At 43.1% G+C, this 140705-nt stretch overlaps 1 protein-coding gene across 3 annotated transcripts; it reads right to left on the bottom strand.

Moving 5' to 3' along the window:
* Window positions 1–12247: 12247 nt before the first annotated feature.
* Window positions 12248–113816, bottom strand: RAB31 (RAB31, member RAS oncogene family). 3 transcript variants are annotated; one of them, XM_065582037.1, is made up of 8 exons: window positions 113493–113644; window positions 60860–60939; window positions 55505–55661; window positions 55117–55198; window positions 30773–30844; window positions 29406–29512; window positions 25018–25127; window positions 12248–16421 (listed from the first exon to the last, which is right to left on the bottom strand). In XM_065582037.1, the coding sequence occupies exons 3-8, from the start codon at window positions 55534–55536 to the stop codon at window positions 16324–16326; spliced, it is 501 nt and encodes a 166-aa protein (XP_065438109.1). In that variant the 5' UTR covers window positions 55537–55661; window positions 60860–60939; window positions 113493–113644; the 3' UTR covers window positions 12248–16323. The 3 variants fall into 3 exon arrangements, with proteins under 3 accessions (XP_065438109.1, XP_005282712.1, XP_065438108.1); XM_005282655.5 differs by lacking the exon at window positions 55505–55661 and having other exon boundaries at window positions 113493–113816; XM_065582036.1 differs by lacking the exons at window positions 55505–55661; window positions 113493–113644 and adding an exon at window positions 112961–113159.
* Window positions 113817–140705: the final 26889 nt, after the last annotated feature.

A 140705-nucleotide genomic window follows, 5' to 3' on the forward strand; every position in this document is an offset into this window, starting at 1 on the left:
TGTTAGATGGAAGGGTTAAAATTACTGGTAGCTGCTTTGTCAGGAAATTTTAGGGAAATAAGTCTAGGTTGGACACAGCCTAAAGGGTGACCAATCAAAGCTCTCAGCTCAAACAGATAGTTTGGATCAACTTTCTGAAGACCTTTATAAATTAAGAGGAGCAAGTTGAAGTTAGTGCTGATTCTGATGGCAGCTAGCATAACAGAGCTAAAACTGGAGTTCAGTTCCCACTCTTTTAATCTGCGCAGAGACAAGCAGTTTGCTAGACTAGACTCCAGCCAAACCCTTACATTTCTAACAATGAATAAAAGCAGGATTATAGAGCGACCAAAAGACAAAGTAAAATAAGTAGGTGATTGAAGCTGGTATCCAGATCAGACAAGCAGTCCTAAAGCGTGGTTCTAGTCTGAGAAGTGACTCTGTAAAAATTGTATTGTTGGGTTCCATATTAATTGCATCTCTATTATTTATTAATCATTCTAATTATTATTTTTTCTTGTATTATTGTAGTGCCAAGAAGCCCCAGTAAAGGACAAGGACTCTGCAGTGCCAGGTAGTGTCCAAATATATCATTTTCATAACAAATTTGATATATTAACAAATAAAACTGTGTTTTTTCTAAGTGGCAGCCTTGAAAACTCACACTGGGAACTGGAAGTCAAGCTTCAGATTTTCTTCTCTGACATCTAGTAATCTGTAATGCTCATTCTGCCCTTGGTTTCACCTGTCCATTGGGTCACATTCTGCTTTCATATGTAGTTAGTGCAGCTTAGTTTGATTGTCTTCAAATTATGTCCACAGTCCTCCTTAGTGCTCAAAGGGGTTGCACAGGTGCAACTAAGTACTGTATCTGCAGTGGGCCTGCACATTCCCAAGGGTCTGAGCCACATCGTGTTAAAATCAACGAGTCTTTCCATTGACTTCAATGAGCATTGGATCAGGCCTTATTTGAATGTGTAATATGGAGCTGCAGTTGGAATTCAGTTACCAGTTCTGTTGATGGTATTTGAGAATGAGTGGAATAACAACCTCTCTCCCAGAAGTGTGTAGGCTCTGCAGTACTTACAGGAGAAGACAAACAAAAAGGGTAAAGAGCCCTTACTTTTGTCACTAAATTAAGCAGAGCTGTGACCTAATATATATGGGGAACAGATCCATTGAGTAAAACATACCATTAATAAAGCAACTTCTTGTGACGTTACACCCCATAATGCTTTATGGGAACATGCTTATGATTGTATATATGACATAAATGGAATATGTTTTATGCTACATATGCCATGTAACATATCTCTGTAAAGATTATGATCTACTAAACACATTCATCCTATTTGTATGCATGTATCATTTTTGTATTTGAAGTTATGAATATTGGCTATGTACTTGTTTAATTTTAAGTAGCCTCAGTGAAGCAGTTGGTCAGCTTCCTGAGAAAAGACTATTCTCAGTAAGTGCCCAATCAAAAAACACTTAAGCCAACAATGAACTTGGAGACATCAATTCACATCTGAGCTTTCCCAGGAATGTGGCCTGGCTGGTAAGGAACTCAGTCATGCATGGACATGTGACTTGCCCATGTGACTCCAAAACTCCATTTTGTAGCTAGATTCTACACAGGGGGAGAGAGGGGTGTTCACCCACAAGAGAAAGTCTGTTTAAACCCCTGGGAGACCCCTCCATTTTGTCTTCAGCTGGCTCAAGAGATAGCCTCTCCACCCCCAAAGGATACCTGAAAGAACCTGGAACAAAGGACAGTAACCATGGGGGTGTGAGTGATTGCTGGACCCAGACTAGAAGGAGGCTAGTCTGTAAAAGAAGCTTACTGGAACATCTCTGAGGGTGAGATTTCATCTGTAATCACTTTCTTACTGTATTAGGCATAGGCTTGTGTGTTTTATTTTATTTTGCTTGGTAATTCACTTTGTTCTGTCTGTTATTACTTGGAACCACTTAAATCCTACCTTTTGTATTTAATAAAATCACTTTTTACTTATTAATTAACCCAGAGTATGTATTAATACGTGGAGGGACAAACAGCTGTGCATACCTCTATCAGTGTTATAGAGGGCGAACAATTTATGAGTTTATCCTGTATAAGCTTTATACAGGGTAAAACGGATTTATTTGGGGTTTGGACCCCATTGGGACTTGGGCATCCGAGTGTTGGAAACAGGAACACTTCTTAAGCTGTTTTCAGTTAAACCTGCAGCTGTTGGGGGACGTGGTTCAGACCTGGGTCTGGGTTTGCAGCAGACTAGCGAGTCTGGCTCAAACCAGGCAGGGCACTGAAGTCCTAAGCTGCCAGGGGAAACAGGCTCAGAGGTAGTCTCAGCACATCAGTTGGCAGTCCCAAAGGAGTTTCTGTGATCCAACCCGTCACACGTCTCACAACACTTTATGCAGTCAATATGCTGTGGGCCAAAGACAAAGTTTCTGTAATTTTCCAAATTTGGTTTGTTGCAAATGTGTTCCATGTTTGCATTTAACTAGTCATAGACTAGGCTTATAGGCATTGCATTTTTACCTGAGAGATGATTTATGAAATATTCATTCCTTTGGCAGTCAGGAAAAAAGCCTGTATAGTTCTATTGATGGGATCTTTGACAACCTTGGGTTTAATTATTTATAGAGCTACTGTGCAAGTGATACCAGTGAGAACCTGTTAGGTTGCAACATGCAATTGATACATTGTGCATAAGCGAGGACTAGCATATTCTTCCCTGAGACTTTGTTTTGATGTGTTGCAGTGTCACAGAAAAAAAAAACATTCCATAAGATTTATCTCTTTGTGGCCAAGCATTAGGAATGTGCACAAAGCTTTGGAACACGTATTCAGGTTAAACAACAAGGAGTTCTTGTGGCACCATAGAGACGAACACATTTATTTGGGCATAAGTTTTTGTGGGCTAAAACCCACTTCATCAGATGCAAGTGGGTTTTAGCCCACAAAAGCTTATGCTCAAATACATTTATTAGTCTCTAAGGTGCCACAAGGACTCCTCGTTGTTTTTGCTGATACAGACTAACATGGCTACCACTCTGAAACTTATTCAGGATAGCAGCCATAAACTCTGCTTCCCAGTCTACAACCATTAGTTCCCTTCATGCTCCCCTTAAACCATTTTAATCTTCACTCCTATACATTGACTTAGTTTACTTAACATACAGTGATATACACGACGTTGTTTCTAAGCCTACATACCTATTACACTTTTTTTAAAAAGTTGAAAGATCATTATTAAGGTTGCAAAGTCAAGCACTCATAAACTAGGAAATGCCAGAATTAAGATTGCCTAAAGCAGAGTCCCATTATTCCATTTTTTCAGAATCACTATTTAGAATAGAGCCCATACTTCTGGAGACTTTCCTCCAAAATTCCTAGATCGCGATTTCAGAAGGTGTGAGTAATCATTAGTAATTCAGTGACATGGGATAAAATAAATAAATAAATAAATATGACATGTCTTCAGGTTTTTTCCTTTAAGTTTGTCTCCAATGAGAAACTATATTTTAAATCTCTTAGGTTCATCTTCTGGATGGAAAATTTAGCTGGATGGAGGTTGCTGCATGTCTCATGTGGGTCACTGATTCAAATAGTTTTAATAGGGTTCCGTAACCTCTTATTTCCCCCCCATTGGTGTGAGGTGTAGGCCTTGCCAGTTTATAATGCATGAGGCTTTCCTTTGGTTGAAATCTGACTGGGGAGAATATAAAATGAAATGCCTCTTATATCCAAGAAGTGGCTCACTTGAGTGGATCACCATAATGTAACCTTCAGGGTCCCTAACTCTTTATTTGGACAGTAGTAAATCAGGTGGAATGAACCCAAGATAAAGAGCCATGAGCTTAAAACATTAAGACAACGTGGGCTTTTATGCTTTTAAAGTGTAATTGTCTTGGTCCCACATGACCCCTTAATGGGATTTGAGTAGTTAAGTGAAATCCAATCAATCACTCCATTTTGCTATCAGCAGATACTAGATAACCATACTAAATTTTTCTACAGTTGCTTTACTGGGAGGCTTGGACCATCATAAGGCACCCATGAAACCCACCCTACTTACAGGGCCTGCCAGGACAGCCCCAAAAGTGGCCAGTGCTGTCTGAAGGGATTGGGGATGGGATGTGCCAGTTCAACACAGCCCTGTGCAACTTCCACCAGCAAGTCCCTAGTGGATCCTGACCACCAGCTAAAACTGCCCTTCTTAGACATTTTGATTATCACTGCAAGTTTTTTTTCTTCTGGTGATAATAGCTCACCTAATAGCTCACCTTAATTAATTACCCTCATTACAGTTGGTATGGCAACACCCATTTTTTCATGTTCTCTGTGTATATATATTTTCCTACTGTATCTTCCACTGCATGCATCTGATGAAGTGGGTTTTAGCCTACGAAACCTTATGCTCAAATAAATAAATTTGTTAGTCTCTAAGGTGCCACAAGTACTCCTCGTTCTTTTTATTCTTGATTCCAATTTCTGAACTGAAATCAGGAGGCATAGAGATCAAGAAGGAAATTATATAAAAATAAACAGACAATCTTGTAGATCAGAATCTTGCCTTTAAAAATCTACATTAGAGGGAGGCTTAATTAACCAGCATAAAAGAAAGGAGGAAAGGAAAACCTAATAGGCCAAATTGTCCTGTCTACTATGGCTACTTTGTGGCTCAGCTACCGGTAGCAGATGGAGTATTCCTATTGCAGAGGCATAAGAAGAAGGAGCGGGTATGTCAGAGTAACTCCACTATACCTGATCCTTCACTGGGATCGTAAGCCAGTCTCTGCTGCTGCTCTCATGTCTGCTGCTGGGCTGGTAAGGATCAAGGAGCCAGAATTGGCTTGCTGCTGCTGCTACCCTCTACAGCTTGGAGAAGGGCCAGATTTAGGGGCAGTGACCCAGGCAACCACTTGGCGTGTCAGGCTTGGGGGGTGCAGGGCTTGGGGTACTGTTCTTGTTGTTAGCGACAAAAGAGAGAATAGAATGTTTGAAGAAAAATGTTTCAGGTATTCCGTGTTTGGATTCATTTTTTACTGACCTCCTAGAATGTTCTGGACTGTGGTAGAATCTCATGAACCTTCCAGACTTTCTGAGAGCTACATTTTCCTCTAACTTCCTAGAGTGCAGTGTCAGCCACACCCTCGTAGGTATATAAGGGGTGGGATGTCACCAGTCAGTCAGTGAGATATCAGAACGAACTGAATTGAAGTGACAGCCCAGCTGTGATATCATGAATCTTGTTTTAGTGTACAATTGTGAAAGTGTACTTACGTTTTACAACTTGAAGAGTGTAAGTAGTGACTAACAAAGGACATATTTAATGATATGCCAGAGATATCTATCAAACCCCTATCAATACAACAATATAAAAGAAATACTGTTACTTCTTTTGCCATGCTTACCACATAATGTTTGATGACTTTCTAAGACTGTGGAACATAGACTTTTGAGCTCCCTAATACTGTGATCACAGCAATTACAGACCAATAAGTCTAATGTCAGTGCTGGGCAAATTAGTTGAGAATAAAATTGTCAGACACATAGAAGAACATAAATTGTTGGGCAAAAGTCAACATGGTTTCTGTAAAGGGAAATCATGTCTTTCTAAACTGTTAAGAGTTCTTTGAAGGGGTCAACAAACATGTGGACATGATGTATTTAGATTTCCAGAAAGCCTTTGACAAGGTCCCTCACCAAAGGCTCTTACATAAATTAAGTTGTCATGGGATAAGAGGGAAGATCCTTTCATGGATTGAGAACTGGTTAGAAGACAGGGAACAAAGGGTAGGAATAAATGGTAAATTTTCAGAATGGAGAGGGGTAACTAGTGGTGTTCCCCAAGGGTCAGTCCTAGGACCAATCCTATTCAACTTATTCATTAATGATCTGGAGAAAGGGGTAAACAGTGAGGTGGCAAAGTTTGCAGATGATACTAAACTGCTCAAGATAGTTAAGACCAAAGCAGACTGTGAAGAACTTCAAAAAGATCTCACAAAACTCACAGACTCATAGACTTCAAGGTCAGAAGGGACCATTATGATCATCTGGTCTGACCCCCTGCATGCTGCAGGCCACAAAACCCTTCCCTGGACTCTGCCGTTGAAGTCCCCAATCCTGTGTTTTAGTGACCTCAATCGGCAGAGACCCTCCTGCTAGTGATCCCTGCCCCATGCTGCGGAGGAAGGCGAAAAACCTCCAGAGGCTCAGCCAATTTACCCTGGAGGAAAATTCCTTCCCGACCCCAAATGTGGCGATCAGTAAGACCCCGAGCATGTAGGCAAGAGTCTCTAGTCTGACCCCTGTTGGCCATTGTACTATTTACGTACCATTGCTTGGTTTTCCTTGGCTACTATGTTTTACCATTAAACCATTCCCTCCATAAACTTATCTAACTTAATCTTAAAACCAGACAGGTCCATCACCCCCACCGTTTCCCTCGGAAGGCCGTTCCAATATTTCACCCCTCTGATGGTCAGAAACCTTCGTCTAATTTCAAGCCTGAAGTGATTAGGCAACAAAATGGCAAATGAAATTTAATGTGGATAAATGTAAAGTAATGCACATTGGAAAAAATAACCCCAACTATACATACAATATGATGGGGGCTAATTTAGCTACAACTAATCAGGAAAGAGATCTTGGAGTCATCGTGAATAGTTCTCTGAAGATGTCCACGCAGTATGCAGCAGCAGTCAAAAAAGCAAACAGGATGTTAGGAATCATTAAAAAAGGGATAGAGAATAAGACGGAGAATATCTTATTGTCCTTATATAAATCCATGGTACACCCACATCTTGAATACTACGTACAGATGTGGTGTCCTCGTCTCAAAAAAGATATACTGGCATTAGAAAAGGTTCAGAGAAGGGCAACTAAAATGATTAGGGGTTTGGAACGGGTCCCATATGAGGAGAGATTAAAGAGGCTAGGACTTTTCAGCTTGGAAAAGAGGAGACTAAGGGGGGATATGATAGAGTTATCTAAAATCATGAGTGGTGTGGAGAAAGTGAATAAGGAAAAGTTACTTACTTGTTCCCATAATATAAGAACTAGGGGCCACCAAATGAAATTAATGGGCAGCAGGTTTAAAACAAATAAAAGGAAGTTCTTCACACAGCGCACAGTCAACCTGTGGAACTCCTTGCCTGAGGAGGTTGTGAAGGCTAGGACTATAACAGGGTTTAAAAGAGAACTAGATAAATTCATGGAGGTTAAGTCCATTAATGGCTATCAGCCAGGATGGGTAAGGAATGGTGTCCCTAGCCTCTGTTTGTCAGAGGGTGGAGATGGATGGGAGGAGAGAGATCACTTGATCATTACCTGTTAGATTCACTCCCTCCGGGACACCTGGCATTGGTCACTGTTGGTAGACAGGGTACTGGGCTGGATGGACCTTTGGTCTGACCAGTATGGCCATTCTTATATTCTGTCTGTTTTCCCCCATAGAAAATAAAAGATGCCCCCAAAGAAGCCTTCAGGAGCCCAGTATAGAAAGCACTATTTAATACTGGTCCACCCAATGTTGGTGCACAGTTCAATTACTTGTTAGTACATTTCAGTTATTCTTAAAATTAAAAACTTTCTATAAGCTTAGAGGAAATTTTTTTTATTTGCTTATATATGGCATGAATAAATACAGATTTACAGATCCTAGTGTGCAAATTTAGAGTCTTATTTGACAGGGATAAATCATACATGCAAATTGTGCATCAAAGTCATGAAATGGTCTACAAATGCAATAAAAAATAAGGTATTCAAATATTTAACAAATGGAGGGGGGGTATCAAAGATGCTCCTCATCTGAGGCGCCAGTTGGTTCTAGGGCTGGCCCTGGCTTGGACATAGTTGAGAATCAGGGTCAAGGGAGTTATGCCGTACCTCCAGGTATCTTAGCACTGCTCTGAACATTTCTGGATCTGGCCCCTTAGACTTACTAGTAACTAGATCAGTTTCTGGGCAAAACAGTCATGGTAATAAACATTTTGATAAAAATGTGCCTGTTTTAAATGTTCTAAAAGTTCCATAAATGGCAAAATTTGGAAGAATTAAAAAAAAAAAGTGACAAATTTTCATATAGCACATTTTCTATTATGTGAATGTTTGTGAAATCAAAAAAGCCACTTTTGCCTAAATAATGCTTTTCACTTACTTAGCACTTTTACAGCCAGGATTTAATTATGCCTCGCAGTACCATGTAGGAGGTGAGAAAATCTCCAGTGTAAGGCAGGTTGAATTTGGAAATCTTTGCTTCCTGAAATGGCCTAAATAAGCGTTTCCTCTTGTGTGCTCTGGCAAGGCTTTACAAAAAAGTAAGTCATCTCCAACAGAGCTGGCAGAAACAGACTGCACAAACTCTAGATCCTGTGAAGCACCAATGACATTAGCTGACTCATCAAGCAGATTTGCTAAGTACAGTAGTCACTTTTGCTGAGTTTTGAAAGCCATTGCCCTCAGATATCCTCATCCATATCTCTGACATGATGTGAAATAATGTCAGTTGACAAAGGTTCTGTTTCCAATATGGTAGCTGCTTCAGGCCCTATAATTTTTTTAAACCATGCCTATCGCACAGGGAAGGATGCAATTTTCTGCATTAGCATGCACTTTTCACTGTTCTGTGCTTCGAATAGATACCAGATAAATGCATGAAGGACATACATGCTGACACCGATAGACTCAAGTCTTTTTGATTTTACAAAGCATCCGATATCCCCTAAAAAAAAAAAAATCCTCCAATTTATTTTTCAGTGATGGCCATTTCGCTACTTTTAAGCCTTTATACCCTCAGTAGCCTGCACTTCAGAATACACTGCATGCTGTGGTTTCAAATCAGTCAGTGCAAATCCATTTGGCACTTATCTGTCAGGCTTTTATCCATTTGTTTTTTTATCATTTCAACTTTGAATTTCCCTCTCTTTTTTGCCCCAAATTTTACATTTTGCACAACACCCCTGCATTCCCTCCACATCCCCTGCTCCAAGGGACTGCCACACACAGCACAGGAAGCCTTCTACAGCATCACCGTTTCTTTCTTCTTCTGCAGGTCAACACTTTGCAAGTGCAAGGGTTTTCTTTTAGCAAGTGACTCTTCCAATTTTGTCCTGCTTCCATGCAAAGCATTCCCTCTCCAGGAATTCCACCAAAAAAATCAAAACTTTGGCATTTTGAAACAAAATAACAAAACATTTCTCAAGCATTATTAACAAAAAACACTTCAGTAGGTTATGTCCTGCTGATGTTAGGAAACTAATGTGTCTGCTGAGAGCCCTTTTTCTGGACTCAAACAAAACTGGAGCATTTTGAGTTCACCTATCCACCTCACGGGGAAACCTTAACATTCCTTTTTATATTCAAAATGGTCACAAAACCACGTCATCTTCCTTTAAGAAATGTCTCGTACACTACTGAGGAATTTTTGCCACAGATAGACTTATTATGTTTTAAGTTTCAAAGACTCCAACACAGGAAGATGTGTTGGTTTAGATGGCCACATAATATCCACATTTCCGCCTTCAGAGAGGAAGTGCCCTCTCAGAACAAAGAATAATCACTGCAGCAGCAAAACCTAGGAGGCTAATGGAGTCTCTAAAAGGAATGTTGCCAGGAACATATTGCACATTGCAAAGAATATCTAGCACAATAGAAATTAAGCCTTTACTGTGAATGTATGTCTTTCTTGGGGTTTACAGCAGATCCTTAGCATTCATTTAATGTTTTTTGTGGTACATATTTACATTGTAAATTAATTATGAATGTTGGCAGGGATTACATTTGTGATATTCAGAAATAATTCTAGGCTTGCTGATGACTTGATTTCTACGGAGCCAGCAGACTGGGAAAGGATTTCGAAATGCACCATGTCACCCATGTTGCGATCATTGCTCTTTCACTCAGATACCCAATGTGTGTTTGTCAGCAAAATACTTACACGCTGAAGATCACAAGTGTAGACTTTTAATTGTACAAGTTGTTTCCACCTAAATTTCACCATATTTAAAACAGCAAAGCAGGAATTTTGACATAAACTCATTCATTCATTAATTTCCAGAGACAAAAATTACTAAAAACAAAACGTTATGCGATTCCAACCCTACCTCAAAAATCAGGTTGCTTGGACAAGCAGAATATACCTATTTTCCCCAACCCTGAACATTTAGGCATCAAAGTTGTAACTTAGCTCTGCCAATGAGTCTGCCACAAACTCCCACAAAATTGGAGGGAATCAAGGAGCTCCTACAAAAATGTCCCCCTCTTAGTATGTAATCAATCCTGTGTGGCAGGAGTGCTGTACTTGAAGAGAAGAAGAAGAGTGTGGAAGTGGAGAGTCTACTAATTTATTTTCCCATTTAAACAAATCATTTTACCATAACCAAGGGGGCAACACCACTGGGCAAATAATCTTACAACTAAGTGCACTTCACTGGAAACATATTTTTTCCCTATAATATACAACAGAGTATACTCATAGTATAGCACAGTGTTTGGCGTGTGCTGTTGGAAATGAGCGGTGGGGCACAGACCTTTTAGGGCAGCTGGTGTATCCTTGCTCAGAAAACTAGTCTGGTACTTTTCAAAAGAAAAACATCCTTCTCTAAATCACCTTTATGAGCCTCAGGGATAAAAGTAATCCCTGGCCAGAGGCGTGTTAGCAATATTCAGAGAAGGAAAATCCATCAAAAACTGCCAAATCACCTCAACACTTTTTTTAATTTGGCAGCAGTAACTGACCAAGGAGCTTCCACAAATCCCTCCAGCGTATTACCCTACTGGTCTACCCTTGGACATTGTATTAGACCATGTGTTAACAAACATGATGTTAAACACAATTTAGCATTAAGGAAGACTAGGACTGCTGCGTTTCAAATCTTGTCAGTTGGCTATGGTTAATCCTTAATAATTACTCCTTATTACCAAAGAACAAAAATACACCCATACCCTATCATTGTCGTTATAATGTATTACTATTCATAAAACGAGTGATTCCGAGTACTGGCTGAAACACACAGTACTGACAGGCACAGTTTGGAAAGGTACAGAGCCAACGTACTGAGCCAAACAGCGTGGTAGATTTGCAGAATCAAGAGAGTAGAAATATGAACACTTTTGCAATATGAAAAATACTTAATATGGAGAGAACATTTGAATTCAGCTTTTCAGCATTAAAAAACTAGTATATTGACAACTGTATATCCTTTTTGACTCTCACACCCTTTGTTGCCTGCCCACTAATAACATGGTTTCCAGTAAAGAATTTAATTTTTGTAGTGAAAGACAATGTCCAAATAAGGAATCAAGTCATCACTGGTCCAGAAGTTTAATAATTTACCTAAACAAAAGCAGATCTTAGTAATGATCAAGAACACGGCTATGCGCAAATATATTATTAAAACTGAGTCCTTACGAACTCACCTGCATTAAATATTAGAGGCATTTATACAACTACTTTTAGCCATTTTACCCTTCCACTAACGTTTTAATGCTTTTAAGAAGATTACACAGTCAAGGAGAAAATAAACATAGCCAAGGAGAAAACTATGCCTGATGCTGAGCTTAAGGTTTGCCTTTCAGGGGTATGCACGTTTCACAACCTGGTGGCAGCCTCAACAGTTTAACAGATAAGACTGAGGGGGTGGAGGTCTGAAGTAAACACAGAGTATTTCATCAGACTTATTGTTCTGATCTCTTACGAGGTCATAGCTATGAGCAGAATGACACTCCTTGCAAAAGGAGATTGAAGCTGTAGTACTTTTGAAGTACGAAATGTCTTCAAACACATAGGGGATAAAATCTGTAATGTTCAAATGGAAATATGTTTTTTTTTTAAGTTAGTAAACTTCACAAACAAGTGTAGGGTCCCAGATCATCAAAGTCCTAGAATACAGGACTGTAATAATGTAAAGTACTACTGGTATATGCATCAAAACTACCTAACTAGAATTAGCTAAAACATCCTGACTAGAATGCAATGAACCTTATGTCAAATCTATGATATATTTATATATTGATTGATGGATGGATGGATGGACTGTAGGGCGCTCCCGTCCTCCACGCCGCCGCCCCCTACAGGGCAGCTGGAGCGGCATAACAAACAAACAAACAAAAAGCGGCCGTGCCGCCCTAGGATTGGGCAGAATGCTGCCTCGAACAATCTGCTACCCCAAGCATCAGCTTGCTCGGCTGGTGCCTGGAGTTGGCCCTGTCTGTGACTTTTTTGTTTCTGCTATTGAACCCAGAGATGTTTCAAAATCAGAAGTATTTAAAATATTTATTAGTATTAATCACTGAAGGTTAAATAAAAACAAAACTACGTTTTAGGCAAAAATCTTATTAGATGTTATACAATTAATGTGTAAACAGAAGATAAAGTATTAACAGATTGCAGCATCCCATACATGCAGCGAGTGGGTCCAGCCCAGTCAAAGCCCTTACATAAACAAAAAGAGTGATAGTACTTAGCGCACAACTTTACACTGACATTTGGTCACTGGATCTGGTTTAAATAATTAAGGGTAGGATAGTAACATATATAATCAAGGTCTGATTACGAATCAGAGCGCTTTCATGTACAAGCTATCTAGTCATGATAATTACCACGTACACTGGAGAGCAACATAAAATCGGGAAATAATGATAGGTAGTTTTTGTTATTAAATAATGCAGACCTATGTTACGATGCAGCACTTCAAACTGACCTGTTCTACCACGAATAAACATAATCAGCTAATTAATCTTGTTTTTGAGGGTATGACTTTTGTACCTACTGGTGCCAGTTAATGGATCATAACTGGTTCTCCAGATTTCCTTGTCCTGCGTGGCAAACTTATATTCAGTAATATGCCATTTAATGCTTTAAAATGGCAAGTCAACAATGTACCTACATATATCTCCCTCTTATTGCTACCTTCTATCTTCAACCTTAAATTCAGAAAGGTGAAATGATCACTAATGAAATACATACTTACAGAATACAATATGCCGTATATGTGAACCAGATATAGCAGTGAAAAAAGTACTATGTGTCACTATAACAAAATATAAAACTATCTTTATATATCTACACATACACACAGCATATATGGAAACTATTCCTTAATACAATTTTTCTAAAGTACTGTAAGTAATTCATGACATACCAGAAAACATGCCACCTGCAACTGGATGGTCACAGTCTTGAGCTACGGTGCATACAAAAATTCCATATAACATATTCAAATTGCAGCTTATGCTTTAGCCCAGCTACTGGCTATCCTGCTGAAACCAATCTCTTGACAAGTCCAGTCTAGCTGGCTCACACAGAAGTGCTGCATTATTATTAGAGCAGATTAGTGATAGATTCAGATCTTCTGTATAGTAGCTTTTTTTGTTTTTAAACCAGCCAATTTTTTAAACAACAGTTGGTCAGAATTATAGTTGGTGTTGAGACTCATTGCTCTGAGTTAATTTTTGGTATTCTGTAATTTTTCCAAGTATTTAAAAAGAACGGCAACATTTCACAAACAAAAAGGGCAACCACAAAAAGCTAACATCAGGATTTATCGAACACATACGCTCCTAAACCAAGCCATAACCTCATTCCAAAATACAGAATAAAGCAACATTTCAAGACTGAAAAAACACTGGCTGTGAGGAATAACAGTTGGAAGCTACTCTTGCATCCAAAAAACCATAGGTACACTGTATACTACAGTGACCTGTTATTCTCTCATCTCTGCCTTCATACTGAAACTGACCACAGCCCAAATTCTGAAACAGTATTCATTCAAAACTTTTATTGACTTAACAGTTTTGACTGAATAAAAACAGAATAAGGACTTTAGGATTTGGCCCCCTGAAATGTAAAAATATCTAATGTAAACCTATTTTGGAAATACTAGAATTTTGCAAGTCTGTATCAGCCAGAAAGCTGTCTCTACAATTTCTAATTTCAAACTATTTAACATAAGAAGACTCAGATCTGTTTCTGATCCACATATAACTCAATGCTAGCTGTGAAAGCTGGTTACGCACTTTAATACAAAATCTACATCACACAGATTGGCATCGTTTGCCAGTTCTTATTTAAATCTGAGATTACAAGGCAACTGCAGAAATACCTGAAGCTTGCAGCCATCTTGAGCAGATTTTAATGGGTTTGAGATGTGAAAATGAAGTTGGCCACATTTAGGTTTATGAAAACAAGTTAAAAATCAGTTTTATGCATGACTAATATAGCACAAAATCTATAAACATTTTATTAAAAAATGAACACTTGTAAATAGCCTTGCCATCTTTCCCTAACACGTAGCTAGCTGTAGACTCTGCCTTTTTATGCTTAGTAAGCGGAGCTGCCTGTAGCAAGATGAACATTAGTCCCTTAAGTAATATTAATTTGTGTTGTTGATCAGTTCAGTATTTCTTTAGCCCAGTAAATAAGTTAGCACTACAATGACTAAGGACCTGATCCAAGTCCCACTGAAGTCAATGGAAAGCTTCCCATTGACTTCAATCAGGTTTCGATCAAGCCCTAAATAATCAATACTATCCTACCACCACATTAACTCGGTAGCAGAGCCAAGCTTTAAGCAGTGGTGGAACTAAGGAGTCACTAGTGGTGCTACTTTCAATTATTCCCGTTGGCTTTAAAAGGTGGCACACATACACCTAAAAGCTACTTCGGGGTAGCAGTCACTTGCCCTCCCCCAGACTATCTCTGCCACTGCATTGACTCACAACAAAACAGTAAGAATCTGTTTTTCTTTATAAGTATGTAGGTCCAGCTACATCCTGCTGGTAAATGATATATATTCTCTCTCCTTAGTTGGAAATAATTTTTCTCTTGTGTTTACTTTTCAAATAACTCCTCCACTGTTGTATAACAAATGTGCTAAAAGGTCAAATGTTTCTAACAAGCAAAAATGTATCATGATGTAGGATGAATTTGGCTTTTGATTTCATAATTTAAATTTCTTACTCTGCTTTAGCTCATCATTAAATTTAGTGGAGAAGAGAAAAAAATAATTTATCTACTCTATCAATCACAGAACCAAAACTTTACAGATGGAACAGACCAACAGTTTTAGGTCATCTAGTCCATAACTCCAAAGACTGGATTTTTCTCTGCACTGTGTTTTCTTGTGCTTTGTTTAATCTAGTTTTAAATGTCTCAAGCAATGAGTGTTCCATACCACTCCAAAACACCTGGGGAGACAATTCCACAATTGAACACACTGCGCCTTTAGAAAAATCTACATAATTTCTTTTCTTAATTTCATGCCCATGACCTCAGACTATACCGTACTCCCTTATACCACTTTAGCAGCAGGTGGCAGGATTCATCCATTGACAGAACCCTAGAGGGAGACAAGAATGGATTTTTGCTGACTCATTGTGGCAGGTGTGACTCCATCTTGGAAATAAGGGAGGTGGGATGCCTCTTTGGGCAGAGGGCATGGTGGCTTAGCAGTGAAGTATCTGCAGGAAATCGTAGCAACAGACAGGCTTAGGTTGGTGTTTGCATTTTGTTGCTATTTGTTATTAATAAGGCCTAAGTCCTGGAAAGTGAGTACATTTTGACTAAATGTACTGGGTGGGGTGTAGATTCTTTCTGGACCAGAATGGGAGCTCCATCTGCTTACAACCACCCTAAACAATTCCTCTTCCTCCGTGGAAATTTCATCCTTCAGGTACATGCAGATAGCGGAAAGTATGTCTCTCAGTTGACATTTCGCCAGGCTATCCATCACATGTTGGGCCAAATTCTGTCCTGATTCACAACTTGTAAAAACTGGGCTCTCTCTCTCTCATGTAGGATCCATTTTTCTAGTTCCCGACTTCAATCCATTTCTTGATGATGGTTGATCAAATTATCTGACAAAACTACAGCTCTAGAAAAGTCACAGAAAAGGAGCCTGGCTAAAAGCAAAGGCAGAGAGGTATGCAGCCCAAAGTTCCGGTTTTAAATTATATGCACTATATTGCTTAAGATTAATTTAAAACACATTGAGTCCACTCCGATGTAAGAGGAGAGATTTTACAGCAAATCTAAAGTTTCTATGTAAAGAGCCATTTTATTTAAAAAAAAAATAACAGTCATTGGTTTAAACAGAGAATTGGAGTAATTTGACTCAGGAATTTTGGCAGGATTCTGGGAGGATTTTCCATCTAGGTTTTGCAAAATCCTTTCTGCTTATGATCCCTGCATTTTTATTGACACACAGTATTGAAATTATTGCTTTCAAGGCAAGGTGCCATGCCACTGAGGTTGTGAAGCCCTTTGCTCAGTGAATAAGCAAATGGCATTTTATTTTATTTTTTTCAAGTAAATCAAAACAGGCCATTTTGGGTCAACAGCACCGTCTAGTGGTCTGTGTAGTCTGCTTTCCAAGTTTGATTGCTCCATTGTTGCCATTTTCATGAGAGTCCAAGGGTGGAATTTGTCGACCTGAAATATATGAAGAAAATACTGAATTCAATATTCTGCTGTAGCAAAACACACAGAGATATTAGTAAAGAATTACTTAGTTTGCACTAAAACTATGTAAGTCAGATTTGAATGTGAAACAACTGTTTTCCATGTAGCTTGTACTTTGTTTCTCTAGTTTATAATTTGGTAAGTAAAAGGAGGCTTTGTCCCATTTTTAAAAATATATACTTATTGTCAATTGGTGACATTTAGAACATAAGAACATAAGAACAGCCATACTGGGTCAGACTAAAGGTCCATCTAGCCCAGTATCCTGTCTTCTGACAGTGGCCAATGCCAGATGCCCCAGAGGGAATGAACAGAACAGGTAATCATCAAGTGATCCATCCCATCGCCCATTCCCAGCTTCTGGCAAACAGAGGCTAGGGATACCATCCCTGCCCATCCTGGCTAATGGCCATTGATGGTCCTATCTTCCATGAATTTATCTAGTTCTTTTTTCAACTGTGTTATAGTCTTGGCCTTCACAACATCCTCTGGCAAGGAGTTCCACAGGTTGACTGTGGGTTGTGTGAAAAAATACTTCCTTTTGTTTGTTTTAAACCTGCTGCCTATTAATTTCACGTAGTGGCCCCTAATTCTTGTGTTATGAGAAGGAGTAAATAACACTTCCTTATTTACTTTCTTCACACCAGTCATGATTTTATAGACCTCTATCATATTCCCCCTTAGTCGTCTCTTTTCCAAGCTGCAAAGTCTGTCTTCTATATCTCTCCTCAAATAGCAGCCATTCCATACCCCTAATAATTTTTGTTGCCCTTTTCTGAACCTTTTCAAGTCCAATATATCTTTTTTGAGATGGGGCAACCACATCTGCACGCAATATTCAAGATGTGGGCGTACCATGCATTTATATAGAGGCAAGCATTTGTAACACTGAAATTGTTAAACATTTACTTCAATGAGGAAAGATATTTTATTAATAACTTGTAAGACTATTAAAAGGCACAGGTTCTGTTATCTCTCCCACTTGAACACAAATGGTCCTAGTTTAGCAAGAGTTTAAATCATCTACGTTTTCAGTGCATACGTTTATTGTACCCCAGAGCTCTCCAAAGCACAAAAGCATTGTAAACAAGCAAACATGAACCATAAATGGAAAGGTGAAACAAAACCATTCTTTTAATTGAATCCCTCCCTCTGTTTCTTGGTCCCCTCAGCTCCCCAGCAGATGGTTTTGCTTGTCTAATAAGCCCAGGCTCCCAATTCTTATTTAAACTTATTTGAATTTAACAACAACAACAAAAGTTTCAGCCCTAACTGGGGTTCTAATGCAAGGCAAGGGCCTGCTGCTTTAGGTCTCCCTGTATGCTGCTTTAATTCTGCTATCACTTCTGTTTCATCGACCAGATACATACGGGTGACACAGAATATGCCCATTAAATATGCTGCAACTAACAAGCCTGGTCATTCAATGCAGGCATATCAGGAGTGACTCGTGTGAAAACTAGAGTCTAGAATTAGGGAAAGTAAGAACCTGCTGGCTCTCATGGTAGCAGGTAAGAATGTTACATGAATGAGTTTGGCCAGTGTATGGTGGCACTGAGGATGGTATTCCAGGTGTTATAAAAAGAAGAACTTAATATTTGAAAAAGGTTTCCCAAGAGGGAGATGATGACGACCTTTTGGAAACATGGAGAAAAACTAATGTACTGAGTTCATGATGTTTCTAAAGTATTTGAACTTGGTTCCAGTTGACTCTGGAGCCCTGCCAGTTTTTCTGGGAGCCTAATCCAGTTAAGAATGTTGGAATGTGTAAACTTAATTTCCATAATATACCATTAAGCAAATGTTTTCTCAATGTTTGGATCTTTGAACAGCAAGTTTGAAGGAGAGTGTAGATGTGCAAGTTCATTTAGAGACTGTTTCAGAAATCCACTGTAAACATTTTATTATGTTAGTTCTAACTATTTTTCAGCCCAAGCTTCACAGTACTAGTGAATTTAAAACTGTGAGTATTCTGAACTATCACAACCAATAAGAAGCCATTGGAGGAGACTGTTGCAGGCTTCACCAAAGTCAGCAATTATTTTGTCCGGTTCAGAATAGGACACAATACTCCAAGCTGTGAATTGCCTTTATTTTATTATTGGATTTTCATACCAATATAAAATACAATAACAATTAGAAATAATACCAAAAAAAATTCTCTACATATGCTGCGATTGGTGCTGTAATAAATTAAAGTGCAATAAGTAGAGTAACTTTATGGAGATTGTATGTTGTTGTTGTTCTGTTAATTCAACAAAAGGTAACAAAGTTTCAAACTCCTTTTCAGTCTTGTGGTTTTGATTCTTTTTGGTATGCAACTTTTCTCATCATCATTATTGCCAAGATTTTGTTAAATCAAGATGATAATGTTGAACTAAATATTTTTAATCTTATATAGAAACTTGCCTCTGCTCAAGGGACTCCTAGGATCTGATTGAGTTATCACGAGTAACAACGTTGAAGTCAATTGAGTTACACTAGTATAAAATTCAATGTAATGAGATAGAATCAATCTCACAATGTGAGCAACAAACTGAGGTCAGTCTCTTCTAGTATTCAGGGTATGGAGCAACAGTGTTCATCTGTGAAAACGTCTCTCCATTATAAAATAGATGAGCTGGAGAATATGATTAGAGTCTGAAATCTGTTTGGCTGCCTTTAGAGAGAAAATAAGATATTTGGTAATCTCATAGCAGAGGCAGTAACACATAAAGAATGTTTTAGAGAGCTGGCAAAAAGATCCAGATGATTAGTAGGGGAAAGATGAGCCTTAGCTTCAAATCCAAGTCAGTGGTGACCTCAAGTTTTAACTATATGAAAGATTTTTGGTGGTCTCCGTTCATTTCTTAACAGGCATAGTGTCCATATCACAAAACCCCAATTAAATCTAGTTGGCATACACTAAGAAGGATCAGCAGAGAAATCAAGAACTGAATTGGTTTACAGAATAAATTACTCTCTCATCTGTTTAGATTGCCCCTCCAGAACAGGGGTGTGAAGCACATTACATGTGTTGGGAAGCCTAAATTGATGCCATCTATGCTATAGATGTTCTGTAGATAATGTTAAGAGAGCTATGTTCTGGACTATCACTCTAGTCACAATGGACAAATACATTCACTGAAACAGTTTTTAAAAATGACTAATTACCATCAAACCAGGACTTCCCTGCTTGGTAATTTCTGTTCACAATATACCATCAGAAGAGATGGAACTGTTCTGTTCCTTAAACAGAAATATTAATCCAGACCACAGACCTGGTCTCCTCTCCAGATTTCATAGAGAAGAATACATATTACCATGATGTAACCAGTTGGCTGGAGCAAATAGATATAATGCATTAGGAGTCCAGATGAAACGTACAGGTTCACAGAGAAGAAGAAATATAAATGCATTTGTCCAAGAACTCTTTGAGTTGGAACTGGAGAAATCTGGAACTCTTGTGTGCTTCTACTGGAGTGATCCAATCAACCTTAGCTTTTCTGTAGTTCACATCACTGCCATTTCTAAGTGCTGTGCTTTAAAAGTAGGTTTTGTCATTTTAATTACTGGAATATTTGGTTTATCTTTGCTAGTGTTTAGAGGATTTTTTATATGTGGAGAAGAAGTACAGATAAAAATGCCTTCATACAAACAGCTTTATTTCATTTTTTATTTTATACACTCAGGCTGGTTTATAAACATGCACTTCTAGACACTGACGCATGAGTCTTGAGATCCTCAAGTGGGCACGGCTTGGTGCATGAAAAACTGAGGCAAACAAAGATAGTTCAGGAGCTGGAATGTTGACACAGTCAAGTCTCTGATGTGTAACTCCTCAGTTTGGCAAAGAGGAAGCATCAAATCAACTGTATTCCACTCTCAAGTGTGCTTGAATTGGGCTGGGACTGCCCAGAATGACAGTCCAGGGCCTACTCTGATAGCATTCTGACTTCTACTCCTACAAACTAACAGGGTGAAGAGCCAGCATTCTGGGAGCCTAAGTTCAGAGGCTGTCAATGTGAGGGTGCAAGAAGCAAGAGTTGGGGGAATTAGGAGCTGGGAGGAGGGAAAGTGAAATGGTGTAGAAAGGAAAGAAACACAGTAGAACCTCAGAGATACGAACACCTCGGGAATGGAGGCTGTTCGTAACTCTGAAATGTTTGTATCCCTGAACAAAACGTTGTGGTTGTTTTTTCAAAAGTTTACATCAGAACATTGACTTAACACAGCTTTGAAACTTTGCTATGCAGAAGAAAATTCTGCTTTCCCTTTATTTTTGTAGTAGTTTATGCTTAACACAGTATTGTACTGTGTGTGCTTTTGTTTTTCCGGTCTTTTTTTATCTCTGCTGCTGCCTGATTGCATACTTCCGGTTCCAAATGAGCTGTGTGGTTGCCTGGCCAGTTCCTAACTCAGAGGTTCTACTGTATAGGGCAGGGAGCAAGAGGGAGAGAACACGGACTGGGGGACAGCAAAAGGGCCTGGGACACAGAGAAAGGGTCCCCTTTGGAGGGAGCAGCTGCACGAGTCAAATCAGTTCCCAAAGATGCTCTGTAGACCTAATAAAGTTCCTTTTTGAATCTGATACTCAGTTGTAAACAGTATTACAGTATCAGCACCAGTGTTACCTAAATAATAATACATGTAAGTTTTGAAAAATACTAAAACACAGAAATTTAAGAATGAGGCTGTCCAGAGAATTATCTACGGTTCTGCTCTTGCAAAATAAGCCCAGTAATTAGCTCCAAGTATAAATCCCTGGGTATTTGTAATAAGATTATAGATTGTAACATGGGACTGTGCAAGACTCTGTCTGTGAAAGGCTGAAAGGTCCTTACAGTTCAATTTAAGGAAAAAAGGTTTACATCCTTGCAAAGACACGAGATCAACAGCTATTACTTCAGACAACCCATGTGTTAAACATAGGCCCTAAAATTATGGATTTTCATCACAGCCTTGGATATAAACTGTTACTAAATATTTTTTTGTTCAAACCTGTTCTGGTTCTTCCATTGTGGTCTATTGTGTTTCCTGCTCCTACTGTATTTTTGGAAATTCATAGGGTTTGGGTTTTTATTAAGTTATTGTCATTCCTCACTCCTGATTTGTGCGGCCTCTACTCTAGTTTTGTGTCTTTGTACATAGCTAGTTTAGTTGACATAAATGTGTGCATGTTTTTTTGTGGGAGTTTTTATAGCTCACCTCCCTTGTACCGCCTTTACAGAAACACTATGGTTTGAATGGTTTGTTCTGTTTAATAATGCTTTTCGGTAAGTGATTTCCCCTGCACGTGATGCAGGAAAATGGGCTGTGCACTGAAAATGTGACAGAATTCTCCCAGCTAGGCTGCAGAATAGATATGACACTGCTGTTGCAGGTTACGGCTACATGATTGCTGTGCAGGACTCAAGTGGGGCCAGAATACTTTGGAAGGCTGTTCCAGCACTTTTTTAATGGCATTGCAATATTTCTGATTGCACTTCCAATACTTTCTGACACTTCTTTTAGGACTGGAGCACTGCTGCTGTGGCCCACCTCAATGGAGAAGTTTAGAAGTTGTACCCCTGAGGTAGCAGGTACAATGACTAAAGTCATCTCCTTAAATAGCAAGTCTGCACTAGGGCCAGGTACAAAGCACAGCTCCATGGGAGGGAGTAAGGACCCCATGCATAGGTTCATTGTGTTCCCCCATTTAGCTGAAACACACAAGTTCAATAAGGACAACCATGGGAGGAAGGAGTGGGCAAAGAGAGGGGTCATAAAACATGTGTGTCATGGCCAGGTCCTGGGCAGCCAGACCTAGTAGTCAGAGCCAGGGCCCACAGTCATGAGACAGGAGTTGACTAGGTAAGGATACCAAGAGGACAGACGCAGAAGACAAACTGGACATCAGAACCACAAGTTGGGATTAAGAGTCAGGCTAGGTCAGGATGCCAGACAGTCAGAGGCAGGAGCCACACTGGACACCAGGAACTACACATCAAATGCCAGGAAATCAAGGCACAGGAGCAGGGTGGAGCCCAATTGTTCAAACAGCTTCCTGCTCCTGCTGCTGGCTTAAGTAGGGCCAGTGGGCCTATCAGCCACTCTGGGTCACCACCAATTGGACATCAGGGGCAGAATCTCACACTGGGGCTAGACTTCATGGGTCACAGGTAAGCCCTTATCACCAGGCTACTAGGTGGAGGGTTGGAGGGTAGTTGTTCCCATGAATCCTGCAGGCTGGGTTTGAGATCTGTAGGCCATGACAATAGGTGTTTTATCCAACAGTTTTAGCATGTTATTTATGGCAATTTACCATCTTTTGCTGTGTTCACATATATATGCGCTATCGATTCCACATCCAAATACTACAAACCTATAAACCTTCTCCTTTCTCTCTTCTGAGTTCTGGTAAGGTCACAAGTATGTCCACTGAGACAATCTTTCTATGTATCCAAAAGATTATCTAGGATATTTAATGCATATGCTTGGGTAATTAGTGCATGTTAATTTCAGTTTAACTGATTTTCCATGTCAAATATAGCCATTATTAGGGAGTTGTCATTGCTACCCGCTGTAGCATTACCTATCAAAGGGATAAACTAATTATTAATGACTAAATTATAGAACATGGGTGAGTTTTTGTATTAGTACATTCATACATACTGATAGGTTATATTGGACATAGACAATCAAGCAAAATAAACTGAATAAGGGACTGGTTCTCCAAACCAGATGAATTACAAGCTCTGTAACCTTCTGAAAGGTATAACAGGCAAAAATAATCAATTAACATTTTCAGATACATCCTGTTCAAGTGAAATGATTGGTCAATAGCTTCTCAGGCAATGTGTAGCAGACTGTGTGATTTTTGAGGAGCAAAGAAACATTTCACACATCTATTTATCATATACTGAGTTTGTGAGAAAAAAGGAAGCGGTCATAAGGCAGTAGAGAGAGACAAGGTGGGGTAGAATATGCTTTGTACTCTGTTTTTATTCAGGAGCTGATGACACTGGAATTCTTGGAATGAAAAATTAGTATGGGATGTTCCCCTTTCCCTTCTCGCAATGTTGATTTCTTCCCCTTTAACAATCCTGGGGAGAAAACTTGTGCTGGATCCCAATGAAAAGTGACTATTTCAACTTATCCTAGTTATCCAGGAATATGCCTCCACGTAAAAATCCACAACAAAATGACAATTAGATCAACAGTAACCTGCCCTACAGCGGTTTATGCATGGAGGTATGATAGAGGTTAGGATTTAGATACATTGAAAGAACTACGTGGGAGATGCTTACATAGCACCTACCCAAGCTATGCCCTATTCTAGTCTAGTCAAAGTTATTGTTAGTTGTGACACATGGCCAGAAAGGGTTAAACATCCTGCTGAATAAATGACTCAAATTCAACCCTTAAAGACATGTGAGGGGATAACATTTGTGTTTTTGTGTATTTACATATATATGGACAGTGGTCAACAATGTAATCAACAGTCCCTGTCTATGCTATTCTGATAATTCAAAGATCAAAAGAACATCCTAGCATTTAAATGAAGTGTCAGCACGGGATATCTCTGTATTCATCTCTCTTTGAAATGTATAGCAAATCATCAGTGAATGGTGGAGGAACAGATTGTCTTATGTTAATTCATATAGCTAAGTACTTGTGATAGACTGCCTGAGGATAAATTGCCTTATGTTAATCTTTGTGAATAACTAACATCAATGCTTAGGAAATAAGAGCCTATTGTTCCCCGAAGGATTCCAACTTGTCAAAGAAGACCTGAAATTGTATAAGAGATCCTTGGGTCCTGATCCTTTTAATCTCAGATCGGCTTAAGCTTCATCAGGGGAAGTTTGAGTCGCAAGATGAGATCCCAGTTAAGCTGGTACACCCTGAATATGATATTGGACATTGGATTATAACCTATTAACTAACTTCTAAAGTAACTCTTTGCAACTACAAAGCTCACCATCTCTGCTATGTATCTAAACCTCAAGAATTGAACTCCTGTCTGTATGTATATTGAGCTTTTAACCATACTCTCTCCCATTTCTTTTTAAATAAATGTTAGTTTAGTTAATAAGAATTGGCTGTAGTGTGTATTTGGGTGAGATCTGGAATATTCATTAAACTGGAAGGTAATGTGTCTGATTCTTTGGGATTTGTAGAACCTTTTCTTTTATATGATGACAATTTTTTTTCCCCAGAAATCTTCATCATATTTGACTTGGGTACCTGAATGGAGGCCTGATGTTGGGTTACTTTAAGGGAACTGTGTTGTTGGTTTCTGGACAACCAGTGTGGTAATAAAGAAGCTGTTTTATGCTGGCTCGGTAAATTTAAGTATTGACAATATCCACCAGCTTTGGGGATTATCTGCCCCATTCTTTGCAGTTCACCCTAATTGAGTGACTTCAGCTGGCCCCCACTGGGGCCCCGGTCACATTAGTTCTATATTTTCATAAGCAGTGGACACACTACTGCCTCAGGTATTTTCCTCTTCATGGAGAAAGAAATTTTTGCATGCAGTATGGCCGATCATTTTCAAAAGGACTCCAAACAACATCCACAAGAAACTTGTAAATGTACTTACTGATGCCTTGAAAGAGTTCCTCAATGTTAATAGCATTCTTTGCACTGGTTTCAACAACAATTGCACCTATAGATTCTGCATATTCTTTGGCATCCTTCATAGGTACCTCCCTAAAAAAACGTTTTCGAAAGCAAACAAATTAGTGTGTATTTATAAAAAAAACAAATATTCTGAAAGACATCTCAAGTCACATTGTTCCTAGTTTCAATTGCATAAGTTTAGATCTTCTCCTGGTGTTGACATTCCTTACTTCTCAAATGATAAATATTTAAGACTCTCAGTCCTGCTTCCACTGAAGTCCATGTGAATTTTGCCATGTAATTTAGTATGAGCAGACGCAAGATATAAAAGCACATTAAATCTTTTGCAAAATATTTCACAACAAAGGTCTTGATTCCCTTATATGTGGTGATGTAGTCTCAAAATCATAATCCTTTGTTTCCTTCCACATTCCTGTCTCTCAAAGAGCTATCCCCACTTTTCTTATACACCTCTACCCCTATATAACGCTGTCCTCGAGAGCCAAAAAATCTTACCGCATTATAGGTGAAACCGCGTTATATCAAATTTGCTTTGATCCGCCCTCCCCTCCCCCCGGAGCGCTGCTTTACCGTGTTATATCCGAATTCGTGTTATATCGGGTCGCGTTATATCGGGGTAGAGGTGTATTCAGGTGGGATTATGAGCCAGCTGCCTATGTCAGAATAATCAACTTAACCTTTTCCCACCGAAACACAACTAAAAGGATGGGGGTGTTTCAGGCAAATAGTACCAGCCTATTACAATCATATAGATTGCAGAAATTTAAAACTTCTCACAAAGCATAAAAAAAATCCTAAACACAGCCTAGATAGAAATTATTTAACATGTTTTGATTCTATAAAAAATAAAGAATACTTTTGGTGGTGGTGGAGGTTTCTATCTAGTTGTTCACGTTCAAATATCAAGATATCAATCTGGGTTGTTGATAAGGATTTTGGGGCCTGGTGCCAAGACCAAGTTTTGAAAACTAATAGACTTTAAGGTCAGAAGGGACCATCATGATCATCTAGTCTGACCTCCTGCACATGGCACACCACCAAACCTCACCCACCCACAGAAAAGAAATGATCTTTAACTGCTATCAACCTTCCTCCTCCCCCCCACTTGACAAAGATGCATGAGAAGAGATGCATAAAACATGAGAGAACGAGCATGCACCTCAGCTCTGGAGATTCAGCCCATAAACAGGACTGTCCAAAGTGAACACACAAACGGGATGGTTTTTGGTTATTATAAATGAAGTTGGATTGAAAGGATCACATGTTTAGCTGTTTATAAGTGGCAGGAGATTGTGGCTGATTCCAACAGAAACACGCAAGCCACTGATTCCAAACCACACTGGAAACAAGAATCTTAGGGCCAGATTCTCCAGTCCACAAAGGTTAGTTTGTGCCACATAAATGGTGCAAAGAGGCCTTAAAACAGCTGGTGACAGCCAGTGGAGAATTCCCCTTGTGTAGGGAACTCTCCACTTGTGGAAAGCTGGTGGATGCAGCTCTACCTTCTCCTATGCCAGCTCCCACAGTCATGGTGCATGGGGAGAGAGCATGGAGGAGAGGATGCTCCACTACGCTTGATTCTACACTGACATAAGGTCTGTCAGTTGCTTCTTTCTACAATGATAAATTGAGTGTCAGTATTGCGACGACTTTACTTTGACCAAAATATGAGAGCTTGTTCCTCAAGAAATTTATTCTAAGCCAAGAGGTGAGTAAACATAAACTAACGGTATTAATAGTGGGAGAAAGAGCCAAGAGACGAGCAGAGACTTAAAAGGGAGTTGAGAAGGTTTGGATTTAGGAGCCCTGGAGAGAGAATACCTGTTTTGAAAGATGTTGACTAAACTGTTTGCAGTTAAAAAAAACCTCAGCATATACTGTTTAAAGCTTCTACAAATATTTATTTAAATAGAAAATGTTTTGTATGGACAGCGTAAATAAAGGGCCTGAATGTAAAGCTTGGGATTTCCTGACCCTGCATTTGGAGTACTCCAGAGAACCAAAATTTCAGAAGATATCTCAGTTTTTAGAGAGGAAGAGAGACAAAGTAGCTCATTTATTTAAATAACATTCTGATCTGAGCTCTTTCAACAAAGATTCTGTGATTGTGTCCAGGTTATTATCCATCAACCAGAGGGTAGAAATTCCAATGTAAAATATTTTTAAAAAACAAATTCACTCTAAATTTTCTAAAGCCAATAACAAAATTGTAGAGATTTTAATAAACATCTCCATTCTCAAAGATGATATTCCCTGGGAGCCAGAGGGAGGGAATATATTTCAGCAAAGTGCCAAACCTGTTGATGGCCACGTAATAATAATACAAAGAATAACCACATGTCTTCTGGATGTCTTGATTCTAGGTTGGCAGCTAGCACCTATATATTAGAGATCTGTAAAAAAGAAACAAAACAAAACAAACCACCACCACAGGAGGGTAACGTGGTCATTGCTAGAAGTACCAGAGGAAATTATATTGGCCCTTTGCTAGTGGAAGTCAAATCTGTTCCTCTATTTTTCCCCAGTCATTTCTCCCCTTATTAGCTCCTGTGGTAATGGAGACAGATGAATCAAGACGAGTGGAACTTGGTTCAGCCTGCCCTCTTTTGCCCCCATTCACATTTCCCATAACAATGGCTGATACTCTAGAGTCTAGCAGAACATTTCTGGCAAATTAACTGGTAAAAATTCCATAAGGATAAATAGAGCTGCCAAAAGTCATGTAGAAATAGCAGGTTGCTCGTGTGTGCCCTCATTAGTTACATTATATTTTTTAAATCCTCTTGCACAGAAGTATTTGTATTTTCTATTCAATGGAATTAATGTGATAGGTTGATACATATATTATACCTTAAGCCATTTCCAATGAAGTAAACCTTAAGACTAAAACACCAAAGAATATACACAACTGTATAAATTACATAGTCAATCAGATTTCTGGTAGAACGGTGACAAACAATTTCATGTATAAAATATATCTTGCTGTCTACCTGTCCTCAAAAGTCCTTTTATTAGAACACCAGCAAAATAGTTCAGGAACATGCAAAGTGGGAGAAAAATGTCATTGCCTGTCAGAAAAGACTCTCAAAACCTTTCCCATATTTGTGAGCATCAGGAGAAAATATTAGTAGAGTTTGACATTTTGTGGAAATATTAGACTACATGGCCTTTAGTGAGACAAACATGCATTGCACAAGTGTAAGGAGAATCGTCACCATGAAAGCTTCCCTCCTGAGGACTGGCACTCAATAGTTCATTGCCACATGTGTGGCACTAAGCTGATTCATATCACTATAACATCATACATTGTATTTTAACATACAGTAACTCCTCGCTTAACGTTGTAGTTATGTTCCTGAAAAAATGCGACTTTAAGCGAAATGATATTAAGCTAATCCAATTTCCCCATAAGAATTAATGTAAATGGCGGGGTTAGGTTCCAGGGAAATCTTTTTCACCAGACAAAAGACTATATTATATATATACTGTATATATACACACACAGTATAAGTTTTAAACAAACAATTTAATACGGTACACAGCAATGATGATTGTGAAGCTTGGTTGAGGTGGTGAAGTTAGAGGGTGGGATATTTCCCAGGGAATGCCTTGCTGCTAAATGATGAACTGCCATGAGCAGTGTGATCTTGACTCTTCTACAGAGGAATGGAGTCAGACTCTAAGGAGAGTCTTTCTCCTCACACCTAGGACATAAGTCTGTTATTTGAGGATAGTGAGAGCCCTTATGTTCTTGCAAATGTACTTTCTGCAATAAGGCGATCATCCTGCATCTGGCATTAACCCTTCATTTGATTAAAACACAGCATTTCTAGCACTCCAGCATTAATCAGGCACTTTTGAGATATGCATGCAGTATACATTGGAATTAGTTATAGTACAACAGAATGAAAAGTCCCATATTGTATCAATCAGTGTAATGTGCCAGAGCCTGCAGCATGCACAGAAACAACATTTGACATCCTGCAATTCTGGTCAAACCAGTGGAAGAGCAGCAAAAAAGGGAGTTCAGAGTAAAATATTTTGGAGGATGTGATGCTGCTGTTAGTTGAACCTGATCCTGAATAATTGAAATCAAAGGTATTTATTTCAATGGGGGCTTCCACCATGAGTAGCAGTAGGGTTGCCAGTTTTGGTTGGATATATTCCTGGAGGTTCCATCACATGACATAATCTTTAATTAAAGATTAATCCCTTAATTCCTGGAGACTCCAGGAGAATCCTGGAGTGTTGGCAACCATAACTACAGATGACACTACAAACATGGTTGTGTAAGGGAGGAAAGCAGTGCATAACAAACAGCATTCTAATACCAAATAGATCCATTACCTGAGATCAGAAAGATCACATTTGTTTCCAGCGATGGCCATGACAATGTTTTCAGGACCATGTTCTTTTAATTCTTTTACCCATTTCTTCAAAGTATGAAATGAATCCTAAACCGAATACATAAAGAAACATCTAGCAGGATCTCCTTGATTGACAGACACAGTCATTTTTTTGAAGTTACAGGAAGGGCACACAGAAAGCCCTCATGTGACAACGATTTCCAGGGACTCTCATTAAAAGGCATGATTGATGTTACTGAACCTCAGATCTAGCTCTCAACTGCATTAATCCATCAAGCCAAATTTTCTCCTCAGAAATGCATGTGCAGCTTCTGCTGAGATCAATGGGAGTTGTGCATGAATCTCTGAGGGAAAGGTATGGCCTAGCATTTGGGATATAATGTACATCCCACAATACTATGCAATACTTGAATATTAAACTTTCAAAGAATGAAAGTTGCTGCACAGAATTCTGAATAAGGATGACACGACTAAGTTCCACCTTCACAAGGTCTACAGACTTTCTGACCAACTATGAGTAATTTCAGTTAAAAATTATAACCTACAGTACTGCTATGCAGCAATGACCAGTGTCAGCTAGGGTTGCCAAATTTGGTTGACATATTCCTGTAGGTCTCATCATGTGACATAATCTTTAATTCCTGGAGACTCAAGGACAATCCTGGAGGGTTGGCAACCCTAATGCAGCAATGGGTCATTACGCTAATGCATTGGTGAACAGAGCCAGGCCTTTAGTGCTAAAAGTAAATCATTCAATTGGCAGGAGAGAAGAAACAGATAAGCAAAATATCGCAACCATTCATCCACTAATGCCTATTCAGTAACTCAGCTTCATCATCTGGGATTTCTTTCAAAATCAAAATTTTATTCTTTGAATTTTAAGAGTAGCAATTTCTCATTTTCTCAGGGCAGGGCAAGGATCTCCAGCTGGATGACATGTGAACAGGGCTACTTTATCAGCTGAAAATACACTTCCATTTCAATTAATAATGTTGAGCCAAAGATTATTTCATTGCTTTGTTTCAAAGTAAAGCAACCCCAGAAGAGTTCAGCTCTCACACTGCAAATGCAAGCTTGTAGCCATATTTTTAAAAGATTAATTTCCCATTTGTAAAATAGTTGATGTTTTTTAGTAGTAGAAATTAGATATGGGAAAAATCCAGGAGGTCATCTTGTCCATCTCAAAGAGGCAAATTCAGAATTTCCCCCTGCAGTACAATTTCCGGAGTTTTGTGTAGTCCATTTTTAAATGACTCAGGGAATGGCACTTCCGCCACAACTTTGCCAATACATTAAGTCATGAACCAAACTATATATTATACAGGAATTGCAAACAGAAAGCATTACCTGTTTTGTGATATCATATACTATAACAGCTGCTGCTGATCCTCGGTAGTACATTGGTGCCAAGGAATGAAACTGTTAAAAGACCAACAAAACATGATAAATCAATTAAAGTTTTTGCATGGTGCCAGGTCACAAAGACATGCCAAGATTGCATCATATTCTTTCATCAGAGAAAGAGTGAGCTTCTTGAATGTTTGCCCAGTTTTAGTTTCAGTCAGACCTCTAAAAAGTGCTGTTCTTTATTCTGTTGGACTCATACAATTACCACATTGGGTTCTACATATTTTTCTTGCGGTGTTTTGGGTTCTTTTGCTTTTTTGTTTTTTGAAGCATAGTACATGATCTGTGTGAAAAAGGCTTTGGGGAGAAATTCAAGTACATAAGAACAGCCATACTGGGTCAGACCAATGGTCTGTCTAGTCCAGTATTCTCTCTTCCAACAGTGGCCAATACCAGGTGCTCCAGAGAAAATAAAATGAACAGAACAGGCAATCATTGAGTAATCCATCCCCTGTTGTCCACTCCCAGCCTCTGGCAATCAGAAGCTAGGGACACACAGAGCATGGGGTTGCATCCCTAACTATCTTGGCTACAAGCCACTGATGGACCTATTCTCCAGGAACTTATCTAGTTCTTTTTTTAAACCCGTTTATACACTTGGCCTTCGCAACATCCTCAGCAAGGAGTTCTACAGGTTAATTGTACGTTGTGTGAAGTACGTCCTTTTGTTTGTTTTCAATCTGCTGTCTATTAATTTTATTTGGTGACCCTGGTTCTTATTTTATGCGAAAGAGTAAACAACACTCCCTTATTCACTTTCTCCACCCCATTCACAATTACATAGACCTCTATCATATTACCTCGTAGTCATCTCTTTTCCAAAATGACAAATCCCAGTCTTTTTAATCTCTCCTCATACAGAAGCTATTCCATACCCCTAATAATTTTTGTTGTCCTTCTCTGTACCTTTTCCAATTCTAATATACACCTCTACCCCAATATAACGCTGTCCTCGGGAGCCAAAAAATCTTACTGCATTATAGGTGAAACCGAGTTATATCGAACTTGCTTTGATTCGTCGGAGTGCGGGCCGCCATCCCCATCCCCCGGAGCGCTGCTTTACCGTGTTATATCCGAATTCATGTTATATCGGGTCACGTTATATCGGGGTAGAGGTGTATCTTTTTTGAGATGAGGTGACCAGAACTGCAGGCAGTATTCCAGGTGTGAGTGTACCATGGCATTATGATATTTTCTGTCTTATTATCTATCCCTTTTCTAATGGTTCCTAACATTCTGTTAGATTTTTTGGCTGCTGCTGCACATTGAGCAGATGTTTTCAGAGAACTATCCACAATGATTCCAAAATCTTTCTTGTGTGGTGACAGTTAATTTAGATCCCATTATCTGATATGTATAGTTGGGATTATGTTTTCCAATGTGCATTACTTTGCATTTATCAACATTGAATTTCATCTGCCATTTCGTTGTTCAGTCACGCAGTTTTGTGAGACCTCTTTGTAACCCTTCGCAGTCTGCTTTGGACTTAACTATCTTGAGTAATTTTGTATTGTCTGCAAACTTTGATCCATGAGAGGATCTTCTCTCTTATCCCATGACTGTTTACTTTGTTTAAGATCCTTTGGTGAGGGACCTTGTCAAAGGCTTTCTGAAAGTCCAAGTACTCTATTTCCACTGGATCATCCTTTTCCACATGTTTGTTGACTCCCTCAAAGGCATGATTTCCCTTTACAAAAGCCATGTTGACTCTTCCCCAACAAATTGTGTTCATTTATGTGTCTTGATAAATCTGTTCTTTACTACAATTTCAACCAATTTGCCTGGTGTTGAAGTTAGGCTTACCAGCCTGTGATTGCCAGCATCACCTCTGGAGTCTTTTTAAAAAAATAGTGTCACATTCTCTAGTCATCTGGTACAGAAACTGATTTAAATGATAAGTTACATACCACAGTTAATAGTTCTGCAAATTCATATTTGAGTTTCTTCTGAACTCTTGGGTGAATACCATCTGGTCCTGGTGCCTTATTACTGTTTAATTTATCAATTTGTTCCAAAACCTCCTCTCTTGACACCTTAATCTGGGACAGTTCCTCAGATTTGTCATCTAAAAAGAATGGTGCAGTATGGCAATCTCCCTCACATCCTCTGTAGTGAAGACGGAGGCAAAGAATTCATTTAGCTTCTCCACAATGGTCTTATCTTCTTTGAGTGCACCATTAGCACCTCGATCATCCAGTGACCCCACTGATTGTTTGGCAGGCTTCCTGCTTCTGATGTACTTAAAACATTTGTGTCTTTGAACCTTTGTCTAATTACTCTTCAAATTCTTTTTTGGCCTTCTTAATTATACTTTTACACTTGACTTGCCAGAGTTTATGCTCCTTTCTATTTCCCTCAGTAGGATTTAACTTCCAATTTTTAAAGGACCTTTTTACCTCTAACCCCATCTTTTACTTTTTTGTTTAGGCATGGTGGCACTTTTCTGGTCTTCTTACTCTGTTTGTTAATTTGGGGTATACATTTAATTTGAGCCTCTATTATGGTGTTTTTTAGAAGTTTCCATGCAGCTTGCAGGCATACGACTTTAGTGACTATATCTTTTAACTTCCATTTATCTAGCTTCCTCATTTTTGTGTAGTTCCCCTCCCTAAAGTTCAGTGCTACTGTGGTGGGCTTCTTTGGTGTCTCTCCCCCTTCCCCCTCCAGAATGTTAAATTTAATTAAATTATGGTTTAATTTAGATTTAGTGCAGGATAGGACTTATACCGGCAGTTCACAAAGATGTAAATTCCAGCTATGGCCAACAGCATTCAACGCTGGGACTAAGCATGAATAAAACATTTACAAGTCATTCCTATAAAAATAATAAATCAAAATGTATAGTTTATCATAAAATTGTAAATAGCTGACATACAGTTATCTTGTACTGCATCTATATTTAGAAGATACACGTTCTTTTAAATTTAATGTCTTTTTACTACTGCTTTAATTTCAAGGAACAGCTTTTTTAAAAGAAAGGAAAAATGGTTACTGTAAAACAGCTGTACAAAAACAGCTGCAGTTTTATTTGTTTACAAGAGTAAACACAAAGTAGCTGCTTTAGAAATTTAAAGTTTATGCTAGTACAGAGAAAGGAAACCTTTTTGCTTATTCACCTAAGACTGATTCTTATATATAACTAAAATAATTCTTACTTGAAAAATCTGTTCAGTCTTTTAAATCTCATTGTAGCTACAAAAGAATATATTAGTTACTTATCCAGCATCATCTTGCAAATTACTGCTTGTTCACTCTCCCAGGTGAGTAATTTTTTTGACATGCAAGTAAGACACCATTAATTTTTTCATGATCAACATTCATCACGGTCAAGGGCAGACAAGCCAATTTTGTGCCTTGGCTGGAAAATTTGCAAGGTTAATATAATACAAAGGTGTATATAGAACTTTAAAAACACATAAGAGGACAAGAAGATCTGATTTTTCCAGTTTCCTGTGTCTTGTACCATTTACACTTGTAAAAACTGAGTAGAGAGGAAGTATTGTCCAGTGGTTCAGGTACAGGCCTAGCCTGTGAAAGACCTAGGTTCAATTCTGTAAAATGGGGAGAAGAGCACTTTCCTACCTCACAGGGGTGTTGTGAGGATAAATAAGTTAAAGATTGCAAAGCGCTTTGAGATCTATTGATGAAAAGCGCTATATAAGAAATAAGCACTATTAGCAGGATAGATGGGAATTTTTTTGTTGAATATTTTTTTTCAAATGCCAATTTGTCAAAACCAAAACTTTTTGCAGGAACATATTGGGTTTCATACAAAGGTTTCTCAGGTTCAGCATACTATTTCTTGGGGGGATGGGGGGGAGGTGGAAAGAGAGATGGAGAGAGAAATCCTAAAATAGCAAATAGCCCAGTGGCTTAGGCACTCACCTGGTTCTCGCACATTCCAGGGGAGTGTCCTAATCACTGGGCTATTGGCTATTTTGGGGTGGGTGGGGCTCTGGGTTTTTTGTTTTTGTTTTTGTGTGTGTGAAAAAAAAGCCTCAAAAGGTCTCGGTTTCATTTAGATGCAGAACGAAAACAAATTTTTATTTTTTCCACAAATGGAACTCCTGTTTTGCAGCCAGCCCTAGTGCAGAGTTGACGTAAAATTTTGATTTGGTCCGTTTTTATATTCTCTTTGCACAGTTGTAAACAACTACACCATGTTCTAGGCAGTGAAGGATCAGGCCCAAATTCTGTGCCCCAAAGATTTTCTAATCTGATACAACATACAGGTGTCTGGAGGGAAGATGACAGTAACAGATGAGGGTGCTGTATGGTCTTCTACAGATTGGATTATTTGTTTTCATGTTTTCTGTATCTCCCCTCCACAGTTTTCTTGAAACTGCTGCAGAATTTCCAGTCTGTTTATTTTTTCCCCAAGAAAAAACACTAGAGCATCTCAGAAACTAGGGGGGCCTTGTTGCAGAATGTAGGGCCAGCTTGACAGAGAATACACAAGGCCTTGTTGGTCTGAATCCCTGTGGAAAATCTACATGTCTGTATACATGCTGATTCATTTTTTCTAGATAACAACATATGCATAAGCTTGGAAACAGTTCTTGGTTAGTAGTCAATACACTAGTTCCAGAAGCCAGGTAGTTAATCTCAAGTGTTTAGCATTCCAGAAAATTAGCCCAGGAGACACAGCGGGAACCCGGATCATCTTTTTCTTTCATAAGTGTCACAAGTCAGTATCTAAGTTGTTCCACCACCTAACTGCTGCATTATCAGAGGTAGCAAGGTGTTGCCATCCACCCTCCTATCTTCTAATTGTGCACTCCTCCACCACATGTTTGACGGTCTGCATTGCTGCCTCATGGTCACATTGTGAAAACAAGGATGAGCCAAATTTCTGTATTGTAGCAGCCACTGTGGCATTCCAGTCAGCAGCTCATTAAGCCTAATCCAGGAGGACATGTTTACTGTCTTTTCATGGCGATCCCTGTGTGAGTGGAACGAAGTGAAATGAAAATCGATAAAATGCAGAACACAGGCTCAAGTTCTAAGCGACAATCAGTCCAAAAGAGCTGTTCTCCAATGAGATCCCTTTCAATGCAGACCCTAGCACTGGGGCCTGTTCTCAAGATCCTGCATATTAATATTGAGGGATATTGGTGATGAAAAGGGATATCCTCATCCATCTAGCTATAAACTTTGAAACACACGTAATCTTGCTTCAGGAGGCACACTCCACCACCAACATGCATCTTTCAGTTGCAGAATTCCCTGTCATGGCTCATCACCATCACAAGCAGTATGGGATGGCATCTTAACTTAACTTAACTTAATTATTATGTTAGAGAAGGACTGGCCGCTCTCACCGTATCGACCTCTGGTCCAAATGGCATTGAAGTTCTCACAATAGATCACCTTCTATAGCATTCTATTCTATAGAAGGTGATCTATTGTGAGAACTTCAATTCCCGCCATGTCAGTTGGAGATACTCTGACAACAACTCAGATGGACAGAGTCTGATGGAGTGGGCATCAGTCGCTGACCTACAACTCCTCTATGACCCAAAGCAAAGGCCAAGCTTTCACAGTAACAGATGGCCACCAGGCTTTTCATCTAGCATCGCCTTTTCATCTCATGGGCAACCACCACCAGTGATCATAGAGGAGAAGGTGCTTGAAGCTTTTTCAAAGACTCACCACTGGCTGTCTTTGATCACCATAGGCCTGTGGATATCAATAACAAATAGTATACAGAAAACCCCGTGGAATTTTTAGAAAGCTCGGTAGGAGGTCTTTCAAGCAGAACTAGAAATGTCTGTCAACAAACTGGTTGACCTGGACTTGACATGACCAGCCAAGATAAATTATTCCTATCAAGTTTTCTGCAGATTAATTCAGGTAGCTGTTAAGAAATCAATCTGAAGAAGCTATCACCGACAGCATACACCTGGTTGGTCATCAGAAGCAGTTAAGCTCTACCAGGAATTTAAATCTGCTGGTAATGAACAGGAGGCTGTTAGTAAGAATAAGGAATTCATTCAACTGCTGGATCAAACCCAGTGCGCTCGATGGAGAGAGAGAGAGAGAGAGAGAGAGAGTCACAAACATGGTGCATCCGAAGAAGTGAGGTTTTTACTCACGAAAGCTTATGCCCAAATAAATCTGTTAGTCTTTAAGGTGCCACCAGACTCCTTGTTGTTTTTGTAGATACAGACTAACACGGCTACCCCCTGATACTTGACAAACATGGTCTTTACTCGTTCTAGCTGGAAAGCTTAGCAGACCATCAAAAGACTTTCTGGAGATTCCAGCTTCAGCAAAAAGGAGTTTCCAGTCACTGCAAATGTTATCACATCCCAACCAGTGGCTAATGGCCACACACAGAACTTGGATAAATCTTTCAATTGTGCAATCAAAACTGAGGTTACAGAAAGGTGGCATGCTCTAGTGTGGATTCAAACTTGATGCTCCTTTTTCAGACAAAGAGCTGGACACAGCCATAATGCTTTTGAAAATGGAAAGGCTCCAGGTCTGAATTATATCCATATAGAGGTCCTACTTCATGTAGGCCCAAAAGCTGGCTGCTTTGGTTTCTCAACCAATATTCCCAGGACAACTGCATCCTAAAATTCTGGCACAGGGCATAGGTCATAGCCATTCTGAAACCAGGAAAACCTATGGCCTGGGAGAGTCTCCAGGATCGACCAGTTGATCACGATCAACCGGTTGGTGACCACTGATTTACAGCATCAAAAGCACTCTTCAGTCTTCACCCCGACCCAAAAACTCCTGCCCAGGTTTCTTTCAGGTCAGCCAACATGCTTTCAGGGTATGTCGACACTGCAATTAGACAAAGGTGACCAGCCAGCTGACTCAGGCTTGTGGGGCTCCAACAAAGGGGCTGTTTAATTGCAGTATAGATGTTCAGGCTTGGGCTGCAGCCCAAGCTCTGGGACCCTCCTGCCATGCAAGATACTAGAGCCTGGGCTCCAGCCCAAGTCCAAACAGCTATATTGCAATATACAGCCCCTTAGCCCAAGTCAGCTGGCATGGGCCAGTCCTGAGTTTTTAATTGCAGTATAGATATAGCCTAAAGGAGCAGCTTAGAGTTTTTTGTCTCTCCTCAGTTTCTTTGTGTTCTGCCATCACAATCTCTCTCTCTCTCTCTCACACACACACACACACACACACACACACACACACACACACACACACACACACACACACACATCCTACCCAAAACAATACTTGGCAACAGCTCCTGGGTAGGTTCACATACTCTTTGTCTCAGGTAGGACTTATGCTAACAGTTATGTTAATTGAAGGGTGAGTCCACACCTATCAGTTCACAATCCCATAACAAGGTTTCACCTACTTCATAACAATATAAACAAAGCCTCAAAATTTGTTTGTTCTTTAAGAGATGGGGCCCCTGTGTTCTCATCTTTTACTTCAAAAATACCAGGAAAGTCAAGGCTGGTCTTCCCTAGTTTCACTGGAGGACTTCTTGCAGAGGTCTTGTGTGTGTTGTGGACTGCCATACCTTCATCAAAAGAGTTGAAGGTTTAACAAAGACATCTTTTGTCTCAAAAGCTCATTAGGCTTTTGGTTAACTAAAATCCCTTCCCCATTCAATCACTCAGTCTCTTGTGATGTCATCATTTCACTAGTTCTACAGTCACCACAGAGTCTTCAAGTGTAGACAACACCTGAATTCCTAAATGTAAAAAACAAGAACCCTTCCCCACCCCTGTTTTTGTTGGTTTGTTTTTGCAATAAACTATTTCAGCCTTCTTTGTACATCCAAATACAGTAAAAAAGGTCACAAGCCCAAACTTTTTTCTCTGCAGGTCACACTGAAAAGAGTATTAATAGCTCTTTCATCTGTTAGATGCCACTTTTTAATAAAAAATAATAAAAAGTGGGTTTCAAATTAGAAGGTAAGTGCTCTAGTGTATATTTTAGCCATCAGCATTTGGGAAGTGAACTATCAATGGTGGACGTAAAACAATTCACCTATATCTGAATAAGAAATTCATTGAGACACTCAAACCTGTTTATTCACTAGGCCAGTGTTAGGAAACTGACCATTCTATACCTTCACAATTATTTTAGTATACATCTCTGCTGGGAAGATCTTCTTAATGTGAATCTGCAGTGATTTTTGCTACTGCCTTAACTACAGAAAAATTCACTTAATCAGACTCTAAGGAAGTTACAAAAACTGCCATTTTGAAAAGATTCCTGAAAAATGTTTTGAAAATACCATTTATATGAATTAGTCAATGGTATAATCATGATATTTTAATGATAAAGGTGGCTTGATAAAATATACCTTGCAACTGGAGACACAGTGTATAGCAGGAAGTTTCCACTATTAAGGTAAATTCATTCATTTAATATTCCCATTTCTTACAAGGCTGAGTGCTCCAAAAGTGCCAGAGAAGCACACATTGCCTCTGAAATTCCCACTCCTATATTCCAGTTGTGACCTTCTAGTCTTAAGAACTTCCAGGCTTGCCAGCTTTACCAGCTCACAATATGGTTATTTCCTTCATTATTTTATACTAATATTTTTTAGACATAAAGCATTTTAAAAAAAGAAAAACAGTAGCCTAGATTTAAAAAAAAACACAAGCTTAAGGTTTAGGATCCTAAATATTTATTTAGGCACATTTTAAGTGATCTAGTGTTCTAGTATTTTTGAAAATAAGGTCATGTATTGGATTTAGAGGCCTAATTTTAAACTCCTATTTGAAAATCTTGCCTGGTGATTTTACCATGGTTCACATTAGCTCAAGTTATTAAAATAGCACACTCTATTATAGTTTCCCAAGATCGGTGAGAGAAAGCTACATTTAAACCATTTCATTAAGAATCTGAAATGGGCTAGTAATCTTATCATCATAATCACAGCACAGAATACTCTAACAGATGAAAAGAAAATTAATCTAAATTTATTTTGTCGCTGCTTTCAAATCACCTTATAAAAGTGTTATAAAAACACTATGGCATAGTACCGCTAATGAGACTCAACTACTAGGAAACCAAGATTCCCTCTCTCAACAAATTAACAGAATGTGCTTTTCTCCACTAGAAAACATGGAAAGACACCTTGTAACAATAAATAAATCAATAAAATAAAAAAATGGTTCTTTGGAAAAAATCTTCATTATTTTATGCAATAATGGACCTTTTAAAAAGTGTAAATATTTTATCAGAAGCACTGATTTTGAAAGCTTACAAATATATATATTCAGTATTATACAAATGATTATTTTTGTGTTTTTCTAATAGTAACCTTTCCAGAAATGACTTTTAAAAAGTCTTCTTGGATCTTCTCCTAGCTTAATTACCGAAATGAAATACTCATGCCAAATTAAGTATGAGAATACAAAATACTAATGTGCAACCTGCCAAGGACCAAATGTGAGACAGAGGCCCAAAATGAGTGACAAGAAAAATAGTAGTGCATGAAGCTTTAAATCATGTGGGATTAACTATTGGAAATTAGCATTTTTATAGCCATGATTTCATGATTCTGCATTTCTGATTCTAATAATTTACCATAAAGTTGAAAACTACAAGGGGCCGCATCCTGCAATGCATTAGGGTAACTTTATCTCTGCTCCTTTGGTGGAAAGCTGCCCCAAAGACAGTATGACCAGTGAGGCCACTCTAGCTATAGGCAAGCCAGGCATCTGCCTAGAATGGGAGATTTGGCCATGATGAAGGGGTGACTGGGCCAAACCTGAGTGGTGCCGTGACTCTGTGCACCAGATCACAACACTACTCTCTTAAATTTGGCCCAGCTGCTCTTGCAGATTGCCTTGAGCAGCCTCTGTTAACCAGTCATCAGAGGCTCTCCTCCAGTGGCACAGAGCTGCTATACTGGTTCCTGCACCACCACCCCTTCTCCCATGGAGTGGCTAGGGAAAAGGGGAGTGGCCAATGGTTTCCTATACTCTGGCTGCAGGTCTGGCCCCTGGGTGTGTTGGCAATTTGTATAATTTAGGGCATCACTATCGCGGCTCTAACTTGTACAGTGCAGATCAGCCCAGAATAAGGGGAGAGCAAAGGTGCCTTTCCTAAATCCCGTAAAAGCTTTGGTGCATATCCTGGGCAGTGATTAAAAAAAGCTCAGTAAGTGAGTACAACGGTAGCTTTGTAGTGCTCCTTCAGTCTCTCCATTATCCCTCAGCTTCTTCCATGCTGAATGTCAGTGAGGTGCTGACTCCACTAACAACAATTCCAAGCATCCCTATGGACCATTTTAATATTTATTTATAGGCATTTCTATTGCAATCTTCACTGTAGTATCTTCACTGCAATGTGGTAGCTGGGGGACAGAAGCATAGCGCCAGATTCTCCAGTGTGACTAATTTATAGATTCACAGATTATAAAACCAGAAGAGGCCATTGTGATCATCTAGTCTAACCTCTTGTATAACACAGGCCATAGGACTTCCCTGAATTAATTCCTGTTTGAACTGCAGCATATTACATATGAACTGCCGTATCTAGTGAGGTCTCACAAGGGTCAGTCCTGGGTCTGGCACTGTTCAATCTTTTCATTAATAACTTAGATAACCGAATGGAGAATATACATATCAAATTTTCAGATGACACCAAGTTGGGAGAGGTGGCAAGCACTTTGGAAGACAGGATTAGAATTCAAAACAACCTTGTCAAATTGGAGAATTGGTCTGAATTCAACAAGATGAAACTCAATAAAGACAAGAGAAAAGTACTTCACTGAGGAAGGAAAGACGAAATGCACAACTACAAAATGGGGAATAACTGGCTCGGCCGTAGTGCTGCTGAAAAGGATCTGAAAGTTATAGTGGATCACAAATTAAATGAGTCAACAATGTGATACAGTTGCAAAAAAGACTAATATCGTTATGGGGTGTATTGTATAACTGTCCCACTCTACCAAGGGGCCAGAACTCTCAGCACTGGTAAGGCCTCAAAGAGTACTGTTTCCAATTCTGGGAGCAACACTTTAGGAAAGATGTGGATAAATTGGAGAGAGTCCAAAGGAGAGCAACAAAAATCATAAAAGGTTTAGAAAACCTGACCTAGGAGGAAAAGTTAAAAAAACTGGGCATGTGTAGCCTTGAGAAAAGACAACTGAGGCAGGGGACCCGGTGACAGTCTTCAAATATGTTAATGGTTGTTATTAAGGGGATGGTGATCAATTGTTCTTCACTGAAGGTATGACTAAAAATAATGGGCAGCAGTGGAGATATGGGTTAGATATTAGGAAAAACTTTCCTATTGTAAGGGCAGTTAAGCTCTGGAATAGGCTTCCAAGCAGGGCCAGCTCCAGGGTTTTTGCCGCCCCCAAGCAGCCAAAAAAAAAAAAAGCTGCGATCGTGATCTGTGGCGGCAATTCAATGGAAGGTCCTTCGCTCCGAGCGGGAGTGAGGGACTGTCTGCCGAATTGCCGCCAAATAGCTGGACCTGCCGCCTCTCTCCGGAGTGGCCGCCCCAAGCACCTGCTTGCCAAGCTGGTGCCTGGAGCCGGCCCTGCTTCCAAGGGGGGTTGTGGAATCCCCGTCATTGGAGGTCTTTAAGAACAAGTTGGACCTGTTCAGGATGGTCTAGGAGGTTTAATTCATCTTGATTCAGTGCAGGGAGATGGGCTGGATGACCTCGCAAGGTTCCTTACAGCTCTACACTTCTATGATTCTATATCTTCTAGAAAAACATTCAGTTTGATTTTAAGATTTCCACTGATGGAGAATCTACCACAACCATTGGTAAATTGTTCCAATGGTTAATTGCCCAAACTGTTAAAATGTTGCACCTTATTTCTAGTCTGAAATTATCTAGAGTAGACTAAAGAGCCTTTTATCAATCACCATCACATTACTATTCCCCGTGTAGGCACTTATAGACTGTGATCAAGTCACCCCTTAATCTTGTCTTTGTTAAACTAAACAGACTGAGCTCCTTGAGTCTATCACTAAGATATGTTTTCAAGTCCTTTAATCATTCTCATTGCTCTTCTGGGAGCTCTCTTTAATGTATCAATGTCCTTGAATTGTAACACCAGATCTGGACACAGTATTCCAGTAGCAGTTGCATGAATGCCAAATACAGAGATAATTCTGTCTATAGAGTTGGTGTATCCAGCCTGTGCCAGGGGAATTCTTCTGTACTACACAGCCAAAGTAGAGACTCCTATGCCACCCCCTGCTGACTGGGAAATGGCAGAGCAAAAGAGGCATGGCTGGAATGTCCCCTACTCTGCACTAATTCTGAACGGCCATTTCGGACTTTTACAGCCATTAACAACCTGTGTAGCATAGAACAGCACTCAGCTTTCCCTTACTGATGACAGTGTAAGTGGCAGGTGCAACTTGTGAATCACACCGTGGATAATGTGGGAGATACAAGTGGCACTTTGGGCGGAGAGGTCCTGGAGGAAAACCCTAGCAACAACCACACAGAGTCAGCAGGAGTCAGTCAGCATTTCTACACAACTTCCAACAACTGCAAACTGGAAGGGGGCAGCAGAAGACCTTGCCACCCCATTATAAACTGCATTATTATACGTCAGGCAGTAGGTGATCATTCCTTTGGTCTATGTTGCATCTAAGACCAAACAGAGGAACTGGAAGCAAACTAAAAGGGGCTAAATTCAGCAGATGCCCTTTCAAGCATTTGCAAATGTCCCTAGAATCACAGGTTGAGTATCTCAAGCCTAGATTTTCCTTTTCATTCTTGTCAACTTATTCTCTGAATACTTATGTCTTACCCAAGGGAGCTAAGCCAGACCCCTTAGCTATACTTCAGACATTGCTCAGATCGGTTTATTAGAGCAGTGTCTTGTCTTCTCTGATGCTATGGCCCACCACAGAAATACTGCACAAGTTTAAAATCTTAGGTGTTGGAGAGGAGTTATGGAAGAGAAATAGAAACAATAAGTAGATTATCCTGAAGTGTAAGCTTCTCACACAGACATTGTAGGGATAGGAAATTCCTAACATTCTCAGCTGGCAAAGAGTGAATGGAAAATGTTATGCATGCATGCCATTCACAGATATGATTTAGCATTTTATAACCTTGAGTAGTTTTCTCTACATACAACACAGGGCTGTAATTCTAGTACTAAGGAAACTTTTAAAAATAGTTGTATGTATCAGTATTTTACAAACATTTGAAAATCAGTAGATGTCACTCCCACAGGTATGTACATATTACTCATCTTCTTCTGGACCCAAAGTTCAACAGGACAGAAAAAAATATTTAAGAAATCTTTATAGGTGATTGCTAGTCTATCAAACCAGTCCAGCATTTTCTTTTCTCTTATTGATTTGTCAAAATAGACTGAAAAAGCCTCTTATTCACTCATATACATTGCCTCCAAAAGATGAGAGTTCTTGCAGTAAAAGAAAAAAATATACAAGCATTTTAGGAGAGCCCCTAGGGGATATTTAAAATAAGCAGAAAACAAAGCTTTGAAATATTATAGAAATGACATGGTGTTCAGCCCTTATCAAGATCAGTCATTAAGTGAAACATCTAATGACATTAAATTATTGTTCTTTGGTAATCTGCATGTGAGGTTTTTTGTTTTTTTAAAGTTTAATGAAAATATATATATATATACACCCACACACTTCAAGGTAGTTACCTGGCTTTATGATCAGTCTTACAATGCTAAATGCCATGTTGTCTTTATTTTCTTATTTATTTTGATGACATTCCCTCCTCTCCCCCACCCCAACAAAATAAAATAAATAAATAAATAACATGAAATTGTGACAGAACTCATCTGTTGTCCTACCTTAGCAGCAGCTGTTAGAAGCCTGCATAAATCTGTATACTTGCTATGGCAGATATGGCTTGTTAACAATTAACAATATGCAAAGTGTACAAAAGGTGAGAGCTGCTTTCTAGAGAAAGGACAGAAAAGGTCCTAGTCCAAAGCCCTAGGGGCAGCCTAGCTCAGGTTATGTCTTCACTGAAGAGTTAACTTGAGTTATCTACATTTGAGTTAGGCCATCTTGCGTGAGAGTGGTCATGAAATAGCACTAAAGCTAAACAAATTGGCTTAACATCACAGATTGTGTTAGCAGCTGACAAGTGCTCACTTGAGCTTTAGCCTGTACCCCCAGACAACTTGAGTTTAAAGGACCACAGTGCTCAAGTTAAGGGGTTTGCATGAGCATGGAATTCAAGTTAGGGGCAACACTTCAGTTATAACTTGAGTTAATTCTGCAATGAAGACAAGCCCTTAGATGATTATTATGTTTGAGTTACCAATAAAGCTAAAGTCCAGGAATGGGGCAAGTCTGAACTCTAACTCAAGGTCTGTGTATTCTGAGGATAAGTTATTAACTAGGGCCCAGATCTTTATTTAAACATTGATTTCAATGGGAGTTAGATTTATACTTTCCAGGCTCTGGCGGAGCAAGAACCCTGTCGCCAAAACCCTGTTGCTGTAAAGGAGTGCAAGAGACACTATCTGATTCTCTGTTCAGAAGAAAGCCAGAAGTGTCTCAGCAGGTGGGAAAGAAGTCAAATGAGCTAGTGAAAGTCTGTAGTTTAGTGCATAGTGCTGCATTATTAGGAAGGCAACTGAGTGAAAGCAAGGTTCTAGCTCAGGGGTCGGCAATGTTTGGCATGCGGCTCGCCAGGGTAAGCACCCTGGCGGGCCGGGCCAGTTTATTTACCTGCTGATGCGGCAGGTTCGGCCGATCGTGGCCCCGACTCGCCCCCATTGGTGAGGGATGTGCTGGCCGCGGCTTCCCGCCGCCCCCATTGGCCCAGGACGGCGAACCGAAATGTTGCCGACCCCTGTTCTAGCTTCTTATTCTCTATTCTTATTCTTCTAGCAGGCAAAAGGGAGGAGGACTGGAAAGGTACAGTTTCTCTCCAACACCCCCTACTGGATGTCTATGAGCAGGCAGTGAAATCAGGGAATAGAATTTTGCTAAGTGATGGGAGCATCCAGTAGCTAGAAGTTGAAGCTAGACAAATTCAAACTGGAAATAAGGTGTACATTTTTAATAGTGAGGTTAATTAACCCCTGGAACAATTTACCAGGGTCTTGGTGGATTCTCCGTCACTGGCAACTTTTAAATCAAGATTGGACATTTTTCTAAAAAGATCTGCTCTAGGAATTATTTGGGGGAAGTTCTTTGTCTTAAGTTATACAGGAGGTCAGACTAGATAATCACAATGGTCCCTTCTGGCCCTGGAATCTATGCACACAGTGTGAATAGCGACTTGTGGGTGGGGGAGAGAGTGGAGAAGAGGTCCCTGTGAGTGAAGGGGTGAGTAAAAGCTACATCCATTTGGATTGGTCTTTTTAGCCACTTATGAAGTTATTGCATATGGAATTATGAAAAATCCCTGAGCATGAATTCTAGCTGGGCTTAAACACCTGGATGCCCTTTTACTAAAAAACAGTAGCAAAAAAGTGTAGGCATGCATTTCCTTGTCTTGGAAACATAGCCTTCTGGCTGTCACAATATTCGTCAGGCTGGCAAAATGGAAAATTGGCAGCAGCCCAAGGCATACAGACAAAAGCATTGTAATTAGAAACTACTTATGGCATCACAGACTGAAATACACACTAATAAAAACATCCTTAGCTAACTTGTGATGAGATTGTTTGTAGGGGGGCAATCTTTGCTCATGCTAACAAAACTGTCATGAATTTTAGCCATGCAGTTCAGGGCAGCAATGTAAGTTTGATGAAAAGCACTAGAAAAAAAGACAAGATGGAGGGAAAGTGACACTCTGGAAAGTGGAATAAATGGGATGATTTGACAACATGTGATCACAAAGAAACTGGGACATCAGAGATTGATACTTAAGCAGGGAGAAGTAAAGGGATGTTTTTAAACGTGCTGCTGAGGTTTCAAATCCTCCTCACTAGAAAGGGAAGGATGGCTCAACAGCTCTCCTTTTTTCTGACAAAACAACCTACGCTCTCCTCAATAAGTGGTACTAGAAAGTCATGCAGCGCTGCCAGAAGTCTCTCTAGAGGCTCAGTGCATCCACTGTACAACAAACTGAGAATTCATTCCCACCCCCATCAAGGCAGGAAGTCTGCTTCTGAACCCCCATTTGCTAACATATCATCATCATACTGCAAAAAATGGTTGTGGGCTTTTATTAAAAAATTGTATATTAAAAATGCAAATTTAGGAATTGGAATTTTCCCCAAGAATTTTCCATCTATGGTTACTTATGCAGACTCCTTTTATTTTTTTTAATCCACTTAAGGAATTAGGGGCAGAGCTGTGTTGTCAGTACTCAGTCCAAGCTCTGTGGCAGGTTGTTATATGTTAGGCATGGAAATTTCTCATTTTGTTTGTTTTTCCATCTTTTTTCTAAGCTGCTTTGTCCTGACTACACCATTCTCTCCTCCTCCCTCCGCCCCTGAAGAAATGCAGAGATAAACCTTCTTTCCTCTAAGGCAGCTGCTTTGATTGGTCCGGGGTTCTGAAAAGGGAAACTACAGATGCTTTTCACACTTTGTGCTTCAAAGCTGCAGAAGTGGAATGTGAAGCAGTCACTCCGCACTCCTGTCAAATGAGGAGTTAACAGTAACTCAGGCTCCCACAGGCTCTGCAGGGCGGGGCTACGAAAGTAATTGCTTCAGGAACAGGAAGAGAGATGTCTGGGCAAAGGCTGCAAGTACAGCTTGTTAAAATTTTCCAACAGAAAATGCCCTTTTGTCCAATTCAAAACTTGCCACAGGAATGTGTTTATTCTGATGAAATTTTTGTTTTGAAAAAAAAATGAGATATTTTGATAAGGTTGGATCTTATTGGAATGGAGCATTTTGATTTTTCATTGAAATGACTGTTTTAAAAATGTTTTATATTGTAATTTATATTCTAAAATATACATTTGTAAAAATTGAAATTGTAATGAAACATTTCAACTTTGAAAGGAAATGCTTCAATTGACCCAAAATGAAATTTTTCAAAAAATTTGTTTTGTGGGAAAGTTTGAAATTTGGCAATTTGTTCTGATTTGGAACTAACAGAAATTTTGAAGTTGCAGAATTTCCTGCTAAAAGGAAATTCTGGTTCCCACATAGCTGTAGCTGTGAGTCTGAGTTAAAACACCCTGTGTTTCAGGGAAATAGCTTTTGTTACGTGTTGACTTTTTCAGTGATCTAGTTTTCTGTGACCAAGCTCTGGCTGGCCAGCCTGTGGGGTGACTGTGCTGAACTGCTTCTCCTGCTTACAGGCCAGTTTTTCATACACACTACGGCCAAAGTTTCCAAAAGTTTGAGCAGATACAAACAGTCATTTGGATGCCCATCTAGTGCCTCAGGTGGGTGCTGGGTACCCAACAAATGTTCAAGTTGGTTTTTACCATATCCAAGTTTCCTGAGTTTCTAGTGCTCAGTAGGATTTCCTAAAGCAAGGATCGGCAACCTTTGGCACGCGGCTCGCCAGGATAAGCATCCTGGCGGGCCGGGCCGGTTTAACTGCCGCGTCCGCAGATTCGGCCGATCACAGCTCCCGCTGGCCGCCATTCACCACTCCAGGCCAATGGGGGCAGCGGGAAGTGGCGGCCAGCACATCCCTCGGCCCGCACCGCTTTCTGCTGCCCCCATTGGCCTGGGATGGTGAACCGCAGCCAGTGGCAGCCACGATCAGCCGAACCTGCAGATGCGGCAGGTAAAGAAACCAGTCCGGCCCGCCAGCGTGCTTACCCTGGCGAGCCACGTGCCAAAGGTTGCTGATCCCTGTCCTAAAGCATCCATACAAGCATCCTGGCTTGGAAATTACTACTAGGTGCTAATGTTATTACACATGACGAAATTGCATCTGCTAATAAGGTCTGGACACCTAGTGGTGAACAGTCCAAATGCAGGCTAGTTTTAGACAGCATGATGGGAAGAAGATGGGAGAGGATGAGGAGGCAAGAGGACAGGGTAACCACATAGCAAGTGTGAAAAATCGGGACAGGGGCAATTGGTGCCTATATACAACAAAGCACTGAATAACGGGACTGTCCCTATAAAATTGGGACATCTGGTCATTTTACAAGAGGAAGCCCAAACATTGATTCAAATGTCACTGGAGGATCAAAGGCAGAGAAGGAAAGAAGTTGGAGAAGTACAGAAGAAGGACAGAAGGACAGAAACAGGGAACTGCCCCTGAAGATGTTATGGAGAAACAGGCCTGCTGTTTGCTCCTTTAAGATGTGCTACATTTTCTGTAAACTCTAAGGAAGCAAATTAATCTATGTTATGTTCATATTTTTAGTTTAGGCTTTTCAGTGGCCTGATATAGCCAGAACTAGTGCTCAGACAACTTGGGCACAGCCAAATGCCAGCTCTAATTAGCCCTACAGACTTGAGCCCCTGGCGGAGTGCCTGCATGACTATTTGAGTCTGCCCAAGTTTTGAAATTTTTTTGACTTGAAGCTCTCTGTACCAGTTTCTCCATCTGTTAAATAGAGATATTACTTATGCCTTATTGTAAAGAACAGTGAGATGGATGGATGAGGAACAACTAAGTATGGTTGTTATTATTAGCTCCTGTCAGAACTATTGTCTGTTGGTCTTAACTGTCACTTTAGCTGAACCCCCCAGCAGGGCTTTGTTCTGCAGTCATACGCATTTCTGACTGCAGGCACTGGAGGGGTGGGGGAGAAGGAACTCAATTCTTCTGTCTGTTAGAGGGACTGGGGGTGTCCTCCCCCTCCAGGCCAGTATTTGCTCTGCTAGGGGGAGAAGAGTTAAGTGCAGCTGCTTCTATTCCTGCCTTGCCCTGAAATCTTCAGGGGGATCCATAAGTGCTGGAACTAGGGGTGCTGTCGCACCTCCTGGCTTGAAGTGGTTTCCATCATATACAGGGTTTACAACTTGGTTCAATGGCTCTCAGCACCCCCACTATACAAATTGTTCCAGCACCCCTGCAGGATGTTGGGACAGTCCATCTTCTTGTACTCTTTCCCCTATTTATATCCGCATGGGAAAAGGCATGGTGGCTTTGGAGGTTGCATGGAGTGGAGTGGAAGGCAGGGTGAATAGACCTCTGATTAGAGTCAGATAGAGTGAACCAAGTGCTGATCATTCTGCTTTCTTTGAAACCAGGGTGAGGGAGAAAGCAGCAGAAGAGCTTTCCGTATCAGGGCGTAGACGTGGCAGCAGTTTGGGCAGCTGTGGAACTGCAGAAGGCACCAGGCCCTGATTATAATGTACGCACACACATTTGTTCCCACATTTGGACTTACATTTAGAAGAATTAAGCCAAAACAAAACACTGTTGAGAAAAATATGTAAGTAATTTTGTTGCAGAGAACAGGAAGTGAGATTGAACACAGATGCAGTTAGATGCACCGTGATAGGAAAAGTGCATGCTAGATGCCTTATGATGCAATTTTTAAAAAAAAAAAGCAAGATACCTGCGTGGAGGAGTTTACCATCTAGTTTCAGACATGCTACAACATAGGGGACAATAAAGAAGATGGGGGAGAAAGCTCAGGAGTGACACCTGCAAAATTATGCAGTTACTCATTTAGGACAGGCATACATCATGATGGAACAATGGATTGTGTTGTTTGGGGGTTTATCAGCTGTGACAGAGTCAGACTTGACAGCTCTAAAAGAGTAGCTAAAGGCAGGCATATTAATGTTAGAATAGTTAAAGCCCTTTTCCCTATGAACTGAAAGAGGTTACCTCAAGTTAATCATGGACACCTGAATCCAATTAAGGCAGCCTCTGACCTTTGAAAACCTCTTCCAGTGAGAGAGAGGAGAAGCAAGCTGCAAAAGGGTTGTGTGCCGTAAGGGGAAAAGGCTTCTCCTAGGTAAAGAGCTGTTTTCTCTATAAAGGAAATCTTGTGTTTATTTCTGTTTGGGGAGGGGGCCTTATTTCCCAGCGTAACTGGGCCCAGAGTGGGCAACTGATTATCAGTAAGGCTGCAAGTTTGTCATGGAGGTCACAGAAGACACGGATTCCGTGACTTTCCGTTACCTCAGTGACTTTTGCAGCAGCCGGTGAGCCTGGCTCAGGAGCAGCTCAGGCAGCCCCTGTGCTAGGCGCATTGGCTGCTGCTGGGGCAGTCTCGGGCCCCCCCAGCAGAGTCTGGGTGTGGGAGAGGGCACGGGGTTGAGGCACGGGACAGAGTGAGGCAGGGTCTGGGTGGCGCTTACCTGGGAAGCTCCAGGGAAGTGGCGACATCTCCCTCGCTCAGCTGCTAGGCAGAGGCATGGCCAGGCAGCTCTGTGTGCTGCCTCCGCCCAGAGCACTGCCCTCACAATTCCCACTGGTTGGGAGGCAGCCAATGGGAGCTGTGGGGGCGGTGCAGGCAGAGGCAGCGTGCAGGGCTGTCTGGCCACGCCTCCACCTAGCAGCTGAGCAAGGAGGATGTTGCCACTTCCGGGGAGCCCCCAGATAAACACTGCCCAGAGCCTGCCTCACTCCGTCCCGTGCCCCAACCCCCTGCCCCCTCCCACATCCAAACTCTGCTGCTGGGGGGGGGAAGGCGCGGAGCCAGATAGGGAGCCTGCCAGCCCCGCCACCCACACCCTCCCACCAGCACCAGCAGGGGTCCTGGGCCATGCACCGCTGTCCGTGGCCGTCCTCCCCACCCCCAGCACCCAGGCCACCCTCCCCCAGCACCCGTGGGGCCCCCAGGCAGCCTCCCCCACAAGTTTTATTCACTAGTATTTTTGGTAAAAGTCATGGACAGGCCACGGGCCATGAATTTTTGTTTACTGCCGTGACTTGTCCGTAACTTTTACTAAAAATACCCATGACTGAAATGTAGCCTTAGTTATCAGCATTGGAGGCACTACTCCAGGAGAGTTAGGAAACATATTTTTTGTTGTTTAAAGAAACTGATAGGGCCAACCCTAGGGCCTACCCTGTAAATATCGTAAATAAACCAACATTAAGAATCAAACCTCTGAAGCAGGTGTGATTTACTACAGGCCCCTTCTCCGCCCCCAACGCCGGGGGGAGAGACATTGAGTTTTGACCTGATGAAAAATGTGTTGCCACACGTGGCATCAGAGGTGTGATTTGGCACAGCAGACTATCCCAGAATCCATTCCGGAGAATGGATGACACGATGAGGGTGGTGGTGCAGGGCACTGCAGCACAACAGGATGCTACCAGAGTCCAGGTGGCTGCACAGCAGGAGTCTGTACAAATATAGCAAGAGACAAACTAACTGCTGATAAACTAGGCAACATGGGACCAAGCCATCCAACAGGAAGTAGTGTGAGACAGCCAATGCCCTGACTGCTACAGGAGGTGGCCATGATGGAACTCGATCCTTAAAGGCTAGCAGCTACCTACAAAAGATGACAAGTGACCTCAAGGCATATCTCCTCATGTTTGGAAGAACAGCCCTGTGACATTCCTGGCCTCACTCCTTTACTGTGTGGAGAGGACCAGAAGCCCTATTATGAGATGGTAATGGAAATATCCAGGGAGATTCTGATAGATCAAGAGATTCCATTTGTATCAAAGTTGATGAAGGAGCTGTGTGTGATGCATTGAATACTGGCCCTGTGCACTTCAGTTTACTATCTGGACTGATGGCCTGGTCAAATGCTTCAGCAGAACACTGAAGAGCATGATATAGAAAGTAGCAAGTCAAGATGGGAAAAACTGGGATACCTTGCTACTCTACCCAATGTTTGCTATAAGGGAAGTACCCCGTAGGGTGACCAGATACAAAGTGTGAAATATCAGGACCGGGGGAGGGGGGTGATAGGTTACCTAAATAAGACAATACACCCCTAATATCAGGACATCTGGTCACCCTAGTTATATGGTCACTATCCCTGTGGCATATTGGACATTGCCAAGGAGGATTGGGAGGAACAGCCTAATCAAGGAACCAATGTCACTGAACATGTCATGCAGATGCAAGACAGAATATCCCAAGTCATCCCAGTAGTGCAGGAACATATGGAAAAAGACACAGAAGGCCCAACAAGCCATTATAATTGACAAGCAAGGGCTTAGAAATTCCAGACTTCTGATCAGGTAAAGGTGTTGGCGCCCACGATGGAAAGCAAGCAATTGGCCATATGGCAGGAGCCATACAAAGTAATAGAGGCCAAAGCAGGAGCAAACCATCAACCTATTCAAGCCCTGGCAACACACAGAAACGTATATGGTCACCCTAGAGACACTACTGCGGGAAAATAAGCCACGGGAATGAGTCAAAATATCTCCAGAGTTACCCCTGTACAGCTTCTAGAAGTTGTCAAGATAATTGAATGAAACCAAGATTTGTTTTCAGAGAAGCCAGCCAGAACCACAGAAGCACATCACAAATCCAGGAGTGAATGTGAAGCTTAAACCATACGGGATCCCTGAGGATAAAAGGGAGGAAATCAGTACAGAAATTAAGAAGATGTTGGAGCAGAGAGCCAAAGTTTTCCATAATTAGTGGTCCAGCCCAATCATTCTGGTTGGCAGATGGTACCAAGAGGTTCTACAATGATTTCTGAAAATTAAATGAGTTGTCCCAGTTTGTTTCCTACCCCATACCTCAGACAGATGAGCTCATAGAACAGTTGGGAAAAGCAAGATTCTTGTCTACCCTCAACCTGTCCAAAGCCTATTGGCAAATCCCTCAAGCAGAGGGAGGGGACTGCTTTTTCTACACCAGAAGGCTTAGACCAGTACAGGTTCCTCCATTTTGGATTGCATGGGGCACCAGAAACCTTCCAACACCTCATTGATAAGCTATTACGCCCATGTGCCAGGTATGCAGCCACTTACTTGCACAATGTGATCATACACAGCCAAGACTGGGGGATAGATCTGGAAAAGGCTGAAGCAGTGCTGGATACCCTGAGAAAAATGGATCTCATAGCTAACCCATCCAAATGTGCAGTAGGGCTAGCTAAAGCCAAATACCTTGGGTACATCACAGGGAGAAGCATAGTGAAACCCCAGATGAACAAGTTAAAGGTGATAAAAAGTTGGCCTCATCCTGCTGCACAAAACCCTTCTTCAGCTTGCTTCCCATACCTCTTATGTGTCATTCTGAAGTGCAAAGGGGGCATTCAGTGAAGCCAGCTTAACGGATTACCTGGATTTTGGCCCAGTATAGGGGAATTCTCAGGAGACAGACCTGGCATACACAATACCCCCTTTTCACAACCCCCTCGGTAGTAGTTGTGTCAAGTATGACCAGACACTCAACGGCATTTTTCTGTTTGTGTTTGTTTGTACATAATGTGAAAACTTTGGAATGCTGCATCCCATCAAATTCCAAAACTTCAAGGGAAGTTCTAAACATCAATAGGCAGAATTCTACTAATTTTGGTGAAAACTAGAAAACAGGAAGGAGAAAATGTGGGACAGGTGGAGCCCTGGCATCTGGTTAGCAGAACGAACACAGCTTCACCCACCATTGTCATAGTCTATAAATCAAAGAACTGGTTGATGACAGCCATTCATGCCATCCAGCATAACAACACCCCTCATCTCAGCTCTGATAAAGGCCCCAATACAGTTTTAAAATGCTGACACCCTGAATGATTTATCTCCCAGGCAGAAAGAAAAGAAACAATAGTGGCGGGAAATGGGGGTTGGGGGCACAGAATGGGAGGGAAGAATGGGAGTTGTTGGCATACATATGTGCTGGAACTAGGGATGCTGCCACACCCCTTGGCTTGAAGTGGTTTCCATCATATGCAGGGTTTACAGTTTGATTCAATGTATCTCAGCATCCCCACTATACAAATTGTTCCAGCACCCCTGCTGGCATGTGGGGAAGAATAAATGGGGAGCACACACACAACTCCTGCCATGTGGCAGAGGGGGAATGAGGGAAAACACACAAAGCCCCTGCCTTGGGGGAAATGGATAATGCAGGGGCATGCAAGAAAGGGGGAAATGGAGGCCATACAGAGCTCCGGGCATGTGGTAGATGGGAGAATGGTGGGGATGAAGGGAGGCGTTGCAGGGAGTCCCTCAAATAGAGGGGGATAGGAGGGTGGCACACAGGGAGTTGTGGCTGTGGTGTGTTCAACTGTGCTCAAACTATGTGACCCTCTAGAATAGGAGATCAGAATCAGCCCATAAATCAATATACAGACAGAAGCAGAGTTCCACAGGGCTTTGTAGAAGAGGGCAGAGAATTGAAACTTGATCCAGTGGTCTCTGCTTTTAGGCAAGTCATTTAACCTGCTTGTCTCTGTTTTCCCATCTGTGAAATGGGAATAGTAATACTTAGTTACTGAGACATACTTCATAAGGTAATGTGAGAATTCATTAAACATGTTTGTTAAAGACCTGTGAAGATGAAAAGTGGCATATAAGTATTAAATATTATTTTAACAGAACATATCACACAGTGATACTCACCCGCTCCTGACCAGCTGTATCCCAGATCAGAAATTTATGAAGCTCATTCCCACAAGGAACAGTTTTAGTCATAAAGGATGCACTGAAATGAGAAGTACCAACTGTTTGTTATTCAGATCTAAACCCACTGTGAGGTTAACAAATGAAATTCACCAGACCAATATTCCAAATATATCAACTCTAGACTTTGGGCAGGTTTGTTTGGTTAGGCCAGGCCACTTAGGGTGGGGAAAAAGTCATTTTCTGGTACAGCGTCCATTCAATAGTATCCCCTGGATTTATTTATGTTTATGCAAATTAGGATTTCTCTTTTCCTCTGGTGAGGTTTAGAGGGATCCTTCTGGTTAGGCTCAAGAGCACCGGCACCAAACGTGCCTGGGGCCCATACCTCCTTTCTTCTCTGTGCACATGCCTGTCCATTGGGCAGCTGGCACTTCAGGTTCTTTTTGTTGTTGTTGCTGATCCTGGTGAACATCCTCTTGCAAGGAGTGGGTTAAGTGTACATGTTATCACCCCACCAAGCAGTGAATGAGTGATTTCATATGCTAGTGTAGAAGACAGGAAAAGTAAGTGACTAGCAACAAAACAACGGAACAAACTATACACAAAGTGTTGCCAAAAGTACAATGTAAACAAACCAAAAGCCCCCACATCCCCTCCAATCTTGGGCATAACAATGTTAGTTGTTACTTCTAACAATAATAGGTAGAATTTTTTCAGAGGGAAATATGATTTTTCAAAATTGTATCCCTTTAAAAAAGAATGCTAGACATTTATAGGTTTGCTCTGTACAACAGTGTTTGAGCTGAAGGAGGCCTGAAAGAGATTGCCCAGTCTCTGGTAGAATTGTGTTTCTTTCTAGACACTGCAGAACCATTCCTGCAAAGATAACTTTTATCCCTGACATATAAAGAGGCATCTGATAGGATATGTTTTGCATTAGAAATACACCGGATTACATCACATGGCATGTGTTTTTGAAACATTTTCTAGGATACACCAGAGGTTCCCTGGATAGCCATCTGTAAATTGCTCAATTCAAACAGTGTTCCATTGGATACAAAAAGATTAAGTAACACAGGAAGAACAGTATTTTCTTTGGTTATTTTGTGGGTGTATGTTTCCAACTATCATTTTTTTATTATGCAACACTTTATAGCTTTGAAAACAGGAAGTTCAGAACACCAGCAGCTACAGGAGGTCACTAGAATTGTGGATTTAGAACATTAGTTCATCTGGCAAAAAAAAAAAAAAACTTACCTACGTAGTAGTCCTACTTAGAAAACATAAGGCAACAAAACATATTAGCAATATTTAACTCAGTACACTAATGTGACAAAGTTTTTTTTTTCCAAATATACAATCTTTTCCCCCTAAACATGACAATTATGAAAAGTTTCTATTTTCTTCTCATATGGGTAGAATATCTTTACTTTGATAAAGAATTGACAGTGCTTTAGAACTAAAGGACCACTAGGTTCCCATTAATTTCATCACTATGAGCAAATGTCTTCCTAATCAATACCGCCAGTGATGATGTTCTTCCTTGCCCCCTCCTCTCTGTCCAGCTTCCTCCATTTGTTAAATTCAGTCGTCCAAAACTGTATTGGAATCTGGTCATAAAATCCGCAGCTGGGACTCCAATTGTGCATCCAAAGGCAAAGGTCAACGTGTTACAGCTGAAAGCTTTTAGCCACCTCAACATCAAACACAAATAAAGCTTACTCTTCATAAGGAATTTAAAGTAGAATAATTACAAAACAAGAGCAACTGTTCACACCCAAATAATTCGTTCATGGACAAGGTGTATTAGCTTCCTCTGCCCTAGAGAAGTCAAGTGTCTTCAAAATTTTCCAACTGATGCAGGGCTGAGGATTTGGCCATAAGTGTTGGAAAGAAGAGATCTCTGAATTAAACTCAGTTAAATGACTGACAGGAGCTAGCTTGTGATGCTTTGGATTTAGAAGCTCTGCAGTTTCTGTGAAAAATAGGTTTCAGAGTAGCAGCCGTGTTAGTCTGTATCCACAAAAAGAACAGGAGTACTTGTGGCACCTTAGAGACTAACAAATTTATTAGAGCATAAGCTTTCGTGGGCTACAGCCCACTTCTTCGGATGCATATAGAGTGGAACATATATTGAGGAGATAGATATACACACATACAGAGAGCATGAACAGGTGGGAGTTGTCTTACCAACTCTGAGAGGCCAATTAAGTAAGAGAAAAAAACTTTTGAAGTGATAATCAAGATAGCCCAGTACAGACAGTTTGATAAGAAGTGTGAGAATACTTACAAGGGGAGATAGATTCAATGTTTGTAATGGCTCAGCCATTCCCAGTCCTTATTCAGTCCTGAGTTGATTGTATCTAGTTTGCATATCAATTCCAGCTCAGCAGTCTCTCCTTGGAGTCTGTTTTTGAAGTTTTTCTGTTGTAAGATAGCCACCCGCAGGTCTGTCATTGAATGACCAGACAGGTTAAAGTGTTCTCCCACTGGTTTTTGAGTATGATGATTCCTGATGTCAGATTTGTGTCCATTAATTCTTTTGCGGAGAGACTGTCCGATTTGGCCAATGTACATGGCAGAGGGGCATTGCTGGCACATGATGGCATATATCACATTGGTAGATGTGCAGGTGAACGAGCCCCTGATGGTATGGCTGATGTGATTAGGTCCTATGATGATGTCACTTGAATAGATATGTGGACAGAGTTGGCATCGGGCTTTGTTACAAGGATAGGTTCCTGGGTCAGTGTTTTTTGTTCAGTGATATGTGCTCGCTGGTGAGTATTTGCTTTAGGTTGGGGGGTTGTCTGTAAGCGAGGACAGGTCTGTCTCCCAAGATCTGTGAGAGTAAAGGATCATCTTTCAGGATAGGTTGTAGATCTCTGATGATGCGCTGGAGAGGTTTTAGTTGGGGGCTGAAGGTGACAGCTAGTGGTGTTCTGTTATTTTCTTTGTTGGCCCTGGATAGCCTGTAGGAGGTGACTTCTGGGTACTCGTCTGGCTCTGTCAATCTGTTTTTTCACTTCAGCAGGTGGGTATTGTAGTTTTAAGAATGCTTGATAGAGATCTTGTAGGTGCTTGTCTCTATGTGAGGGATTGGAGCAAATGCGGTTATATCTTAGAGCTTGGCTGTAGACAATGGATTGTGTGGTGTGTCCTGGATGGAAGCTGGAGGCATGTAGGTAAGTGTAGTGGTCAGTAGGTTTCCGGTATAGGGTGGTATTTATGTGACCATCGCTTATTAGCACAGTAGTGTCCAGGAAATGGACCGCTTGTGTGGATTGAGCTAGGCTGAGGTTGATGGTGGGATGGAAATTATTGAAATCATGGTGGAATTCCTCAAGGGCTTCTTTTCCATGGGTCCAGATGATGAAGATGTCATCAATGTAGCGCAAGTAGAGTAGGGGCGTTAGGGGACGAGAGCTAAGGAAGCGGTGTTCTAAGTCAGCCATAAAAATGTTGGCATACTGTGGGGCCATGCGGGTACCCATAGCAGTGCCGCTGACTTGAAGGTATATATTGTCCCCAAATGTGAAATAGTTGTGGGTGAGGACAATGTTACAAAGTTCAGCCCCCAGGTTAGCTGTGACATTATCGGGGATACTGTTCCTGATAGCTTGTAGTCCATCTTTGTGTGGAATATTGGTGTAGAGGGCTTCTACGTCCATAGTGGCCAGGATGGTGTTTTCTGGAAGATCACCGATGGATTGTAGTTTCCTCAGGAAGTCAGTGGTGTCTCGAAGATAGCTGGGAGTGCTGGTAGCATAGGGTCTGAGGAGAGAGTCCTCATAACCAGACAAACCTGATGTTAGGGTGCCAATGCCTGAGATGATGGGGCGTCCAGGATTTCCAGGTTTATGGATCTTGGGTAGCAAATAGAATACCCCTGGTTGGGGTTCTAGGCATGTGTCTGTACAGATTTGTTCCTGCGCTTTGTCAGGGAGTTTTTTTAGCAGATGGTGTAGTTTCTTTAGGTAATCCTCAGTGGGATCAGAGGATAATGGCCTGTAGAATGTGGTGTTAGAGAGCTGTCTAGCAGCCTCTTGGTCATATTCCAATTTATTCATGATGATGACAGCACCTCCTTTGTCAGACTTTTTGATTATGATGTCAGGGTTGTTTCTGAGGCTGTAGATGGCGTTGTGTTCAGCATGGCTGAGGTTATGGGGCAAGTGATGTTGCTTTTCCACAATTTCAGCCTTTGCACGTTGACGGAAGCAATCTATGTAGAAATCCAGTCTGTTGTCTCGACCATCCGGAGGAGTCCACGCAGAATCCTTTTCCTTTCCAAATGCAAGCAAATGGACATCATACCAAAAGGACTAAAGGTAAAAAATCCATTACAATCTACATATCACACAGACTATGCTGAGAGACTGTGTCACACACTCTCAAAGAAACTGTGAAACCACCTGATCAGCATCCTATACAGCAAACAGGGAAAGATTAAGAATGAGCTCTCAAAACTGGATACTCTCATAAAAAATCAACCTTCCACACAAACTTCCTCATGGATAGACTTTACAAAAACTAGACAAGCCATTTACAAGACAAACTTTGCCTCTCTACAAAGGAAAAAGGACACTAAACTATCTAAACTGCTACATGCCACAAGGAGCCACAACAGTAGTTCCCTTAACCCACCCAGCAATATTGTTAATCTTTCCAGATACACTCTTAGCCCAGCAGAAGAGTCTGTCCTATCTCGGGGCCTCTTCTTTTGTCCCTCCAGACCCACGAACATGATACAGTTCTGCGGTGACCTAGAATCCTACTTTCGACGTCTCCGACTCAAAGAATATTTCCAACATACCTCTGAACAGCATACTACCCCACAGAATCCCCCCTACCAGCACTACAAAAAAAAGGATTCTGCGTGGACTCCTCCGGACAGTCGAAGACATCATTTGAAACTAGAAGCTCTTGACAAGTAAAAAGGAAATTCACACAGTGCAATAGAGGGAGCTAAGAGGCTGTTGGTGAGGGATGGGTGCTACCATGAAGAAGAGGATGACTTAAAAGGAGAGTGGTAACAGAGAAATTAATTTATCTGAATTTATTGGGTCCATGACTCCTAGAAGAGGAAACAACAGCTCAGGTTCTGTTCATTTACATCGGTGCAAATCTAGAATAATTCCATATTTAATTATAAGAGCAGAATTTGGCCTCACGTCCTATCCTGCTTTCCATGAGAACTGAACAATCTGGTCCTGACTTACTCAGGTTTCCTAGTCACTCTAGCACATTGAAAGGGGACATTTAGTGGCATATGTATCATCACCCAGAGAGTAGACTCAAACCTAGCATTATTTATATTATCTCATAGTTGTACTCAGAGCTTAACAGAGGGTAAAAAGCTTCCAATCATGAGTCTGTACAATACAAAACACAGAGTAGTATGTGTGTGCGTGTCAGCTTCACAAATCAGGTGACTGTTCAGGAGTTGTTGAGAGGGAAGAAAGCAGCTTTCTGACTATTAATGGAGCAGCTATTCTAAATGTAAGGAATAACATGAGCAGAGAGCGAGGCAAGAAGGCACACACACAAAAAAAGAAAAAAAAAGAGAAGTTAGTGGAGTGTGGAGAGCAGAACAGGGCATCAAAGAAGTGAGGGGGAAATGTAGGGGAGTTATGCATAGTCATGAACATAGGGAAGAGAAGACACTTTAGATAGAAGTAAGATGATGATTTTGGCAGCAGTGAAACATTTCAAGGAAAAGATTAGACAGGGTACTTACCCAATAGTAGGGCTAATATTGTGATCAAAATGATCCTGGACAAATCGACAAACTATACTTGATTTCCCAACCCCAGTATCCTGCAAATGAAAGAAAGAACAATAATAAATTCACAAGGTACAGATATCTGAACTTCAGTAGAAAAATTCACTGATCAGGTGGTAATATGAATTATGATTCTGCCTTTTTTTTTTAAACACACAAAAAAAGAACAAACTTACTCTACAGGCAAGTAGAGCAGGTTAAGTGTTTAAAAAGAAAATAGTTCATTAACTATTTTTGTAAGTGTCACCATCATAACTGGAGTTATTCATTTAACTCTTCTGCATTTCTAAAATTCCATCCTTTTACAACCGCACAACTCTTTTTTTTGGCAGGGGCAGAGGAGGGAGTTTACATTAATAAACTGTCACTGATTATAAAAGTTTAAATTTAGCTATTTACTCATTCAAAATAAAATAAAAAACCACTGCATGTTAAAATCCATAGTTACTTTGCTGAGCAAAACCAACTTCCAGCAAATTAGTTTTGTGTGTGTGTTTGTTGTAAGGATGGATGGACCAAGTAAGTAGGCTTCCAAAATAAATAGCTAACAAAGTCGTTTCATTATGAGATAAATAAGAGCCTTTCTCAGCATTTATAGAATGTCTCAGGTGCTTTTAATAAGGTATGAAGCCATGGACTGAGTGACGTTAACCACCCAAGATATGCAATAATCCCCTAGAAATGCACTTGTAGGATGCATTATGGAGTCTATGAAACTGAACGTATTAATAAAAACAGAAGGACAAATGCCTCAGTGGTTGCTGTCTGCATTGCTATGTGGGAGAGCCTGCTTTCATTACTGGTACCAGTCTCATTCTTCCCTGTCAGTAGGGATAAATACTAGGAGTACTGCATACGAAGCATATTCAGAACCTCTGGATAAAATAGGGAAGGAAAGAAGTTCCTTGCACTATACCGCGGCAAGTCTTCCAGCCAAAAATGCATTTTCCAGTACTTCTTGACCACTCCATAGAACCTTAAAAGTACAGAGAGATGTAAGTAAATAGGGGGATTCCTTGGGTTCCAGTAGAAATGTACAGGGCTTCTTCTAGACGCTGAAAAGGTATCAATCCAGACCCTTCCATTTACTGAATGGACATTAACAATGAGAGCCAAGGCCCAATCCAACTCATTAAAATGTCAGTGGAAAGACTCCCACTGAGTGCACTGAAATTGAATCAGTCCCATGATCAATAAGTTCAATTTGTGTCTAGATTTCTAAAACCATTTAATATATTTTAAAATTGACAGGTTTCCAAATTGAGGCAGGGCAACACTATTGGCACCATACAAATAATACAGAAAACTCGGCTGTGTCTTTTCTGTAATCATTTTTCCAGACCTTGAACTTTTTCAAAGATGGAAAAAACAAATCCACGTATTTAGACTCCCTCTCCCTTGTTTAAATAAAACTGTAATAATCAAGGGTGGGAAAACCTTTCTTACTAGAAAACCATCATTTAAACTCTCATCTCTAATTCAAGGCTGTCCTTACTTAGTCTGCTTCCAAGTCATAATAAATATTCACTCAGCACAGATGGTTGTTTATCTGCAATGTGCAATCGATACACAAAGTTCAAAAGAGAGCAACAGTATTTAAAACCAGCCTAGCAAATTCCAATCAATAGCCACAACAAACATTGCGGCTATTCCCAAAATTTGCCTTCATTATCAATTCCATCTAACGTTCCTGCACAGTCACCAAACCCAGGACAGCACAGCACATTTTAAGAAGTCTTCTGTGGCAACACTGAATAATATAATTATTCCAGATTTTAACCATGCTTTAGAAAACCAAAACGAGCTCAGAGGAACTGCATTTCCCTTTTGTGGAAAAGTTGCTTCTGCTCCAGAGTTTAAAATTAGACACCATCACAGTGACCTGATGCCATCTCAGTGCCATACATATTTATTTCCAGCTGCCTTAATAGGCCAGTAGCAAGTGCAATTACAGCTCAAAAAAAAGAGAGGGATTTGGTCTTTGGCAGGGCTGTGGCATCTACAAGCTGAATTTGAAGCTTACCTCATTTTGCTAGAAGATGCGAATTCTTTGACCAATTTTAAAGTCTTAGATTTTCCCCACTTCTCAGACATTTACATTAACCAAGCTTTAGCAGTTTCTATTTCTCTTACATCCTTCACAGCAATTGCAGCTAAACCTAGATATATGCCAGCCACCCAGCCTGCATTCAAGTAGCCTCCAGCTTAAAGGCACTCGCTGTCAGTCTGTACCCTTGTGACTGCTTTGACTAGCCCTCAGAATATATTTAGAGCAGTATTTGTGGGGGAGGAGAATAAAATGCTGACCATCATTCCATAGCTAGTTTTAAAACTATCTGGACAATTGTTAATATATTCTCCTGCACCTGTCAAATGGGGCACCCTCCTGCTCCACCACAACTGGAAAGTGGATTGGGATGTGTGAACATTCCATACAACACTCTGGAAAACTAGTAGAAATAGTTTATTGCAAATCAGAGTCAATCAAGTTTACTAAACATAGAGTAGCCATCGCCTTTCAGACAAACCTTGCAGGATTGTTGCAATGAAGCAGGTGGGAGGAGTCCCACCTTGTGACGGCATTTGCTGCTTACCGGCAAGTAATACATTCATTCCATTAAAATAGTCTCAATACTAGAGCTGTAGAAAATACTTCTGCTACCATCTGCTTTAGGACTTTGCCCTGCTGTATTGCTCTTCTGTCTGTAAACCTTGTTCCCTCAAATCTGGTGATGTTCCTTGTTTTGCCCCGAGGGAAAGACCCTAAACAGGATTTATTCAAGCAGGTAACACCAACAACCTTATTCTTCAGTTCATTGAGCTCTGCACTTCGCCGATTTTCATAACTCATGTAATCTGGTTCTTTTGTTTTAGTTAGACTGTGCTGATATACATATTAAAACATACCACACACACCAGATGGCAAATCATCAGCTGGTGGAAACTGCCATAGCTCTATTGACTTGGATGGAGCTAGGACAATTTACAGCAGCTGAGCATTTGCCCCCAGGAATCAAGCTGCACTCTAAGGAATGGAGTCTGTACTTACCCAGAAGTCGTCATCCCTGTAAAATAGGGGAGCTATGATGGGGGGGGCGCGGGGGGAAGGCAACTTTTTCTTTAAAATAATCACACAAAAAATGCAACTCCATGTGACAAGGGATCCAGGACATAAAGTCTGTTCTAATTAAAGGGATATTTGACACATGCCTGGGGTGCGGTGCAGAATTTATATATTCTCATTTTAACAAGTTATGCTTTAGAAAGGATATTAGGTGCATGGCTCATGGGACTAGTGACATGTTTTGCTTTCTATCTTGCTTCCTTTTCACATACTTAGTCATCACTAGTCTCCCAAGCATAAACACATCCATAATATCAATATAAACTGAGATGTACAGAGATACGCAAATAGGACAAGGGAGAGGTTCAACAGCATCAAGTGAACCTCTGAATGTTCAATGGGAGAAGTACCCAGAGTTCAGAATTTTATCCACGTCTCCCTCTGCTTTGCAAAACTGATCTGGAAATCTCATGAGACAGACCAGTTTTTATTTTATACAAAATGTGGATAGTTCCTGGCTGCTACCCTCCCATACTGAACACACTTCAACTTGACTCACAGAACTCGGCTCCCTCAAAGCTCAAGGCGTGCTTCCAGCTGCTGAGCAGACGTACCCTGAAGCTCACACATACACAGAGCATCACACAATCTGGCTCCTCTATGCTCACATCACTGTAAAGGAGAATGCTGGAAATATACAGCCTCAAGTAGGATTACTGGATTTTAGCAGCCAATTTACAAACTAACAGGAATTTACACATAAATTGCTTATAATATATCACAAGTATAAGATTAGAGAAAGTAAGAGTCCAATATATTTCTAAAGTCACATTCCAAGGACGGACAGCTGATTGGTGTAACCATCCACTGTTCTAAGTCTCTATACATAGGCAAGGAAAGTTAAGGAAATAGAGGAAGTCAGTTTTGTTTTGGTTTTTTTTTTAATTTTAAATTTGGAGGGATATGGGTTATTTTTTTTTAAAACATAAATCTAAGCCTCTTTCCTGCATACGTTTAAGAATGTGAGTAGCCCAAGGAGTTCAGATGGACTAGGGAGTTACTCACTTGCATAACTGGGGCCTTATTATTTAACCTTTATATTGCAGTAGCCTCCAGAGACCTCAGCCAGGTGAGGGGCCTAGTGTGCTGGGCACTTTACAAACATATACTGAATGCCTAAAGAGTTTACCTTAATTACACTGCTCTACAGCCAAAATCCTTCTGAAATAAATGTAGTCAAACTTTACTAATTCTGGGTCACTGAGAACGAAAATTATGCTTAAAATTGTTGATTGGCTCTAGTTTTCAAGATATGCTATTGGGTCAGTATATACGACCCTTCACTTGGGAATGGCGGAGGATAAGTGAGTTATAAAGGGAAAGGATCTCAATTTAAACCAGAAAGGACTAAAATACATCTTTGACTGGATCTATGAATAAATCTATGACTGGGTTTGGACAGTATTTGCTTTTTAGGCAAAACAATGAATGATGCCATCTGAAGCTGGTATTGCGTCATACATAATATGAATTGCATCATGTTATTCCTAGAAGTCATGGATGATGCAATCATAACGAAGCTTACATCACTCTGCTGAACAAATTGCCCTATATCAGCTCTAGAAATCATACAGTGTCATGCTCTCTTATTTGTCAGTGTTTGATTTTGCAAAGGGACACATTTCTGTTTAGCCAAAATGAGCAGAGATGCCTCGTACTTGTGTGAACAGTGCAGATAACTTCTGCTATGTTTGTGGTGAAGTGACTTTTGCATCACAAAAGCGCAGTATAACCACTATGGTTAAGAAAGCCTATCACCTTTATTTTGGCTGCAAAATTGGAGATCAGGACAAGAGGTGGGCCCCACACATATGCTGCAACACTTGTGCAACAAATCTTCGTCAGTGGTTGAACAGGAAAAGGAAATCTATGCCTTTTGCAGTGCCAATGATTTGGAGAGAGCCAGCAGATCATACCAGCAATTGTTACTTCTGCATGGTGCCTCCAGTTGGGAAAGGTGTGTCAAAGAAGAAAAAGTGGACTGTGCATTATCCAAACATTCCATCAGCTATACGCCCAGTACCCCACGGAGAAGGACTGCCGGTTCCTGATGCACCAGAATCATTCTCACTTGAGTCAGACGAGGAAGAGGAAGAGGATGAAACTTCTGGTCCTGAACCATCAATGTCACAGGACCCACATTTTCTCCCATCCTCCTCCTCTGAACCACACCTCATAATACAAGGTGAACTGAATGACCTTGTCAGGGATTTGGAACTACCCAAGAGTAAGGCAGAGCTGTTGGGCTCCAGACTACAGCTGTGGAATTTCCTGGGAGGTGATGTTAGGGTTTCCATGTTCCGTGACCCTCAAAAGGATCTTGTCCCATTCTTCTTCATGGAAGGTGATCTTGTAGCCTGCAACAACATCGATGGTGTGATGGCAGCCCTAAACATCGTTCACGATCCAGATGAGTGGAGACTGTTCATCGATTCATCGAAGACGAGTCTTAAAGCTGTTTTACTGCATAATGGCAATGTTTTGCCATCAATTCCAGTTGGTCATGCAGTCCATATGAAGGAAACCTATGACAACATGAAACAACTTTTGAGGTGCATAAACTATGACCAACATCAGTGGCAGCTTTGTGGCTATTTGAAGGTTGTTGCTCTCTTGCTTGGTCTGCAGACTGGATACACAAAGTACTGCTGTTTTCTCTGCGAATGGGATAGTCGTGCAAGAGATTCCCACTACATCAAGAAAGATTGGCCACTCCGACAGTCATTGGAGCCTGGGAGGAAAAGTGTTCAGCATCCACCACTTGTTGAATCAAGGAAGATTTTGTTACCAACCTTACACATCAAGCTGGGTCTGATGAAGAACTTTGTCAAGGCCATTGACAAAACACAAGCAGCTTTCAAGTACCTCCCTGGAAAATTTCCAAGGTTAAGTGAAGCTAAGATAAAGGAAGGTGTCTTTGTTGGTCCTCAGATTCGTGAACTTCTTCAAGATGATGCATTTGACCATGCACTGCGTGGCAAGGAAAAGACGGCATGGAAAGCCTTCCAGTTAGTGGCAATAAATTGTCTCGGAAACAACAAGGCAGACAACTACAGGTTGTTGGTGGAAAACCTCCTCAAGGCATACAAAAGCCTTGGTTGCAACATGTCACTAAAGAGACATTTTTTGCACTCTCATCTAGATTTTTTCCCACCAAACAGCGGAGCAGTGAGCGATGAGCACGGCGAGCGATTTCACAAGGACACTGCAACAATGGAGACATGCTATCAGGGCAAATGGAGCCCATCAATGCTTGCAGACTATTGCTGGACAGTGACAAGAGATGCTCCATTTAATGAATACAAGAGACAAGCCAAGAAGCGCCGAGTAGACACTGAATAGGACTAAACTATGTACATAATAGTTTTTTGCCTTTTGTTTCATAATACATTTTATTTATATAACCCTTTTGCTGATTTTTAAAGTTTTACATAAACAGGACAGTGAAATATTATCATGTAAAGCAACCATAAACACATGAAAAGACCTAGGTTTACAATTTATGATTAAAACTCTACTATCTACACAATATACATAGACATAAAATGTAAAAACTTAAATATCTTAGAAACAGTAGTCAATCAGTTGTTTTAATTGTCATATTTGAATTCGGCACATCAAAATACATAATAAATAACACATTTTATCTCTGAAGCAGACGACTTCTCAAAAATTGTAGACCAGTGTTATTCTTCTTGAAATGGTACAAGCACCAAACTCACAAAGAAACTACACATATGACTGCTCACTAAACAGCAGTCTTATAATTATGCAAGATGCAGTAGCAATTGTTTTATTCTTGACTACACAGTATCTTTCCAAGCAATGGGTGGGGTTTTTATATATACAGAATCCTATTAAGATGAATTATGTAAGAATCCATTTATGACTATGGGGTTTTGCAAACAAATACACAAGAATACCTCACAATATTTTACATAAAAGAACCTGCATGATAAGAACACACACTGAAAAAATAGCTTGCTTTGGAACCACAGGAGATCCTGTGACTAACTTCCCATTTTGGTTAAAAAACATGATTGTTAAAAAAAGCTTTATATATGGGTGTGACTGCGGTGCAACCTGGACTGTGGCTGAGCCCTCCAAAACCGACTAGCCTGGGATATCCCTCACACTGTGATGTTGATGGCAAGCTACAAACTTCTGGCAAGAACTGCACTTACACAGACATCCACAGGCAGGGATACATCCAACTGAGTTACATAAATGATCTCCTAGCCATTCATGAACCATCAATAGGGAGGCTCCAGCCAATTCCCCCCAGCGCCCCAGCCTTGCACTGGTCAGAAGCAGGGGCAGCGGATTTGTCCTAACAGTGGAGGGGCCCCAGGCCCTGCCCCTCTGTGTCCCCACCCCTGCCCTTCCTCTTCCCCCGAGGCCCCACCCCCCGCAGCCAACCTGGAAGCCAAAGTGGGCTGGGGAGCCATGGCCCTCCACCTGCCCTGGGTGGTGGTGGTGGTGGGGCCCGAAAGTGGCCCCCAGCCTGTGTCTCTGCCCTCTGGGTCCCTCGCCCAGGGCAGGTGGAGGGTCTGTAGCTCCCCACAGCTGCTTGCGCAGCTCTTACCCCAACCCAGCTTCCAGCCTGGCCTGTGGGCTCGGCCTCAGGGGCCAAAGAGCCACATCCGGGCCATAGTAAGAGCCACCCAGGCAGCTATGGGGAGCCACAGACCCTCCATCTTCCCTGGGAATCAGGGACACAGGCTAGGGGCTGCTCTCCGGCCCCAATTTCGGGCAGGTGGAAGGCCCACAGCTGCCTGGGTTCCCTGGGCCACTCTTACCTGGGCCAGGCTCCAGCTTCCAGCCAGGCTGAGGGAAGAGAAGGAGCAGGAGGCTGGGCCCATGGCAAAAAGTGGATGGGCCAGGCCAATCCACTTTCAAAAGTGGGAAGGCCATGGCCCCTTGGCGCCTCTTGTTCCAGGACCCTTGGTCAGAAGCCTGACCAGTGTAAGTTCATTACCTAGTTTGCCACACCAACAAAACGGTAGTGGATGTGCAACAGCCCTTGTTAACCTGAGCTGAGATTTCCTAAGCCCTTCAACCAAAACTCACTGGTTTAGATAAAATATAAAACAGATTTACTAACTACAGAAAGATAGATTTTAAGTGATTATAAGTGGTAGACATAAAGGTCAGAGTAAACATGCTTTCTAAATCCAAAACTTTTAGTTTAAGCAAGAGTTTAATCATACAGCTTTTCTCACCCAGACAGATGGTATAAGGAAGTTACAGTTCCTTAATATACAGGCTGAGACTACCTTCCAGCCTGGGATCACCCTTCCCCATTTCAAAGTCTTTGTCCTCCAGATGTTCTTCCAGGTGTTGTATTGGGGGAGGGGAGTGGATGTGACATCATCGCTGGGCCTGTCTCCTCTTTTATATTTTCTTCCAGCTTGCTGGAAAGATCTTTGCTGTGACATGGGGAATCAGGCACTCCCCATTGGTCAAGCTAGGGTTGCCAACTGTCTAATTGCACAAACCCAAACCCTGCCCCAACCCCTCCCCAAGGCCACTCTCCTGCCCAGCCCCTTCTCCGAGATGTCGCCCCCGCTCACTCCATCCCCCCTCCCTTCATTGCTCGCTCTCCCCCACCCTCACTCACTTTCACCAGGCTGGGGCAGGGTGTTAGCGTGTCGGAAGGGATTTGGGGTGCAGGCTCTGGGAGGGTGTTTGGTGTCGGAGAGGGCTTGGGTGCAAGAAAGGGCTCAGGGCTGGGGTAGGGGGTTGGGGTGTGGGAGGGGGTGTGAGAGAGGGCTCAGGGATGGGGCAGGGAGGTGGGATGCAGGAGGAGGTGTGAGAGAGGGCTCAGGGATGGGGCAGGGAGGTGGGGTGCAGGAGGGGGTGTAAGAGATGGCTCAGGGATGGGGCAGGGAGTTGGGTGCGGGAGGGGATGAGGGGTGCAGGCTCCGGTCATCAGCGCTTATCTCGGGTGGCTCCCAGAAGTGGCCAGCACATCCAGCTCCTAGGTTCAGGGGCAGCCAGGCAGCTTTGCACGCTGCCCCTGCCTGCAGGCGCCACCCCCGCAGGTCCCATTGGCCGCGAAGCTGCAGAGTTGGTGTTCAGGGCAGGGGCAGCACACAGAGAGCCCCTGACCGCCCCTGAGCCGGACGTGCCAGACGCTACCGAGAGCCACACGGAGCTAGGGCAGGTAGAGAGCCTGCCTTAGCCCCACTGCTCTACTGACTGGACTTTTGGCCTATTAAAAAAATCGTTTGGATTGCTTTCAATAGCAACCAAGAGATTGAGACTGATTCCGGCAGACTCCCAGCAATCCGGGAGGGTTGGCAACCCTAGGTCGAGCAGTCTCCATTGCACATGTTCTCTCTGAGAAGTGTCTGGGATGGCTGTTGGGAGAGTGGATTCCCTTTAATGGGCCGTCAGCACATGTCTGGCTGGTCCTTTGTTACAACTGAAAGCTTGGCTGTCCAACATATTTCGGTAACACATATAATGCTTTATAACGTCACATATAAAGATAGCCCATACAATCCAACAGAATATTAATGTTCAACAGATCCAGACTTTTAAAACAAATACTCAAAACGCATACTTTGTACAAAACACATAATACACCTCTACCCCGATATAACGCTGTCCTCGGGAGCCCAAAAATCTTACCGCGTTATAGGTGAAAGCACGTTATATTGAACTTGCTTTGATCTGCCGGAGCGCGCAGCCCCGCCTCTCCGGAGTGCTGCTTTACCGTGTTATATCCGAATTCGTGTTATATCGGGTCACGTTATATCGAGGTAGAGGTGTAATTACATGACAGTGGTGAATACGAGGGTTCCAGGGTGCTACTTTGAGGTACAGAGTGCCACAAGATTTGTAGGGACAAATTCTGCACTGGGTAGATGACCCGTGCCTCCTGACAGTGGGAGGGCACAACCCCGGAACAGCTCAAGTCATGCCCCTCCTTGTAGCAACTCTCCCCTTCCAGAAAGCAGCCCCACCCCACCCCTCTGGGAAAGCAGCAGCCCCTCTGTGCAGCTCCAAGCTGTTCCTCTGACTCTCCCAGCAGAGTTAAAGCAGCGGCACCTCCAAGCAGCTCCCAGCTGTTCCTCTGCTCCTGCCTCTGCCTTTCCCTGCCCAGTGCAGCTCGCTGACTCAGCTGCTCTGAAGGGAGGGGGCCCTGCCGCACCATGTGATGAGCAATCTGTGCGGGAGAGGGGGCATGAGACCCTGCATCCCTCACACACACACACATGCACACACATCACCTCTTTTTTAACTTGGGGCATAATTTGGCCCTACAAATTAAATCTAGCAAATTTCAGTTTGAAAAAGCTGAAGTACCAAACCCTGAAAAATCAGAGGATGTTAACGCCTAGTAACCGTTACTAATAGCAGCATATACAGAGTACATATACAGCAGCTATTTTTCAGCATTAGTAATACTTTGAAATGAGAGAGCACTTCAAAGCTCTTTACAAACTGAGCCAAATTCAGTGTCTGACCCAATTTGCATTGAAGTTAATAGGATTCTTTCTATTGATTTCTACAGGAGTTGGATCATACCCTCAAGGAGAGTCTGTGCTGGTGTTCGAGGCACCTCAGTGGATTAAAGTCCAGCCAGTGACACAGTTACAATGGCACAAGGAATGTTTCTCCTCCTCTCCATCAGGAGGCTTGCAGCCAACCAGCTCAGCCCTACAAGCAGGAGGCACTGGCTATCAGCAGCTGGGATGGGAGATGATCATTCCTAGTGGTCCAAGCTGGAGCAGTCATGACTAGTGGTCAGAGGCAGAATCAGGCGTCCAAGGCAGGGGTGGAACAAGACTGGAGCAGGACTGGGAGCAGAGCACAACATGAGCAGAGCTCAGAGCAGGCTAATGCCTGGGGAGTTTGTTGCCACCATCAGACAGGAGACAGTTCTAAGCCCTGGAGTAGCCTTGAGCAGACCGAGCTGCTGGTCCTCCTGTGGTGCTCATATACCCATTCTGGGAGTCACATGACCAGTTCCTGGCTTGTGGATTGGCTGGGAGCCTACCACACGAGTGACTCATCACCTTACATTGGCCAAGGAAAGAGTGTGGCTAATGTACGCAGGTGATGAATTGATTCAGTGCATCCCTTAGGCAGACTCTATTGGTGTAATTCCCATCGCACCCAAAGTAGAAATTAGCATTGCCCACCCCAGTCAAAACCTTGAGGTAGTACAGCCATCTGCCCTCCTACTTTGGGGGTACAATGGACCAGGCTAGCAGAGACAGGTGCAAAATATACCTATCTGCATCAGCAGTGGTTGTGGCAAATGTGGTCTGTTAATGAATCTGTTAATGAAGTATTGTTACCATATTCAGACACAAAGAGATTGAGTGACTTGTCAATGTCACAGAGCGAGGACACGATTCTGCTCCCACTGACAGCATTCTCATTGATTTCAATGGGAGCCAGATTGGGCCCATACCTCAGTTAGAATTCAAGAGTTCCTTGTTTTCAGTCTCATGTTCATGCCATTAGGCAAATATCTTGGCTGTTTCAATACAGACTGACAATTAACAGAGCCACTTAATCTAGGGTTACCATAATCCAGCAAGCAAAAAAAGAGGACGGGAGGAGCCCCGCCCCTGTCCTGCCCTAGTCCCGCCCCATCCTGCCCTAGCCCCGCCCCTGCCCCTCCCACTCCCCCCCTCAGAACTCCCAACCCTCCCCCCGCTCCTTGTCCCCTGACTGCCCACTCCTGGGACCCCTGCCCCTAACTGCCCCCCAGGACTCCACCCCCTACCTAAGCCTCCCTGCCTCTTGTCCCCTGACTGCCCCCTCCTGAGACCCTCCCCCCATCCTAACGGGCCCCCTAGGACTCTACCCCCTACCTGTACCCTGATTGCCCCAACCCTTATCCACACCCCCACCCCCAGACAGACCCCTGGGACTCCCACGCCCCATCCAACCACTCTCCACCCCCTGACAGCCCCCCCCAAAACTCCCGACCCATCTAAACCCCTCTGCTCCCGGTCCCCTGACTGCTCCAATCCCTCTCCCCACTCCTGCCCCCTGACAGGCCCCCCCAGAACTCCCAAACACCCCCCCCCCGCTCCTTGTCCCCTGACTGCCCCCTCTTGGGACCCCTGCTCCTAACTGCCCTCCAGAACCCCACCCCCTACCTAAGCCTCCCTGTTCCTTGTCCCCTAACTGCCCCCTCCTAAGACCCCCCCCAACTGCCTCCCAGGACCCTACCCCCTACCTGTACCCTGACTGCCCAAAACCTTATCCACACCCCCAGAAAGCCCCCCCCAAAACTCCCGACCCCCCCCCCGTCTCTTGACTGCCCCCTCCAAAACCTCCCTGCCCCTTCTCCGACCCCCTGGCCCCCTTGTTGTTGGCCTTTCTTCGCCTAATGTCTCGGTGAACTTGCTCAGGAACTGCCTGAGCCGCTTGTCGGCAGACTGGGCAGCAGTGGGGGAGGAGCTCCAGACTGCCGGAGCCGATCTGCGATACAGGGAGGGAGAGAGGGAGTGATTTCTGCTGCAGGGGGGAGGAGGAGGCGCTCTCTCTGGCTGAGTGTCGGAGCCCCATGTAAGTGGCACCATCCAGCCGGCTGCACTGTTAGCCGCGCGTGCTCTGCATGGGGGGTGGGGAGAAGGGGGAAGTCCGGACATTTACAAATTCCCCCCGGATGCTATTTTTAGCTTAAAAAGCCGGACATGTCCGGGGGAATCCGGACGAATGGTAACCCTAACTTAGTCTATTCTGTAGACTGCTTAAGGCAAATTCTCTTTTTTGTCACACCAGTTGAGCTTCATTCACAAATGTGACAGAAAGGGAGTGTTGGCCCTCTCTTTTTAAGCGATAAAATTTCATCTACTTAGGTAAGATTTTTCTTATCTAAAGCAAATATTAAAAAGTCTGAAATTGTCAAAAGAAAAAACCCATTTTTTGCCATCCATAATTTCAAAACAATTTACATGATTTTTAAATTGAAACAAAATCTGCCTCTGAACCTGTATGCCACGCTTCCAATATGGAAGGACAGTATTTAACCTTCTGGGGAAAAAAAATCAATGATTTTTTTCAAAAATGGAAATGTTGAGAGACCTTTCATTCTAGCTGCTCTACCAGCTGCTGTTGTATAATACAGCTAGACCAGACTTGGCAGTTGAGCTTTTGCACATCAAAATATCTGCTCTTTCCACTGTGGAATTTGGCTGTACTTTAGCCTATGATTTATAGCTTCTATTTCAACCCCTAAGCCATTCCCATTAGCTCATGTCAGCATTTTAATGGTCTCTGGCATATAAAAATTCACACTAGTTGTAACTATGTAGAGTGCAATCACACTGTAATATTGGTGGCTGATTAGCAGCTTATTAGCTACAAGCAAGCAAATTGTCATGCCGCATCAGAAAGCATTAGTAGATTTTTCCAGAAACCCATCTTAAGCTCTGGTCAAGGCTGGTTTCCATATCAAACACAGCTTCCTATCCAGCGTCTGGCACTCAGTATTCTTGAGTCACTCACTCTGCATCCTGTTTGCAAAGATGCCCATCCATCACCAAACAGCAGCTGAGGGGAGTGTCAGGAACAGGGCTACCTTTTCTCTCACGAAGCTGCTATATCTTCTAACTCCCCCTCCCAAATGATAATAAAATAAAGCTTTTTTATTTGCTGCCTGCCTTAGTACTTTATGCCTGACATTAGCAGTAATGTTTAATCGTTACCCAGATGAGCGGAAATGGGCAGCATTGCAATTTTTTCCACGTTTTACTAATACACTTGTGCTCCTGCAGCAACTTTGGAAGGCTCTAGTAGGAAGCTTGAAGAGCATTTGAACCTGACTGGATGTTTATCAGTTGTGTAAAGATACATGAAAGAATCATACACTACAGACTCCTGACCACAATTTTTTAATCCAAGAATCATTCTGCCCAGTAAACTTGCGCTAGCCTTAAACACAGCCTCTCTCTGTCCAAACAATTTTGTTTTACTGGTTGGTCTGAAGGCTCTGCTGGAGGCATAACTTACCACCCTCCAGGAGATTCAACTGGTGTGTTCTGGAACCGCCCCAGAGAGAATGCGGTCATTAGCAGTAGTGCTTAGTGAGAATTAGAAATAGCTTTTGCTGCATTCGAAGTGCTTCCATCTGCAGATGTGTCAAATCAGCAAATACCACTACAGATTAAATGGACAGGTGAAAATCCAAGAGCAACCTTTAGACTGACTTGCTGGCTTTCACCTGACTCACGAAGGTAAAAGGAGTCTATGCCCTTAAGCTGAGTCTGCGGTCATGAGGAGAAGCTATCCTGAGGTGCCCTAACTCTTCGCTTCTACAGTCAAAGGAACATATAATTTCAAAGTGAGGGTTATTTTTATTTATTTTTTAAAAGTTCATTTTTCCATCTGGCCCAGTGTGGATGCAAAGCACAGTAAGAGGTATGTGGTGCTCTTTTCAGATAAGATTTTATTTTTGAGTGGCTTGTGTGAAACAGACAAGAATCTACTCACTGAGCAGCACCTCCCACTCTCTGACTCTGGGAGTGGGGCAATCTCTGCATTCCACAGTGGAGGATGATCTTTTATCTCTATAGCCATCTCTCACATAGAACTGTAACTACTCAGCATGTCCTTCCCTCTTTATAAAAAACAACCATCTTTATACTTTGACAGAATTTCTTTCAAATAAGAGTCCTTTTTTCTGGAATTGGCACTTTACTTTATTCATTATCCCTGGCATTCTGCAGAACTTGTTCATGCGTGGCATTGTATTCTTGCTATGTAGAGTGCCGCGTGAGATTAGGCACGGTCTTACACCATCAGTGCTGTGCAAAAGTTGCTGCGTAGTTCTCTGGGACAGTTGGCTGCAAGCGAGGCAGTGGAAACAGTGCCTGCTTAATGGCCTGTTAAATGCACAGTTGTGTACTCTCCTATGTAAGAGGGATTTACCAAAAGCCCTTTGATGCATCAAAAATGATGAAAAATCTGGCACATGCCTTCTCTCCCAGGATTTCATGTCTAGCTGGTATGTGATAATGCTCCCTTCTAATGCTGGCATTTATTCCTTGTGGTCGAAGTACAAGCACAGTGATCCAGATTTGATTCTGTGTCAATGATGATGTTCTTATTCTGCAGGTTCCTCACTTTTTCAATTACATCTCCTGATAAGAAACACTGCAATTCTTTCTGTAGTCTGTCCATCAGCACCACACGTACATTCCTGGCTGCATGTATGATATGTTGTACGTCTTTGTTTACAGTCATTTAGTATATAATATTACTTTCCCTATCCTTCAACTATGTCTGTATATTTCTTCAGTAAAGCTGTGATGGTTTGAGTCAATTCTTCCGTAGTAAAACCACGTATATATCATTTTCAATTGCTGGCCTGATTCCAGGCCTAAAATAGGTGTTCTATGCTCTATGTAATAGTTACAAAGCCAAGCCTACTTCTCTCTCATGTTGCAGAGTGAAATGACATCTTTTCCCTGTAGAAATAGGAACTGCAATTCTTGCTTTCAAGCACATTTGTCTGCCTCATCATCTGTCCAGCTGTACCATAGGGAGGAAGGATGGTCTTGTGGTTAAGAAGTCAGTGGCTTGAGACTTGAAAAAGCTTGGTTAAATCCCTGACTCAGCTACAGAGTTTCTGTATGACTGTGCTCTTAACCTCTCCTGTGTCTCAGTTCCCTACATGTTAAATGAGGATTATAAATATCTGTCAGGGATGTTGTGAGACTAAAATCCATTAATAATAGTAAAATGTTCTGCTTCTACAGTGATGAGGACCATATATGGGCCTAAATCAGAGATGGGCAAACTATGGTCCACAGCTGGTCTGTGGGACTGTCCTGTCCAGCCCTTGAGCTCCTGGCCAAGGAGGCTAGCCCCCGCTCCCACAGCCTCAGCTTGCCATGCTGCCAGCACTCTGGCTCCCTGTAGTAATGTGCTACTTACGGAGCACCAGGACTGGCAACTGTACGTAGTACACCATAAGTAGCACATTCCTATGGGGAGCAATTTAATACACTATACCAGCCCTCCATACAGTTTTGGAACCCTGATGTGGCCCTCAAGCCAAAAAGTTTGCCCACCCCTGGTCTAAATACACAGCTGGGGAGTCAGCATCCAAGGCCATTTTGTAAGCCATTGGTGTTCATTTGAAATAGAACAGCTTTTGTCTACTGGTGCAGTTGCTGTATGGATTCAATGCACATTGGTTTTCTTTGCCGTGTTTGTTTTTCTTTTACAGTATTTGCATTGGTTAGCAAAATGGTCACACTTAGAGCAAATCGGGCATTTTTGCCTGAGTGCTGGATAGTGTCTATATGCATGTCCACATCTCTAGATCTCACACAGTCATCTAGGCTGGACATCTGTTACAAAATTTTGGCACCCTTCCTTGTGTGATTATTCAACATGTAGTTTCCTTTCACATACAATCTGCATATCCCACTATGTGAGTAAACTCATGCATGTATAGTTTCTTGACTATCTTCTTTACTTAGAACAAGCATGGATAATTTGGTCTGTTCTGCCATGTTGCAGGTCTGTATGGTTTATTTTGTAAAGTTAACAATCTCTCAGGAAATGCTCACAGATCTTCCCATCACTATATACTTTTCATTAGTTAGGAAATCTCTTGAGGGACAATAACTTCAAGTATGACATTCGTTAATACTTTTGTGTGTCTTTTGCTCTCCCATAGGGAAAAATAATCTCTCCTTCTTCCAGGGAATATGGCAATGTTATTTATCACCATCTCATTGTTATATATTAAAGTAATGTCCAGAGACCTCAAGCATGATTGGGGCCCCATTTTACTAGGAATGGTATAAGCAAATATGAAGACCCACTCCCTGACACTAAGAACTTAAAAACTAGTAACATACAAAAGGTGGGAAGAAAGGAATATAATCTAGTATCTATGCATTTTATATCCATATATACATTTACAATGTTTTCTGAAAATTATAAATATAAAAAAATAAATACCAGCAGTACCCATCTTCTTCTCAAGCCACTAAGCCTTAAACTGTTCTGACATCCTATTGCAATCTGTAATGTCTATGGGAGAAAGATGGAAGCTATTGGAAATGTCTGGGTCTGTGCAACAGCTAATATTAAAAATAAATTCACTTTCCTAGCAGTGCTCATTGCAGGGTATGCAGAGATGGACATATCAAGCAAAAATGCTTCCGAGGTTACCTCACATTGTCCTAAAATCTTAACTGAGGCATCAGTTTCAAGATGTCCATTCTTATTAGCTGCATTACATGTATGGCGGACATCTGGAGTTGCTCTCCCATAGGGAAAAATAATCTCTCCTTCTTCCTGGGAATATGGCAATGTTATTTATCACCATCTCATTATTATATATTAAAGTAATGTCCAGAGCATTTCAGACCAGCTTTACCTGTAAAGCCATTTTAAAGCCTTCCACATGTAAAATAAAGACCAATCAAAAGAGAACTGTGATAGATGGAGGGGACATGGCCTATGGACTGATGCCCTGGCTACTTCAACAAACTTCTTCGAAATATCTCAAAACTGGCAACAATATAAAATACGGATATTAAAAAAAAAAAATTCACAACTTAGCACTGCAGCTTGTTTGTGGATTTAAGTTTAGACTTGAAATTAGACGAAGGTTTCTAACCATCAGAGGAGTGAAGTTCTGGAACAGCCTTCCAAGGGGAGTACTGGGGGCAAAAAACATATCTGGCTTCAAGACTAAGGTTACCTTAGGAGCGGCGAACAGCAGAGGCTAACAGCAGGAGTTTGCCTGGGAGCTGTCCAAGAGGAGGTACGCTAAGTGCTGCATTAGGGGGGCTGTGTTGGTGAGTATCTGAGTGCCTGCTGCTGGGACAGTTGGTCAGTTTGACCGTGTGCTTGATTGCTTGCTTGTTTGTTTGAAAAGTGTGAATTGGGAGTGCTTTGTTCCAGGTGGGCCTTGAGTGGGCCTGACTGGTATATAAGGGCAGTCAGCAGCGAACCAGCTGAGCGGCGAACAGCAGAGGCTAACAGCAGGAGTTTGCCTGGGAGCTGTCCAAGAGGAGGTACGCTAAGTGCTGCATTAGGGGGGCTGTGTTGGTGAGTATCTGAGTGCCTGCTGCTGGGACAGTTGGTCAGTTTGACCGTGTGCTTGATTGCTTGCTTGTTTGTTTGAAAAGTGTGAATTGGGAGTGCTTTGTTCCAGGTGGGCCTTGAGTGGGCCTGACTGGTATATAAGGGCAGTCAGCAGCGAACCAGCTGAGCGGCGAACAGCAGAGGCTAACAGCAGGAGTTTGCCTGGGAGCTGTCCAAGAGGAGGTACGCTAAGTGCTGCATTAGGGGGGCTGTGTTGGTGAGTATCTGAGTGCCTGCTGCTGGGACAGTTGGTCAGTTTGACCGTGTGCTTGATTGCTTGCTTGTTTGTTTGAAAAGTGTGAATTGGGAGTGCTTTGTTCCAGGTGGGCCTTGAGTGGGCCTGACTGGTATATAAGGGCAGTCAGCAGCGAACCAGCTGAGCGGCTAACAGCAGAGGCTAACAGCAGGAGTTTGCCTGGGAGTTCGCGTGGGGAGAGCGCACTGAGGCTTTCATCTGCAGGTTTCTCCGAGTAGTTCCTGCAACAGTTGAGGAAGCTCCTAAGAGGACGGTGATATGGAAGGTGAGCGATCAGCTGTTGTAACCTGCACAGGTTGTGCCATGTTTGTCTTTCTTCCGCAGGACAGAAGTGACTTTGTCTGTACAAAGTGCAAGCTGGTCTCCATATTGGAGGAGAAGGTTCGAGGGCTGGAGAAACAAGTATCGACTCTGCGTTGCATAAGGGAAAATGAAGATTTCCTGGACAGACGTCAGGAGATGCTTCTACGGCCACAATGTTCTGAAGATTCAGAGCAGGCGCAGCAGGGACAGAAGGATTGTGAGGAGGTTTGGCAGCATGTGACCTCCAGAAGAAGAAAGAGGAGCGTCCATGCACCAGCAATGGAGATACAGGTGAGCAATCGTTTCCATGTTCTCTCTACAGGTGCTAATGCGGAGAGTGGACTAGATGGCCCATCTGAGGGAAGGGAGCAGAAGGAGACTCCGATTGGAAGGCAAAAGATGCACTGTCCTAGGGATGGGGGTTCCACGACCACCACTCCCAAGAGGAGGAGGAGGGTGGTGGTGGTCGGGGACTCCCTCCTCAGGGGGACTGAGTCATCTATCTGCCGCCCTGACCGGGAAAACCGAGAGGTCTGCTGCTCGCCAGGAGCTAGGATACACGATGTGACGGAGAGACTGCCGAGACTCATCAAGCCCTCGGATCGCTACCCCTTCCTGCTTCTCCACGTGGGCACCAATGATACTGCCAAGAATGACCTTGAGCGGATCACTGCAGACTACTTGGCTCTGGGAAGAAGGATAAAGGAGTTTGAGGCGCAAGTGGTGTTCTCGTCCATCCTCCCTGTGCAAGGAAAAGGCTGGGGTAGAGACCGTCGAATCGTGGAAGTCAACGAATGGCTACGCAGGTGGTGTCGGAGAGAAGGCTTTGGATTCTTCGACCATGGGATGGTGTTCCAAGAAGAAGGAGTGCTAGGTAGAGACGGGCTCCACCTAACGAAGAGAGGGAAGAGCATCTTCGCCAGCAGGCTGGCTAACCTAGTGAGGAGGGCTTTAAACTAGGTTCACCGGGGGAAGGAGACCAAAGCCCTGAGGTAAGTGGGGAAATGGGATCCTGGGAGGAAGCGCAAGCAGGAGAGCGCAAGAGGGGAGGACTCCTGTCTCATGCTGAGAAAGAGGGACGATCATTGAGTTATCTTAAGTGCCTATACACAAATGCAAGAAGCCTGGGAAACAAGCAGGGAGAACTGGAAGTCCTGGCACAGTCAGGGAACTATGATGTGATTGGAATAACAGAGACTTGGTGGGATAACTCACATGACTGGAGTACTGTCATGGATGGATATAAACTGTTCAGGAAGGACAGGCAGGGCAGAAAAGGTGGGGGAGTTGCGTTGTATGTAAGAGAGGAGTATGACTGCTCAGAGCTCCGGTATGATACTGCAGAAAAACCTGAGAGTCTCTGGATAAAGTTGAGAAGTGGGAGCAACAAGGGTGATGTCGTGGTTGGAGTCTGCTATAGACCACCAGACCAGGGGGATGAGGTGGACGAGGCTTTCTTCTGGCAACTAGCAGAAGTTGCTAGATCGCAGGCCCTGGTTCTCATGGGAGACTTTAATCACCCTGATATCTGCTGGGAGAGCAATACAGCAGTGCACAGGCAATCCAGGAAATTTTTGGAAAGCGTAGGGGACAATTTCCTGGTGCAAGTGCTGGAGGAACCAACTAGGGGCAAAGCTTTTCTTGACCTGCTGCTCACAAACAGGGAAGAACTAGTAGGGGAAGCAAAAGTGGATGGGAACCTGGGAGGCAGTGACCATGAGATGGTCGAGTTCAGGATCCTGACACAAGGAAGAAAGGAGAGCAGCAGAATATGGACCCTGGACTTCAGAAAAGCAGACTTTGACTCCCTCAGGGAACAGATGGGCAGGATCCCCTGGGAGAATAACATGAAGGGCAAAGGGGTCCAGGAGAGCTGGCTGTATTTTAAAGAATCCTTATTGAGGTTGCAGGAACAAACCATCCCGATGTGTAGAAAGAATAGTAAATATGGCAGGCGACCAGCTTGGCTAAACAGTGAAATCCTTGCTGATCTTAAACGCAAAAAAGAGGCTTATAAGAAGTGGAAGATTGGACAAATGACCAGGGAGGAGTATAAAAATATTGCTCAGGCGTGCAGGAGTGAAATCAGGAAGGCCAAATCACACTTGGAGTTGCAGTTAGCAAGAGATGTTAAGAGTAACAAGAAGGGTTTCTTCAGGTATGTTAGCAACAAGAAGAAAATCAAGGAAAGTGTGGGCCCCTTACTGAATGAGGGAGGCAACCTAGTGACCGAGGATGTGGAAAAAGCTAATGTACTCAATGATTTTTTTGCCTCTGTCTTCACGCACAAGGTCAGCTCCCAGATTGCTGCACTGGGCAGTACAGCATGGGGAGAAGGTGACCAGCCCTCTGTGGAGAAAGAAGTGGTTCGGGACTATTTAGAAAAACTGGACGTGCACAAGTCCATGGGGCCGGATGCGCTGCATCCGAGGGTGCTAAAGGAGTTGGCGGGTGAGACTGCAGAGCCATTAGCCATTATTTTTGAAAACTCATGGCGATCGGGGGAGGTCCCAGATGACTGGAAAAAGGCTAATGTAGTGCCCATCTTTAAAAAAGGGAAGAAGGAGGATCCGGGGAACTACAGGCCAGTCAGCCTCACCTCAGTCCCTGGAAAAATTATGGAGCAGGTCCTCAAGGAATCAATTATGAAACATTTAGAGGACAGGAAAGTGATCAGGAACAGTCAGCATGGATTCACGAAGGGGAAGTCGTGCCTGACTAACCTAATTGCCTTCTATGATGAGATAACTGGCTCTGTGGATGAGGGGAAAGCAGTGGATGTGTTATTTCTTGACTTTAGCAAAGCTTTTGATACTGTCTCCCACAGTATTCTTGCCACCAAGTTAAAGAAGTATGGGCTGGATGAATGGACTGTAAGGTGGATAGAAAGCTGGCTAGATCGTCGGGCTCAACGGGTAGTGATCAATGGCTCCATGTCTAGTTGGCAGCCGGTTTCAAGTGGAGTGCCCCAAGGGTCGGTCCTGGGGCCGGTTTTGTTTAATATCTTTATTAATGATCTGGAGGATGGTGTGGACTGCACTCTGAGCAAGTTTGCAGATGACACTAAACTAGGAGGCATGGTAGATACACTAGAGAGTAGGGATCGGATACAGAGGGACCTAGACAAATTAGAGAATTGGGCAGAAAAAAACCTGATGAGGTTCAACAAGGACAAGTGCAGAGTCCTGCACTTAGGACGGAAGAATCCCATGCACTGCTACAGACTAGGGACCGAATGGCTAGGTAGCAGTTCTGCTGAAAAGGACCTAGGGGTCACAGTGGACGAGAAGCTGGATATGAGTCAACAGTGTGCTCTTGTTGCCAAGAAGGCTAACGGCATTTTGGGCTGTATAAGTAGGGGCATTGCCAGCAGATCGAGGAACGTGATCGTTCCCCTTTATTCGACGTTGGTGAGGCCTCATCTGGAATACTGTGTCCAGTTTTGGGCCCCACACTACAAGAAGGATGTGGAAAAATTGGAAAGAGTCCAGCGGAGGGCAACAAAAATGATTAGGGGTCTGGAGCACATGACTTATGAGGAGAGGCTGAGAGAACTGGGATTGTTTAGTCTCCAGAAGAGAAGAATGAGGGGGGATTTGATAGCAGCCTTCAACTACCTGAAGGGGGGTTCCAAAGAGGATGGAGCTCGGCTGTTCTCAGTGGTGGCAGATGACAGAACAAGGAGCAATGGTCTCAAGTTGCGGTGGGGGAGGTCCAGGTTGGATATCAGGAAAAACTATTTCACTAGGAGGGTGGTGAAACACTGGAATGCGTTACCTAGGGAGGTGGTGGAGTCTCCTTCCTTGGAGGTTTTTAAGGCCCGGCTTGACAAAGCCCTGGCTGGAATGATTTAGCTGGGAATTGGTCCTGCTTTGAGCAGGGGGTTGGACTAGATGACCTCTTGAGGTCCCTTCCAACTCTGATATTCTATGATTCTATGATTCTAAGCTTAATAAGTTTATGGAGGGGATAGTATAATGAGTTAGCCTAATTTTGGCAATTAATTGGTTTTTGACTATTAGTGGTAAATATGCCCAATGGCTTGTGATGGAATGTTAGATAGGGTGGGATCTGAGTTACTACAGAGAATTATTTCCTGGGTGTCTGGCTGGTGAGTCTTGCCCACATGCTCGGGGTTTGGCTGATCGCCATATGTGGGGTCGGGAGGAATTTTCCTCCAGGGCAGATTGGCAGAGGCTCTGGGGGGTTTTTGCCTTCCTCTGCAGTGTGGGGCATGGGTCATTTGCTGGAAGATTCTCTGCACTTTGAAGTCTTTAAACCATGATTTGAGGACTTCAATGGCTCAGACACAGGTTTGATACAGGAGTGGGTGGGTGAGATTCTGTGGCCTGCGTCGTGCAGGAGGTCAGACTAGATGATCATAATGGTCCCTTCTGACCTTAAAGTTTATGATTCTATGATTCTATTTAACGCCTTTGGAATGTCCCAAGTAAGCAATTTATAAAACTCCCACATTTGGGCCAAAAAACAAAATCAATTTTATATTTCTCTGAGCACTGCAACGCACTGTAGAAAATGCCAGTTACCCAAATTGTTTTGCTAAGCTGTGTGTGTGGACTCTAGAGACAACAGTCTGCAATCAATATTCTTTAACATTATTTACAAGCGATTGCATATTTCCAGGTAATTTGCTGGAACTTCTTCTTACACTTTTCCCTTCCCACCCACCCACACATACTGCAAATTCAGTGTGATAACTATCCCTGCAAGAGAACTAAAGAGTTTTAAATTGAAAATAAAGAGCAGAATCTTAGTCATACTATGGCCTGGTTTTGTGATTTCACAAGGTTATGCAGAGAACACCTGTATTATTTACTAGATCCAGTTTCTTACTTCCTGAGCCAGCATGGGTTAGGAGTGGTGCAGAGAAAAAGTACTTAGTCTTGTGTCTGATGGGAGAACAGAGTTTCATGGGGAGTTGTGACCCTTTAACCTAGCAGCTCCCAGACTGTGGTTCTTGGAGAGCTGGCTGGTGCACCTTGTTTCACGCTGTTTCTAGAGATGCAAAAGAGAACCTGGAACCCTGTAGTAATAGCAGGAAATGAGAAGGCATCAACCTAGCTGCCTCTATTAGTGACCGCTATTCTATAGGATGTAGACGATAAGAAAAAGGAGTCTCACTCAGGGACTGGGGTTACCAGCCACCTGTGAGAAAAGAAAATACTGTTGCTACCCATCAAATATCAGCTGTCCAGGGCCTTGCAGGTCAGCTTTCCATCAGAAGAGAAAGTAGTGACATGAAATCTGGGTATATTCTTAGCCCAACCTGTTTATTTCACACTATATACACCAGTCCTTGAACAGAGGTGGTCACAAACAACACACAGGCAATCCTCTCTTTCAGACAAAACACCAACACCTGATTCCCAGTGAGCAACTCTGCCTCAAGAATTGACTCTAGTTAGAGATGAAGGCACAGAGCTAACTTCTGCTGCTTGCCACAGTGGCCTGCAAAAGAAACTCCATCAGAAAGCTATCAACAATGCAGCACTTCTGCAAAGACTGGACAGTGCTTCCCCACTAATAAAAAACTGTTAACTGTGTATTAGCACTCCCTCATGACTCCTGCCATAATAGCACAAAGAATGGAGGAAATGAGACAGCTAGACAATACATCCAGGATAGCAGGGTGAGAAAAGGGACCGGTAACATACAGTGTATTCAGGAGAAAAGGAAGCCAAGGGTCAGGGAAGCATATACATAGAGATTGCAGGAAAAGGGGACAAAGTGGTAGGGAAGCATGAACAGGGAGATAAAGGAAGGAGAGGATCAGGCCAGATGTAAGGTGAAGATGAAAATAAAAGTACAAGGAGAGCGTGAAATTAACTTTTAATGGGAGCTGCTGGGGGTGGTGCCTGAAGCAACAGCAACACACAGACCCTTTTGCCCCCCCCCCCTTCCCCAGGTTCCAGCCGCTTCCCGGAGCAGTGCGGGGGCAGGGCAGGGCAGGGCAGGCAAGGAGCCTGCCCTGCCCCCGGTGCGTGCCGGGCCAGATCCCGCCCCCCGAACTCCTCCTGCAGCCGAACCCCCTGCCTGAGCCCCATGCCGCACCCTGCACCCCCTGCCCTGAGCCCCCTGCCGCACCCTGCACCCCGACCCCCTGCCCTGAACCCCTTGCCGCACCCCGCACCCCTCTTGCACCCCAACCCCCTGCCCTGAGCCCCCTGAATCTGCACACAAAAAACCCTACATAAATAAATTACAATTATTTGGACATGTACATGTGCATATTTATTTGTTTTTCCTGAAGTTAATTAAGTCTTTTAGGAAAATTTGTCTGAGCAGCCACCAACAAGAGTTGGTGGCCGCACTCTGAGGCCACCAAGGAATGCAATCCTCTTCTGCAGAGACCCTCTCATGTCAGACCCTAAGCATCAAGCTGAGTTATTTCTGTTGACCCATGCTGAAAGTGGTTCCTTTTAGTTCTATCCCAGGTTACAAGATGAGTTAGAACAGGGGTTCTCAAACTTTTGTACTGGTGACCCTTTTCACATAACAAGACTCTGAGTGTGACCCCCCCCCCTTATCAATTAAAAACACTTTTTAATGTATTTAACACCATTATAAATATTGGAGGCAAAGTGGGGTTTGGGGTGGAGGCCGACAGCTCGCGATCTCCCATGTAATAACCCCGCGACCCCCTGAGGAGTCCCGACCCCCAGTTTGAGAACCCCTGAGTTAGAATGACTCTCTCAGGCAGAGGGAATTAAATTTGGAGACAGAGGTGTTCCTTCCGGGAGAAAGCTTAGGTGAAAAGAGACAGAATGGTATTCTCTCTGGAGCTACCAACATTGCTCTTTAAATTGACCAGGATCTATTCTTCCACTCATCCTTAGCATCTAAGTCTATTACATGCAGTCTCCCTGAAAGAGGCCCGCCTCATGCTACCCAGGAATCAAGAGTCTCTGTTGCTTATAACAAATGCAGAGGCTTATAACATCCAGAGGATGTTGTGAAGGCCAAGACCATAACAGGGTTCAAAAAAGAACTAGATAAATTCATGGAGGATAGGTCCATCAATGGTTATTAGCCAGGATGGGCAGGAATGGTATCCCTAGCCTCTGTTTGCCAGAAGCTGGGAATGAGCGACAGGGGTTGGATCACTTGATGATTACCTGTTCTGTTCACTCCCTCTGGGGCATCTGGCACTGGCCACTCTCGGAAGACAGGATACTGGGCTAGATGGACCTTTGGTCTGACCCCGTAGGGCCATTCTTATGTTCTTATGTATTCTGCCTGGTTTTGCTTCCAGACTTCCAGACCAATAAGGAGATCAAAGTTCTGCTCTTTGTTTTTAGTTGAAAACCTCCAGTCTCTTATAGTTGTCCTTACTACACTGAGGGCCAAATCCTGATGTCCTTAATAAGTAACTATTCAGTCTCTTACTAGTGCTCAGAAACAGTCAGTGCATGCCCATACACCACACCCAGACCTCTCGGAAGCTACTATCTTGTTCTCCAGACTCTCAGCTTTCATGAAAAAAGGAAGTCTCTAGTTGTTATCGTTGCAAAGAAAACCCCAAAAATATTAACAACATGTAACCATTGCAGGGATGTCCATGTGAATCGGCAGAAAGCCAAAAATACTAGCCCTAAGAGGTGTGAAAATCTCAGTGAGGAGTTAACTGAGATGGCCAATGATGATGATTTAAATGTCCACATTATTAACTATTTAATTTCTCATATAAGAAAGGAGAGGGAGAGTTACAGATCTGCACAATTCTCTGTGAGTGACTTCTCATTTTGGTGCCACAAATGGGTGGTGTTTGGGTGAGCTCCATCATTTATTTCTACTCCCAAAACAAGTAGGAGCCAAGCCCCAGGAGCTAAGTAGAGCCCATAGGTATATTCAAACCCCCAGAAGGGGAAGTCACCTTCAAGCTCAGAGAGCACATACCTATATAATCATATTCTGAACATCTCTACAATCTACTGCAAGCAGCATCTTACTCTTGCAACTCACCTGGTGAGAGTTATTTGCATGGGCAGAGCTTGGAAGAGTACCACCATCTTAGTCCCCAAAATCTCACCCTGTGGATCTTATTCAGGCCAACTCCCATTAAATTCAATGAGAGTTCATTGAATAACCATTGAGTAAAACTGCTGAAGAACTTCAGTATTTGGTCCTGAATTTGAAAACTGTAAGGAAAGAAAATGTGCTGTGAAGCAACTTACAAGCTACCTCACATTTTCAATGTTAATTAATATTATTGTAGTTTATTATCTCTCCAGTGTGTGCGCACACACAGTCTGATGAAGTGGGCATTCACTCACGAAAGCTTATGCTCCAAAACTTCTGTTAGTCTTAAAGGTGCCACAGGACCCTCTGTTGCTTTTTACAGTCTCTTTTTACGGCTACCCTTCTGTTATTTAGTTAATTGGCATTTGTTACAGTGATCACAGAAACTAAATTAAGTTTTTGGCCTAAATACATACACAATATGAGTCTTTCAGGTTAGCAAAGCCATTAAAACACATTAAGGAACACCACCATCCTGACAAATGTTTAACTTTTGTCCTGACTTGCAGTCTGACAAGAGTTTTTTCTAAAGTGCACCACTTTAACTCCTTCATTGTCAAATCTCATAATCATGGGCCAAATTTTTAAGATGTAGGCTCCTAAGTTTCACCTGCTAAATAAAAATTTTGAGTAAACACCTGCTCTCTGCACAAAACAGCTTTAGTGCATGAAAACTGATATGAAAAATTGAGGGCTTTTGCACGCAATTACTTAATCAATATGTATACATTATTATATTATTATTATTATTTAACATTTATATCAGGTAGTCCCCAGAGGCCCCTGTTAGGATCAAAGCCCCATTGGTTAGGCTCTGCACAGACACATATGAAGACATTGTCCCTGCTTCGAAGAGCAAAGTGGGTTTTTCACAGTAAACTCCATGCACATTTTGTAAGTGTAACATTTGAAAATTGGACACTTTATGTTAAATGAACTTTAAATAATTCAATATAAAAACTGCAGTTGAGCACTTGCCATCAATTATTTGATTGATATTTCAATATTGAACAAAAGGGGAAAATCCATATCATTAAAAGTTATTCAAGTGCTATTCGAAAATGAAAGACCAGATTCTCTTCTGCACCAAGATACGCAGGTGGGGGCGGGGGGCATCACAGTGAGGTTATTTAAAAGGATTTCCCTTTAAAAACAGAACTGGTTATGGCACCCTGATTCTCAAGCTACTCAAACCCCAGCCCTGACATGAGTTAGTGGAGTGCTTAGGATATGTCTACTCTTGGAGCTAGGGATGTGTTTCTCATGTGACTTCTCACTTTGGTTCCACAAATGGGTAGTGTTTGACATATTCGCACAGAGATACTTGTGCTAGTCCTCACTGAACCAGCACACAAAAAATAGTAGTGTAGCTGCGGTAGCACAGGCAGTGGCAATCAGAAACACAGGCTCACTGCCCCAAGTACAATCCGACCCAGAACCCCCAAGTATGTACTCGGGTGGCTAGCCTAAGCCACGGCCTGGGCTTGGGCTAGCCACCCGAGTACATACACATACACATGGCTCCACTGTTATTAGTACACTAGCTTAATGAGAGCTAGCGCATGTACATCCACTCAAGCTGGGAATCACACCCCTAGCTCCAAGTGCAGACATACCCTTATCCCTAAGGGACCATGCACCAGCTCAGAACTGCCTGAGGGAAATGGTCTTTTCCCACCTCCATCAGACTCCCTCCCTTCCTGACATTCTCTTTGCTAAGCAGGTGGTGAGGTTGGCTCCTCCAGCTTTCCACTAGAGGAGTATTTCCCTGTCCTGGAGGAACTCTCTTCTGGCCACATGCAGCCAGATTCCAGCCCCCTTGTGCTGCTCCGGAAGCACCTAGAGGATGGAACAGGGGCTGAGAATTTGGTCCATGTTTTCATGCCAAAGCTCCTATCCTAATTTACATATGCGAAACATAAAAAGCAAACTGTATGCAGTGGTAATATGAATAATTTTGTTCATATTTTCTGAAGACAAATTATCTCTTGGGCTGAGCCTTGGGTGGTTAACGTAAAACCCAAAGTGATTTCTTTTCAGCTGATCTATCAACCCCTGAAATCCGGAGTCCATAATGGAAAAAATACAACAAATACAACCAGTGGAGGTGCTTGAGCTGGAATCCTCTTGCTACTGCTGTAAATGGGAAGGAGCTGCTGGTAGGACATACTCTGTGAAGGTTCCATGACCTTGGTAATTGCTCCCCCTCACTTGGTCTGCCAGAACCTGGATTTATTATCCTCCCAGACACACTGCTAAGCCTGCCTTTTTCTTAGGCTCTAGGGGAGGGAGTTGGCTCAGCCTTAGAGGGGGTTGGATTTATTTCATTATCCACCTATTAGTTGGTGGATATTTATCTGTGTCAAGGTGAGATGAGCAGTCCTTGATATTGTGTATTTTAATTTACAGAATGGATACCCAGAGCAGGCAATGGGCACTTAGAGGTTACGCTGAATCTAAATAAATGTTAGGGATTAAGGTTAATCAAGCGTAATGGTTTTGTGCAGTAATTATAACAAAGTTCATTTATAACTTCGGGCTCTCAATTTTTTACCGACTTCAATAGGAACGGAGAGAGTTCAGCACCTTGCAGAATGGGTCCCATAGTGAAACAGAATTATGTTTTTAAGGGGAAATACCTTTAAATAAAAAGAGAGGGAGGGGGTACCTTCCAAACTACTACAGCTAGCACAAAAATAATCAGATGTTGGACAATTGAATATTTGACTCACAGAACAAAGTTTGAATATTCCCAGTCAGTATTTCTCTTTTGAGCTCTGAAACAAGACATGACCAACTGAAGATCAAAAGTAAAAAGACTTTACAGATCTCATTTTAAATACACTGGGCTGTAATTTCAAATGGCAATGCTAAAACATTTAATTTAGTACAATTAGGAATCTCAGCTCAAAAGACACATTTGCCCAAGCTAGAACAAAAAGTGGATTGGCCCTCACTCCAAAGCAGAATAGGCTCAATCCTGCAAAGTGCTGAGCAATCTGGCCTGATGCAGCACAGCAGTAAAGCCAATAGGACAAGTCATGCACTTGAAGTGTTTTCTTGGAGTGGGGCAGGAAAGCTGGGCACCATGCAGGATCGAGCCCAAAGTTGTTGCTGTCCACAAGCAAGAGGGGGCGTGGACTGACAGGGACAAGTATCCTGGACAGTATCTCGAGGGGCCCATAACCTTCTACCAGAATTCCTCTTTCTGTACCAAACCTGTGTGTACTGCAGAGTCCTACGACAAAATGTTCTCGGCTACTCAAAAGATACAGCTTGATTTTAAAGCAATATAAACACCATATCTGAATGTTTAATTACTGCAAATAATCTCCCTTGATTTTATTTTTCCTTTCCCTTTATCCTTGTTTCGCTCATTTTCTTCTTTCCTTCTAATGTATATCTTGATGTGTCTTTGTTTATTCAGTGTCTCAGTCTTATTTTTCCTTAATATTCCTCCCTCTGTTCTACTGTTCTGATACTTGGCCCTGTGATGTTTTTCCTCTCCTTTCCCTCTATTCTCTCACGCTTTCTCTCCAGGCACTCAATCTTTATGTATATCTCTCTTCCCCATTCCCCTCAATCTTTTGCTCCTTCTTTTCTCTTCTCTTCCTCACTCAATCCCACAGTTCCCCCCCACCTATCTTCCACATTCTGTCTCCAATAACTTTTCTCCCTTTCCCATCATTCTTTCTCACTTTGCCTCTATAACTATCCTCATTTTCTGCTTATGTTACCATCACATCCAATTTCCCGCCATCCATTTCTCACTTCAAACCATCGTGCCAAAGCAGGGTCAGAACAGGTGTACACTACAGAGTTAGGTCAACATAGGCAGCTTACGTCAACTTAATTCTGTAAGAGTTTACACAACAGCGTTGCTCCCGCAGATGTAAGTCCCCCACTACACCAACCTAATAGCTCCAGCTCCACAAGAGGCGTAGAGCTTAGGTTGATGTAGTTAGGGTGACACCATGACTGTGTAGACATTGCGGTACTTCCATGCGGTACTGACTGGTGACGTAACTCCCAGCTGGGAGCCTGGCAGCCCAGCCCTCAGAGCCTGCGCTGTCGGCTCCATGCCAAGCTCCCAGCTATGAGCACAGCTGCCTGGCACTCAGAGCCCGGGCCGTCAGCTCCACGCTGAGCTCCCAGCTGGGAGCCTGGCTGCCCAGCACTGAGAGGCTCTCAGTCCTCCACACTGCCCCACTTAAGTCAGTGCGGACTGGCCCGCTGAGCAAACAGATCACAGAGTCAATTCTGCAACTTCTAGAATATTCTCAACTTCATTTTGAGTGAAGTCAGTATAGGATCTCCAAGAACCAAAGTCCAAGATAATATTTCTTTTCACTTACACAGAAACTTTCATCTAAGGATGTCAAACATTTAATAAATAATAATAATAAATAATAATAATAATGTCACACAACACATGTAGGAAAATATTATAGCCAGTTAACAGATGGAGAAAATGAAGCAGGTTAAGACCAAAATATTCTAAAATATCCACTAACGTTGAGTGCCTCAGTTCTGGGGGCCCAACATGACACACTTGGGGCCTGATTTTAAGAGGTGAGATGCACCACTCATTTTTGATAATTCTGGCCTAAGTGACTTGCCTGAAATAACAGCAAATCAATGGCATGTGAAAAACAAAACCCAGGAGTCTTATCTCCCAGTCCTGTTCTTTAATGTTTAGAATGTTCTCTCTCTGTACAGGAGCAGAATTTCACACCAAGAAGCATCAAAGAATTTAAGACTACATTGTTCCACTCCCTTCCAAGACACAAATGTTACATTAAAAATTAAAGGGACACAGACAAGATTGTTAGGTCTTCAAATTAACATACCGTATTATTTGTTAGGTACCGGAAGTCAGACCTTTACAGACACCTATAATTTGTACTTCTCAAAGATCTTTGTTGTTGCCTTAAAATACCTTAATGTTATGTGTATCTATTCCAAGCGAACTGGAGTTCTTGTTCTTGTTATCTCCTATCCTAAAGCCCAAGTAAAATGGGATACACAATATATTGGGTAATTAGAGGTTGTTGTGGATGTTTTAATTTAACTCTGCAACAAAGATCAGTTTAAAAAGATGTCTCAGAAGATTCAACCAATATAAGGCCCACAATATGAGGCATCTATCAAAATTAGTTTTAAGGCCCAACAACCTGGACACTGTGTCTTAAAAAGAAAAGTATACACTCCCAACCAGAAATTTTAATCTTGAGTTCTGAATATATGTTTTAAACCCACCACCCATATGTTGTTATAAACACTGTCCCATTCAGTTACTGTGCTGTACTTACTATGAAATGCAAAGGCTAGGTTCTCAAACTTTTAATTTATATGTTATGCTCAAGTGTTTTGCTGAGCAGGGATTACTCTAGGGCAGGGGTAGGCAACCTATGGCACGTGTGACGAAGGGCGGCACACGAGCTGATTTTCAGTGGCACTCACACTGCCCATGTCCTGGACACTGGTCCGGGGGGCTCTGCATTTTAATTTAATTTTAAATGAAGCTTCTTAAACATTTTAAAAACCTTATTTACTTTACATAACAACAATAGTTTAGTTATATATTATAGACTTATAGAAAGAGACCTTCTAAAAACGTTAAAATGTATTACTGGCACACGAAACCTTAAATTAGAGTGAATAAATGAAGACTCAGCACACCACTCCCAAAAGGTTGCCGAATCCTTAAGCATGTGCTTAACTTTAAGCACATGAGTAAGTACTTTGCTCAGTTGGGGCTTTAATGTTCCACTCCTATACCAGCATTTAGCAAAAACATTTCTTCATCAAAAAGAAGAACAGGAGTACTTGTGGCACCTTAGAGACTAACAAATTTATTAGAGCATAAGCTTTCGTGGACTACAGCCCTGTTCTTCTTTTTGCGGATACAGACTAACACGGCTGCTACTCTGAAACATTTCTTCATCAACACTAGTGAAAATAAATGGTTAGTTTCTAACATAGGGTTTTATACAATAGCTATTTTTGTACTTGGCTCTCTTTCTGGTGCCTATGCATGCTGTTATGCAATGGGACACAGGACACTCCTGCAGAAAAAACAAGTTCCATGCTCAGTAGACAGAACAATTGGTAGAGAAGGTCCTTAAACATCACACATTACTCTGTGTTGCTGGAGTCATGAAGGTTAAAGAAGTTAAATGTGGAACACAAACCATTAGTCCATCAACAAGAGGGACTTCAAACAGAAACATTGAGTAGGAGTTTCCTTGTAAGTGGCCACAATAACTATCTCCATTCGAGGGGGGGGGATGGAAAAAGCTGACCTATGCATACTGTAGTGGGGAAATATTGTTTGTGGTATGTTGAAGAACTGTTAAAATGAAGATTATCAGCATAATGTTGCAAAGGAAATTATATGCCATCTAAGGGCTGATTGCCTAAATTAAAGCTGTGCAGTGGGAGGGCTTCATGTGCACGTCACACTTACTGAAATATATTCCAAATGTTGTTTTTATGACTCTTACAAAACATCACCTTGGACTTCATGTACTTTTAAAAAATAGACTACTTGTCTAATAAGGGAAATTAGTTCTTTCTGGGCAGATCCTCCCCTTCTTTCCTCATTCCCAGATTCCCTGCAGATGTATGCAGCATCACTACCAAGCCACAGTCTGGAACTGTGCCCTGGTGCATTGTAAGTGATTCACATCAACAGACAACAGTTTTGTGAAATTAACAGAGTATTTCATGCAAGGATTTCCATAATATTTACTTCTCTGCATGGCAGAGGGCTCTCGCTTGGTATGCATAAACACCTCCCATATTCCTACTTTAAAACAGTGCTAGATCATAAACCACTTTCCTCCAACAATGGGGATAGAAAGGACAGCTTCTTCACTGATGAACAGTACACCTCACAGCCAGCATGAGAGTCAACAAATCTATACTGAAAACAGGACAGAGACCATTTTTCTTAATCAAATACTTAAGATATATTGAAATACCAAAAGCCAAACTCATCCTTGGTATAACTTCACTTACTTCAAAGGAGATACATCAAAGATGAATTTGTCCCCACTCTTGGGTATGATCCTGCACCAGGGCAATGGCTGATTTTTATTGCTTTGATGGCACATAGCCGCGGTAAAGCCAGCATAACCAGTCATCTGAGGATTCCTGATGTATAAAGGAAAGCTCAGGTAATACAGCCCCAGGAGCAAGGAGTAGGCATGGCCAGGGAATCTAGGCCAGGCAATTCTTAGTGGCTGCAATGGTCCCTTGCAGGCCAGTATAACACAGAGAAATCTTAAAGTTGCTCTGTCTACTCTATGCCAGGGACTGACCTGGTACAGAATAGGTCTCAGTATTGGAGAGGTGACGTGGGAGGACATATTGGTGGTTTAAGGCTACATTCAAACCCCCGCCTCCCACCAAGCTGAGCTGACTATACCTGGAACACAGGCTGATATCTACGCCATTGTGTCTGAATTATACCTGTTTAATTCTGTAGCAAACATAAATTCATAGGGCAAAAAGTGCAATATATGACACCTACTTTAAGGCTCTTTTACATCAATCTGACAGTACAGTGGGGCCTTAGCGTGAATGAGAATCCGGCCCAGAGTGTTTTTAGTTATATGTGCAATCATACTAGAGGCAGATGTTTTATCATAAGAGCCATTTTCTGCAAATGAATTTGATAGTCAGCTGTAGTTGTGGATGGCAAGCAATGTCAAGGCCTACTGAGACACTCAATGACATCAGCAACATCTTGTCATTCTGCTGACAAAGAAAAAAGCCAGCAACTTTGGAACATAACTTGTTTGACAGCAGGAATTTACGTGCATTTAATATTCACTTCCGTGTGCTGCACTGGTAAGTAGTTTTGCAGCCCAAAGAGAAGCAATAAAATCCTACATAGTATACCACCCCCTCTAAGAAATAAAAAAACCCAGTCTAGCACTTACATTTAAAAATAGCTATAACAAAATCAGAGTCATTTGTTCAGCTGATCAATGTGCAGCTTACTTTTGTGTCACTACCACCGGTGGCTCCAGCATTCCCCTGAGCCTTGCAATTGTAGATTCAGACAATTTTCTTTGCTTATATCGGGCTGTGTGATGAATCAGCCTGTTGTCCAATTTTACCAATTGCATCCTTTAACTCAATCGATATTTTTTTCTTCTGATATTCAAAATTGTTTAAAGCACAATGGGGAGAGCTTATAAAATGTTTCAGCGGTATAGGCCTTAGAAATCTCTCTCTACTGTTATAAGTTAAGAAGTTGAGGGAAAAGGAGGAAAAACAGCACTGATTGGTTCTACTTCTTTATTGCCCTGTACCTTGTGCAGTTATTTACACCATGCAAAGTGGGTGTAAAATGTTACTACTGTATATCAGAATGGCAGGGTCTTAGTCTCATTTACATTAAAGTCCATTTATATGGCTAAAGCAGTGTAAAAGAACTTGAAAGGGCTAGAAAGGGCATTTACACATTTACACCAACTATACGCTGCCTTTGCACTGCGTGTAAAGTGGCTGTAGTGAACATGAGAGATCCAGCCCTGACAATGTGCTGGGCACTGGAGAATCACAGTGTCCGAAAACCAGGCAGAGATGAGGAAAAGATGTCCAATCTGTGTGATTAGCAGCGGACAGGCAGGGCCGGTGCAAGGATATTTTGTACTCTAGGCGAAACTTCCGCCTTGCGCCCTCCCCCCACCCCTTGCACATCGGTTCATTGAGGGGCAAATCCCAACAAGCCTTTATAGACCCCAGGGGCCAGCTTGCTCAGGGTCCAGCCGTGCCCAGGGGCTGCTCCCCAGACCAGGTTCCCCTTTCCCCCCCCCCCGAACTCCGCTGGAGGATGCACAGCCCCGGCCCCCCCCAAGCCCTCCCCACCCCACCCCGGCAGCCCCCGCCCCGAGTCCACTCACTGGCTTTGCTGGGCTTGGGCCGCTGCAGCAGCTCGGCAGGGAGGAGCCGCCTTCCAGAGGCACCAGAGAGCCAGAGTGTCCCGCTTGCAGCGGCGGTGAGCTCCAGCCATGGAGGAGCTGCCGCAGCGCAGGGGGGCAGCAGCCCTGCAAAGGCGTTGGCACCCATCCACTCCCTCCCACTTCCCACCCCCTGACTGACCCCCTCATAACCCCAACCCCCCCCGCTCCTTGTCCCCTGCCTGCCCCCTCCTGGGAACCCTGCCCCTGCCTGCCCCCCAGAACTCTACCCCCTACCTAAGCCTCTCTGTTCCTTGTCCCCTTACTGCCCTCTCCTGAGACCCCCCCACCCTAACTGCCCCCCTAGGACCCTACCCCCTACCTGTCCCCTGGCTGCCCCAACCCTTATCCACACCCCCGCCCCCAGACAGACCCCCGGGACTCCCATGCCCCATCCAACCACTCCCCGCCCCCTGACAGGACCCCTAGAACTCCTGACCCATCTAACCTTCCCCCACCCCCACTCCGTCCCCTGACTGCTCCGATCCCGCTCCACACCCCTGCCTCCTGACAGGCCCCCCCAGAACTCCCGACCCATCCAACCTTCCCCCTGCTCCCTGACTGCCCCCTGGGACTCCCCTTCCATGCCCATGCCGCTCAAGCCGCTGGCTCCACGTGGAGCTGAACGAAACAGGCGCACAGCCCTTCTCCCGCAGAATGCTGAGGCAGCGGGAGGGGCAGCAGCAGCAGCAGCTCACATTCCCAGGAGCCGCAGAGCCCGAGCGCGGCGAGGGGAGAGCCGGGGAGGACACAGGGGCCGCTGGCCACATGCATCTGCTGCATCCTGCAGGAGCCCCCGGGGGGGGCGCCGGGCCGCAGCCTGGGCAGGAGGGGAGGGGAGGTGCGGCTGCTCCCCGCTAGCGGGGCCGCCACCTTTGCAGGGCTGCTGCCCCCCTGCGCCGCACCGGCTCCTCCATGGCTGGGGCTCGCCGCCGCCCCAAGCAGGAGGCATAGTTCGCCTAGTGGTTGCACCGGCCCTACGGACAGGGGAAGTTCCTTCTTTCTCTCTCATTACCCTTCTTTGGCTATTCAATGATGTTATAAAACTTGAGCAGATGTTTTAAATCTGCTCTAAAGTTTAGTAAGCAACCAAATGGCAGTTATACAGATTAGGATGTGCATGTTAAGAGCTAGACTGAGGACTGTTCTACAGTGGCTTCCGCCAATGTAAATCTTGGCATAGGCCTTTGGCGGTGGAAAGTCCATCACAGGAGAATGCCGTGAAGGAAAAGTGACTGCAATTTCTCTTCTCTCAGAGGGCAGGGTCACAGAGTCCAAATGCCAAGGGATGAGCTGTTTCAACTTTCAATGCGTAGTCTTAGCAGCCTCTGTCAGCAGCCACTAAGGAAAATTTAAGATGCCTTCCACTACCCAGTGCCAACTTTAGTGGACATGCTCACTGGACTATTCATTAAAACATTACACTGGTCTAGGAGGCCTGTTCATAGGACAGTCATTTCAGTCATGTCATGTAAAGTAATTTACTTCTCATGGTGATTGAAGCAATATTCTATTTTCTGTGTAGTGTACCTTTAAATGTAAGAACTCTGCCTCACATTCTACTCGCGCAGTGGTCCCCAAACTGTGGGGCAAAGGTTCGGGGTAGGGGCCTAGGCCAGCCCCTATGAGGGTCGGGGAGGGAGCACCACCAGTCCTGCTTCACCTGCAGCCCAGCTCTGGCCCCAGCCGCAGCTCCACTCTGCCCCTTGCTCCACCCCCAGCCCAGCTCCAGCCAAAGTCAAAGCTCCACTCTGGCCTCAGCGCAGCTGTGCCTTCATTCCCTCTCCGCCCCCAGGCCTCTAGCCCCAGCTCTGGCATCAGCCCAAGCGCCTCTGCTGGGCCAACTGTGCTGTAATGGAGCAGGGGGGTGGGGGCACAGACAGATTCCATTACTGGTAAGTAGGGTTGCCAACTTTGTAATATTTAAAAACTGGACACTCCAGCAGGAGTGCTGGAACCTCCCCTTCCCCACAAGGACTACGGTTGCCAACTCTCCCGGTTTCAGTGCAGCAGCAGGGCTAAGGCAGACACCCTTACCTGCCTTGGGTCGATGCCCCTCCCAGAAGCAGCCAGCACCGTCCTTGCAGCCCCTAGCGGGGAGGGTCTCCGCGCACTGCCCCCACCTGCCCGAGTGCCAACTCCGCAGCTCACATTGGCTGGGAATTAGAGGTCGCACCCTGCACCCAAACTCCTTCCCAGAGCCCACACCCTGAACCCCCTCCTGCACCCCAACCCTCTGCCCAAACCCAGATACCACACCAAGACTTCCTTCACAGAACCCGACCCCTCACCCCATCCTGCACCCAAACTCCCTCCCAGAACCTGCACCCCGCACCTCCTCCCACACTCCAACCCCCTATCCCACCCTGGTGAAAGTGAATGAGGGTGGGGGAGAGTGAGCGATGGAGGGAAGGGGGGATGGAAGGAGTGAGGAGCATGGCCTCACAGAAGGGGCAGGACAGGGGCATGGCCTCAGGGAGGGGGCAGGGCAAGGGGAAGGGCAAGGGTCTTTGGGTTTGTGCGATTAGCCTGTTGGCAACCTTACCGAGGACCTATCCCTTCCCCGCCAAGACCCGCCCCGCTTTTCACTCCACTTTCCCCCTCCCTCTGTCGCTCACTGCTTTTCCTCTCTCCCCCACTCCCTGCCCCAGTCAGGAGGGACTTGCCTGCAGAGCCGGGGCTGGGAGCTGCAGTTGCCCAATGCAGATAGGAGGTGGCCAAGGCTGAGAAGGGGTTGGCACAGGTGATGACTCGGCGCTTCCCCGCATCCCCCGACCACAGAAACCAGACTTTGGGTGTCCAGTCACTAGATCTGACCAGACACCATCAGGCTCTCTTTTCAACCAGACTTTCCGGTTGAAAACCAGACACACCTAGCCAACCTACTGGTAAGCGGGGGCATAACAGGAAAAGTTTTGGCACCACTGTGCTAGTGAGTAGTGCTGTGAGAAGATTTGAGATGGAGGAGCTTGTTGAGTGAAACACAGGTACTATTCTCCTTTCTCTCTCATGGAGATTTTATATTGGTTATTTGTCTGTTGTTTTCCTAAATCTAAAATAAGTCATCTAGGCCAACAATGAAAATCTGGCCCCACTGAAGTCAATATCCTGAAAGTGCATGTTTTGCATACTGAGTATAGCACACATAATTGTATTAAATCTTTTTCATCTTAAAAATTAGACTTTCTTCTGTCAAAGATTGAAATCGAACCTCTCCTTTCAACCACAATGCTGAATTTCAAATACAAGAATAAGTCAGGTTCTTCTTCAGTAAACATAAACATAAACCTAGTTATTACACATCTCAGCTACATCCAAGCAGAGTGGATTTCACCTACATTATAATGGGCGTGAGGTGCTACCAAGTTTAACGAAAATTGTCACACAACAGACTACATCCCAGTTTGCCATGAACGTAGTGTTAGTATAGACAAGCTCTTAGAGAAGAAAGCAAAATCAAGCTTGCTGGAACACTTAATCATATTTGCTTAGCAAAATTATGTCAGTTGACAAGACACCTTGGATATATTTTAAAGGAAGTTTAGTAGGAATTCCCATTGCATTTATAATTCAGATCCTACAGTGTTTTTGCATTTTGTATATAGAATATTTTGCACTCCTATAGCACTTTTCACCCACAGATAAAAAGCTGTTGAATACTTTGGGGGTGAGAGGACTATAAAAAATGGAAAAGGGAGACCAGCTGATGCTAAATTATTCAAATACAAAGACATAATTCCAAAGAGTGGGGTTTTACTAACATATCTTAGAGTATTAATTGCAAATCTCCTTGGATTTATGTTGATGAAATTAAATCATTGCCTTTAAAGGTCAGCTAGACAGGGAGGCACATTATTCCTCTGAGCCCAACTGTAAGGTTAAGTGTGTTTTATATCCTCTCTATCATAGAGTTATTTGGGAAAAGTAAAAGGCACAAATCCTATGGCATGATTGGACAAACCCCCACATCAGACCAGAGCAAACAGGGGTGTCCCTAAGAGCACCCAATGCCAAATGGTAAGGGGCTCCCTGGTATGTAACAGTAAGTTTTAGCTGCCCTGACCAGCTCAATACACCTCACACACTGTTGTGATTATATTTATTTAAAAGGTGTCTTATAATATATCATTTGAAAACTAATAACACAATAGTCATTAATATCACTATGAAATGTATGTAACAACACTGTATGCAAAATTATGGACAGTCTCTGACACAGGTGCTGATTTTCCAAAGTGCCGTGGGGTGCTGCTCAACCCCCGGCTCTGCCCCAGACCCCACCCCCACTCAACCCCTTCCCCCAAGGCCCCCCACACACCCCGCCTCTTCCTACCCCCTCCCCCAAGCATGCTGCATACTCTCTTCTCCCCCCTCCCTCCTGCACTCAGCGAAACAGCTGTCTGCGGCAGGTGGGAGGTGTGGAAAGGGAGGGGGAGGTGCTGATCCATGGGGCTGCCAGTGGGCGGGGGACCCTGGGGGCGAGTGGGGGGGAGCTGACAGGGGAGCTGCCAGTGGGTGCTCAGCACCCACCATTTTTTCCCTGTGGGTGCTCCAGCCCCAGAGCACCCCCAGAGTCAGTCCCTATGCTCTCTGATATTGTGTTTTGGAGTCTGGAAACAGACAAATGAGGCAAAATAGTTTTCCAGACAAAGGAGAAAGGCGAATACCTCTTGTAAATTGAACCAGGTGTGACCAGGGATAGGGACAATGGGCTATTCATTTGCTTGGAGATTGCAGAAAGATCATTTGCATTGTAAAATCACAGGAGACTGCAAAATTAACATGGCATTGGCTCCCTGATGGACACAGAAAGCTGAGCCCCAGGAGGGTTTCCTGACTTTTATAGATAAAGATAAACTTTGGGGATATAAGGAACTGCTGAAAGACTCTGGGGTATCTATCACCTGAGAGAACAAAGAAGCCAGCGTTCTGTATCTATGAAAGATGGGTCCTCCTGCTGCAACAGGTTGGAGAATGCTGACAACTTGGTGTAAGAAACTATGTTAGGTAAAGCTATATCTTGCTAGAATTAAATTTTAGGCACTGTACAGCATGTGATTTTTGTTTTGTTTGTAACCCTTTCATATTTCTTTCCTTTTTTTTTAAATAATTTAAATCTATGTTCTTTGCTAATAAATTTATTCTAAGTTTTACTGCAAACCACCCCAAGTGCTGTGTATTAAGGTGGAGTGTATCACCCCAGATGAGCTAACAAGCTGTTAAGTGTACTGGCTCTTTGGAGGAAGCAAACTTGATGTTACCTCTGTGAGTGCCCAGTAAGAGGGACTGGATACTCCAAGGAAGACTCAAGACTGGAAGGGTTGTTGGGGTCACCCTGCAAGGAATAACTGGGCTGGAGGAAGCTCAGGGTGAGAACTTTGTGCTGTGGACATGCTGCCAGTGTCAGGGCTTTGAGCCAAAGCTGCACAGCCTTAAGGCACCCAGTTTTACAGAGCAGGTGTGACAGAACCCCTTACTGGTCTGGGTGAACCCGCAAAGCATCACAGGGGTTAGGGTGACCAGATGTCCTGATTTTATAGGGACAGTCCTGATATTCGGGGCTTTTTCTTATATGGGCACCTATTAGCCCCCACACTCTGTCCCGATTTTTCATGATTGCTCTCTGGTCACCCTAACAGGGGTTAACGAACTGTACTGTAGATAGGAGCTGACACTGGCACCACCTTGCAACACCAGCAAGCAATATGAAGCTTGGAGGGGAGGAGGCTACAACTGGAGGGAATACAAGGAGGAAGCAAGGGCTGCCCTGATAGAAGGACCAGGGGTCTGAAGCAGCAAAGACCTAAGGGATGGACTACAAAGTCGTGAGTTTGGGAACAGCCAAACGTGGGGAGAATGCTTGGACTGGACTTTGTTGTCTTACTGCTAATTTGTTTGTTAAGGAAGTCAAACACCAGGTTGGGTTTGAGCTTTGATCCTACTAAGACATGTGGGCTGTGTCTGGGATCTGTCTTCACTTCAGTTAGCCCTGGTGATTGGCACTCGGGTTAGCCTAGCCCAGGTGTGACAGGCTACACAGCAAAAGCCCTGAGTTATTGTATCCTTAGCAGTGCTGCACTCGCGCGTGTGTGCTGCTGGACTTCTGGGGGCACAACCAGTAAAGTGAGCCACTGCTTGATCCTTTTCCAGTGAACTGGAGAACATGGGAATTCTGAGTGGTCAGATAAATTCCTCCTGGGAATCCAACAGCACCATGCTCCCTTCACAATGTTCACCCGGTAAAGGTCTTTGCCTTAAAGCCCCAATCCAGTTATGATTAAACAGCCCCCTATTTACAGTTAAAAATGAACAAAATGTTAACTTCTTTCTTCCCATTGGTTTAGAACTAACATGTCTAATTCCCGTGGGTTGTGCCCTTGTCGCTGGCTAACTAAGCAAACACATTTATTGCATACATTGCAATTATCTGGCCACTTGATCACTAATAAGAATAGGCAACAGCTTCCTGGAAGAAATTTTCATTAACATGTAAATGATTTTTCACTCCTTTGTGCAGTGAATGCAGAAGTTTGAATAGGAAAATACACCCTTAAATGTACACCTATTCACTGATAAAATTTTAAAGGAGGAAAAAATGATTCTAAACATTATGGCCATAAAGGTCCTGATTTGAACCAATCATGTTCACCTTAGGGCTTGCATACATGCAAACTTAAATGTAGCGTAAAGGATCCTAATTTGTGCTTGAATGTGTATGTGCAAAGCAAGGGTTGCACACCATATGCATGCGTGTCTGCATGTCCAACTTGCCCATGGTGCAAGGTCCAAAGCACCCATGCAACCCTTGCTTTGCACATGCACATACTGATACATTTGCACAAATTGGCATTTACCTGCACATATATGAGTTTGCACACGTTCAAGCCCTGATGTGTGCATGAATGTTTGAAAAGGTCGAGAGCACACTGCTTAGATTCCATTTTAAGGAGAAAAACAACACAAAACACCCTATCAATGAGGCAGTCCTGCTTAATGTTAGCCGTGTCTTTTAGAGATCTACTCTTTCTCTGTAAGCTGCCTTTTGTAGGTTTTTCTTTTTTTCTCCCTCCCCTCCAGCACCAACATTTAACTATGTTTTAAAGAAAATAATTAAACCAGAATTGAATGATGGACAGATCTTTCTACAATTATAAAGATATGTCCTTAGAAAAAAATATTTTCCTTTCTGGTTGCCCTTACAGGAAAAAGTATTATTGAATTGTAAAGATAAATCACACAAATCAAAAGCTCTTGATCTGTAAATGTGAAGAGTGGCTTTGGTTTTTCAAAGTCAGTCAGCTGGTGACCATCTGACATAATGGTCAAGCGAATTTACAGGATAGTTTCTTACAGGGAATGCTTCAGTTTACTCCATTAAATTTTCCTGAGCATGAGTTTCCTTAGCAAAGTCATAGATGACATGCAAGCAGTGTCTAGAAAATGGAGTTTACTATTGATTCCAATTCCTCCTTTTGGTGGAAAGATGGAATCTAGTTGTTTCTGAATTACTAAGAAAGAAAAGTAACAGATTCTGAGAAGATGGAAAGGTACAACAGCAAAAACACACCATCACTTTGCAATAATCGGGAAACCAAAATGTAGTAATATGATTTAGCATGCAGAATAACCACAACTTGCATACAATTTATTTATTATAACCCCATCATATGGCAGGCCCTCAGCTAGTAAACAAGTATAATCAACAGCTCAGAAATGCATGTTAAGCACTGAGCATCACACAGTTCTGTGAACAACAAACTGCTGCACAAAGGAATCCCTTTTCTAGTCTGGTTACTGGTAAGTAGTGAAATATCTTGGGGCCCACTTCTGCCTTCTGTTATGCTGGTGCAAACCTAGAGCTTGTCCACACTTACAGAACTACAGGTGCAGCTGTGCCACTGTAACGCTTAGTGAGGATGCTATGTACACCAAACGGAGAGCTTCTCCCATCGGCGTAGATACTCCACCTCCCCGAGAGGCGCTGTCTACACCAGGAGTTAGGTCAGTATAACTGCACGCTCATGGGGATGGATTTTACACTTCCCTGAGTGACAATTATAATTGACATAAGTTTGTAGTTGTAGACCAGGGTCTAGTGCAGGGATCAGCAACCTTTGGCACACGGCCCGTCAGGGAAATCCACTGGTGTGCCGGGATGGTTTCTTTACCTGCAGCGTCTGCAGTTTCGGCCGATCGCAGCTACCACTGGCCAAGGTTCGCCATTCCAGGCCAATGGGAGCTGCGGGAAGCGGCGGCCAGCACATCCCTCAGCCTGGGCCGCTTCACGCAGCCCCTATTGGCCTGGACCGGCAAACCGCGGCCAGTGGGAGCTGTGATCGGCCAACCTGCAGACGCTGCAGGTAAACAAACCGTCACAGTCCGCCAGCGGATTTCCCTGATGGGCCATGGACCAAAGGTTGCCGATCCCTGGCCTAGTGTGTTCAGTCAGGTTGCACAGGTGTAACTGAGAGCAGAATGTGGCCTCTGTTTATTTTTTCCTAGAAGGATGTTTCAAGTCATAATGTAACTGAGTCATTTTACTAAATAATCCTCCCAAACATTAGGAAGAATAAATAACAATAAAAAGTGTTGGAAACTGTTCAGAAAAGCATTTAAGACAGACAATTCTGGATTCTGTAGCATTCTGGGTTTAGCAGATCCATTGTTCAATGTCCAACACTACACTGTCACGAACATTTGAATCTGACCCTTTATAAAAATGTTTCATCTGGCTTATTAAAAAGGAAAAAAGCTAACTTACGCTTCTAAACGTACCATATTTGTTTACCAAAACAAAAGAAATAAATTACATTTCTCAGTCAATATCGAACTGATTTTTCTAGGCAGTTGTGGTTGGGTTGTGGTTCCCACACACACAATATATAAGTCAAAATTCCACAGTTTTCTGCTATTTCTAACATGTGAATGGTGAAGGAGGAAAACAGGAATATGGAAATTTAGACCTACGTGTAGCCTTGATTTTTTTTTTAATTATTTTTAATAATAAGATGAGTGCATGGGTGGCACGTGGACTGCTGGCTGGGGGAAGATAACCCCCAGCCCTGTCCCTTCCACCTGAGGCCCCGTCCCTTCTCCCCCCCCTCCCCCCCCGCAGCCACTAGCTCCAGCCCCGGAGCAGCCCCAGCTCGCCAGTGGCATGGCCCCAGTCCCCCCATCCCCAGAGTGCTTGGAGGGCAGGTGGCGCGGCCCCAGTCCTCCCATCCCCGAAGGGCAGTGCCAGACCCAGCCTGAGCCCAAGCTGGGGCCACTGTCCAGGGGAACTGGAAAGAGTGGCCAGAGTAGGAAGCAGGAGGGAGCCTGGGGGCGGAGCATGGATGGGGCCACACCTGGCTGTTTGGGAAGCCACAGCCTTCCCCAGCCTATGATACCCGCCACCCATGGATGAGCGAACAAAAGTTAGTGATGTATCACTGACTGGAAAATAGCCTGTCAGTGATTCAGTCTCTCTCGTTCACTCATCTTGCTATTCAGTAAATAAATAAAAAACTGAATGAAATCTACATTTAGCTAATAGACATAATCTTGCAATCCTTTCACTTCCACTCGTCTTCTGCACCCATCCGTTACATTTTGTTCCTCTTTATGCCACAAAACTACAATATATTATGTGTGGATGGACCCCTGCATCCATCTGGAGCCCCATTGACTTCGTTGGGACCCCATGTCAGCATAAAGATCCGCCTCCATAGAGCAAATTGCAGGATTGGATCCTCAGATTGTAAACTCTTTCCGGCAAGGACTCTTTTATTTAATGTTTGTACAGTGCCTAGCACAATGGGGCCCCATCCTGACAAAGACCACTGGGCTACCATTGTACAAATAATAGCTTAGGGTTGCCAGGTGTCCAGTTTTCAAGCGGAACATCCGGTCAAAAAGGGAAACTGGCAGCGTCCAGTCAGCTTTGTCTGGTTACCTGCAGTAACCGGCCTCCGCCACTGACGGGTGGGAAAAAGCAGGAGTTGCTGCTGGAGCCTGGAGGAGCGGCTCTGCTTAACAGCTGCTGCTCTTCCCTCCCCCCAGCCTGATAGCAAGAAGTGGCTGTCTCCCAGACCGGGCTCCAAAGGAGGTACTGGCGTTGTCCAGGGGGGAGGGAGGAATCGAGTAACCTGTCTGCCCCCCACTGCCCCATTGTGCCCCAATTTCCCCACCCCAGCCCCTCGCTCCAGGGATGACCCCCACCACCTCACTGTGCCCCGATTTCCCCAGCCCCTGGCTCCAGGGCTGGATCCCCCCCACCCCACTGTGCCCCGATTTCCCCACCCCGGCCCCTTGCTCCAGGGACAGCAACCCTATAACATAACAGTTTTTGGAGGCAGGTCAGATTTAATATGTTCTGTTTTTTAAACATTAGTGTAATTTAAAGATATTCAGAGAGACACTTGCAATTAACGGCTAAGTTAAAAGGTACGTTAAATGTTTCAAGTTTTTACAAAAAGATTTTGCTACAGAAAATGGCTTCGCATTCTATTGCAGTCTAGGCCCTATTTTTCCCCTGTTTATCATGTCATCATGCCTGGCATGCCAGAGAGATTTTATCCTTACTAAAATTAACAACGTGTTCCAGATTACCTACATTATCAAAGAATTCTGACCACTTTTCTATAGTCTGCATGTGTTTACACTGGAAGTTGATACACCTGTACAGTTCTGTACATGCAACACATGCCCAGACATAACGTAAAAACTTGGTAAATAAAGAAAGCAGAGGAGCAGGTAGGTCACAGCAGATAAAAACCAATAAGCGACCTCCTGAAGCCCCACCAGGGCAAGCTAACAGTTTCCCTAAAATGTAACAAGTCAAGGAGCACAGCCACGGTCCAAAGGCTGGAAACCTTGTTAGTAGTTGCCACACAGCAGTTATGTCAGAACTTGGCAAGAAGCTATACCTCAGTCCTACAGGCTGCAGAAAGAAGAGTAGAGCTCCAAAGTGCAAGCATTCACGATTTACTCAGCACCTGTGCAGAATGGAAGTGCTTATGGGGGCAAAGACAGGGCATGACCACGGCATACATTCTTACATACAACCCAGTATTTGCAAAATATGTGTGCCAAGGCTATTTTACATTATTCATACTGCTATCCAGGAGTAATAGCGTATTCAGCTGTAATAGCTCTACTTAGAAGAAAGCAAGAGAAGAGACAGGCATGGGGCCACTCAGACTGAAATGTCCCCAAAAGTTCTAAGAAAACAGGATAATTGACAGCTAGCTGCTCAATACCTTGCAATGTCCTTGAAAGCCCACCAGCAAGCACAACCTGCTTCCCCTCAAATTATTTCTCCTCACTGAATCATGAGTAACAGAGCACCACCCCATGGCTGGAAGTTGAGGCTAGACAAATTCAGATTGGAAATAAGGCATAAATTTTTAACAGTGAGGGTAATTAACCACTGGAACAATTACCAAGCATTACCTGGCAATTTTTAAATTGAGACTGGATGTTTCTCTAAAAGATCTGCTCCAGGAATTATTTCGGGACGTTCTATGGCCTGTGCCGCACAGTCAGTCAGACTAGATGCTCAGCAAGGAAGGATACCAAGCAGTTTAGAGCCTAATCCTAAAATTAACCTATGTAAAAATTTGGGTTAGATTAGGACAGGTTTGCCCTGAGGTTCCCTTTCATCACTCTTCTGTTCGTGTCTCATGTTTCTCACTCCATTAGACACAACATGGGGGCCCATCCTCCAGTAGCATGTAGTCTTAAAATGTTGTCTAAAGCACTGGTTCTCAGTCTTTTTGGGCTCAGGACCAATTTGTAAATGTTTATGGCCTGTGGCAACCCAGTAAATAGTGTGGGGGTGAACGCCCTGCCTGGGGTGGTTACATTTGAGTCCTGCCTCCCAGGTGGCGGCGGGGGGGGGGGGGGGGGGGGCAGCTCTTGCAGCTACTATGCAGGGGGACTGGCTGGGCTTGGCTCTTGGCTCTGGGAGTTGCAACCTCTGGGATTGCAGCGCTGCTCACATTTGGCCCTGCCCCCTTGACTGGACCAAAGTTGTGAGAGTGGAGTTGTGACCTGGTTCATGGGGTTGCAGTGCCACTCACTCAAATTTGGCCCACCTGGACTCCTGTTATCATGATGGCTGGGCCAAACCTGAGTGGCACTGGGCTCCCAGAGGTTGCGGTGCCTGGAGCAGGGAGGTGAGCCCAGCCAGCCCTGTGAGACAGGAGCTGCTACGCGACCCTTTGAAACATTCTGGCAACCCAGTTTTGGGTCCCACAGGTTGAGAAAGCCTGGTCTAAAGGTTTCTCATAAAAGAAGTGAGATTTCTCCTGTCACCTTACAGTACTGCACCGCACACTTTCCTGAGCTTCATGGGGTGAATACTGCAAGAAATCAAGCCTTTTCCTTCTATCCATGTGTTTTAAAAACAATGAGCTACTCACTTTTGATGAGTAAATGGTGAAATATAGCCTGGATCCCCAAATCTGAGTTTCAGTAGATTCACATCAAGAACATTGGGCCAGATTCTCTCCTGTGCCAAGATGCGCTCAGTGCAGGAGGACTGGGGCATCAAGGAACCAATTACAGGTCTCCATTTCTCGTACAGTGGCTCCAGTCCCAGCCATGGAATGCTGCCGTAGTTCCCAATAGCTGGCTGTTGTCCCTAATGGTCAGCTGAGAGTGGTGGATGGTTCTGGTCTCTCCCACAACACACACCTTCTACACTGGGGTGGAGAGTTTGCAAATTGTGCAGGAGCTGGTTTTGCTCTATACCAGCTGAAAGTTCCCAATAGGGAATTGTCAGCTGGGCAGCTACAGACAGATTTCAGACGCTTTGCACTGCGCAGGTTTGTACGCTGTAATGGGAACTGGTTTGGGATAGGACAAGAGAAGTCTTCTTCCATAGTCTGATTGAGAAATGTAATCTAGAGCTATTTTCACAAATGGAGGAGGGAGACGGGTTCAAAATCTGACTTGATGCTGCCAGGATTTCAGTTTCTTGCAATTTCTTGCATAAGGATTTGCCTGTTTTATAGGATTTAGGCGCCTCAGATTTTATTACCAGGTGGCCTACTGGGTACATTGCTGCTGGACCTATCCCATTTCATAACATGTATGAAACCAGATCCTAGGAACTATTAAAAAGATAACTCTAAGGTTCCTTTTGTTAGATCTTCAGGCTCTATTTTGGATTGGCATCCTGCAGAGTCCTCTTTTAAGTAGACCAAAAGATTAATGGATGAACTTGTTCTCACTGGCAGGCACTCAACTGGCCAATTCTGGAAATCTGTCTCTGCTCTTAGCCAGTGGATGTGTCAGATGAAGGCTTTTGAAGTCTTGGAAAAATTGACTGCCAGCCTCCATGGTAAATCAGCAGTGAATGGTTTTGTAGAACTAATGTGTATTAAGACTCAGGAGGGAACCTCCTCTCAGTAACTACAAGGCTGATGTAACTGTAGTTCTTCATGTTTTCTTAAGTGTTTCCTCTGCTACCCTAAGTTATGGCTAAGAAGTGAAAAAATTATTTAAGTTATATCTGTTCTGTATGTTCTTCTCCTTGTTCGCCTTAGAACAAACAAAACAACAACAAAAATCCTACCGAACTCTTACATTTAATGTTACAAAATAGCAATAAATTTACTGCAAGAGGAATGTCATTTCGTAAGACTGCTTCTGCCTCTATAAACAACAAGATTACAGGATTTGCTGTTTGTGGGGAAAAAGAAGCATCTACTTGTTCTAACACAGACTTCTCAAGTTTGAGTAAACAGTGTTTACTTTTGCATCTATACAATTTTAAAGATGAATGCAGAGATTTTCATTGGCGAGGGAAGAATGTTTATTGCCAACTACTTTGGGCAAAACTCTTCAGTGTCTACTTTGTACTGGTGTAAATGCCAACACCAAGGCACTGAAGAATTTGGCTAGCGAGTGTTTTTTAAAGTGGCAACTCATTTATATTGCATTAAAATAGTTCACTGTACATATCTAAGTTTATAAAGCTATTCTCGGTTTCATGGGGATATGATATAAAATCTTTGTATCCATACATATGACTTATTCTGTTTTTAAAACTTACGTGAAACACTATGACAGAGACTCTCAAAAGCTCTGAATTTTTACATGCTGTGCTTAACTAATATTCACAAAGTAATTTCATCAGCACATTTTAATGCAAAGTTATTTTTGTGAATGGCAGAGAGTAGATCCAAATCACAAACCTAAGCACATTATTGTTTCAAATGCAGAAAGAGAAGATGCAAAAAGAAATTACTATTACACAGAATGAAACTTCTGTTATGAGTTCATTAGACCAAGTTTTAGTAACTCCACTGAAGTCAAGGTACAAAGCACACAGCAAACGCCACGAAAAATCTTTGTAGGGGTATTTGAAACAAGCGATTACATGGGGTAAATTAATGGAGATACCCTATCTCCTAGAACTGGAAGGGACCTTGAAAGGTCATTGAGTCCAGCCCCCTGCCTTCACTAGCAGGACGAAGTACTGATTTTGCCCCAGATCCCTAAGTGGCCCCCTCAAGGATTGAACTCACAACCCTGGGTTTAGTAGGCTATCCCTCCCCCCTTCTCTAATGTACAGAGATTTTGAAAAATCTTGTTAACCCTTGCTAACATTGGTTCAGTTAGACAAATGGTAATAATGACAGGCCATTTGTCAAAAGTTTCTCTAGTGTAAGCAAGAGTTGGAAGAAGCATTCTTCTGTAAGAATTCTTTATCCATCCTAGTTTGTTGCAACAGAAGTTCTAAGAACACCCCATGAGTGTGTTGTGAAAGTAAATCAGATGCTGTGAGGTGTCCCACAAGAATCATTTAGGCCTAGTCTTCACTTACCGGCTGGTCCGGCGGCACGCCATCGATGTTCTGGGATCGATCCCGGAAGTGCTCACAGTCGGCGCCGGTACTCCAGCTCGCCGAGAGGAGTACGCAGCGTCGACGGGGGGAGACTTCCGGCCGCGTCTGGACCGCGGTAAGTTCGGACTAAGGTACTTCGAATTCAGCTACGTTATTAACTTCTGTTATTAACGTAGCTGAATTTGCGTACCTAAGGCCTGGTCCCCACTTAGTCCGGACTTCGGACTAAGGTACGCAAATTCAGCTACGTTAATAACGTAACTGAATTCGAAGTACCTTAGTCCGAACTTACCGCGGTCCAGATGCGGCCGGAAGTCTCCCCCCGTCGACGCCGCGTACTCCTCTCGGCGAGCTGGAGTACCGGCGCCGACTGTGAGCACTTCCGGGATCGATCCGGGATCGATTTATCGCGTCTTAACCAGACGCGATAAATCGATCCCAGAACATCGATGGCGTGCCGCCGGACCAGCCGGTAAGTGAAGACTAGGCCTTAGTCCGAAGTCCGGACTAAGTGGGGACCAGGCCTTAGATTAGGTAGATAATTAGTATATGGCAGTGGTTCTCAAACTGTTGTACTGGTGACCCCTTGCACACAGCAAGCCTCTGAGTGCGACCCCCCCCTTATAAATTAAAAACACTTTTTTTATATTTAACGCTATTATAAATTCTGGAAGTGAAGTGGGGTTTGGGGTGAAGGTTGACAGCTCGCAACCCTCCAGGTAATAACCTCATAACCCCCTGAGGGGTCACAACCCCCAGTTTGAGAACCCCTGGTATAGGGCAAGTATTAAGGACTGGATAATCAAGAGGTTCAAAGGAACATTGTCAAAAGTAACAGATTCCAGCAACACTTTAGGTTTTGCTCTTATATATGAAATTCACTTTTAAAACTTCTATGGAAATAATAGTTTGGATTTAAAAATTCCCCTTCACTGTTTGCTGCCCAAACATGCAGCCTTGGCTAGTAGTTAGGAACCAGAAAGTGAAAATCATTAGAAACAAAAATTAACATGGACTAATGATAGGTAAGTGAAAGACAAAAGGTAAACAAAACGCAGTGAAATTCTTTCACTTCAAATGATCTATGAAATTTTATGATTAAAAAAAACAGAGCGAGAGAGGGGTTAACCTCCATGGCTCTATAAACAGCATCTCGTTTCAACAGCCAAGTGTATCTCCTTTTGGAAAGAAAAAATCCCACCCAGGAACCTGGTATGTTGTATACCAAGTTTCAGTCTGAAGGAATTTACCACAGCCAAGTAATAAAACCCTCAAAAAGGGAGAGACAAGCACTTTTTCAGCTGAGTGGGATCGATTATTTAGCTGGTATGATCTCTGTGTACCACAAAGCTTCCTTCCACTTAATGCACTAGTACCCTGTAGCTGTGCATTGAACTCTGGAGCATTAAAAGTTCGATAATAAACACACACACACACACACCAAATCCATGTTTGGAGAGACACTTAGCGCGGGACAGTGGAGGGCAAAGGTCCAGACACAGCGGTCCATAGGTTTGGGGTGTGCAGCAGGCCCTTGTCCCAGCTGGAACTGGTGTCTTCCAGGAAACAGAATATTCAGTCCCCCACCTGGCGCAGAAGGGAACTGAAGGGGGTGGGGGAGCAGTGGAGCGAGACCACAGACAATCTGGAGGAAAAAATGCCCAGCTGCCCACATCCTTAGCACAACAACTTCCCCGCAAATGCCTTTTCCCGGCGCACAGCCCAAGAGGGGAAACGGGCGGGCCCCAGCAGCTCCCTTTATCGCGGGCTCAGCCAAGCCAGGGACAAAGAAAGTCCGTCTGCAAGGAACTCGGCGCAAACTTCCCGGGGCGCCTCGCAAGGCAGCCTGGTGTCTCTCTCTCTCGTGAGCCTGTGCTGGGGGGACCTCCGGCGGCCTCTGCCCTTTGGCAAGCGGTGTCAGCCCCCTGCCCAAGCCGAGCCCCTCCACCCGCCCGGCGCACGCCGTTACTCACTCCAAGCAGACACACTTTCAGTTCTCGTATCGCCATCATCTGCTTGGGGAGAAGCCGCTTCGCATCGTCCGGCGGAGTTACTCCCCGGCCGGCTCTCCCGAACAGGGAACGGAAAAGCAGCTGCGGCGCTTTCTGGGCAGCCCCCGCAGCCTGAGCCGCCACCGGTCACATGAGCACAGTCCCAGCTCCTCCTCGTCCTTTTTGGTGCTTTCCTCCCCCCAAAGCCAACACACACAAATCTCTCCACTGCAGCAGATTGGAGGAGCGGCGGTTTCTCTCTTTGGGACTCTGCTGCTGTGCTCCCTGCGGGCACTAGGACCCCCCGCTGCCCGGCAATGCTAGCCAAGCGCTCAGATTAGCGGGGCCAGGAATGCCCTCGCCTCGTCCCCACCCACTGCGCACCGCGCGGGTTCGACTAGCCATGTGGCTGTCCCAAAATGCGAGGGTGAATTTAGGGGGAGAGGTGCAAAAATGATGGAGGAGAGATTACAAATGCATGCAGCAAAATCGTCCTATACAGGAGTTAGAATGTCTGAGTAATGAATCCCAAATACATTGTCTCCCTCGACAGTGACTGAGACTTGGTGGGCAGATGATCTGCAAATGACAAGGCCCTCAGATTAGGGACAACAGGAGTGGGCGAGGTGTAAGAATAGAATAAAATATGCTTTTTAATCACTGGAGGGGAAAGCTTTTTGTGTGTTTGGTTTTTGCAGAACAAAACTTTTGTAGCGGAGAGATTTTTGTTCTGTTACCCCCTTCTCTCCTGTCTCTTGTTTCACCAAGGGTTCTCAATCAGTAATGCCACATAGGTTCCAGCACAGCAAACAGTTAGATGGATGGTTCATTTTAAGATAACTTTTGCATTGTGCAAAAAAATGACAATGTAATTAATGTCATCTACTTTTTGGCCCCAAAAGTAAGCCCCATTCCTTCTTGGGATTCTCTTAAGAACATAAGAACGGCCATACTGGGTCTGACCAAAGGTCCATCTAGCCCAGTATCTTGTCTTCTGACAGTGGCCAATGCCAGATGCTTCAGAGGGAATGAACAGAACAGGCAATCATCCAGTGATCCATCCCCTGTCGCCCATGTCTTCTGGCAAAGAGAGGCTAGGGACACCATCCCTGCCCATCCTGGCTAATAACTATTGATGGACCTATCCTCCATAAACTTATCTAGTGCTTTTTTGAACCCTGTTATAGCCTTGGCTTTCACAATGTCCTCTGACAAAGAGTTCCACAGGTTGTGCGTTGTATGAAGAAATACTTCCTTTTGTTTGTTTTAAACCTGCTGCCTATTAATTTCATTTGGTGATTCCTAGTTCTTACGTTATGAGAAGGAATAAATAACACTTCCTTATTTACTTTCTCCACTCAAGTCATGATTTAGAGACCTCTATCATATCCTCTCCTTTTCTAAAAGTGGCTCTTTTATCATAAACTGTTCCTCAGAAACAGTAATCTATTATTACCAGAACAATCAGTAGGAATAACCCTAGGGGTATTGTATAAATATTTACTGCCATGAGAATAATAATCAGTAAGGCTCCCACCCTGCAAAGAATTACAAATGTGCTTAACTGTACATATTGTGGGCTGGTCTACCTGCAAAAGCTGCACCATTTAACTTAAATTCCTTTTTCTAATTGGTTCAGTTAAATCTGTTCAAACCCCTGAGTGAGCACACAAATCAGTTGAAACCTCTGAATTTCACTTGGTATAAAATGGTGAACATTTTCACATTTAAAAACAATGCCACCACTTTCACACAACCCTGGTAATATGTAACTGATTACTTTTGCTATCTGATCATCATCAGTTCTATCCTTGACTATCTGTTTTGATAATAATAATGCAACACTAAAGATTAAATTAAAATATATCAAAATCAGGCCAATCTACTTAGGGACAAAAAGAGAGAGAGAAAAAACAACACATACAGACCTGGGTTTAAGGATTAAGAACAGCTAATGACATTCCCCCTTCCAGGAATTGGCATAACCTCTGTGTTTGTCTGCATGCAAGGAGCTGTGGTCAGGGAAACATTTTTGAGAAATTTGTCATGTTTCAGTGTTTTTAAATATCTGGTCAAAGCTGAAGGAAAACAAGTCTATTACAACCCTAAAGGTTTACTTTTTCCTTCTGTGGCAGCTTACTTTGATTAATAATTACAAGCTTTCCAGTGTTTTAAAATAATGTCTTGCCTTGCTTCTTTATATACTACTATATTTTGCTTTTTGCATATTACATGAAAAAGCGACTCAGCTTTTCAGAGGTATTTCTTAAGCATTTCAAATAATCTGCCTTCTCCTTCTGAAATCCTTTACTTCAGTTTCCATTGACTAGTAGGGGCCAATTCTCTTTTCATTTACCTGGTTTTACACCAGTATAATTCCACTGATTTCATCTGAAGCATTCCTGATTTACACAGGTGTGAGAGAACTAGACCATTGGAGTTGGACTCAAGCCACAAGGTTTTGATCTGGCTCCAGATGTGAGGGCAGGGGGGGATATTTGGTTTTGGAAGGTTGATTCAGGCCAATCTCCTGTGTCTATATTCAATATAGTGCTAGCTATTGGGGGAGGGTAGAACTGATTAACAGCAGCAAGCCCCTCAGAAGGGAGAAAGGATAGTCTTGTGATTAGGGACAAGACAGAGTCAAGAAATCTGTATTCTTTTCCTGAATTTACCACAGACTTGCTGTGTGACCTTGGACAAAACACTTAACTGCTCTGTGCCTTAGTTTCTCCATCTGTAAAATAAGAATAATGATATTTCTCTAACTCACAGGGATGGTGTGAGAATGACTTGAAACTTGTGAGGCACTCACTAGGGCCCCTAATTTCTCTCTTTTGTGGGTGACAGATGCAGATATAAATCCAGTCTTATGTCCATTCATCTCCCTAAACTGCTGTGGTCCATCCCAGTTCCTTGATGAGTCACCTCCTGTCTCCTGCTGCTTTCCTTCCCAATCCCTGGCAAGTGTCTTCCTGGCACAAAAAAGTTCTCCCTCCTCATCACTGGTGAGTTAAGTTCCCAGGCCATCCTGCTAAATGCTGCCTTCCCAGCTCTTGTTCCCAACGCATAGAACAGGAGGCAAGTTAACTCATTACCTGTAGTAAGAAGTGTTTTTAAATATGTATTTCCAAGGACAAATAAAATACACAAATGCACAATATAATGACTTTGCTAGAAATATTAAAGATGTGGTCCCTAGAAAATACCAAATCTATTAAATGGAGAGCAGCAGCAACAGAACAAGCAGTTCAGGTCAGCAGAAACAGGGGAATAAGAGCAGCTTGTGGTTCAGACTGTATAGCCTATTAAAAATCCAGTGGTTAAGCTATAGTTTATAACCTTGAGGCGTTTTCTTTTACATTTTTAAATTTTCCTGCAGATTAAAAACAGATTGTCCTCATCCTGAGTCCCAAGCCTCTTGTACTGTGAGTACTACAGAAGCACAGCGCAGACATGGAAGAAATCTAAGGGCCTGATTCTCCTTTCACTTACACAGGTTTGAAACATGCAATTCTCTTAACTTCTCTTACTCCTGATTTTCACAGTATGAAAGGGGAATTAGGCCCAGTAACCCAGTGACTCTTCCATGAAACACTGGTGCAATGACCAGCTCCAACCTACCAAAATTTACTTTTCTTTTAGAATCATATCATATTCCAGTATCACTGTCGCTCATTGCACAGAAATAACATATATGGCCCAATCACTCCGTCCACCAGGAAAACCCAGGGGAAAGGACTAGAGAGGAGGAAGCATCTGCAAACATTCTTCAGGGGAGAAGGAACGTGACCTTCAAGGAGCTATCCTTTATCCACTGCCTCAGAAACATTTGGAGGTGATGGAGTGCATATCCAGGGCCCTAGAAATTTCTCCACTCCTACTGTTCTTTTGTGCTGTCCTGAGACCCCCTGAACCTGCTGGGCAGCTCCCCCTCAAGTAAGGAAAGACTTTCTTAGGCAAAGCAGTGATATTGCTGAAAATCCAGTTTTTTCTTTTTTTAAATAAAATCCAATGAAGATGCTTCATGCTACTGACTAAAAGGTTTGTGCAGTTCTCAAAGCTGGGGATTTTTTGCTTTTGTAAATGCTGTGCTTGTGAAAAGTGCCAAATTCACAAACTAAAGACTGTTACCCTCTGTTAAGCCACAGAACAGGTAATACTTTTAATGCTGCAGGGGTAGTTCAGTCTCCATTCCGTCCTTGGGCTCTCCAGACAAGTGTGCCAATTAACATTAATTATTGTGTTGATTTCTGTGACTTGGGCATCATAGGCCAAATTCATAGCTGATGTACCCCAATCAAGTTAGTGAATGAATATAGCCCCATGTCTGTTAGGAACTGGACTGACACAAACAACTTATTTCACTTAGTCCATTAAACAACCATTAAGTTGTTTCAACCTCTACTGATGTGGGCTGAATTCAAAACGATAGCCTCGTGTTGAAAGGCTATCCAATTATCAATACTCTTTGCTGTATAATCTAAATAAAAATACTTATGCTGGCCACTTTTCTCAAGTTACACTCACTACAAAGTGCATGTGTACATGCATGCTTGTAATGTAAAGAGCAAAACAAGCAGAGAAGTTGCTGAGATTTAATGTACCCAATACATATTTCAAATCAGGAGTCTCATTAAAAGTGAGCATTCAAGGTTGCAGCCCCAGATTTCTCTGTTGCTATTTTTCCTTCCTAAAGCGGTCCTCAGCCTACTCTTATTGAACAGTATTTGAAATGTCACATCAATGATTAATCTCAAGAGAGTGCATCAAGCATATGTGGGTGGTTTACTCTCTGGCATGGCTGGCATGCTTTCTGCCCCTCCCCTTGCCCGGCTCATGCTGTAGCTGCTTTTGTAGCATAACATTCTGTGAGGCAGTGCTTAGGAAGGGGAACTTCTGCAGACTCCAGGCCCTGGGATTGGGGTGGTGTGGGAAACACAGTTATATGCAAGTATTCTGTCACGCCTTGCAGCAGTGACAAAACAATAACATCTGCCCATCTTTCAATCTACCCAAAAAGCAGCCCAATGAAAATCCCATAGGAAACTACAGATGATTCCACTGAACAGTATCTCAGTAACTTTCTAGAAGTAAATTTCTCAGGATAGTATATTAAAGTAGTTTTAACTGAGAAGCCAGCCCACACCAAGAGCTTTATTTTTGATGTAGAAACCTGTGTTTATTGCCAAGTGAAAGGAAAGCAGCCACAATTCCTCCTTTTAATTAAACTAAACATGGTAAAATATGAAAATGGCATAAAAATAAGGCTAAAAGTTTTATTCTCAAAGAATCTTCTATTGTGTGTACTTCCAAGTAAAGATAACAGATTTCTTTTATGGACCGCCAATTTGGGTACTACCAAGTAGGGCTTTAGCTTCAAAGTAGTTTGGAGGTGGTAAGTCAGTAAATGCATGTTTATGTGTGGTTTTCTATAGAAGCATGTGGATGAGAAATTTCTCCACAACTACTTCCTAAAAGGAATCTTCCAAATACATTTCAGCTGGGGCTGTTGATTATTCACAGTTAACTCACGCGATAAACTAAAAATAAATAAATTGCGATTTAAAAAATTAATCACGATTAATTGCAGTTCTAATTGCACTGTTAAACAATAGAATACCAATTGAAATTTATTAAATATTTTTGGAGATAATGCTGCCGGCTTCTTATTTACAATGTCACCTGAAAGTGAGAACAGGGATTTGCATGGCACTTTTGTAGCTGGCATTGCAAGGTATTTACGTGCCAGATATGCTAAACATTTGTATGCCCCTTCATTAGGGTTACCATACGTCCGGTTTTTCCCGGACATGTCCGGCTTTTCGGCAATCAACCCCCCCGTCCGGGGGGAATTGCCAAAAAGCCGAACATGTCTGGGAAAATGCTGGCCGGGCACTTCCCCTCCCGCGGCTGCTCTGCTCCTCCCCTGACTCTTCGGCTCTCTTTAAGAGCCGAGCTGCCCGAGCGCTATGGGCTTCAGGCAGCCCCCTTGCCTCCAGACCCCAGCCGCCAGCCGGGCACTTCCCCTCCCGGGCTCCGGCGGCGCAGGGTCGGGAGGCATGGGGGCTGCCCAAAGCCAGTAGCACTCGGGCAGCTCGGCTCTTAAATAGAGCCGAAGAGTCAGGGGAGGAGCAGAGCCTCCGACTGCGGCAGATCTGCTCCTCCCCTGACTCTTCGGCTCTGTTTAAGAGCCGAGCGCTACGGGCTTTGGGCAGTCCCCATGCCTCCGGACCCTGCGCCGCCGGAGCCCGGGAGGGAAAGTGCCCGGCCGGGGGCGCAGGGTCCGGAGGTATAGGGGCTGCCCGAAGCCCAAGCGCTACCGGCTTCACGGTTTGCCGGGCAGCCTCCAGACCCTGCGCCCCCGGCTGTGCGCTTCCCCTCCCAGGCTCCAGCTGCGCTGGAGAAGCGCTGGCCGGGGGCGCAGGGTCTGGGGGCTGCCCGACAAACCGTGAAGCCGGTAGCACTCGGGCAGCCCTTTTCGCGTGGCTGGGAGTGGGAGGGAGGAGGGGGCGGGGTTAGGGCGGGGAAGGGAAGGGGCAGAATTGGGGCGGGGCTGGGGTGGGAAATGGGTGGGGCCAGGGCCCCGTGGAGGGTCCTCTTTTTTTATTTGTTAAATATGGTAACCCTACCTTCATGCTTCAGACACCATTCCAGAGGACATGCTTCCATGCTGATGACACTTGTTAAAAAATAATGCATTAATTAAATTTTGACTGAACTTCTTGGGGGAGACTAGTATGTTTCCTGCTCTGTTTTACCTGCATTCTGCCATATATTTCATGTTATAGCAGTCTCGGATGATGACCCAGCACATGTTGTTTGTTTTAAGAAAGCTTTTACCGCAGATTTGAAAAAATGCAAAGAAAGTATCAATGTGAGATTTCTAAAGATAGCTACAGGACTCCGCCCAAGGTTTAAGAATCTGAAGTGCCTTCCAAACTCTGAGAAGGACAAGGTGTGGAGCATGCTTTCAGAAGTCTTAAAAGAGCAACACTCCGATGTGGAAACTACAGAATCCGAACTGCTAGCGGCATGTGACTAAGATGATGAAAGTGAATGTGCGTTGCTCTGCACAGCTTTAGATCGTTATTGAGCAGAACTCGTCATCAGCATGGAAGCATGTCCTCTGGAATGGTGGTTGAAGATGAAGGGACATATGAATCTTTAGCGCAGTGATTCTCAAACTAGGGCCGCCGCTTGTTCAGGGAAAGCCCCTGGCGGGCCAGGCCAGTTTGTTTACCTGCCACGTCCGCAGGTTCGGCTGATCGCGGCTCCCACTGGCCGCGGTTTGGCTCTCCAGGCCAATGGGGGCTGCAGGAAGCAGCGCAGGCCGAGGGATGTGCTGGCCGCCTTTCCTGCAGCCCCCATTGGCCTGAAGCGGTGAACCACGGTCAGTGGGAGACACGATCAGCCGAACCTGCGGACGTGGCAGGTAAACAAACTGGCCCTGCCCGCCAGGGGTTTTCCCCGAACAATTGGCGGCCCTAGTTTGAGAACCACTGCTTTAGCGCATCTGGCACGTAAATATCTTGTGACGCCGGCTACAACAGTGCTATGCACAGTCCCGTTCTCACTTTCAGGTGACATTGTAAACAAGAAGTGGGCAGCATTATCTCCTGCAAATGTAAACAAACCTGTTTGTCTGAGTGACTGGAGGAACAAGAAGCAGGACTGAGTGGACTTGTAGACTCTAAAGTTTTACATTGTTTTATTTTTGAATGTAGTTTTTTTTTTACATAATTCTACATTTGTAAGTTCAACTGTCATGATAAAGAGATTGCGTCACAGTACTTGTATGAGGTGAATTGAAAATATTATTTCTTTTGTTTTTTACAGCACAAATATTTGCAATCAAAAATAAATATAAAGTGAGCACTGTATTTTTGTGTTCTGTGTTGTAATTGAAATCAATATATTTGAAAATGTAGACGACATCCAAAAATATTTAAATAAATATTATTGTTTAACAGTGCGATTAATCGCGATTCATTTTTTAAATTTGACAGTCCTAATTTCAAGTAAAATGGTTGTAAATACCAGCTAAATACAAACATCCATCCTGGTCCAGCTCTAAAGTATTAGATAGTGGTTAAAATGCCAGCACAACCACTCTATACTAGCACTCTCCCCCCACACACACCTTTTCTACCTGCACTGATGGAACTGCACCAGTTGTCGTAACTGTGAGGAATCTGAGCTGCATAAAAGTCTACTGTAACCAAATATCAGGGGGTAGCCGTGTTAGTCTGTATCTACAAAAACAACAAGAAGTCTGGTGGCACCTTAAAGACTAACAGATTTATTTGGGTATAAGCTTTCGTGGGTAAAAACCCCATTTCTTCAGATGCATAGAGTGAAAGTTACAGATGCAGGCATTATATACTGACACATGGAGAGCAGGGAGTTACTTCGCAAGTGGAGAACCAGTGTTGACAGGGCCAATTCAATCATTTTCCAGGATAGGTTGTAGATCGTGGATAATGCGCTGGAGAGGTTTTAGCTGGGGGCTGTATGTGATGGCCAGTGGTGTTCTGTTATTGTCCTTGTTGGGCCTGTCCTGTAGTAGGTGATTTCTGGGTACCCGTCTTGCTCTGTCAATCTGTTTCCTCACTTCCCCAGGTGGGTATTGTAGTTTTACGAATGCTTGATAAAGATCTTGTAGGTGTTTGTCTCTGTCTGAGGGGTTGGAGCAAATTCGGTTGTATCTTAGGGCTTGGCTGTAGACAATGGATCATGTGATGTGTCCTGGATGGAAACTGGAGGCATGTAGGTACGTATAGCGGTGAGTAGGTTTCCGGTATAGAGTGATGTTTGTGTGACCATCACTTATTTGCACTGTAGTGTCCAGTGTCCCTCACTCTCACAGACCTTGGGAGGCAGGCCAGTCCTCGTTTACAGACAACCCCCCAACCTGAAGCAAATACTCACCAGTAACTACACACCACACCACAGAAACACCAACCCAGGAACCCTGTAGCAAACCTCGTTGCCTACTCTGTCCCCATATCTACTCTGGTGACACCATCAGAGGACCCAACCACATCAGCCACACCATCAAGGGCTCATTCACCTGCACATCCACTAATGTTATATATGCCATCATGTGCCAGCAATGCCCCTCTGCCATGTACATTGGCCAAACCGGACAGTCCCTCCGCAAAAGAATAAATGGATACAAATCGGACATCAGGAATGGTAACATACATAAGCCAGTAAGTGAACACTTCAATCTCCCTGGTCATTCTATTACAGATTTAAAAGTCACTATCATTGAACAAAAAAACTTCAGAAACAGACTTCAAAGAGAAATAGCAGAACTAAAATTCATTTGCAAATTTAACACCATTAATCTGGGCTTGAATAGGGACTGGGAGTGGCTGGCTCATTACAGAAGCAGCTTTTCCTCTCCTGGAATTGACACCTCCTCATCTATTACTGGGAGTAGACTAAATCCACCCTGATTGAATTGGCCCTGTCAACACTGGTTCTCCACTTGCGAAGTAACTCCCTGCTCTCCATGTGTCAGTATATAATGCCTGCATCTGTAACTTTCACTCTATGCATCTGAAGAAGTGAGGTTTTTACCCACGAAAGCTTATGCCCAAATAAATCTGTTAGTCTTTAAGGTGCCACCAGACTCCTTGTTGTTACTGTAACCAAAGGAACTGATAGAGCAGCAGAGCAAAGTTCCCCCTACCAACGCACCTTCACTTAGTTATTTAGCCATAAGAACCTAATTAAGCAAAATATATTAGTCTTCCCTTGTTCATTGTCGCCAGAAAATATCTGGTTCATGTGGCCTTTCATGCCATGGAAGTAGAATTGATTTCTTGCTAAAGTAGACTGTAAATAAAGAGGTTGACTGAAAGAGAGATCCCTGACTGCAATCTATCCATCAGTCAGAAGTTCTGACTGGGCACTCCATGAAATATGGTGGTTTCTCAATGTTTTTTGCTCTGACATAAAGTAAAGCTCGGTGGTTTTCACTGAGGAGCTCCAGTTGTGCATCAGGACCCCACTCTTCTAGGTGCTGTACAAACAGAATCAAAAGATGGATATTCACTCAAATCTAGGAAGGATGCAAAAGCCCCTTCTGTCATTGGTTTCCATTATGGTGGACAGGGCATATGAAAAAATCATGTCCCTTGGTGGAACATGAGTTTGGTCTTACTGAGGTCAGGTCCCCACAGTTGCCCCATACAGCTAGATTGGAGTATGGTATCTGACGCAGGGTATTGTGTGCCCAAACATTAATGTGGAAGGGATTTAGCTCAAACTGAGCTACGTCAAGCAGCTGAATCCATTCAGATCACTTGTGTCCATTGGAACTCTAGTACATATCCGTCCACTGTAGTCCCCCTAGAAGTAAAGGATCAGATGGACTGAGACTGGGTGGGACTATCCCACTCATTACCCTGGCCAGTTGTCTTGGCTAGGGTGGGAGCACTTTTTTTTCCCTTCTAGGCTGCACGTGGTATTGAGACATCATAGCACTCGCTGGTGGCCAGAGAACAGAAACCACAGGAAGTGGTTCTTACAGTAACTCTGACTTTGGGAACTGGGTTCAAAATAAGTTGCAGAGGAAGAAAAAAAGGAGAGCTCACTTCAGGCTTTACTTTGGGGCAAAGGAAAATATTTATCTAACTATGGGTTCTAGAAACTTACATAGGAATGCAGAGCTATTTTGATGACTCAACTTCATGTCAGATCAGTTAAGTCCTATTTACTCCAACACAGGAGTATTAAAGGGTTTGAGTATGTCTCTGAAGCAGAGAGAACTAGGGACAGATGGGAGCTCTTGGGAAATACTCTAGGAACACCCAAGCTCAGGCTGAGGTCTATATTTTTGTTGTTATTTAAGCTAATAATAAAAGGCAAACCTCCGGTAGGAAGTAAATCTAGTCCGCAGCTAGTATGTGCATATTTTTAGTGGTATCTAAAGAACTAAACATGTATAAGAGACAAATTTAGAAAGAGGAGAGAGACCTAATGATGAGCACACTTTAAGCTGATCTTGCTTTTTATCGACATATCTGGCGCCCACTGTTATCAATGAGAACTGTATTTGTGGATCAAAGGAACAAAATGGCCTTAACATTTTTATTTAAAATCAGCCAAATTACTGGCAGTGTACTTTAAAAAAAACATCACAAATTATTATAGGTAGCGTGTGTGTGAACTGACATTTCAGTAAGAAGAAGCTCATTCAAAGAGGATGTTCTGCAGTCATTCACATGGAACTAACAACTTCCTAATCTCCAGAAGTTCCACTGTTTGACAACTCTGAGAACTATGTAAACTAATTTTGCATGTCCAGACATTTAAGCAAATGAAATCACAGCAAACATAAAATTCTGATTTCGCCAATTCTTACTGAGTCACACAAACTAAAATTTTTGTGTACTTAATCTAATTTAAATCCTCTGTGTCCGTAAGTGAGTAAAAGGATGTAATATTTTACCTACAATTAATTACATTCAGAGACAACGTAGAAAAACACTATGATTCATATCTATACAGGCCCAAACTGGATGGGAAAATCTGGAGTATTGCACTTATTTTATCAAGCATTGACATTTTATTCTTTTTTGTGGTTTTGCACACACCCACTCAAACTCCATGTACAAATAAATAATCCTAATAAGCGCTTTGAGATAGTCAGATAGAAGACACTAGAGAAAAGCAGTTTTTTAAAATGCCAGTTTATGCACATTAATGACTCAAAAATAACTGAACTTTAAAATTTCAGATTTTGCTTGTGGCGAAAACACACACACACACACATTAAAATCTGACCTGGAAGCACACACATCCCAAATTTTCTAGAAAGTTTAGATGTACAGTCATTGACAACACTGTGAAGTTACATTAAACACTACAGTGTAACAGCGTTGCAGCTACTAGCATGCTCTCACAGATAGACCAAATGCCTAATTCTCATTTTGACTTACCACTGGATTTATATTAGTGTAATTCTATTGACTGACACTTTATTCCTGCATTACAGTAGTTGAACCAGTTACACTAAGTTGAACCAGACTCACAGCCTTCATGGCTATGTCTACGCTACAGCTGGGAGTATGCCTCCCAGCCTGAGTAGACAGACACGCGCTAGCTCTGCTTTAGCTAGTGTGCTAAAAATAGCAGTGTGGACATTGAGGCGTAGGCTAGCTGCCTGAGTACAAGCCCACCTGAGCTCCTGGATCTGTACTTGGGTGGCTAGCCCTTGCTACTACCCGTCATAGGTGCCAACTCTCTGGGTGCTCCGGGGCTGAAGCACCCACGGGGAAAAATTGGTGGGTGCTCAGCACCCACTGGCAGCTCCCCGCCCCCCCCAGCTTACCTCCGCTCCACCTCCGCCTCCTCCCCTGAGTGCACCGCGTGCCTGCTTTTTCCCCCTAGCTCCCAGTGCTTGCGCCGCGAAACAGCTGTTTCACGCAGCTGGGAGGGAGAGGGGAGGAGGGAGAACGCGGTGCGCTCAGGGAAGAGGCGGGGCCAGGGCGGAGGGAGAACGCGGTGCGCTCAGGGAAGAGGCGGGGCCAGGGCGGGGATTTGGGGAAGGGTTCCAAGAAGGGCAGGGAGGGGGCAGAGTCGGGGCGGGGACTTTGGGGAAGGGGTTGGAATGGGGCAGGGCATGGGCAGGGAAAGGGTAGAGTCGGGGCGGGGGCAGGGGCGGGGAGGCGCGAGCACCCACCAACACCGGGGAAAGTTGGTGCCTATGTTACCCATGCTGCAACCTCCACACTGCCATTTTTAGCCCACTAGCTGAAGTGGAGCTAGCACATGTCTGGGTATCTGGGCTGGGAGGCATGCTCCCAGCTGTAGCGTAGATATACCCCATGTGTAAACATATCAGCACCCACAGCAGCCCCACATCTGTGCACATTTTCCTGCAAACACTGAGACTCTCACATGAATACAAATACATTAGCAACCACAAACACTTGCACACACTGACTCCATTCATCACACACATTCCACATCGGCCGGAGCCTTCTTTTTTGCTGAAGCATACCCGGAGTCAATTTGGTAGGCATGCTCAGAGGTTGCCTACTGGATCAAGCCCACATATGAGATAGGCAGCTGAACGTGCTGATCTTCCCTCAGTTTGTGAATCATTCAGGAGCTTAGGTGGGAGATAGTCATATGGACACCTAGAGGGAGCAGCAGTGTACATGCTCAGAGAAAGAAACCTAGGCACCAAGGGAACTTTTACTCTGGAAACTTAGGTACCAAAAGAGGCACCTACAGGGTTCAGTGGGAGCTTTGTGGATCAGAATGGAATCAAAACTCAGTGACTTAGGCACCTTAACATAGGGTTTAGGCATCTGAATACCTTTGTGGATCCCACTCTAACTCTCCATTCTTAGGGTCAAGTCCTGCTCCCATTTAATTAATGTGACTTTTACCATTGCCTTCAACAAAAGTAGGAGCATTTCCTTAATCTTACAAGCAAGATCGGTATTAAGATTTCAATATGCTGCCTGGAAAGTGGTGTGGGCACTGGGCAGGAAGAATAGAGAGATAGCAGGATAGAATATGAGGGTTGAAAGGGACCTCAGGAAGTCATCCAGTCCAACTCCCTGCTCAAAGCAGGACCAACCCCTAGACATATTTTCACCCCAGTTCCCTAAATAGCCCGTGTAGCGGGGCGGCCTGGCTTCCAGGTGCCCCAGGAAGGGACGAGCCAGAACAGCCGCCAGAGTGGGCGGAGCCACCGCGGCCTGTCCCCGCCCCCCGGAAGTCAAGGGGCGGGACAGGAAGTATAAAGGCCAGGCCACAGCGCTCAGTAGCTGGCCGGCAGCGGGAGAGGACAGACGCTGGTGCCCGAGCTCCCGCGGACCTGAGCCTTCCGAGAGCCCGGTATCCCGAGGAGGACTGGCCGAGCCTGCCGAGAGCCCGGTATCCTGAGAAGGACTGGCCGAGCCTGCCGAGAGCCCGGTACCCTCAGGATACCTATAGGGTGGCTATATTACAACAGAAAAACTTCAAAAACAGACTCCAAAGAGAGACTGCAGAGCTAGAATTGATATGCAAACTAGACACAATCAACTCCGGTTTGAATAAGGACTGGGAATGGCTGAGCCATTACAAACATTGACTCTATCTCCCCGTGTAAGTACTCTCACACCTATTATCAAACTGTCTGTACTGGCCTAGCTTGATTATCACTTCAAAAGTTTTTTTTTTGTTTCTCTTAATTAATTGGCCTCTCAGAGTTGGTAAGACAACTCCCACCTGTTTATGCTCTCTGTATGTGTGTATATATATCTCCTCAATATATGTTCCATTCTATATGCATCTGAAGAAGTGGGCTGTAGTCCACGAAAGCTTATGCTCTAATAAATTTGTTAGTCTCTAAGGTGCCACAAGTACTCCTGTTCTTCTTTCTGTAATCATGGTATGCTTGACAAACATATTCTACCAAATCATTACTTTGATCCCTCATGTTCCAATACCACTATGCATAGTTACATCTGACTTTTCTTTACAAATCACACAACAGAACACTCACAATTCAAGAGATTATTGGCAATGTTACATTCTCTAATACGGACAGACATTAAATCTAATTTTAAACAAAGAGGTTCAAATCTGAAATACTCAATCAAACTGTGGAAGAGTTTGAATTCTGGAGAATTTAAAGCTTTCAAATGTACTGCTGGTACAGGTTATACCTGACAACATAGGACTATTGTTATGCTATACAAAGCACACGGGATCTTTAGAGGAGAAGGCAAAAACACTGAATTTATTGAAAATACAACAGTTAGCATATGCTTTTTAGTCACTCACTCACTCACACACACACAGAGAGAGTCCTGCCAGTTGATGTTTATAGTTACCAGTCTGTTGTAGCTCAAATCAATCTAATGGCCCGTTAGATTGAGCACAAGTGAGGAGTTGGGCTCTTGTCAGTCTGAACCGAGGCTTTGCAGGACTGAACCCAGAGTTCCATGGCAAAACACTCCAGCTTTATAGTTGTAAATTCCCATTTGAGTCCATGCATTTTGCAATGTCATCCTGTAGTCCTTAAGTGGTGTTATCATTTGATGGTTATTGTCAGGCTTCCCATCCTTATCTCCTAGGATGCCTGCCTCACCTCTGAGGTCGTCAATGCTGCTGACATGTTTAGCATAGGATACAATGGATGTTTTCTGATTGTCTCCAGGTTTTTCCAAGTCTCTCACTTTTTCTTGACCATCTGGACATTTGTGATGGCTTTCACACCTTATCTTTTCCTGATGCATGCATTCCTCATTCACACAAACAATCTCTTACAGAAACCTTCAAAGTTATACAGACAGCAGTATTGTATATTCAGCAGAATACATTGTAAATCAAGTCTTGCTAAAGCTTATAACTAAAACAATTCACATTGGGGCTTCAGGCCCTCAACGTTCCTCTAATCTCCTTAACATAGACACAATACAAGATCCTGTTTCTTACTTACTAAAACCTTAAAACAAAGAAATGTATATTTAACTAGGGTGCCTAATTTGTAATACATATAGGAAACCATAGTAGACATTATAACTTATCCTAAAACAAAAAGGTGACCATAATTAGTTGTAAGGATTGTTCTGGTCTGTCATTCCTTTCTGCTATTCAAAAAGGGTGGCTGGCAGGATAAAATCAAATCATACATTAATTTTCATAGTACATAAAATCCTGCTCCTACACTATGCCTTCAACAAATTTAAATATTACTGTTTTCATTAGTATCACACCCCAAAGCCTGCTAACTCAGGAATGACCCTAATGTTCAAAATCTATACAATCAACCACTGCTCTGAAGCACCTTTATAGAGGTCTTTATCAGCTACAGTACTTTGCACACTATTGAAATTAAGGATGGAGTGGGTTACCTCAATTCCTATTAAATCAGACCCTTAATGATATTTTAACAGCAGATGCTATCTTATCTCAGAATAGGCATAATTGGTGATACTCTGCCTTTACTTGTTTCCCCACCCTCCACCCCATGTTCTTGCTGCTGAGTGGTGAGATTTTGACAACTTCCCTTGGTAGGAATGACTGGGGAGTTAAATCAGTCAATCACTGACCCTTTTCCCCCACCACCGCTCTCTTCTGTCCTCCTCCTATAGGTCTGTAGAGAGGGTTCATCGGGGTTCATCCCTCTCCAGGGCGGTGGAGAACCACACCGCCTTCTTTGGTCCTTGCACGGGCCCCTGGGGAATCGGTCAGGCCGCAGGAGTCCTGGCTCAAGCCGTCTGGCAGGGGGCTGAGCACACAAAGGTAACAATTAGCAGATAATAAGCCCAGGCCTTGGGTCAGGGCAGGGCAGTAAAGATCACAGCTCAGGCCCTTAGGTAGGGGCTGAGCAAACACAGGTACCAGTGAGCACACCCAGGCTTCCAGCTCCGAGCAACCCGGGAGAGGGGGAGACTGCCACCCACAGGTGTCGGGGAGGGGGGGGAGAGGAACGCAGGCCTTCCCACTCCACTGCCTCCCAGCCTGGGGCTCTAGCAGAGGCTAAAGGCCCACTGGTGCATCAGTGGGGATCCTGGCCACAACACACTGACATGGGCTCTGGCAGTGTTGCAGCCAGACTTGGGTCGGCTGTCCCCGGGCTACTTCCCAGCTCCCCCTCTGGGGCTACCTGGGTAAAGGTGGTGTCATCAGGGGGTCGATCACCATTAGGTCCTCAGGGTAGCTGGCGAGGGGTAGGCTCAGTGACTCTTCGGGGTAGCTGGCGAGGGCTCGGGTCAGCGACTCTCCCACACGCTGATCCGCGTCAAGTATCGGCCAGTCGGGCCAGTCTCCAGGTCCAAATCTGGTTGCTGGAGTCTCCGCAGCGGGAGCTGGGATGGAGGCGTCTGGCCTCTCCAGTGGCTGTTCCTTGAGTGAGCTCTGGGGTTGGGCTCTTATACTTCCTGTTTGTCACCTGACCCTCTGGGGGGTTGGGCTTGGAGTGCTCTGGCCCCTCCCACTCCAGAGTCTGGCAGAGCTCGTCCCTCTCTGGGGCGGTGGGGAACCACACCGCCTCCCTACAAGGTCCTATTACTTTCCTCTCATCTCCAAGTGGAACTGAGACATAAGAGGTAAGTTAGCCACTAATCATCACTCCAACCTCCTACTTTCTCCCCATTTTCCTCATCTTCTCTTTCCTAAGAGTAAGAGCATTCACTCCTCTTTTCTACACTATATTTGCATATTACAACTCAATTGGTTAACTGCTTTCATTTTTTTTAAATTATATATTCTAAAACCTAGAGCTTTCTGATTTTTATGGCTGCAGATCTACAGAACATTTTAATTGTAAACTGGGTTCATCAGCCAGGACAGGGGAAATAAAGTGTCAGGCATTTATTTTAAGGCACTTTTCTCAGGGCTTGTTTTGCTGTCCACAAAATAATCACACACAAAAAGGCAAATCAAACTTCTGAAAAACACTGGGTAATAATTCCCCTAGACTAAGAACATAAGAACGGCCGTACCGGGTCAGACCAAAGGTCCATCTAGCCCAGTATCTTGTCTACCAACAGTGGCCAATGCCAGGTGCCCCAGAGGGAGTGAATCTAACAGGCAATGATCAAGTGATCTTTCTCCTGCCATCTATCTCCACCCTCTGACAGACTTTCCCTGTTTTAACAGTCAGGAGCAGAGAAGACACATTCTCTCCCTTAGTTCCCCTTTAATCTGCTTCCCCTTCTTTTTATACTCTGCCCCAAGCAGCCATGTAATAGGGGCAGGGACCTATTAGCTTTCACAGACTGCAGCATCCTTCCCTGGGCACAGTAATATACTTACTACCTCACTTTTCTAAGTTGGTCCAGAATTATACAAGTTGTTTGATACACACAGTATGAATACAAACACATAGACAGGCAACTGAAAATTATTGCATGGGATAATATTTTGCCTTTGACAAATAACAAAACAGTAAAAAAAGGGAGGTGTAGCCCTATTTTTGAAAGAATCCTTGAAAAATAGAATAGGGGAAAATGGTAATAGTGTAATTAAATCAATTACATTATTTTTAAAGCACATGTATGTATGTATGTATGTATGTATAATTACTTGCATTATATTAGCACCTAGAACCCCCAATCAGAATTGGGTGCCCCATGCGAGCTGCTGTATGAACACATAAAAGACAGTCCCTGCCTTGAAAAGCTTACAGTGTAAGGCCCTGATTTTGCAAAGACTTAGGAATGTACTTTACACTCAAGTAGTCTTGTTAACGTCAGTGGAACTACTCAGAACCATCAAGTTAAGCATGTGCATAAGGCTTTGCAGGATTGAGGCCTAAATACTCTACCTTTCACTTCTGTGCTGGAATATCAAAGCCATTTAATAGTGCACAACAGTTTTGGGACAGGAAGTCCAATACAATTAAAAATGCAGGGAGAAATTAAGTAGGCACTTACATGTCTATCACACAGGAGTGTAGCATCAAGTGTTTTGAAGATGAAAAATGCCCTAACAAAAACAGTCAAATATTAATATTATTACCACAAATATTAGAATCTGAGCAGGACAACAGGGTTTACATCCCTTTTGGAAATAATACAAATTCCTAGAACTTACATAGCATTTTCATCCACTGATCTCAGTGCATTTTACAAAATGTGTAAGGATTATTATCCCCATTTCACAGATGGACAGAGCGATTAAGTGATTTGCCCAGTGTCACCCAGCTAATCAATGGCAGAGCTGTTAACAGAATCCAGATCTTCTGACTTCCAGTGTAATGCCTTATCCACTGGAACATACTGCTTCTTTTGCAATTAAAAAGTGATTGAAGTCAGTGATAAGATCTCTGGATGAAATGCATCCATGTGCAGCAGGACAGCACAAAGGTTATGCATCACTTAAGTCACTTTTCAGCTCTATTTTGAAGGCTTGAGTGATGCATACACCTCATGCTGGCCCTCTGCACTGAGCTGAATTTCCCCCTAAGTGAGTAAACATTACTCATATGGCTAAGAGTTGGAAGATCAGGCCCTTAGTTTGTTAGCTCAATAAAATTTAAACCTCTGATGAAAAATTTGTTTTCTGGCTGAGTAGTTATAGTCTAGATTTTGGGTTTACTAATCATCAGTTCTGAGACCCTGCCAAAGACATTCAATTCAATGTACTAGAGTGAGATAACATAAATAGGTTATCATATGTTGAGTTGTGTATTGTGTGCTATACACAATACTATGTGCTTTGTTTCCAACCCATTTCCTTTGCATTTTATTATTTTGGCTATTTTAGATCAAGGGCTCAATAAACAAAGCAAAATTTAAAGGGAAAAAGAAAAAGAATTCCCCTTATCTTGTATATACATATTTTTTTAAATGTATGATACTCTATTTGTCAGTAAAAATGCAGTGAGAATCATATCTGCTGTAACAATTTCTGAAACATTGGTCCAAATCAAAGCCATTTAAATGCTTGTTGAAAACTAAGTGTCATTCAACCCAGTTAAATGCTTTTTCTACCCCTTGGAACAATAGCATAAGTTTTAAAGTATTCAATTAGGCTGAATAAATGGTTCCCAGATCTCTATACTGTTAGAGGTTTGATAAATCTCAATTGTTTTGAATTAATCCATTATTTTACATACATTTCCATCTTTTGGTTTGAATTTTTAATAATTTTTAAGTCACTACTTTACTAAAAAGATTGGACAAATATAAGCAGGAAGTGGGATTTTTGTTTGGTTTCAGAGTAACAGAAATAGCTGCTTTTCTCATTGAGCTAGGTAATTTGAAGAATGATCTCAAACCAAGACACTATGTAAAAATTGGCATCTTCTCACTCAATAGATCTCTTCCCCTATTATTCATAGTCTACTTGATTATTTTTCTGTCAAAAATACATTTTACTGCTTATTACTGCACAGCCAAAAAGCACTGAAGTAGATTCTCTTCTGGCTCATGCATCACCAACAAAATGCATAACTAAGTTGCAATTGCAGAATGATTAATACTGGTAATGCTTTATGGTGATCCACAAGCCGATATGAACCAAAGTTGATTTTCATATCCCACAGAAGCACAAATAGATGGATTCCACTTCTGCAGCAGAAAGTCCTAAAGATCTCACTCACACCATCCTCCCTCTCTAAACAACTTCTTATGTAAATTTAGTGAGTTAAATGTGAGGTGTGTCCCAAAGAATCATCTAGCTAACTACCCAAAATACTCAAGCCATTCTGATCCTTGGAAAGGAATCAATTACTTTTGGTGTGGGGGTAGTGAGAGATTATTTTTCAGACCACTCCAAAAAAATATGGCTGATGGCTGTTCTGGGTCCCAGGTTGAATTTGCAGTACTAACAATTTGAAAGAAATCCATTCTTTTCCTTGTAAACTAAGCAAATTTTACCTGGAAAATATTCAGACAATAAACACAAAACCCCATGATGCCATTTTTTAGTTACTTTTCAAAGTATAAACACTCTTTAACATCTTGGCTAAATCCAGGAACAAAAGAACAGTTGTGGAGTTAAAAGATATATAAATCTTTTGAAACTTTGTATGATAAAACCATCCGGCCCTGGACATTTCCCAGATTTCATAGTTCTTATTGCATCTCCTACTTTATCAGGGATTATAGAGGCATCTACTGTATCTATCAGCATCTCTCTAATTTTTGTTTATTAACTTCTGTTAAAATGTATTAGCCATTAGATTCCTTCTCAGTTTGATAGGTGCAAGGTTCTTTCATTATTTGTGCCAGCTATTATTGATGGTTTCCTTTCTTAGTTACATAGTCCTTGCTACCAGCCACCAGTTTTTATTAATTTTTTTCTAAATAAACAAATAAACAAATATTTAGAAAATTTTCTACCCCTGTAAAATCCCAACACTGAAAACCTCCCTTGTACCTTTAACACAATCTTCAGAAATACTAAAATAAACCCATTCATCTAAAAATCTCCATACATAAGAAACACCTTAGATAGGGACATAGGAATTGTCATACCAAAATAGACTGATGGTCTATCAAGTCCAGTATCCCAGTGGGGCTCTAAACAGGTCCAGTAATCCACCTACCCTCTAAATCAATAATAATAATAATAATTTATTGTTATTACCGTAGAACCTAATCATGGACCAGGACCCCATTGTGCTAGGTGCAGTACAACCAAAAGATGATCCCTGTCCCAAAGACCTTACAATCGAAGCATAAGACAAGAGACAACAGATGGAGACAGACAAACAAGGAAACAATAAGACAGTATTTGTCAGCATGATAGGCAGTAGTCTCAGCACACTAGTAGCCTAACCCTTTTCAAATATTTTGAAGGAGGATAATAAGATGGCTTTGTAGTTGTCTTCTGTGAATGACAACATGAGAGAAAGCACAAAAGTGCTTGTCTGAAAATTTAACAAGCGGACAATTGAGGCTGGCACCAATGGCCGATCAGAGGTTGGAGTCGACATCTCAACAGCGAATGAGAGATGCCTTGCAAATTTCCAGAGTAGTCCTTTGATATTTCCATGTGGAGGTCATCTGGGCCTTGAGTTTTCGCTATGCCTAATGCTTTATAGCTGCCACAATTTTGAATAGGGTGATTTCATATCCCAGCAATAGCATATCCTGGTTTGGGAAAACATTGAGGTTGATGTTAACTAAATATTGTTTGATTTGTTAATTTTTTTAATACTGAATAGATTGATATAGTACTTTACAGTATTCACATAATCTCTTGTTGTGTTAGTTTGTTAGTCTTTATTATTTCAGGATTCGCAGAGGAGGGGGAACGCGGCGAGCTGGGGGAAGAGGCGGGGCCAGGGTGGGGATTTGGGGAAGGGATCCAATAGGGGCAGGGAGAGGATGGAGTTAGGGCGGGGACTTTGGGGATGGGGCCAGGGGTGGGGATGGGGTGGAGTTGGGGCGGGGCCAGGGGGCCGGGAAAGATGCGAGGGGGCGCGGGCACCCACCAGCACCAGAGAAAGTTGGCGCCTATGATGGTGACTACTTGTCCTTTATGAGGCAAAATGGCGGACATTAAACAAAACCGTATTAAACACCATTACCCAGTATCATGTCATAATTTGATTGAGGTGGGACTCACATTCCCCTCCTTGTTGGTGATGTATCCTTGGAGGAATGTCTTGTCGACACCAATTTGGTTTATTTAAATTATGACTGGTAAGATGTAATACCTGGTAAACGTGTTTGAATCTACAGTTAACCCAAATGATAGTTAACACTAAAAGCAAAATAGTACTTTGTTCTATGATTAGCAGAATAACCATGGGATGACTGACCCATTCCATCAAGCTGGCAGAGTTCCTGGGCAAAGTAAAAACTTCTGCCACCAGTAGGTGAAAGTCACTGTTTTCTGCACCCTATCCAAAACTTTGGTAATGAGATCATTAGAGTGGTGCACAGTTGCTTCCAATACCTGCCCTACATGCACCAACCGATCTATTTTTTTACTCAGTTCAGGATGCGTGAACAATTGTGTTAGGATATAGATATTCAGGTCTGTTTGTAAAGGCCTATACTTTAAGAATGTACGTGTATTCTTATCACTTAGCTAGTTATAGAGGTATAAAAGAAAGAATCAAAATCACTGTCTGTCTGTGAAAGGGCCTTCTCGTACTGTGACGGTCTGAGGCTCTGTTCTTAGGCTAAGTAAGGCCTTTGGCTAAGCAGCAGAAGCAGCCATAAGCTGAGAAGTGAACGGTCACATCCTCACATTCCAAACTAGTCACATGGAAATAAGGCCATCTGGGGCTGTTAGGGAGGTGATCCGATCTATCACCTCCAGATAAAGGGAAAAGCCTAGAACATGTAAAAGGAAATTTAGTTTGATAGTTTTCTGTCTGGTAAGAACTCACTTATCAATAGACACAGCTGGAAAACCCTTATGTCTGTATAGATGTAGTTCTGAAATACTCACTTCTGTATTGTTTTGTATGTTTATTTGCATGGTCTCTGTTTGGTTCTGTAATTGTTTCTGTCTGCTGTATAATTAATTTTGCTGGGTGTAAACTAATTAAGGTGGTGGAATATAATTGGATAAATAACCATGTTACAGTATGTTAGGATTGGTTAGTTAAATTTCAGTAAAATGATTGGTTAAGGTATAGCTAAGCAAAATTCAAGTTTTACTATATAATCTGCAGTCAATCAGGAAGTAAGGGGGGAATGGGAACAGGGAATGGGAACAAGGATGGTTCTGTGGTGTCAGAGCTGGGAAGGGGGACACTGAGGAAGGAAACTGGAATCATGCTTGCTGGAAGTTCACCCCAATAAACACTGAATTGTTTGCGCCTTTGGACTTCGGGTATTGTTGCTCTCTGTTCATGCGAGAAGAACCAGGGAAGTGAGAGGGTGAAGGAATAAGCCCCCTAACTAATTGTTGTAACAGGCTTAAATTCATTCCTAGGTTAATGGGATCTACATGTTGATACATATTGTACAGCAAAGACAAATTCTGGGTCTCCCACTGTGACAGTGTACCCCATAAGGCTTTATGGGGAGGGGGTGCTTATAAATGTACGTATGACATAACTGGAATATGTTTTGTGCTGCCTGTGCCATGTAACATATCTCCGTAAGGGTTATGGTCTACTATATCTATTCATCCTATTTGTACATATATATCATTTTCTACTCGAGGTTAAGAATATGGGCTGTATGCTTGCCTGATTTCTAAGTAAGCTTTGTGAGGCATTTGGTCAGCTTCTTTAGGAAGGAATTTGCCAGGTTAAGTACCTGATCAGGAGACACTTAGGGAACAATGCATCTTGGAATGCTCCAATCCACATGAGAAGTCTTCCTGGAGACATGCAAGATGCCATGTGGACAATGGCGTTGGCCTGCAAAGACTGAGTCACGCAGGGGCATGTGACTTGCCCAGGTGACTCCAAAACTCCATCTTGGACTGGGCTTTGCATAGGAGGGAGGTCTCCACCCACAAGAGAGAGTCTACTTAAACCTGTGGGAGACCCCTCCATTTTGTCTTCAGCTGGCTAAAGAAGGAGCCTCTCCACCCCCCCTCCCCAGGATACTTGAAGGAGACTGAAACAAAGGACAATAACTGCAGGGGGTGTGAGTGATTGCTGGACCCAGGCTAAAAGGAGATTAGCCTGTAAAAGGGAGCACTCTGGAACTGGTGAGGAAATTATCTGTATTCAGTTTGATTAGGCATAGATTCGCGCATTTTATTTTATTTTGCTTGGTGACTTACTTTGTTCTGTCTGTTACTACTTTGAACCACTTAAATCCTACTGTCTGTATTTAATAAAATCACTTTCTATTTAGTAATTCACTCAGAGTATGTATTAATACTTGGGGGAGCAAACAACTGTGCATATCTCTCTATCAGTGTTATAGAGGGCGAACAATTTATGAGTTTGCCCTGCATAAGCTTTATACAGGGCAAAACGGATTTATTTGGGTTTAGACCCCATTGGGAGTTGGGCATCTGAGTGCTAAAGACAAGCACGCTACTGCGAGCTGTTTTCAGGTAAACTTGCAGCTTTGGGACAAGTGATTCAGACCCTGGGTCTGTGTCTGGAGCCAGACAGGAGTGTCAGGTGCAGCAAGACAGGGTGCTGGAGTCCTGAGCTGGCAGGGAAAACAGGAGCAGAAGTAGTCTTGGCACATCGGGTGGCAGCTCCCAAGGGGGTTTCTGTGATCCAACCCGTCACACCCACATTCTGGAATTAAAATGCAGATCACAACCAGACAAAGTAAAAACAAAACATAGACATATGTTACGGATTCGTGAATTTGGAATACGATAGAACTGATTTACTATAAATTCAGAACATGTACTTTGAACACATATACATCCTGACTTAACTATTATTAAATCAGAAGTATTGACCGGCTGCACCTCAAAATTGAAATGGCATTTACCCTGATTGGATAGAAAGATATGAGGGCCGATATATATTTTAGTGGGGCATAGATAGCCTGCCCTAGGGTGCCATTGGCATGTGTCTAGGTCTGTAGGGATATTAAAGAAGGTACTAACAGTGACTCCCCCAAGTGACAGTGACCCCCCCCCCATAATTTGTCCCCCATACTTTAAAACCCAATAGTTTCACCAAGTACAAAAATCTCTTGGGTCTTCTGTTAAAATTTGTAAGCTACTGTCTGTAGAAACCATTGATTGTATCTGTCCTGTGAAAGATACTTTATTACTATGTAAAACTTACAAACAAGTTAATTTACTTTGTTCTTGAAGTAATTGATACAATGTAAACAAACACTATAAGCCGTTAAGAGACTTTCACTTCATTGTAACAGCAATGGCTCCTACGGTAGGAACAGACCTCTGTGATTAAAGGGCCGGGAGTCTCAAATGAATTAGCACACACCCCGAAAGTGGTGGAGACAGTAAGTTAAAATATGGAATGTATGTTGATGAATGCTTGATGTACATGAATGGTTAGGGAGGTGCCAGCCTGGAAAGGGAGTATCCATCTGCCGAAGAATGTGTCAAATAGGACCACCAGACAAACCCCGTCTCCCCACCGGAGGGTAAACTGGGATCCACCCCAGCACCTGGAAGGATGAGAAACACAAACTTTGGACAGTGTGGAGCCACCAGGAATGTGCCACTTTGGACAGGAATGTGCCATCTGCTGATTGAGTCAGCAACAGCAGGATGAAACAGCTCCCATAGACTAACTCAGGCCTTGGCTACACTGGCAATTCACAGTGCTGCACTTGCTGCGCTCAGGGGTGTAAAAAACCACCCCCCCTGAGCGCAGCGAGTGCAGCGCTGTAAAGCACCAGTGTAATCAGTGCCTGCAGCGCTGCACGCTCACTCGCAGCACTGCAAGCTACTCCCCTCAGAGAGATGGAGTACTTGCAGCACTGGTGGCGCGGCTACATTCGCGCTTCACAGCGCTGCCACAGCAGTGCTGTGAATCCGCGAGTGTAGCCAAGGCCATAGGAATTAATTCCTATAAGAGTGGACTCTAAAGACTGAGGACTTTGAGTCTCTGGTTCTGCTGCCAACCGCCAGGAGCATCAGGTGCATCTGACACAGACTCGGCTCCATCCTCATGACCAAGATACCTGGCCAGTAACTTGGCATGAGCAACTTCTAGGCTGGTAACTATAACACCTATACAGAACTTGAATGAATGATTGTGTGTGTGTGTGTGTGTGTGTGTGTGTGTGTGTGTGTGTGTGTGTGTGTGTGTGTGTGTGTGTGTGTATAAGGAATAAGTAGTGATAGGAATAAGTAGTCAAACAACGTTGTTTACTTTTATCTTTTGCTTTATCATTATATTTACAATAAATGTGGCATCTTTGCCTTATCCCTCTTAATAAGATCCTGCTGGTTTTTATTCTATTGGTATAACAGGTCAACCTGATGATATTCATGACCTTTTAAAGTGACCCAGTGTGGAAGGTCAGGTGGAAGCATTAAAGTATGGTTAATGTATGACCCTAAAGGAAGAACTGGCCACACCAGGAAGACTCCCCCCTTCATAGATAGTTAAAATTATGTACTGGAGGGTTTGCCATTGGGAGTCATATGAAAAATGCAGCACCTTCCAGAATGGCTGATACTTTTGTTCGTAGGCATTTACTTGGGGAAGGAGGACTTGCCTGATGTCTGGTGCAATTTCTCCTTGGTAACCTTCCCTTACAATATTAGCTATTACTGCCTGCATCCATAGTTGTACTTGTGTGCATGAGATAGCCTCAGACACATTTTGTTGGAGTTTTCCCAAGGCTTGTACAACTTGGTCAAAGTCCATTCTCTGAGTGAGGTACCATTCGTGTAGAACAGTAACTAAATTTAGATGGACCTTGGATATAGATGACAGGGCAGTGGACAAAGGTGCTCTTAGATCAAACAAGCTATGCCCCATGTTGGTTAATTTACTAGCCACTTTACCAGAATTAATAAGCCCCACTATGCCATACCGGCTCCTACTACTCCTAGAACTGATGCTACACTTCTCTTCACCATAAGATGAGATATCGCAATGGTATTTAACCATACTCTCCATCCAGTGGTAAGTAAAAGTAAGTAAGGAGCACATGCTGGGTACAAGTCTAGGATAATGGGATGTGTTGACACACAACATTTTTGATAGTGAAACGTGGATGTGACAGTACGGTTTGACATGCTTCTTCTCTTATAACTATCGGGCCAATTGCACTAACCTTAGTGGGGAAGGGGGAAGAACTAAAACTGATATAGTTACCCGCACTCCATCTGGCCCTACTGCGGTCCACATGCCCA

The sequence above is a fragment of the Chrysemys picta genome, chromosome 2 (assembly GCF_011386835.1).
Source record: "Chrysemys picta bellii isolate R12L10 chromosome 2, ASM1138683v2, whole genome shotgun sequence".
Taxonomy (NCBI): domain Eukaryota; kingdom Metazoa; phylum Chordata; order Testudines; family Emydidae; genus Chrysemys; species Chrysemys picta.

Coding starts and splice junctions, on each gene's coding strand:
- RAB31 (XM_065582036.1), bottom strand. CDS start 113,029: ATGGACCGCTGTGTCTGGACCTTTGCCCTCCACTGTCCCGCGCTAAGT. Junction 29,513..30,772: donor TATATGATATCACAAAACAG/GTAATGCTTTCT, acceptor TATTCGGTTTAG/GATTCATTTCATACTTTGAA. Junction 25,128..29,405: donor TGTGATCTTTCTGATCTCAG/GTAATGGATCTA, acceptor ACGTTTTTTTAG/GGAGGTACCTATGAAGGATG.